This window comes from Amblyomma maculatum, chromosome 10, assembly GCF_055883805.1.
Source record: "Amblyomma maculatum isolate TAMU_Amacu chromosome 10, ASM5588380v1, whole genome shotgun sequence".
Taxonomy (NCBI): Eukaryota; Metazoa; Arthropoda; class Arachnida; order Ixodida; family Ixodidae; genus Amblyomma; species Amblyomma maculatum.
Genome location: NC_139353.1, coordinates 123,658,463 through 123,802,641, shown reverse-complemented (window position 1 = coordinate 123,802,641; position 144,179 = coordinate 123,658,463). Strand labels below are relative to the sequence as shown.

General features: G+C 45.3%; 1 protein-coding gene and 1 long non-coding RNA gene across 2 annotated transcripts; one reads left to right on the top strand and one right to left on the bottom strand.

Moving 5' to 3' along the window:
- Positions 1–6,036: 6,036 nt before the first annotated feature.
- LOC146177394 (uncharacterized) lies at positions 6,037–10,120 on the bottom strand. Its single transcript, XR_014701312.1, has 3 exons — positions 9,983–10,120; positions 9,182–9,290; positions 6,037–6,290 (listed from the first exon to the last, which is right to left on the bottom strand). It is a non-coding gene; the product is annotated as an uncharacterized LOC146177394 (long non-coding RNA).
- Positions 10,121–43,637: 33,517 nt separating this feature from the next.
- LOC146177393 (ATP-binding cassette sub-family C member 3-like) lies at positions 43,638–133,289 on the top strand. Its single transcript, XM_084581545.1, has 26 exons — positions 43,638–43,793; positions 49,766–49,900; positions 57,920–58,060; positions 64,097–64,231; positions 68,011–68,072; positions 69,843–69,953; positions 72,027–72,158; positions 74,428–74,590; positions 77,594–77,851; positions 87,468–87,671; positions 90,840–90,986; positions 92,522–92,618; positions 95,744–95,946; positions 99,950–100,126; positions 103,395–103,562; positions 103,765–103,946; positions 104,239–104,314; positions 106,935–107,148; positions 111,695–112,005; positions 117,198–117,530; positions 119,077–119,178; positions 121,097–121,267; positions 125,551–125,709; positions 128,519–128,685; positions 131,197–131,391; positions 133,106–133,289. The coding sequence occupies exons 1-26, from the start codon at positions 43,638–43,640 to the stop codon at positions 133,287–133,289; spliced, it is 4,383 nt and encodes a 1,460-aa protein (XP_084437671.1).
- Positions 133,290–144,179: the final 10,890 nt, after the last annotated feature.

Below are 144,179 nucleotides of genomic sequence, written 5' to 3'. Positions count from 1 at the left end.
TTCCTGCAATTTCTCTTCGCACAGCCAGTGCTCAGGATATTCGACCATTAGCCGCCTGCACCGCCCGCCTTGTTATCGACGACGTTCAATACACAATAGAATTCCTCATCCTCGCCCGCTCATCACACGACGTTATCCTTGGTTGGGACTTCCTCTCCAATCATAACGCCATAATAGACTGCGCCCGTGCTCAACTTGAGTTATCACCCCTCAGTGACACTTTTTTCGACACACCCGCTGCTGCTGCAGCTACCGTGCACGTCGCAGAGGACACCGACGTTCCGCCTTTCTCCTCAGTGCTTGTGCCTTTTATTGTGCTGCTCTTTCCGACGCCACTGTTATCTACACACCTTCGTTACGATGCGCTGACCAAAAAGCCGTGTTGCTGCCCCATGCTGTGCTGACAATTTTTCGCAACTCCAGTGCTTTTTTTGTTTGTAACCCGTGCCCCTGCCCTACCACATTACTTCGTGGCCAGTCACTGGGTAGTGTTGCTTTGCTCGATTCCACGCCCACCTATCCCTTTGGTGATACCATCGCCAGCCTTCACATCAGCGCCATAACACCTATTCCTGTCGCCACTCCATCATCCCTCGAAGTTTTCCACCGGTCCATCGACGCTGGCCTGACGCCCTTACAACGAGCCCAGCTTGTCGCCATCCTACAACGTTTCGCGGCTTCGTTCGACTCCAAGCAACAGTCGTTAGGGCGCACAACTACCGTTACTCACCGTATTGATACCGGCACCCATTCCCCTTTGCGCCAGCGTCCGTACCGTGTTTCAGCCGCCGAGCTCCGCATTATTGACGAACAGGTGACCGACATGCTCCAGCGCAACGTAATCCAACCGTCGCACAGCCCTTGGGCGTCTCCGGTCGTCCTGGTAAAGAAAAAAGACGGTTCCATCCGATTCTGTATAGATTATCGCCGACTGAACAAGATCACGTGCAAGGACGTTTATCCTCTACCTCGTATCGACGACGCCCTTGACTGCCTGCAGGGAGCTGAGTTCATTTCTTCAATAGACCTGCGTTCCGGCTACTGGCAGGTGCCGATGGCAGAGGCCGATCGCCCAAAAACCGCTTTCGTCACACCCGATGGGCTCTATGAGTTTAATGTCATGCCATTCGGACTGCCACATTCGAACGCATGATGGACAACCTACTCAGAGGGCTCAGATGGCACACTTGCCTTTGTTACCTTGACGACGTTGTCATCTTTTCCCCAGATTTTCCATCTCACCTCCAGCGCCTTGAGACAGTTCTGCGATGCCTGACCGACGCTGGCCTCCAATTAAATTTAAAGAAGTGCCGTTTCAGAGCACGGCAGCTAACCATACTCGGACATGTCGTCTCCAAGGATGGCGTTCTTCCCGATCCGGCAAAATTACGCGCTGTGGCAGAATTTCCCAAGCCAACTAATGTGAAAGAACTCCGCAGCTTCGTCGGCCTCTGCTCGTACTTACGCCGCTTCATTCGCAATTTCGCCACAATCATCAACCTTGTCACCAAGCTTCTGTCCAGCCACGATCTTTCAGCCTGGTCTCCGCCTTCGCGACACTCCGCCACCTTCTGACGACTCCGCCAATCCTGCGTCATTTCGACCCTTCTTCTCCCACGGAAATCCACACTGATGCCAGCGGCGTCGGCCTCGGCCTCGGCGCAGTACTCGCTCAGCGGAAGTCTGGCTTTGATGAGAACGTTGTCGCTTACGCAAATCGGACCCTAACAAAAGCTGAAGCAAACTATTCCGTCACCGAGAAAGAGTGTCTCGCTATTCTCTGGGCAAAAGCAAAATTTCGCCCCTACTTGTATGGCCGTTCTTTTGATGTCGCTACCGATCATCACTCCTTCTGCTGGCTGTCTTCTTTGAAAGATCCTTCTGGTCGACTGGCCCGTTGGGCTCTGAGGCTCCAAGAATACGACATTAACGTCATCTATCGCTCTGGCCGTAAACATGCTGACGCTGATGCTCTCTCACGTTCTCCCTTGCCGTCTGAAGCCATTCCTGCTATATCCGTTCTACATCCCACCGACATGCCCACCGATATGACTTCTGAGCAACGCAAAGACGCATGGATCGCCTCACTCCTTGATTTTTTATCTGGCCGCGCTTCACGACCTCCTTGCCGCACTCTCCGTCGCCAGTCTCACCATTTCGCGATCAGAGACCAGCTCCTCTACCGTAGGAATTACCTTCCAGACGGTAGAAAGTGGCTGCTTGTAATTCCGACCAATCTACGCTCCGTGATTTGCTCCCATTACCACGACGATCCCCAATGTGCCCACGCCGGCTTATTGAAAACCTTCACTCGCCTGCGACAGCGGTACTACTGGCGTGGGATGTACCGTTATGTTCTTCGGTTCGTCCAGTCCTGCCAAGAGTGTCAGCGCCGAAAACACCCACCTCGCCAACCCACCGCTCCTATGCAGCCACTGACCTGCCCAGCTCAGCCCTTTGAGCGTGTTGGAATAGATCTATATGGCCCGCTTCCTAGCACATCAACAGGCAATCGCTGGATTATAGTTGCAATCGATCATCTCACACGCTACACCGAAACGGCGCCTTTGACATCTGCTACAGCCCAAGACATTGCCTCCTCCATCCTCCATCACATAATTCTTCGCCACGGGGCTCCCAAAGAATTGCTGTGACAGAGGTCCCGCTTTCCTTTCTGAAGTTGTCGAAGCTCTTCTAAGAGAATGCAAAATCGTTCACCGTGCCACCTCCGCGTACCATCCGCAAACAAATGGAATGGTTGAGCGTTTTAACCGCACCATGGGCGACATGCTGGCAATGTATGTCGCTTCCGACCACTCCAACTGGGACCGCGTTCTTTTATTCGTCACATTCGCTTATAAATCTGCCACACAAGCAACCACCGGTTTCTCACCATACTTCCTCCTGTACGGTCGTGAGCCCTCTTGTACTATGGACACCATTCTTCCTTACCGACCGGATTCTTCCGAATTCACGACTGTTTCACAAGCTGCAACTTATGCCGAAGAATGCCGCCAGCTTGCCCGGTCCTTCACTTCTCACGCCCAGCAACAGCAGAAAACCACCCGAGATCAATCTGCACTTCTTCCTACTTACCGTACAGACTCTTTGGTCTGGCTATGGGTGCCTTCCTCCAGTCCCGGCCTTTCATCCAAACTTCTGAGCAAGTATCAGGGCCCCTACCGTATTGTCAAGCAAACATCGCCCGTCAACTACCTCATCGAACCCCTTACACTATCCACTGACCACCGTCGCCGAAATCGTGAAATAGTACACAGTAACCGCCTGAAACCTTACTACGATCCGGCCATCGTCACATCGCCATGAGCCGCCAGGATGGCGTCTTTTCGCCCGGTGCAAGTTGTAAAACAGGTATTGGGTTCAGCGCCTATTGCTGAAGAGAACGACGACAACCATGTTCAACGCGCGTGATGGGCAGGAAGAAAAACGACAACGAAACTCGCCTCGACGCTCGTACGTGTGCTGACACGTCTCACGACTGATCACGGAACTTTCTACTGACTGTTGACGACGTATCGCCCAGGTCAAGGTCTTCTACAACAACATCAATATAATTTATAAATCTCCTATGGAACTGTCTAGTTATGCGCCGCCGATTTTATGATTATTTCAGTGAGCGGTTGGTTACATAGACGGAACGGGATGGAATGAAACGGAAGTGTTGACATTTCGGACTAATTTCTTAGTTTCTCTATTAGTCAAATTGCTTTCCTTATACGTTATTTATTTTCCCTGTGGAATACTCGGGTGACCTTGTTTTGACAAACTGCTCCCGTAGTTAAAGTGAGTATAATGAATGCAAGACACATCATTGCATCCTATTGATATTCTGTTTTCTCTTTAAAATGCCTAGGGCTGAAATTAATGAATAATTATTTACGCAATTTTAGAAAAATATTCTGGTATCGTTTCCCTATCGTATAGCATTTAGGTTGGTTTGTGGGGTTTAACGTCCCAAAGCGACTCGGGCTATGAGAGACGCCGTATAGCATTTAAATAAATTGTTGATCCATCGTTGCGCTTACAATAACACTCGGCCAAAATTAACGAGGAATTCGACTCGGGCTATGAGAGACGCCGTATAGCATTTAAATAAATTGTTGATCCATCGTTGCGCTTACAATAACACTCGGCCAAAATTAACGAGGAATTTAGACGAATTAATAGTGACCATTCGAAATTTTATTATTCGTATGAAATATATATGTTTCAGTTTATTAATGTTGAGGATAGTTTTGCGAATTTCCATAGTAGCGCCAGAAATCACCAAAAATTCTATTAAAGAATGCCTGCAAACGCAAGAATTTGAAGGCTTTGTAATTAATTTCAGATAAACTAAGATAAATAAATTTAGCTCCGTAGTTCATTGCTCATTATTTCCAAGCTTGTTTGCATGCGAAAAACAAGCAGGCAAAGTGTTTCGCGAAACACTCGAGTTTTAATCATTCTGTTTCAAAACCTCAATTGCTTATAGCACCCAGCCGCGAATTCTAAATAGGGTTTAAATGCCCAAAAATTGTTACCGAAGAGAATTTACGACAACCCGATATTTTTCTCGATGAAGTAAAAGAACGTGAAAATTTTCAGACATATTGAAACAGTTGAACGCGTCACATATGCGTCGCTCGATGTAGAGCGAATCTATGGAACTGCGCCGTTTCTGCCCCACCCAAGATGGCTGTCGCCAGCTTCACGTTTTGGGCGCCACTTTCACTCCAGAAGTTATTTTATAACCTCCTTGGATGCACCTAGTACAAATGAAGCATGATATCGCGGGGATAAGTATTTCTGCTCTTCAAGAAGGGGCAATGTATACAGGTTTTGCCAAAGCTTCCGACTGCGTTTTGTTTCTACTTTATTAGGAAAGCTGAAGTCTTTCGGTATCAAGCCTAATAATGCTTTAAGGGTTTCTGTCTAGGTCGCTAATATATGCCAACTGTCCATTTATCAAACAACATTTATCACTGTGCAGATGGTACAGTACCTTTTTGTTTTGCAATGACTGCATGTTTTACACCACTGCACGAAAAATTTATCACTGGATAGAACTTAATTCCAAGGGAAGGAAAGGGAAGGGATTCCAAGGGAAGGAAAGCGTAGCAGGGGGCGGCAGAAAATTAGGCGGGCGGATGAGGTTAAGAAGTTTGCAGAGGGCAAATGGAAGCAGCTAGCACAAGGTCGGGTTAATTGGAGGAATATGGGAGAGGCCTTCGCTCTGCAGTGGGTATAGTTAAGCTGATGATGATGATGATTATGATAATGTCGGTTTCAATTCTAGAGGCATAACTGAAGCTAGCAGACAGCAGCATGTGCGGGCAGCAAGTAGCAAGGGAGCGGTAGCTGTCCCGACGCTACTTCGCGAAAACGACGTCCTCTAAACCCATGGCATGTAACAGCAACCCTGCTTCTACAGCGATTGCAATGCACGTTTAAGGACACTGAAGCGTTTCAAAACATTTATTGTTCACTAAGTATCTACTGTGGCATAAAATCGTCCTTATTTCTGACAGTCGAATGCAGAATTCAAGCTAAGCAGTCAGAACCAGGTGCAGCACACTGTCAGCAAAAGCTATGCGTTAGATTGCGCCTGCATACTTGATCTTTGAGAATCGACACAATTATGACCTTTATAACAGTGTTTTGAAACAAAATTTTATCAAATTTATTATCGTCCATTCTTTTAAAAGGTTTTGAACAAGAATAGCATTTTGTTTGTTCAAATCACGAAGGGTCGCCTGTTAAACAAGAAAGGAAGGCAAATAGCTACTGTACAGGATTTTCTTTCAACAGTAGATAAAATGAAACAAAGGGAGTATCTAAAATATAGTTCAAGCGAAAACAGGCATTTTAAGAGCTATTTAGGCCCCCATGTAAACCTGTTTTCAATGCTTACATGTTAAATTAAATGCCGATCATTTTAATTACAGGAGATTATATTTTGTGAGTTAGTTGCAAATGTGCTGCATTGAAGTATGATTTAGGGGAAAAATATATATAGTGCATTTAGGCATGGCATATTTTTATTTTTCTGGGTCACAATGAGCAAATCAGAAAATTACTGTTTGGCATTTTGTTCCAGATGAGACCGGTAATCTTCCTGACAGAAACGTTAGGATATTCTCCACGGCGTGCATGCCGGGCGACGTGCATCTGCGTCAACTGCGCCTAACTAGTCGTGGCATTCAATCAAAGGGATCATGCAGCACGTCAAGCCGGTTTTCTTGACATTTTTAGCGTATTGGCACGCATCACCACTCATGCGTGGGCACCTGAAAGAAAAAATCATATCGTCATGAAATAAAATTATACATATCTCCATATTGTGTATTCAGTCTTTAAAAGTAACCAGTCTTCAATTTATATGTGAAGCATACGACAGCGATTTAATTTCAGCAAAATCGCAATTATCGTTTCTGCTTTCTATTATGACTTTTATTATCTCAAGTATTTGTCCTCACAGTAAAGATTTACCGATCTAAGAATATCACGGTGCCGGCATTTGTGGCTGGTGGTTATCAAACTTTCATTTCATGGCAATGAAATGTTAAATAAAAATTGATTTTCATTATATAAATGAGTGCTGATTGAAGTCCCTGCTTTCAAGCTAACCGAAACATAGCTAATCACTGAAGATAAGTTAATGCAGAGAATGTTGTCGACAAATTGCTCGCCGGAACACTGGATCAGCCCAGCTAGAACTTATACGCGTAGATGACCAACGCCACCAACCTGTTTCCTTTTCGTCCTATAAGGAACCTCTCCTCTGAACAGTAGTCTGCAGTGCTGGATTGTGCGGGAAGTTTCTCCACCGCTACATCGGTCCTCACACCGTGCTCCAACAAACATCCCCCGTGCACTACCAGGTCATCTCCTCGCATACCGTCGCCGATCGGCGTTGGCGTTGAAAAACTGTTTTTCATGTTTCGCGCAGGAAACCGTACGCCCCCGCTTCCGTCTAAATAGCGACCAGGGCGGCAATTTCCGTTCCGAGGAAATTTGTGCGAGCGCAGTGCACGAACTTTCACCGCTTCCATCTGTACATTACCGTCATCGTCATTATTCACCGGTGATCTGATGATCGCGTGCAGAATTAAAGTTACGGCATAGAATAAAGACGTTTTTTCGAGTGGTGGCATACGAGACTTCTATCCACATTTCAAAGGGCTCTAAATCTATGCCTGTTGCTTGTCTTGAATTGCATGATCTTCATGTAAAATGTACTAAAAATGAGTACGAAAATATGGTGAGATCTGAAACCTCCACGCCTTCCCTGAACATTTTGGCAAGGACCTTTCTGGGTGCTGTGTTGGATATACTCGTGTTTCGTATTTCCTCAACTTTGGTGCCTGGTCATGTGACCCGCCGGCGATTTGGAGCGGCTGCATTGGTGTCTGTAAAGCGTGACTAAGGTAAAAGCAAATGTGATACGTTGTCCGCTTTGGATAACATTGTATTGCCTAAAAAGGGTCGGATAGCTTGATTTGTTATGTCTTAAACTAATTCTTCTATTGCAAGGTTGAAGTGATTTTAACTGTATTGTCTATCTCCTCTTTTTACTACAAATGTAATAGTTTAAGGTGCCACAAAGAGCACAGGCATTCTGGTCGAAGAAAGAAAACATCGGCGCAGATATATGTCCTATCAAATTAGGAATTGCTTCAGGAGAATATTCTGTATTAATATAAAAATTTCAGCAGCTCTTCATAATATTCTTTTTCTGAGGAAGCATAAGGTAAAAACATAATCTTCTTGAACATCAGAATGTTTATAATTCATGTTTCAAGGTATAATGATGCTGCAAAGAGTATACTAGGGACGCATTAAATGTATCAACCTGCCTTTCTCCAAGCAGAATTTAAGAACTGTTCTCTTTTTCAGATGCAAAATATTGACCGCTGCCTATCATTGTTTCGAACTAGCGCGCAATCTGGAGTGTAAGGAATCATCTCAGCATAATTCGTTTGGTACCGAGAAAAAAATTGTGTGGCACTTTGGGCCAGTAAAGTGCGGTAAGCGAAAGCCTTTCTTTGAAACTTCGCTGATTCCTGGTTTACTTCGTCTGCTTCTGTATGCTGAGTGCTGCGGCGTTCGAGGATGCGCCGCATGGGAGCCATGGATCGGTATGACGATATAGCGTAAGCTACCAGTCAACGTATAAAACCCCGCTTTAACTGAACCGTATGAACGTGCCTGCGTTGCCTAGGGATAACGTGAATGCAAGGGTCTTGGCAGGCTCATTCTGATATCACCCTCCCACATGAAAAGGGAGGCCCGAGTTGGCAGCTCCTGACAAACGTAGTGTCAGGATACCCTTAGTGCTCGGCCACATCCTCTGCCAGCTACCTCACCCCTCGTAACGAAAGGCGTAGCCGAAAGGCATGAAGGCGTAAGCCTTAATGCATCTTCCTTCGGGGTTTGGACCCAGGGTGGTCCACCTTGCCCCCGGTGGCCTTTCTCTTTGGTGGCATCATGTGACCTAGGCTGGCCGCAAAGTCTGACACCTTCTGCGAACGACAGCATGAGCCATTATAGGTTTTCGCCTTAAGATTGTTAAGGACACTTAAGCTTCGCCTTTAAGGCCATGACGCGATAGCGTATGCGACCACCCGACATATGAAGCCCCAATTTAACTAAATCTCATGAACGTGAGCGAAGCCTACAGGTGAAGCGTGCCTGACTCGGCACAAGAGCACTGGAGGCATGATTCATATTCCAAGAATCCAGCTGAAATGAGCTACCCCAGTTGGTAGGTACTCCCAACTATTTCTCTTATGTGGTTTGGTTAAGTCGCAGAAACCATCAAAGAAGCAATACCCGGCCATGCCCATGAATGTCGGTTCACAACGCCGACGCCGAATGTTCTGTGTAACGGGATCTTTAACGCTATCGCGAGCAAACGAAACGAGCTGTACGAGCTAAACACGATTCATCTGTGATATGTGCCCCAATAGCAGCGTTTGCTTATTTCATGACTAAAGCTTATGAAGAAATATTTAAGTTTGTCAATTCGTGTGCTTAATGGGTCTACCCCTGCGAATCTGCAACTGTTAGTTTATGCTAATGACGATTAGGCACTTCCAAGTATTAACAATTTCTAAAAAAAAAAAAATCGAACAAGTTTAAGATTATAACTATATATTTGGAGTAAACATATACTCACCTTTCGAGGACCCGGATTTTGCCGTTTTCGCATTTTACTTCCTCGCAAGGCCCTTGCAGAGTTAGGGTCTCCCCGTCTTGGATTGTTTCACCATTGTAGTCGCACTTGCCTAGAAGCCGAGGACACCAAATTTGCATGATGTTGCTAATAAAGCCACTACCGGCATAAAACAATATCTGCGTTTTTCACATGCATCTCTAACCAACCGCTTCATTCTAGAGCCTCTTCAAACCTGTAACTTGCTTTCTCAAGGCATGCAGTGGCTTCAATAATAATGCATGCCATTTATCAATAGCTTCTAATGCGAAGTTTCTTAGTTGCACCATTATCTTACACTCAGAAGAGTATCTATATGGCACGCCGTGGTACTTAAGAATTCAAATAAAATGGCAAATATTTTTCATCATTAAAATCTTTAGTCAACTGCTCGTTTTTCTTTGTATGCATGCATTATTTATTTATATGGATGTATAAATTAATTTTAACCTTGTGTTGAGATCGTGGCAAAAATCTGCGGATTCCGCTGGCAAAACGTATTCTTCGTTGCTGATGAAGGTAGGTCACCAAATACACCCGTAGTTACGAGGTTACTCTGGTTTACCACCCGTTAAAGACATTTCACTTAGTGGTAGAATTTAACTTTGGCGCAGTTACTAGAGACACGAAGCGGTATGCAAAACAAATTACATGCTATGTCTAAAAAAAAATACAGATATCTTCAATCTGCAGAGCTCCAATGGAATCATGTGTAAACGTTTAGACATAAGACTATTTGGGGAAGTTAAAAATGGTCAATAATACCTTTCTTCTGCTTCTTTCCATGCGCAGCGAGAACTGCAACAATCATGAAAATGAGCAGTGCGAGTGCCAGAAAACGCATCTTGGTGTAGGTCTATTAGCAGTTCTTCGCCCGTCGTCGATAGTGATCGTGTCTCATCTCTAGCTTGCTTTTATACCCAAGTTCTTCGAGGTTGCGTCGAAGAAAAACGGAGCAGGAGAAAATAAGCGCAGCTGTTAGTTAATGTTATACATTTATGCGTATATCAAGTTGAAGCTAGTGCTATTTCTTAGGAAGTGCTTGCTCATGTTCAGCAATAATAAGGTCACTACAGCTAAGATAGAACATACAGAGGACACGGTAAACGACTTCTAAAATGCAAGGCTATATTGTTTGTTAACTTCGAGATTTATCGGTGTATAGAATATCGTCACGTAGTGATGACAAGGCCGTATACACTCAAAGAACACACAGGCTTGATGGTACTGAAATTAACTCTTTATTGGGCTGCCCTGCGCCCGCAAAAGAACTAAGCAACTCGGCGGCGGCGATAGCAACAAACGTGCTCGTCGATCGTCGAACTAAGAATGCCCGTCACACTCGTCAACGCTCAATTTAAAGGCTGCTCAGAACATAGCATCGCAAACTGCTATTAGCACAACCTGGAACATTGTAGAAACATACGCAAGTGATCGGAATCTTCGAGACAGATCTCGGCGCATCGTTCGCGACAAAAAAACGATAACGCGTCGTACCGCGACAACGAGCATGAACAAACACCCTTGTTCAGGTGTCGGTACTCGTCGGTGAAGTTCATCTAGGGCGGTAACCGTGCGTCCGTTAACAGCAACCTCAAGGTCGCTTGTTCGTGTCCTAGTATTGCACATTGGCTTCGGTGTTCGATCTCTGCTTCGTCTTGTGCTGAGGTCGCGGCCGGGGTATACCGTCGCAACGGCGCTGGGCTGCGATGTCAACTTGAAGTCTGGCCATGACCTCGTCGACGTTGTCGTCTTGTGGGTCGGCAATTTAATGGCTGCGTCGTCGTCACTCATGGTCGGCGATAGAGGATCTTCACGTTTGCGCCGTGAGGCAACCTCACCTCCAAAGGTTGCTCTGTTTAGTTTCTCCTGCGCGGGCTTGGGGACCTTCCGCGCACAATCTCATCGTAGTTATGGCCTGAGGACGCAAAGCGGGCCGTGTACGGCGATCGAGATCTGAACCGACGGCTTGGTGGCGCAATCTCAGTGCTACGCAGATAGTTGTCGATTTCCTGTGGTCGTTCACCTGGGCTTGGTCGTGGAGAGTCGACTTCAAATCCGCGGAGACCGATTCGTCGGTACGGGCAGTGGCGCAGAATGTGGCCGGCCGTACTGCAGTGGAAGCATAATGGCCGGTTGTTCGCTGTACTCCAGGCGTCGCACTTCTTGGGGCTTGGGAGTCGTTGCTTGGCTGACGGGGGCCAAGGGGCGGCTTTCAGGAACAAGACGGTAGCGGCGAGGGCTTTGAAAGTCATCACGTCGGGGCGCAGGGCGACGTAACGCAGCAGCGTAGTTGATCGTTGTTGCCTCTTGTACTGGAACTGTCGCAGCCGTCACTTTAGGAACGCACAGCGCCTGCTGGACTTCTTCACGGACGACGTCCACAAGCGTCGACACCTGGGGTTGTTGCGATGATAGCAGCAATCGGCGGTGCTCCTCTCTCACATTATCCCGGATGAGATCCCGAAGGTTCCCTCCGCTTACAGATGCGCTGGGGTAATGGCTTGAGTAGCCCGGTTGAAGTGATCGGTCGTAGTGGCGCATCCGGGTGTCCAACGTCTTCGATGGTCGATGCTTCACTTTTAAATTCGTCCACACTTTTCGGCGGGTTCCGGACAAGCCCTGCAAAAAGCGACTCTTTAACGCCTAGCACTAAAAATTTCACTCTCTCACCTTCGGTCATGTTAGGGTAGGCGCGGCGAAACAGACGCTTCATCTCCTCTACGTAGACCAGGACGGGCTCGTTTGGGAGTTGAATTCTTGATTGGAGGAGGGCCTGAGCTCTTTCTTTTCGAACAGAACTTGCAAAGGCCATCAAAAACTGTGCTTTGAATATCTCCCAATCCTTTAAAAAAGTCTCGTGATTTTGGAACCAAGCTCGGGCATGTCCTTGAAGAATGAAGTAGACTTGCCCGAGTTTCGCAGCGTCGTTCCAGCTGTTGAATTCTGCCACACGGTCGAAAATGTTCATCCAGTCTTCTGCATCTTCACCTGGCAGTCCTTGGAAGGTGGGGCTCCTGGGGCTGCACGAAGACGACTGGGGCTATCGATGCCCCAGTCGTCTGTGGAGTTGAACAGAGTCAGGCAGCAGACCGTGTTCTGGTTGTAGGCCTTGGAGTCGGCGGCTAGTTCGGTGACCTGTAGGCTGGTCCCCAGTGCGACAGGAACAGGGCTTGCAGTATCAAAGGCAGCACCTCCATCAGATATCACGTAGTGGTGACAAGGCCGTAGACATCCAAAGAAGACACAGGCTTGGTGGTACTGAAATTAACTCTTTATTGGTCTGAATTGCGCCTGCAAAAGAACTAAGCAACTCGGCGGCGGCGATAGCAACAAACGTGCTTGCCGATAGTCGAACAAAGAATTCCCGTCACACTTATCAACGCTCAATATAAAGGCTGCTCAGAACAATCTAGATAACGTCGCAAACTACTAGCACAACCTGGAACATAGTAGAAACATGCGCAAGTGATCGGAATCTTCGAGACAGATCTCGGCGCATCGTTCGCGACAAAGAAAATGATAACGCGTCGTATCGCGACAACGAGTATGAACAAACACGGGATACAGAATTGATACGCGTGCCAGAATCACAGTGATAAGGCCGCATGCCGGAGGCTGTTTATTAGGCACAAAATGATTTGTTAAGTGCAAAAACTGTGTGCTGCAAAACCGACCAGACCAAGCCAAGCTCTAGCAAACTATGCCTTGAGCCCGACTTCTTACTGGACTGCACTGGATCTTGAGCGAAACTTGTAACAACTTCCTCGCCTGCCGCAATTTATTATCAAGCAGCATTGGGTGGCTTTTCTTTCAGAAAGTTACTCTGGCGCGAGCGACATGAATAGCTCGATATTTTGACATTGGGACAGCAAATAATAATTGCGATGATGCCATAAAGCTTCAGAGTGCTGTATTTTCTCAAGACGCATGGACTCGAAATAACTTAGTGTGAGACTAGCCAGAATTGCCTAGCGAACTGGATAAGACAAGAGTTATAACAAAAAGTGGGCATGGCTACTCCGGTATTCGCACACCAAGAGAAACCTACGCCAAACAAGCGAAATATGAAACATAGCTCGCCGACCCTGGGATAATGAAGGACAAGAACATAAATTGACGCTTTGTGTTGAGAAGGAGCTGTTTTTTTAACTCGCAGGTAAAAAAACCTTAATCATTTATTGAATACGTTGAAAAGGGGTGGGTAAAAAATATTTACATAGCCGAACATCCAATACTCCCACCTAACCCCAGTCTTCAGGGCCTGCACGTACAGGACATGACACGAGCAGCGAAAGGTTGCAGTATAGTATACGTGAAATTGTTCACGAAAGCAACGTTAGCTCTGAATCTTAAAATGTGAATTTCACCAAGAAAAACGACCGTTCCTAGGGCCAACATGACGCAACAACTTTTGCGTCATCTTGGCCCTAGGAACGGTCGTTTATATATATATATATATATATATATATATATATATATATATATATATATATATATATATATATATATATATATATATATATATATATATATATATATATATATATATATATATATATGCACAAGTCATTTTCAGCTAAAAATAAACCTTTCTATTTCTATTTCGTGCTCTGTCCATTCTGTAACCACATATTTCTACGTTTTATTGGGTATTGTAAACTAAGCATGTGCTACATGAGGTTTGTAGTTAGTTGAGTCGTTAGTTATAATTACAATTCTGGTTTAGTGGATTATCTTTGCTCTTGTTCATGTGCATATTTATTGGTTATCGGCTATTTTTAATGTGATCCACCGCAGTAAATACCTAATGAACAGTCATCAAATAGCTGTTTCCTAGCCAGGGATGAGCAATGCTTCCTTGACAGATTCGTCTCTGCAAGCTGTGCCCGTTTCGAGTTGTAACAACATCTGGTCGCGTTTTATGTTCGGCTTTACGGCATAGTTTAGTAGTGTTTTTAGCAGTTTGGAAGCAGAGCGGAAGCAGAGAATGGAAGGACAATTGTCGGTATTTGTGCTGTCACGTCATTTGTGCACGGCCGCAATTCGTGAAATTGTAGCCGTCCTGCCTTCGTTACAAAAAATACGTAAATAATTCTAATTTAAATTAATAAATATGAAAGCAACTAATGACGGTTGTAAATTTCAGCACCAGAAAAGTAACATAATAATTACAGAACAGTAATCGATTACTGTTGTAATACTTCGAACTTTATTGCCATTACACAAACTGGCCATGCTACATTTAGCTTGTAGGCTCGCTTGAAATTATTTCTCACATTATTATGCGGCGTTTCCTGGAAAGTATATCAGCCGTTGCGAAGGACACCTCAAGGAAAGAGCTAGAGGTAGAGGTGTACGCGTATGCTGTTATTAGATTTGTTTTAATACACACGTGTTTTAAAATATTTCTAATTCCGGGAATATTTCTTACACAATTCTGCTCACAAGTAACGCTTAATGTCAAGAAAACGTTTTACATTATTACAAATTATCACGTATTCCAAGGAGAGTGCACAGATATGCCAGCAACTTCTAGAACGAAGCACACACAGCGCGACACGGTAGAAAGGAGTCACACATGCGCACCGTGGTGTGCTGGAAACATTTGCCGCTATCATATGGTCACAGACGCTTCGTCTCCGGCCTGATAACGCAGCGAATTAATCGATTACCGGCAGTGAATTACAGACAATATTTTAATTAGCCGAAAGGGTATTGTTTGAAAATCTAATTTGTTCAGAAAACTAAAAACAGATATAAACAATTATAAAGAATCATTATGCATTACTGTTATTTCTTGTTACCTCTCTCTGTCTTGAATGTTTCTTTAGCATGTTCAATTGTGTATATTCCTGAAGAATCGGAATTGATTTGAAGGTGGTTTAAGCATGATTGAAAACCTTGACATTACACAGTTCTTATTACTGCTTCTAGTGCCACCCACTGCGGTTACGCCATTCTAGGGAAATCAGCCTGGGAAATTGTCCTTCGTAACAGTACTAGAAGTACAAAACATATCACAAAATTCTTCTGCATCTCTTCTCCCCTAGAAAAGATGCTTTTCATCAAGTGTAACACAAGAGATGCTGTCATACGAAGGAAACGACTACTTTCTTTGATTCAGTTATTTCTATGGTAATGATCTTAATTTTGTAATCTTGTTTACATTTTATAACATCCGGTCACCACTCTTGCGTGTTACTTTATTTGTTCGTAGTTGCTTTCTTCAGCTATTATTAGCCGCATGAATGTAATCAGACTACTGGAGAAACATTTCAGGGCCTGTTAGTACGGTGTACGCCTGCAGTCTCTTTAACGCTTTTTGTAAATGAACTTTCGGTGGCTTAAGGCGTTTATGAGCTGACCTGAATATTACTTGGAAGCTCAAATAGACGGTTCGACATTGCTAAAGCTGGTGAACAGCCAGAAAAAGACAAGGAAGATAAAAGAAAACGTAATAAGCAATGACTCGCAAATGAATGTTTATTAGAAAGAAAATGTCAAATATCATCTATTGCGACAACAGCAAAATCTTTTATCGCCCAGGCGTCTCTAAAAGCCAAGAATAAATAAAACTAACATACAAGGACTCGCCGCAACCAGGCGGGGATACGCGGGCAAATACATGCGATTTCTATGTCCTGCAGCAAACTAAAGGGCTAACAAACCGCACTTCTCTGTTTTGTGAGATGGAAAGCCTCCCTGCTATGTTATGTGGAATCATGCGGTGGAAGATTTGGTTTGGAAATATAGTTCGCGAAATTGGGAAAGCTTTTCGCATCAGAAAACGTGGACAGGTGTGCGTTAGAAAGTAGTCTATATTTAAGCACCGCAAAAGACGTTCCATATATTGCTGGCGTATATCTCCAAACTCGTGCGGTAGTTCCTTGATTTTTTAAATCTTTCAAAGTAAATTGCTCTTCAATTATTTCATTCTAATTAATTAAAGTTGCAAATGATTGATTGTCGCTAGTCCCCTCTCTTTGTCCTCGCTTAAATAAAACAGTTTTCACCATACTTACTCGCGCGTTAACTATACTGTGAAATTATCGGCATAAATTAGGTACACTATACGTGGCTTTTCATGTGGTATTCAATCAAATGGTTTGATAGCTATATTGGTTAATACATAAGATTAAAGTTTAACCTTGTGTTTATTAAGAGTTTTTTTCCACTGACCCGCATAAATAATATCCTGCCTTGAAGTAAGCTTTGTGCAACATTCCTGATGTACATTCGCATTCCCAAATCTTCGATGTTCGGAAAAATATATCGTTGGTGACACGTTATCGTTTTTTTATTTTTTTTTTCATCTATATAGGCTCTACTGGTGGCACAAGCCAGGCATGAGGGGTAGCATACTAATAAGCTTAGGACCAAACAAGCAACATCTATGGAAGCGCTGTCAATAAAGAAATATTCCAGCGCAAACTAGAATTAAGTCCGATAGATTTGCTATAGGCTTGGCGCTTGATAGACCTAATAAAACTCGGCGGGTCTTTTTGAAACTCCTTGATAGGAGAGAAAAAGAAATGTTTCTGGCTACCTCATACAGATCTCTTAACCGGTAAATATTTCTCCCAAAATAAGAGAACGGCCTAAGAAATTGTTTGAAGGATCGCAACCACAACTTGATACAAATGAGAAAAATACTTTGCTGAAATTCGATTAATTTTACACTAACAGTCGCTTATTCATATGGGGTGACGAAAGAAATAAAATGTTTTTAGTGCATCTGAAATGAACGCGACTACCCTGCAGATTCCTGCCCCTCCATCTACCACTATAGTTGGTTTAATGCTGAAGTTACACGTACATCGAACATTGGCAAGTACACCGCGCCGACGATACGTCGAAAAACATACCATGTCTAATATATTTTCAATAAAATCCTCCGCTGTGCTAGAATAAACAATGCTATTATCTAATATATCCATGATAAAAAACTTTCTATCATCCTGCTACCCATACTGGCTGATCACCATGCCTCAAACCGTCTAGAAAATATTACGGAAGGCTGATGAAGCTGATATAGCAAGCATCGTTCCTATACCAAACGCAAACCTCCCTCCACCTTTCGTTTCATTTTTGCGCAATTTAGTGCCGCGAATAATTCCAATTTTATTTGTTCCTTTTCAACAGCCGGCAGCATGCGACATTAACACCGTGATTGTAGCTCACCGATCGATACTGTATTCGTTGTTTCTTCATGCTCATTTTCTCGAGACTCGGCTTTGTCACTTTCACAATAGCGTGAGATGCGCCGAACGTTTTCTCCTGCAGAGTACACTACACCAGTTTCCATTTGGCCGGCAATCTAGATGGTACGTCACCCACTTTACGTTGAGCGCTGATGAATGCAATAACCATTTATTGTTCGACGAGCGATGAGCACGCATACTGTTGTTGCCACCGCAGCGTTACTTAGTTTCTTTACTGGCGCAGGTAAGCTCAGTTGAGTTCATTCTGTCCAACGCCAGTCTCTTTGTCTGCTGGTTTCGGGACCGTCACCAACACGTGAAATCTGGCGGAGGTGGTAACCTTCAAGTTCCAGTCTACCAGTTCAAGCCAAAACCACAGCTATGTTCTTGTCGTTGCGGGAGACCAGCCAAAAGGCCACCGAACCAGCAGCTGACTTCAAGGGCTTCAACCGCAACACGGGCTGCTGCCGGACCCCGTTCGTTCGCGGAAGGCTACAAATTTGATAGTGGGCTACAGCACGGGTTGCCATTCAGTAGCGCTGACAGCCACTTATCTTCAACACCAACACAAGACAAGATCAAGATGACTGGCTAGACCAATACGAACGATTTGCCTCATTCCACAATTGGGATGCCGTTTTGAAACTCCAAAAGGTGTTCTTCGCTCTCGATGGAAATGCGCAAATGTGATATGAAAACCACCAGCCTTCACTAAGGAGCCGTTGAAAGAGTGGGCGAGCGTGATGAGGAACAAAAGAGCAGGACTGCTTCTTCAGTCCAATGCCCAGCTTATCCAACGAGTCCGCCCACGCCTACGTTTTGGAAATCAAATGCTCTTCCACCGGGCCAACCTAAGCATGACAGAGGAGAAAGCTAAATGATTATTGTTAGGCGTGAAAGGGCTGCTTTTTGCCGGCCTAGTGACAAATATACCGAAAACTGTGCCCGCATTTGAAAGGAATGCGTCCACTATCGAGAGGACTATGGACGGCCGCATATGCAAGTACATTCAATCACTTCAACTAGTTTGTACGCAAACCTTTCCTGCGACTCATCTGCGAGCGGAGATGGTCAGCGGAAGGTCATCCATGAGGTGGTCCGAGAACTGCGCCTGCTGCTGCCACCATCTCAACAGCCTCAAGTAGCATTACTCGTGGAAGTCGTCCGTGAAGAAGTCCCGCTGGTAATGAGCGTTCCTCAAGCGACGGCTCCGATGACTCCAACGCAGGAAGCAATATCAATGAACTATGCTGCTGCATTAGGCCGAACAGGCCACTCCTGAACGCAGCCCATAGGCCTCCGCCCGCCAAGCTAATCAGTTGGTCAATAAGTCACACTATCAACCACCCTCCAATCCATCATCCAGCACTACTTATATCTGCGCTATATGTGTGACCAAATGAGGTACTAGGTGCGGGAATAGCAGGTAGTGTTGCGTTATTACAGCGAAAAAGTACCCTCATAATGCTTACAAGTGGGTGTTTTCAAGGTCGTGTCATTAGAACATTGTCGGCAGTGTTACGTTCGAACAAAACGAGTGATAAGAAACCAATTGCTGCACTAAATAGAAGATAAAAAAATCTCGTTGCTAAAAAAATGGTGCAATCCAAGAGATGTTTAAGTATATAAGGCTAATTAAGTCAATCAGACATCGGGTGTATTTTCAAGGTCGTGTCACCAGAAGTTTGTCGGCATAACTACGCCCGAACGGAACCACGTATAGGGAAGCGAATGGTTACACTAGATAGAGGACGAGAAAATCTCGCGGTGAACAATTGAGGTGAGTGAGGAGTAACTAGTTAACTAATTATCGCATATAATTCAATCAGACAAATAAATAGCCAAAAGCGTAATGTCGACGTCCAAGGGAAGTCATGTGGTACCCAACTCGTATGGGGTGTTTCTTCTTCGTATGAATTCACAAACCGGAAGCTTCTTCTTCTTTCGTGTCTCTTCTTTCTTCTACAAAGGATTCTTACGCATTCCCCTTGAAGTGCCGCAGTGATTTCAAACGATTTCCATTCATTCATAAATACTTATGACTAAATATTTATGAAATAATGAATGCAATAGCGCAAAATTCGCAAGTGTAACACTAGAGCTAACGCTTTAAACATTCAATAGTGTGAAGGGGGAGAGAGAGTAGAACTTTTTATTTACACCAACGAATGAAGGGGCTCCGGTCCTCCATCGCTTGAAACGGACGGCAAAGTGCCCTGCCTCAGACGCAGGCCGGCAGACGTTGACGGCCGCCTGCGTTTCACGTCAGCTAAGCGGACTAGCCGGAGCCCAAGCCCGAGCAGCGCAGAATGGTCTTCCAGAGTTGCGGCGTCAGATTTAGGCCCCTCCCTGGAGAAAAAGGGCAGTCCCAGATTATGTGTTCGACGGTACCTCTCGAGTCATAGCTAATACATAATTCTAACCTTTTTGCCGGGAGCCATGTGCTCCCAGCACAAGGCTCGGTGGAAGAACCCTCGAGACAGGACATGCGCGGATTCTTTTCAGGAAATGCCAGTGTGCGCAGAAGTATAAATCATTCGCGAGATTGAAGATTGCCGTAACATTCGATTCGCCTGGAGGGCAATAACCCACTACTGTAATTTCGTAGGGCAGTTTTGCTGTCGCAGACCACGAAATGCTCCTTCGTCTTGACGCAGGTTAAAGCTACAGCCACAGCTTTAGGTATCTCCGGATATCTATTTTGCAAGGTGACGACGGTGATCGTCCTCCCGACCCACTCCTTACTGCTGCAACCACGAAAGATGCTTGTCTCTTCGTCAGCATATACAAAGGCTACTTCCTTCGGCGGCAGGCGGCTAAAATTCCTACTGAGCGTTCGTGTTCTCGTCTTTCGACGCTATTATGGTGTTCGGGATGCAGGTTTGCTGCCAGCGGGGGTATTCATAGACTGTCCCGTACAGCCTTCTCTATTTCTAATTTTGACTGAGTGACTCAGTAAGTGCCTGTGGAGGTTAGTCGGAACCGCTCTACCTGCAAGGTACGCACAGCTTTCGCGATCTCATACCATGTGTTATGGATGCCTAGTTGCATGAGACTCGTGGTGGAAGCACAGCGCGGGAGACCTAACGCTCTTTGAATAATTGTGCGGATGAGGCTCTTCAATGTGTCTTGTTCTGCTGATTTAAGGGATAAGTACAGCGTAGAATAGATTATTATACTAATGATAAATGCCTGGATTAAGAACAGAAGGTTTTTTTCATTAAGACTCCTGTCATTGTTCGAAACTCGGCGGATGGAGCTCAGAGACATGTCGCTCAATAATCTTAATATTTTCTCCTTATAGCCGTCATCTTGCAGAAGGATACTTGTATGCGGATCTTAGATACCAGGGAACCTGTTGTCCGTGTACTGAAATCTGTATATCCACTTTACGCTCGTTCCACAGGTACCGTGTTACCGTTTGAGAGTTAGCGAGGAGGATCCGAAGGCTGGTGGCTCTGAGGCCATGCAGGAATCTGCATGATGGTAGCTTGTGTATTAGTGACGGCAGCCAGAGCGATGGCTGCTTCTTCGGCAGTACTCGGTTCAGTGGTGCGAAGAGAGGCACAGTTGAGGAGAGTGTCCACTGGGGTTGTCATGGTAATGACCATGTGACTAATAATGGGGCCGGCAGCTCTACGTATAGAGTATGCAGTTGGCTGTCTCATACTCGAAAGAGGTGGGTGGCTCTTGCCTGACTGTGGGCTTGGTGATATTCTGCATGCATGAGCTTGGGGAGTTGTTTGTCGGTAATTGCTTGGGGAATATTCTGTTGTAAAGCTTTGAGGTTTTCGGGTAGTATAGGCGGGATCAACATTAGGAGTTTGGTGGACATGCATTCCAGTGGACGAGGCTGCTAAGCGGACAAATTGTGCCGGGCGACGTGCTTCATGCAACTCTTCAATGGTGTTATGTATGCCATGTTGGAGTAAGCGTTCAGTAGACGTGCATTTGAGATGTCTCAGGGCTTTCTTGACCACTTTTCTGACAAATGTGTTAAAACGGTTGGACGTCTGCTTACGAAGGGGACGGTGTGCGTTCCCGTAGGCAATGCGGGCTATAATGAATGCGTTGACCAGATTTTGTTCTTCGTATGTTAGCATGTGCAGTTAAAAACATATCTCTTTTTCACTAGCCAAAGAGAACTTCACAGGACAAGAGAGAGAAGAGTCATAACCGAGTGGCGCACAGCTTGTCATCCTTCTTTTTCTGATTGGGAGAAATTCGCTACGGCTAGTGACTCTTTTTCGGTGTTACACCGGTAACGGGGCCAACTGTGACACGGCTCAGTCACCGAACCGCTTCATAACAGTTAACTGCGCTTTAACGATACAAACACTTCCTGTGCAATTACTGAATGAGAAGAGGTCTAAAAATATAACGATAATTATTACTGAATCGCAGCCGCAATACTTTAGAAAACCACCCTCCCCCCAAATATTAAATGGACCGAGCAGGTGCGCATCGAATGTGCACGCCCACCCTGTCCTCGCACTCCCGAAAGGGCAGCAAACATGAGAGCATAGCGCTCCAAATTCACTCAGCCAAAATACGAGAAACCATAAATAACACGTGATTAGTAAAAAAAAAAATACATTACAAAGGGATCAGTAGCATGAGATCAAAAAGTGTAGGGTTTGTTTTTTATCAGTGTGGAGTATCAATTGAAGGTGGAAAAACTTGACGAGAAACCGCAAATAACGAATAATCACATGCAGGCGGTGGGATTAGGACCCACGATATTAAAATGTCGCGCCCGGTGCTCTACCGCTGAGCTGCGGTGACGGCTGTTTAGTCTGTCATGTTCTAAGGTACTTATATTGCGTGTAATGTAGCTTTGAGAATTTTTACCCGTGCAACTTTCCTTCAAAGCGGAGGACGTCACACGTTCTGCGTTACCGCGAGTGTAATGTAGAACGTGATCCTGCGAGAGGGGTGGTAGCTGTGTGATAACTCTCTTCTCTTTAATAACCTAGAGGGTATAGGTAGCATAAGAGGATCATCACAATGCCAGCAGTCTTCCTGCTAGATCACTTTCTATTTAACACTCGCGAAAACACAGGACGTGCCATGTCCGCCATTGTAAAATGGAGGGGCGCTGGCGAACACTCTCTAGGATAGGTTGCACGCAACGTAATTACCCAAGAAATGGGGAAGATCAACAGCCAGGACCATTTCTCAGTGATAGAGAGCAGGAGGCGAAACTCGAAACTCATGAGATCGAATCCCACCGACGGTATGGAGTTGGTTTTCTGCTGCTGATAGCAGAAGCGATAAATCGCCAACTATGAACCGGCGACGGCACCGATCTTTTCATTCTTTCTTTCCTTCTTTGCCCTGGTTACGCTGTCTGATGCATCACCCGGGAGCGGCGTGCCCATTGACCACGACTTTACAACAGTGGCGACGAGGCTGAAGCAAGGATATCGGGCCCAGGACAGCACCAGACATGGGTCACAAGTTACCGGACTTCGATGAGGAAAAAGATATGTGGCAAGCTTACCTGGTGAACGTAGAAGCGTACTTTGAGGCCAATGAAATCTCAGCTGACGCGAAGAGGGGGACTTTACTCGTAGCCGCCCTTGGGAAAAAGACAGTTCAAGTTTTATGCAGTAAAGTAGCGCCAGCAAAAACAAGTTCGTTGAGCTGCGACGAGGTAGTCGAGACCTTGAACAGCTACTATGATCCGACATCAAACGAAATAGCATAAAGTTTCAAGTTCTTCAACCGCTACTAGAAAGAAGAAGAATCCGTGCAGGAATTTATTGTCGCTATACGACAAATAGCTCAGAACTGCCATTTTTCGTCTATGCTAGACAGAATGATCAGAGACCGCATTGTTCCCGTCTTGAAGAATGACGGCTCAGTGCGCCTTTGCGGAGATTTTAAAGCTACATTAAATCCTGTGTGTGAGATTGAGCAATACCCGCTACCAGTTATGGACGACATGTTTGCCAATTTAGCGGGAGGAGAACGGTTCAGTGTGCTAGACCTGCGAGATGCCTATAGCCAGGTCGCGTTGGACGAGTAGTCGCGGAGACTGGCCGTCATCAACACTCAAAATGGGCTATACTGCTACAATCGGCTACCATTTCGAATCTCGTCTGCGCTAGCAATCTTTCGGCAGAAAATTAAATCCGTGCTCCAAGGATTAACCGCCGCGCAGGTCTATCTTGCCGATGTGCTGATAGCTGACAAGACCCAAGATGACTCAAACCTGAAAGTAGTACTGCAACGCTTCAGGGAAAATGGCATTAAGCTGCGCGCTGACAAATGTCGCTTCGCCGAGCAAGCAGTAACATATCTCGGTCACCGCATTGATAAAAACTGGCTGCACCCGGTTGAAAAGAACATCGATGCTATCAGACTAGCCCCGTCTCCGCGTAATGTTACAAAGTTGCGTGCTTTTTTTGGGTTTATCACCTTCTGCCATAAGTTTCTCCCTAACCTGTCTACCTTACTTGCGCCTTTGTGCTTTGTGTAAGCTACTGACGAAAGGAGCCAGGTGGATGTGGAGCGATAAAGAACAAGCAGCATTCGAATTGTCGAAAAAGGCTCTTTGCGCAGCCCCTGTGTTGACATATTTCAATCCGAAGCTCGAACTACTTTTGGAATGCGATGCCTCGCCTCACGGTGTGGGAGCGGCACTCTTCCATCGCACTAATGGGGAAATTAGGCCCATCGGAGTTCGGTCCCGGGCCTTAACTTCGGCCGAAACGAAGTATTCTCAGATCGAACGTGAAGCGTTGGCTCTCGTTTTTGGTGTTTCACGTTTCCGGGACTGCCTCCTTGGCCGGGAGTTCACCCTGGTGACGGATCATCGGCCACTGCTCTGCCTTCTACGAATGGATCGTCAGACCCCCATCATGGCCGCCGCGAGAATACAAAGATGGGCTCTTCTGCTGGGAGCATACAAAAACAAGTTGCTTTGCAAATCCGGTAAAATGATGGTTAACGCGGATACCCTAAGCCGTTTACCTCAAACTTTGCAGGAAACGGAGACCGCACCGGAAGGAGACGCAGAGTGTGTCCTCACCATCGACCAGTGGGACCAGTCGGCCATCACTATAGAGGAACTGCGGTCACTCACAGAAACTGACGTGGTACTAGCACTTAGCTGCAGGTATACGTCCGTGAGGGTTGGCCCATAGCATGTTTCTCCGGTAACACTGAGATGTTGCATTACTACAAAAAGCGACATGAATTATCTGTTCAGGATGGCCTCTTACTGTGGGGACATCGTGTAGTAGTCCCCAAACAGGCACGCGGTAGACTGCTGATAATATTGCACGAAGCCCATCAGGGCGTCTGCACCATGAAGAAGGTAGCGCGGGCCAAATTTTGGCGGCCGGAGATCGACCGGGACATTAGCAGAATGGCCGATGAATGCAGAAACTGTGTCTAGGCTTTACCAATGCCTCCAGCACGTGAGCCAGTAAACTGGCCAGCTACAGAAAAAAAGTGGTGCCGATTGCACCTCGATTTCGCTGGACCTATCAGGGACAAAATGTTGCTGATCGTGGTTGATTCCCACAGCAAATGGATCGAGGCCATTCCGCTCTCGCGTGCAACGTCAAGCAGCACGGTAAACGCGCTGCGTACGCTCTTCAGTCAGTTCGGACTACCGCGCACTGTAGTAACTGATAACGGCACGCCCTTTACCGGGTCGGATTAAGCCGAATTCATGAACCGAAACGGCATTGCCCGCATTCGAACACTGCCCTACCACCCACAAAGCAATGGGCTGGCAGAACGCGCGGTCAGAACGGTTAAGGATGGGTTAAAGAAGATGCCTGGCGTGGATCTCTCAACCGCACTCGCACGAGTTTTGTGTCGCTACAGGAATGCCCCAAGGCAGTTGAGCCTATCACCTTCAGAAGTACTGTTAGGTTATCCACTACGCACCAGACTTGACATGTGTGGTCCTCTCAGGAACAAACCTGTCCAGAGCAGAGCAGCTACGCCAGCTTCGGACGACACCGGCTGGAGTTTCGCCCCGGGGGACCCTGTACTAGTCCGTAACTACGGTGTTGGTGACAAGTGGACACCCGGAAAGGTGAAGTCAACAACAAGCGCTCGACTAGTCACCGTCAAGACGGAGGATAATGTGGTGGTTCGTCGTCATGCTGATCAAATCCGCAGGCGCAACGTCGAGGGATCCCCACTCACGGTGTAGACAGTCTAGCAGCGGAACCAGTGGACCATCCGCTGGCTATTCAGAACAATGCATCCACGTCAGAGCCCGCAGACCCTGCTCCCCAAGAGACACAGCTGCGCAGGTCAACCCGGGTCAAGAAACCTGTGGATCGCTATGGTTATTAGGAGGAAGGGATGCTGCTGATAGCTGAAGTCATAAATTGCCAACTATTAACCGGCGGCGGCACCAATCTTTTCATTCTTTATTTCCTTCTTTGGCCTGGCTACGCTGTCTGATGCATCACCAGGGAGCGGCGTGCCCATTGACCACGCCTTTGCAACAGTTTTCTTTTACTTTCTAGGCATTGATCTCAAGGTGTTTTCAATAGTTTTTATGTATGTCATAACAAAGCCTCCTATCGTCCTTTCATTGCTCAGTGATTAGCTCTAGGCACACTTGCAATGTACAACTTTCACCACACAAAGAGCCACTTTAAGTGAACACAGGAAACGAAAAATGAAGGGCATTTATCAGGTCACCAGTACAACCCCCCAATCACAACAGAAAACACTCTTTTAAGCAGCAGAGATCACACACACGAAAACCAAACATTTATTGAACACTTTGTACTAGATATTCGCATTAATTTATTCGAACATTTTATGTTTGACCACTGCAATGGATGTTACTCCCGGACCCGCTGTATACAGATGTCTTATTTTATGACATATCTGCTCAAAAAAACCTGCGAAAAGTCACAATGGCATTGTGATAACATATGATGCATTGCTGTCATTTTAAATCAGCATATCAGCAGCCCTATATTTACAAATTCAGGCGAAAGGAATGAAAACGTTTATTTAAAAAGAAACGGCGACTTCAGTGCGTCTGTGACCAGTCGCAGGGCGATGTAAAGTAATAAAACGATGTAAACATACATGCCCGCAGTATGCAAAGCAAAACTGATCACCTTGAACCCTTTTATTTGACTACGAACCTGTCATACCAGGCATCACAGAAGCATGACTGACGTTTGACCTTTCCAAATAAAGAAATCACCCCTCAAAACCATTTATTAATACATAAAGGTTCACAGACATATAGCGGCAATTTAGTGTTTTTGTTAAATGAAGGTATTTCTTTCGGCGTACTGTCTGAATTAAAAAACGTTTGGGTATACATTATTCGTGCACCGTACGCCCCAATGTCGGCAAGGGCTCCAGACATCACCAGTGCACCTTATGCCGCGGCTCCGGATCGCAATGCCCTTGTTTTCCACCAGCGAGGAGATCTATATTCTCCTGTTCTTTTATCGACCGTCTTATGGTGCTTCTCAGCCTCCTACCTCTAGGATGCGCAGGCAACTTCAACAGTTCCGACTTGACATAGGAGTGCTCTCCCGTTACATTCATTGCCGCGAAGGCAAACATTGGGTCCCCGTGGTCCCGAGAGCGCTTCGCTCCCATATTTTTGCGGTCCTACTCGATGATGCTACAGCCGTTCTAGGCTTTCACAAAACTTACCACCGCGTGAAAATCCGTTTATTCTGGCCTGGCCTCTCCTCAAACGTGGTAAAACACGCCGCTCCTTGTCTGCTATGCGTGTGGCGTAAGCGGCCGACTCCATCTCTCGCTGGCCTATTAGAGCCTCTACGTTGCCCTGCCATTCATTTTGCCGTTGTCGGTATCGGCTTATACGGGCCGCTTCCATTGTCCACACGAGGCAATCGCTGAATCGTCACCGCCGTCGACGATCTAACACGCTACGCTGAGACCTCTGCCTAATGGCTCAGCGTCTGAGGTCGCGATCTTATTTTTGCAAGCCCTCGTAGTGCGCCATGAGGCCCTTGAAATTCTTCTCAGTGACAGCGGTCGGACGTTTCTGTCGGCGATTGCAGCTTAAGTTCTTCAAGCCTCTACCGCACTTCACAACATGACCTCCAGCTATCACCCGTGAACCAATGGGTTGACTGAGCTATTCCACCGCACGTTTTCTGACATGCTGTCTAGGTACGTCGACAAGGACCACCGAATTTGGACGCAATTTTTTCCTTTCTTACCGTCTACAATACGGCTGCACAGCGGACCGCAGGTTACATCCCGTTTTTCCTCGTCTACGGCTGTTCTCCCGCTACCCTTCTTATGCCTATTGCTATTCTACATATGCCAGCTCCACATCTCCTCTTCCTGACCAGTTCATTTCCCGAGTGGCCAGATGTCGCTGACTTTCTCGCCTCAACACTGAAGCCAACCGCAAAGACCGCAATTGTTTCTACGATGCGACTCACCGCCAAGTTGTGTTCCGTCCAGGCGACGAGATGTTACTTTGGACATCATAACACACTCCTGGCTTTTGTGATAAGTTTCAGCGCCGTTTCATCGGTCCGTATTCAGTTCTTGGACAAACCTCCCCTCTTAACTTTCGCGTTTCCCATTCTTATTATCCTCCGGACAGCCGTTACTGTGGAACTGAAGTTGTACACGCTTCACGCATGAAGCCTCACAAAGCTGCGGACTAAATGCGGCCAGGCTGGCCGCTTCAACTACCGCGGGGAAAATAGTATGAGCACTGTATGGCGTTTCATCCTGCGAATTTTTACTGATTATATGCTCATTAAAAGTTTTCTCTCTCTCTCTCTCTTTCGCATGGGTGCACGTGCTGCTTCCTTTTCATCCTTCTCTCTTTAAGAGACCCTTCGTAATCACCCAGTATAATTCGCTTCGGTGTGCGACCCCGGGTTTCAGACCTCTAATATACCTGGTCCACCAAGTCCGCCCTTATAATGTTCGAAAGCGGAATTAGGGGCGCCGAGTGTAAAATTCCAGAGGCAAATGTGTCTTCTTTCTGCAAAAGAAGCACAGCTCGGTTGGTTACTGCACTGATACCAAAGTTCTTATGAGATGATATTTCACAGAATGACGGAACTTTTCACTATGCGGAAGGGGATAGAACGTCGCGCCGTCATGCGTGTCCTATTTATTATATTACAAGCAGATACTTTTAAATTTTGCGAACTCGGCACGTCTTAGTTCGACGATTTATACATTAGTCTTAATACAGGCGAAAGCTCATTGTAGCTGGAAAAAGGGCACACATGTCGTCTACCCCCCCCCCCCCCCCCCTCCCGCTTCACAAAGCGATCGGACGACTTTGACTTTATTGTAGCGGTTCGTACGCCAATTCGGAGTCGGCCGAAGCATTTGAGAGGTTCTTTCTTCCACGTGACCTGGAAGCCTGTGCGCTATAGGTATGAGCGCCGCTTGAATGTTCGCGAATCCCTCGCGATGCTTTTAGCATTACGTTTTAGCACTAGCGTGTATTTGGTAACAGTTGGCACAAGTTATTTTCCGTGACACGCCTATTTAAATGCTTCGGATTCATGCATCAAGGATTCCTTCGCAGGGCCACATTACTTAAGAGGTCAAAGCTGCTTTCGCCAAACCTTGTACAAGCGTCGCAATAATACCTGGCGGCATGAAGGGCCAGCTTCATCCTATCAAAGCGTACATCAACAAGACTATTGAACAGCGGCTTGGAACGAGTTATGTAGACTGCTTTGCTGGAATTCGCCAGGCAATCACAACAGGCGCCATTGTGACCGCTTCGCTTTAATAGCAGCGAAGCGAACGGTGTTGCTGCAGCTAGGGATGACATCCCGAGAGGCTCGTGCACACATGTGTTCTGGCACTTGATGGAACACATACTGCGTGCTGTATCAAGAGGTCAGGGTCAAAGAAACCAGCGATAATAATGAAGGCGGGGGGGGGGGGGGGAAGCGAAGCACGTTCGTGGCAAATAAATTGCTATGTCGTTTAGAAGTTGTTCTCGTTCTCAATATTCCCCTCTTTTTTTTGATCATCTAACTTATGAGACCTTTTTTTTCTTTTCTGGTGTTCAACTCTTTCGACGGTTGGCTTAAATCCGAAATGAATGCTCATTAGTCTCGTGATTGTAAAACTAATAATGGGAGGGGGGAGAGAGTGTAAAGTGCACAAACGATGAGCTTAAGCGTTTATAATAGGCCTGTCTCTTAGTAAGCAAGTAGTCGTGATTATGTATAGGTTTTTGAAAAGATTTCACAAAAAGCATGTTTTTTCTTCAGTAGCTAGAACACAATAAAAATTTACGAATATCAAATGTTATCGCTTATGGACGTAGTCTCCCAGTGATGTGTTTTTGAGCAGTCTCCTTTGTTTCCAAATGCTTGGAGGCCGAACTTATTACTCCACAGCTCATATATTTCGCATTGTTATGAGTATACTAAAACTAACAATGATAATTCGGCGGGAAAACTTTTTATCGTAATGTACATAGCTGAGTGCTTTGCTGTGATGCGAAAACAGCACACTCACTGTACACATTGGCAAACTAGGCTTTGTTCTTAATTAGGCTTGAATATGTTGCAAAACAAAAGCTAATGAATTATTGTAGGATTTTTGTTTACTATTCGAAAATATTATCACGGAAATTCAACAATGTTTTTTCCTTTTACAGATAACATGCTGTGCCAGAAATCTGCGCAATCCCCGCGTGATCCTTGTCATGTTCTGAAAAACATTTCGACACAAACTCAAGAAAGCCTAAAAACCCCTTTAAGTTCCCACATCTGCCGCATGGCGCTAAACGCAACGGTGAACTTGTATCACAGACCCGCTCGCGCAAACTCGGTTGCTTCACAGATGCTACCAGTGAATACTTCGAACCAGCTGAACCCAAAAGGAGGCGCCTGGTGCAGGTCCGGATGCAAGCTGCGGAAACCACACATTGGCAATCCGCTCTGCAGAAAAAGCCGACACTAAACTGTATACTAGAGTCGCAGTACGCAACATCTGGGGTAATGCCCTACTTTACTAGGCACGTGCCGGGCTGCTGAGCACACTCTGTTGCTGCTGCCGATTTTATACCTCTCCTGATGTGCAAGTGTCTATGTGCAGATTCCTCGGAAAACAATGGGACCACCTAGAACACAGCGCCGTTCAAATCCACGTCATGTGGAAGAAATATATTTGGGGTAATGCTAGCGCTCGTCGAAAAGTGCGTTGTCACCCCATTACAATCCCCGCCGAGCCGAAGCTTGATGAGGCACGTGTTAGAATCGGCTTTATGACTTAATTGTACTTAACGCCATGAAAAAAGCATTCGAGAGCATTAAAAATTTTAAATGTTTAAATGAAGTGTTTCTACATCCTAAAAAAGCCACAGGTCGGCCTTACACTGAACAGTACATCATTGTATGCTTATATAGAAATGAAGTCCAGCCAAGATGCCCACATAGATATTCTCGTTTATTGCAGAACACATATGCTATGCGCAATTTATTCGTGATTAAAGGCAGATAGGCTTCTTTCATGCTTATGTTTCTTCAATATACAAACCAATGGGATGTGGCCGCTGGCCGTGTTGTAAAATTAGGCGATGAATCCAGGCTAGTTGCCTTACCAATGTATGCACGGAATATTTTTTAACCATGCTTTCAGTCTTGAGCACTAAGCAGATCTTTTATTTTTGGCCCTAGGATGCGTTTATAGATGCACCGGATGCACCGTTTATAGATATGCTCCAAAGCGCATCAAAGCAGCCCTCGTTCCGACTACGGGCTCCGCAGGCAAGAATCAGCAAATGAAGTGCTAGCGAGCATTAGACTCCTCTCATAACGTACCCCGTACTAGAGCTTCCCCCCCTGGCCCCTCACACGCGCGCCAATGCCTGTGCTATTATATTTTTCTTCAATTCCCAGTTGTCTTCTCATATCTTACGCAGGCCTTCCCCTCTGTGTTCCAAGTCCCGCATCAAACCCAACCTGCCCTGGTCCTACGAGCGTCCCCCCTTTTCCACAACTGACATCTTTCCTCTGACTTCGACAACCACCTCCGGCGACAACGCTTTCACTGCCACCTTTCTTACCCCAAGCGGCTTCGTTGCGGTGTATCCCGGCAAATTCAGGAGACAGTTATAGGGCCGCGTAAACTCCCCTCTTCATATTCCCCCCTCAACAAGAACCTCATTTCTGAGTGCAGCTCAGGGGCAGGCGTTTCCTGCGTTCACGACAGGCGATGTGGCTGGAACTGCGTTTCTTCGGAAACGGCGGGCTCCCGGGACTGCGAAGTCTCAGCGAAACGGTACACCGCGCCACTGGTGATAGAAACGAATTGCCAGGAACACAACACGATCAGCAGTTGCTCAATACAAAGGTGAGACACGGTAGCGTGCCTGGACGACTGAATGCCGCCGAATCCACATCGCATTTGATCGAGGTTTTATTCCTTTTTGAACTTCCGACTCCTAAACGTCTGGTGTAGCCGTTAAAAATCTCGTATAGCTGCAAATTATATGAAAAAAATAAATACGTTTTAAAGAAGAATTATGCTTCTATCGACCACAGTATAGCATTCCGTTATTTAGAGAACAAAGAAGAGAGCTATGAAACGGAAAAAAGCAGGTGTAACGTTAAGAGATAGGAAAACGTGTCGCGTGGGTGCGAGAATTAACTCTAGTTAATAAGATTCTAGAGGAAATCAAGAATAAGTGGGAATGGGCACGACATGTATTGCGAAGAGCGGATACGCGATAGTCGCTAATAGTAACAAGTTGGATTGCAAAGGAACGAAAGCGTAGCAGCAGGCAGTAGAATCTTGGATGGGAGGATGAGCTTTGGGAATTTGCAGGGGTCAGGAAGATGCAGCTAGCACAGGGCCGGGGTAATTGAAGAAATATGGGAAAATAAGCAGCATTTTCCCGGCGGAGAGTATAGTCCGGCTGATGATTATAATGCCAATGACGACATTTCGATGTGACATTCTACTCTAGTGTTTGCAGAGAACACAGTGCCCCAACTAGGGAGTGCGCTAGAGGACATAGGGCTCCCTTTTTACTCCCTTAAACTGTAATTTGTGTTCAAAGTGTTGCCTTTGCATCTGACGCGGATTACCTCCAGGCTGGTGGTAGAGTGGACCAATAAAAATCCCTAGCCATATTCAGGATATAGGTAAGATGCCGACAAGCGAGGAATGCACAACCGGAAGGTGGCTGAAACGGGAAAAATATCCGGAGGCTGGCCACTGACGAAGGAGGTTTTGCCGAAGGGCGAAAAATACATAGCCCAGCTGAGTACTGTATGAACAAGCAGAAGAAGCCGAGGCGTAGCTACTCGGTAAGCTGATTGTAATTCACAGCAGGAGGCTGACTGCGAACGCCAAAGGACGGTGATACGGCTCAGGAATTAGGGGGGCAGCTGTAGAAGAGGGAAAGGCTCCGACCCTTCCATAGTCTACAAAAGGGTTGCATTTTCTCGTTTATCTGGGCTTTTTAGAGCACAACATTTAGGTTTTTGTCCTCGGACCAGCAATCGTTGGCGTTAAAGTTGATTTCTTATAGCTAGCAATATAACCAGCCGGATTAGCCATGTAACCAGCAGGATTACGGGAAAACGCCACCTGCCAGGGCTATAGCCGAGCACAGAATGTTGAGATATAAACAAATATCATATTTAGGAGAGAGTAAACAGAGAGAGTTGGTGAGACACCGCGCATAGTTACAGGCTTCATAGATATAGCGTGACAGAAGAAACGAACAGTCAGAGGATGGCTAGAAAGAACAGAGCCTAGAGTTTACCTACCATCGAAAGAGGAGGCTATTATGTGCGCTGAACAATGCGCAACCACAGCGTGGTGCTAGCAGAGGCGTAAGGGTAACAATAAGGCTATGATGAAGTCGGCGTAATGCATAACAAAATAGTCACTATGAAACTTGGCGCAGGGGTAAGAGGATGGTGAGTGAGGAGCGATAACAGAAGGAAAGGCTGGAAGCACAAAGTGGAACTTGAATGTGAATGGTACGGCAGGGGCAAGCGAGAGATGTCTCGCTCAGTTAGCGCCGGCTGATGCGGGACGTACACTGGTAAAATATGAAAGCGCAGAAGCGAAACGTGCCTTTCCAGACCATGCGCTGACCCAGAAGAAGTCAACCAGGCTCGCTGGTTCCACCCACTGTTACGAAGGTACATAACTAATGCATAGAAGCAGGCTTTGGTCCAGCACCTGAAATACTCCCTGTACTTCTCAGGTTATAAGCAAGTACTAGGAAACAATTACGACCACAATCAATAAGTGCGAAAGAAATCTCAGTTAAAGATAGCTAAATGTTTGAAAATCAATAGCAGAGATCTGTAAATATGTCCTTATGCACTCGTCTCTCTGAATTCTTTAGCTCTAAGTATCCAAGAATAAAATTAGCAGAAATTTTAGGCTGCGCCTTGAGCAGTGACTTAATAGCAGCCATGAGAGCAGTTCAAGCGCTCTCTTTTCATTCTGCATTTTTTTTTTCATTGAGAGCTTGGCACCAAGTCTGCCAAGTGTTAAACGTCTTAGTTGGTTTAGTATGCAGGCGAATTTCAGGTGTGGGCGTCCACCGGAAAGTGAGACATATGCGGCACCTTGTTGTCCACGGTATTGGGCCTTCCACTCTTGGGTGAATGCGCGAGCGTGTGGCGGTCCCTTCCCAAAATAGTGCATCCGACACGAGTGCACAACAAAGCATTAAGTCCGTCCATGCGAAGGCTCACCTCCAGTTCTTCCTGTGCGTGAGCCAATATGCTTAGGTGCGTGGCCTTGTCAGAGGCAACGGCGCTTTGAGGATAGCAGCCACCTCCTCTCTTCTTCAACGTAAGAGTCCGCGACTCTGTACCTTGTTATCGGTTCGGTTTCCTATCGCAAACTATCTCCCAACTTTCTCCAACTTAACTTTTAGATTAATCTTTAAATAGGAAGCGAAATGGTATAACTCCATCCTGAACGCCGTACAAATAATAGTTGCACCACAACGTTTGTGCCAAATCTGGCGCGAATTTGTTCCGACATGCGTTTCTCGTTTCTAGGTAAAGGCAAAACATTCAAATCTGAACGAGCTGCATACTATCTTGCGTAAAATACATGAAGAACTCATCTTGGATTTTGATTACCGAGCATCGTAATCGTTGGCTGCAGAAAAAAGCTGTGAGGGGGGCGAAAATGTGGCTGGAACATATCCCTTCAGTCTTAAGCGCTATCTGAGCGTGATAAAACATGGAGCGTCTGTCCAAACAAAAGCAGGATTGCGTAAATATCCTGAAGGAAAAACCGTTAATAAAAATTTAAAAAATCATGCAAACAGAGGGGGAGTATTACGTTTGCTGTATTGTTCGTAACGTCTGACGCATATGTTATAGTAGCCAAAACCAGAGGGCAACTTACATCAAGCCTTGTGACAATAAAATTGTGCTCGCACTTAGTTAAACATCTTATTCAATTGCTCGCGTGCAAGAGGGATGAAGAAGACGAAGTTAGCAGCTTACAAGGCTTACAAGGGCACCATCTTTCCACATCTCTGCCCATCGTCGGCATTGTGGTTCCTACTTCTTAGGACGCAAACGGCACAAACCCCATGGCTGAAATGCATCAGATGCCACGACAAACGACGGGCCCCGAAGGCAACCGTTCCCGTCAGCAGAGTAGCGGCGTGGATGCCGGGAGCGCGAATCACGCCCAATCGGTCACTGCAGAAGAGAAGTCTGCCGAGCAACGTACACGCAAGCCCTGGTTTGTGGTCTTGGTCGGCCTCCTTGTGCTGAACATCCTGCTCGTCGCCTTCGGTGCCCGCTTGGCGAACAGCCAGACGAAAGGACCCAAGCTTCTTTCCCTGTCGCCTTTGCTTCCACGTAATAATGCTTCGAGAACGACGCCTGAACTGAGTAAGCGAGAAATATACGATAGTATTGGAGTGAACGCCAGCAAGTCGAAATGTTCTTCAGCCCATCCTAAATCATCTCCAGACGCCTCCGGATCACGAAAAGTATCAAGAAAGCGTCTCAATGTTACTCCACTGACTACAAGAACAAAAACTTCGCATGCGGCGATTGTGGGCACCGAGGAAATATAATATGCGAATGAAGATATCAGGGCACACACTAAGCAAGTATTGAACTTATGCACTCCTATTCGAAATCAACTCAACACTCCTGTAACAAATACAGCCAGTACCGTGTGTGGCTGAAGCAGCAGCAGCCGCATATCTACATTCACGGAAATAAACTGTGCATTACTAAATGGCCAATACCCGATTCAATTCCTGATTTCGTGTAGGAACTGTTAGCCCCGCTACTTATCTCAACTGATGCACATGATAAGAATGTCAATAAAACAAAGGATTGATATAAGAAAAATAAATTTTTCATTAATTGTTCGATGCAAGTGAAATTTGAGTTTATTTTATTTGATGGCACTGTTTCGTTCTCCCGGCAGAAAAAAAGAGCGTTACTAGGCGAGTCAGATTTCATTTTTTCGTCTCATTTGCTTCAATCTCTAAGCACCAATAATTTGCTCATAAAGAGCATAATGGCAACGTTCGCATAAAAGACAACTACTGCATGCATTTAGCCTCCTAATTATGTGACCGTCGCGAAGAATTTTAAATATGCTTTTGAAATTATCATTCTTCGAGGCTTCCATTTGGTAAAACCACCTTAAGGAGGCTAGTGACGTAACATTTACTGGCGGCTTGAACCAAAAGTCAATCATATCTTGTAAATAGCTTAAAAAAAAAACTGCAAAATCCAAAGTTGTAAGTACGCACATGTGTTGTAGCTCTATTAGTAGGCGTTCTACGAAAGGTATCAAACTGTCAACTTCCGGCTTATATTTCTCCTACAGTGCAGACGAAAAAGACTCATCGGGCCGAGCCCTCCGCGCGAGTACGAAACGTGCACCGCTGGCGCTTCGTGGCTTTTACCATTGAGACTTATCGTTGAACAGGATACAATTGTTAGACTTTACGTAGAAGTAGCTTTTTGCAGACTTTCAATAAGCTAAATATTAAGACGAGATCTACAATTTCTGTTTGACTTTCGCCTTCCGCGAAAGCCCACAAAGCTTAAAAAATACAATGAGAAAGCGACTTCCGGCGCATGCCTCCACATTGATTACAGCGCTCTCATCCGCGATTTGGTAAAACGCTGTCGAATTCGCCACTTCTGCGCTGCTCACGACTAAGCGACCGCTTTCTTGTTGGCTGCAAAGAGAATGTCAAATCTCAACGTATCTGCCCCAGTGGTTTCGAGGTACATTTTTTTGCCTTCTCATGCTTGCTTATATTATCCTGATCCTAGACACACCATCAGTTTCCCGCTGAAAAGGCAATGACCTCAGACCCATTATCATCATCAAAATACTGCGAAATTTTCGAATAATCGGTACAGTTTGTGCTGACAGCCGGAATAATTTTTAGTGTTCTATTTTGCGGAAGGAAGAAAAGCTCTTTATTCCTGACCACCCATATCAAGATTTTAATCAATATGAGGATGAAAGTATTTTTTTTAGGCTGGAGTGAGCATCATGACATGCAATAGAGGTTCTTCTAAACCGCTAAGGTGAATAAAATTATGAATGAATGGTTTTCAAAAGCTCAGTTGGGGAGTAAATACCTCGAGCATGGGAACCTCTTCCTCATCTGACTGTTTGAAGGGAGTATTCTCGTAAACGTCTGTCAACAGTGTATTATCGCTATTTTTTTCTTAAGGTGGCTTCATAGATTTCGAATTTAGGTTCCATATATTATTCTTCACACTCGAGGGAATAGGTATTTCGTTTCTTTCTGACCACGAGGAGATTGAAAATATAATCCTACGAGCAGGTGATTGCCTCTTTTCATCATGCAGTAATGTAACATCAGTATGGGTGCCGTTCGTCATGTGTTCGTGACTGCCATTATTTATTCAGATTCGTATTCGCACGCAAATCTTCAATTTATGAAATGCTATTCTAGAGTTTTACAGATGTTACATTTTTCTAAGTCAAACGGAGATTTCCAATAACATCTGCACGACTCTAGACCTCTAAATTGTCCAATGAAAATATTCCGGCAAACCATTCAAATATTTATTTGTTCTTTTTTCGACAGCCTTTGGCATCCAGCCTTATCACTCTGATTCTGGCACGCGGATAAATTCTGTATTTTTTGTTTGTTCATGCTCGTTGTCGCGAGACGCAGCTTTATCAGTTTCTTTGCCGCGCAAGATGCGCCGAGATGTATCTCAAAGATTCCAGTCATTCGCGTATTATTGTACAATGTTCTAGTTTGTGCTAGTCAATGTTTGCGGTTTTATGCAGCGACTTTTTCGCGCCTTTAAATTCAGCTATTACGGGTTCAACGGGTATTCGTAGGCCGATGAGCGCCGAGCACGGTTGTTGCTATCGCCGCCGCCGATTGCTTAGGTCATTGGCGGGTGCGATTCAGCCCAATTGAGGTTTTATTGCAAAGAAGATCAAGCGTCCTCATTTCTTGACAATGACATTGTTATCACAACGTGACAATATTCTGACATTTGATATCTTTATTATCAAAGAAACTTTATTCGCTTTCCGATATCAATAGAGTCCCTGTACAACTGATGCGTATCAGCAACTGAGATTTGCTTCAACTGCTTTCAGAGGGGAGATGAGTTCATTCCTTACATGCCTTGCATTTTTTTAACCTTTCTATTTTTTTTACCGAGCTGTTGTCCTGCCAGTCCGTTTCCGTTAGGCAGAATGACTGGACAGATAGCTGGACCGGCTGGGAAAGGTATTTGTACTGTAATTGAGCAGCCCTTCACCAATGACAGTTTTTTTCATGCTCTAAACTCACTCTTTTTCTAGGTGGGCAGTGCTGTCTGTATGCGACAAGCGTTGAGCAAAGCCGCACATGTAAACGGAAGTGCACTAAATTATCTTGCCATAGGAATTTTACAGACCGCCATCCTGCTACAGCGGGAATATAGTCACCTTTGTGTGGTGCTGCTCTGAAGCGTGCGTTAGAAGCAACAGGTGCGTTCCTCATATCTTCGTGTGTGTAGAGCTGATCATTTAACGCATAAACGTGTGTATATATATATATATATATATATATATATATATATATATATATATATATATATATATATATATATATATATATATATATATATATTGTTTAAAGTTAAATATTTTTCTCGTGTGTCGGTTTATGACTGCAAAAGTTGAACCACACCGACTACGTGCTCTGAGAAGTATACCTCGCGGCTCAAGTTGCCAAAGCGGAGACTTCATCTCTTATCTTCGACTGAGTATTTGCTGTTTTCAAACATCTTAGGCTGTGCAAACTGGGATAACTCCGCACGGAGCACAGTAGTGTCAATTTCGGCTCCTGAATTCAAATCCTCCATGGTAAGCTTTAGCATTCTTGATTCAGCCACCTAAAGGCAGGGCGCCAGATAATACGCATTGATGTCATCTTTCGCAAGCGTCATAATATTAACCGTTGGTGCCTTCTTAGACGAGAGCTTCGGGCTCTCTTTAATTGCAATGGGAAAATTAATTGAATTTGCTACAGCCACAGTTTGATCTTGGGCAGTGTCAGTATGGAGTGTCGCTGAGAGGTCTACTTTTGGTAGTTCTGTTTCAAGAATTGTTCTCTCCTGTCGGTTAAACATACTCGGATATAAGTGCCAGCCTTTTAACTGTGCGATTCCTTTTTAAATCCTTCAAACGCCCGAAATATGTTTTGCTTAGGCTGCCAAAGAAAGATAGGCTGCAACGATTGTTTCGAGGAAGATATCAAAGTTGCGCATGCGGAAACGAGAACATACAAGAGTAACCGGAAGAAGGGAGCACATTAGCGCTATAATGTGAGACCCCAAAGGTGAAGCTTAATAGCGCTATGATGTGAGGCACCAGTGGTGAAGTTTAAGCACTCCAAAATATTTTACAACCACTTCAAAGCTTCAATTTTAAAATGCGTGTTTCTTCCGCAAAATATTTGAGTTGAGTGTCCAACATTATGGTTCGAAAGCTAATATAGAGTGCAACCATTTATCTACTCGACGGGGAGAAAATGTTGCTGGAAACCCGGCGTTGTCATCGTTGTGGGCATCGGTATTGTGAGCGACAAAGATGCAGCCATCACCTATAGGCGTTGAAATGCACGCGCTTAAGCTTAAGAATCATTTGATACCATCCGCATGTGCGTGTCTACGGCCAGTGGTCCGCCAGTTACGCAACCACCTGCAAACGCGACTTTGACAATGTTGGACGCCCAGAGGTCGATGGTTGCGGCTCGCTAATTAAAATGAGAGTAGATTAAAATATTTAGAGCTGCACGTTTACGCGCACGAACCCAGCTAGTCGTTAGACACCACTCCAGTCTCTCTACTATCCTCAATATGGTGACAAATGTAGCGTAATTGCATATCTACATTAATATACAGGTTTGATCGCACCACAGATCGGCTTTCAATCGAAGCGCATTAGTTGTCCAAAGCTATTCCCCGCTGATTGGTAGGCTAATTTGAATTTTAGTCCTATGTTTCAAATTCGAATATAAACATGTTGAGCGCGTAACGACGATTTTTTCTTTACTATCCGCGTCCTGCTGCTGCTACTGGTTCGCCTGCTCAGCCCGCCAATGCACCGGGCTGCTGAACAGGAATGCCCGGGATCGATCCCGACCGCGCCGACCGTGTTTCGATGGAGACAAAACGCAAGGACGTCCTTTGGCTATGTTTAGAGATGGGGCACGAGCACGCACCCAAATACTGAGGTCTGGAACGCACTGAGGTCTGGAACGGTGTCCAGAAAGGGTGTCTTTGATACGTTCGCTTTAGCTCAAGATGGCGACTCAACCACGTCTTCTTCTTCTTCTTCTTGTTCCTTGATATTTGGCACATACCCACGAAGGGGGATTGGCCAGGGTTCAGTGTGGACTGCCAAATGTCCTACACAAACTGAATTAGTGTATTAAAGTAATTGACAACTAAACAAAAACAAAAACCACGTCTTCGCTCACGAGTTCACGCTTCCTTCTTGTTTTCTTCCTCCCGCTGGGCCGGTAGCTTCTTCCTCCTCGCTGGCTCTTTAAGAAGAGCGGCACTGAAAATTTAACTCACTCCCGGCCTCGAAATGTCAGATATTGGCCTCAAGGGTAGAGGGTTCTGTATTTCTCTAGTAGTTTCAAATCCGTCGTCGAACTTGACCTTGCAGAAGGCTTGCTTGGTAAACTTTGCACTTGTTTCCTGGTGCCTCGTGTAGCCTCCAGTTGTCAACTCGTGAAGCAGGGAATGAGTTATATCATCTCAGCTTCCAGCTGGTACTCAGTGCGGAGGCCGACATTGTAGAGCTCCGCGGTGAAGTGTTTAGAGGATGTTCTGTGGCCGTCTCATTTACTCTGCAAGAACCTGGTCCACGAATGTCATTGAAATGGAACAGGTCCTGAAGAAGGCCATTGGATGCGCTCTGGCTGCTTATCTGCTTGAGTCCATAGGGCACCCTGCGGCATGGGTTAGTGGCCAGTTTGCGGACATTGTTCATACTTTCAAGTTGCCAAAAGGAGCGGAGCCATTCGTCAAGCTCTGTTGTGTGCGTTTTGAGCAGGCAAACCATTGTTGCTGATGTCACTTTCTCCGTTCTAAAGCAAGTTGTGACACCTAGAAAGCTTCATCTCAGCTTGGACTGTAAAGAGATGAGTGACGTCCTCGTGTCACATCTACGGATCTGTCCTGTCAAGACAGTCCACATCTGGACCGACCCAATTGGGATGCTGATCCCACTGCAGTTGCCAACGTTATGGCATGAGAATTCGTCTGTATATGTCGGCCACGCTGCTTAAGTGACGCCACAAAAGATTTCATGGACATCTCCTCGATCTCCTTGCAAATATGAGGAATCACAATAGCACGCAAAGCGATCTCACCATCCGAAAACTGGCTCTTCAAGTGCATCTCTGCATTGCGTCGTTTCTTGGCCGCTTGTTCAGAGATGTTTCCAAATGTATTAAGGGCAATCTTTGTGGATCCCACGGAAATCGCTTGCAGCAGTATTGAAAACGATTCTGTAATAAATGTGCTCTGACTGCCTCCATCGAAGACGCCTCGATCATAGCAGCAGGTGGCGGCACCCACTGAACAGGCACGGAACGTTTGCAGCAAAATACGCGAGGACGATCAAAGGGAGGTACATACGGTTGCGTCGGTGGTCATTCTATCCTTTCCTTGGCGGGTTCACAGCATCGTGTCTGCGTTGCACATGCTTGTGGCGTGTCGACACCCGCAGTTGCAGCATGTAATCTTGCGATGGTAGTCTCGCGCACGGTGTCCTTTGGTTGTGCAACGAAAGCATCGCATTTTCTGTGACAGCTAGGAGCTTCTTGTCTGGAAGCAGCAGGTCAGCACGGCATGACGAAATCAAATGGTCACTTGATTTGCAAAACCCAGGTCTTGGCTATCTTTGTGTATTCACCATGAAGTACTGACGACGTTGGTCATTGCACAGGCGCAGCCTCCTACTGGTTGGCATGGTATTGCGTCCGGGTCTCCGACTGCATTACTGTGTCCGCACGGGCTTTGTAGTCGGTTTTCGCCGAGCTCTCGACTTCAATTGCAAGAAACTGCAGCAAGCGACCTAGGTACGATCCAGTTGCTGCGGTATATGAAGCTCAGCTGCCGCACCAGTGGCTAGTGAAAGATGGTATGGGATGACGAGACCACGCGGGAGCGTTCTTAGGAGGATGTCGCAAAGCATCGCAAAAAAAAACGATATCTGCTCATGCCCAAGAGCTCCAACCCTCTGATGTTAGTTAGTACTTGCTCGTAGAGCTTTCGGCGAGCTGTGGTGTCAATTGGCGAACGTCAGAAGTCCGAAGAAGTACTCTTGCTCCAAGCGTGCTTTATTGGCGAACCATTTCTTAAGCATTGAAATGACGTCCATGTAGCAAGCCTCGGTTGTCCCGAGATGTCTGAAGCCGCGTCACGTCTCAAAAAAAGTCGCAAGTAGTGAAATTTGTCCGGCTCAGTGAGAACATCGTTGCGGTGAATAAGGTGGTCAAACTGCTCCCAAAACTCAGTCGAGCGGCTCAGGTCTTCAGAAAAACGCATTTTGGTGAGCTTCGGCAGCTTGGCTCCGGGTCTTTTGGAAGAGGGAGCTATGACTTGAACAGCAGCGTCCGATGGCGAGGCCACCGTGGACGTCAAACTACTACGACGACTAAGAAGGTCGGTCAGCGTGTGCGTCGCGCTGTCTTCATACTCGATGACAGTAGCGTATTCTGCTTCGAAACATGCGTCATCACCGACGTGCTCTTCGAGCTCGTCGTTGACCTTCAGCTCGTCATTATTGGCTTTGAATTGCTTATAAAGGGACTTCAGTTGGCTAAGCGTCATAGGATCTAGTGACAGAAGAGACTCCCTGGTTTCGGCACCAAAATGTGTAAAGATGGACCACGAGCACGCACCCAAAGACTGACATCTGGGACAGTGTATGAAAGATTGCCTTAAATGCGTTTGATTTGGCTCAAGATGGCGACTCAACCACGTCTCGTTCATGAGTTCACGCTTCCTTCTCGTCTACTTCCTCCCGCTGGCTTGGTATCTTCTTCCTCCTCGCTGGCTCGTTTTAAGAGCGGCGCTGAAGATTTAACAGGTTATACGATTTCAGGGTACGTTAAAGATCCCCAAGTGGTTGGAATTATCCCGAACCTTCAACAACGGCATCTCTTTCTCGATTTCTTTGACTCCCACCTCCCTCTCTTGCATTACTGCGCGATTCAGGTGTTCACTGAAAATATGCCGCATATATGCTGCTTTCCTCAAACCCAATTTCAAATTTATCGCCATGGGCGCCTGAAGGTATACCCTGCTACGATTGCAATGACCAGAGGCCATCGGTACGACTATGTCACACATTATAAAGCATGACTTGACTAGTTTTGTGTACACTAACCCAACAAACCATTTAACATGTTCGAACCTCAGACCTTAGGATGGACGCCATCTCGAATTGCTAAAGTAGCTTAGCTCTGTATGCTAATTAAGACAATAGAGTAGCTCAACTCTGTACGCTAATGAGGATCGGAGCCGTACGACGGCAACAAGTTATTAACGATGCTGGGCCAAACCGTCATTGGGGCAGCTTAAGTGTCCCGCAACTTTTTCATCTCTTATTTCTTTCTTTGGCCCTTCCGTCATTGGTCAGCACCGAGTTTTGAAGGTTTCCATCATAAGCAGGCAGCCTAATTTTATTCTCTTTGTCACGATGCGCAGGCGATGGACGTCCTTCAACCTGCCAACATCGCTGCCGTGCTTCTCAAGTGCACACCCCTCGCCATACTGGTGCTGTTTGGAGCCGCGCAGACAGCTCGCAACAATTACCCAGCAGCTGCCTGCGGACCATGCTGGACACTACTTGACGTCGTCTACTTGGTCAGAACATTCGGCACTGGGCTGTTCCTTTCTGACTTAGCACTGTTCTTTTCGGTCCGTGCTTATTCCCCTACTTGCATGTGTTTGGAACAGCACACGTGGGTGGGCGCCACAGAAGCCCATGAAAATACGACAAGCCAGATGAACGACCGTAGTTCTGATTGGACACTGCGTGTGTAATTACGTCCGCGCAAAATAATTTGCCATAGAACGTGAGAAAGCATGGGTAATTAATGCACAAGACACCTGGCTCATTGTACTCTGCATGCCGTTGCTTAATGCGCAACCTCAGAGTGTACGCTTCCAAGCTGTATCATGTTATCACATTATAACAGTCAACAGCCCTCACTAGTTAGTAATTTTCTATCATCCCGCATTGCCTTGTGGAGCAATGCCTTGAAGGAGCCTCCCTCGGCGCAAGTGTTCTAACCCCGCAGTAGCGAAAGCTTTCTCACTGCCATCATGGAACGAAGCGAAAATAATAGGTCGATGTGCAGTCCCTCTTCGCCCTTACTCTAAATGATGCCGTAGCTAAACAGCCAAATACTGCCTGCATTGTACAAACTGTAGTATTAAAGTTTTACAGGTGCCTTATCGTATAGATTTAAATTTCAACCTTAAAATTATAAATTATAACCTCATGTGAGCCTTTAGCCCAGTCGACAAATAGGTTCGCAAGGCGTGAAAATGCCGCGCCTTTTCTGGTTTATTTACTTTACTGCTTTTTCACTAGCGGATTTTCTGCCTTTGCGCTTCTTTGCGCTTCCCTTCGTCTGCATTTCTGCGCGCTTGATGAAGTAGCTTGGTAGAAGCCAGGTTCAACTCAGCAGCTGGTAATGTTTGATTCAAAGCTCCCAATTCAAGACCTGTTCATCCACGTATGCATGCATTTGTCCTTCCCGAATTGTGCGTCTCGCTACATGACCTGAGAAATATTTCCCCCACAACTGGGGAATCGAGGACATCACATACTGTTTGCGTTCAAACACATTGTGCAGATGTTATGTGCTCCAAGAGTCCTCCCACTATTTCATTGCTTATGCATCTTCCATAAATTAAGATCAATGTTTCGCAACAGAAAATAGATGAGAACAGTAACGCGAGCCTCTAGTTTGTATTAGAGCGGAATATGTATTCTTAGCCAGTTATTTTCGTTTCAGCAACTGTACGACTTCATTGTTAGGAAATAAGCGGATAATAAAGAAATTATATCGCGTTAATATGACCTTATACATAATAATAAACATTGTATTATACTACTTAACACTTGCTTATTTATAGTTCCGTATACCTTCCTAACGCTTTTCGTGTTTGAGCAAAGGTACATTTTAATCTGTCGACCACGCGACAAGCGTGTATCTTCCTCTAGAAAACATCGATGAGGGAGCGTAAGACTACTAACATGCTGTGAATGCAAAATCACTGCCTGATTTTATTCCACCGCTGTCCACCAACACCAGCCTCTATCCCTTAAAACAACGAACTTCCTTATAACTCCAACTACTCCACATTAATCGCACTGCGGCGCAGACCAATGCAATCAACTCTCAGTCTACCGTACTAAACCAGAATACATGTTTATTCCACCATAACTGATCGTAGTCACCGTACTCCATTCTTAATGCACCACCGCCACTAGGAATTCGATGCAATGCAACCAAATCTAACTTTTTTCAACCAATTCACTCTTAATCCACCGCAATCCACCCTTAGCCCATTACAGTCTGCCTTAATGCAGCTATTCCACCATATTGAAACATATTCTAAATTAACCAACTCTTCATTCTTCATGATACACTCTTTAGCTGTGCATTACGCCCTACCCAATTTCATTCAATGAAAATACCTTTTAATCCACCGTGGCCTAACTCCACTGCAATACACCACTTTCAGCCATAACACACCTTAAAAAGACGTGATATTCCATTTTTACAACGTATTTAGGCAAAATCCGCACTCAGAACAACGTTTCCACTCTTGAGAAAGTGAATTTACCTCCAGTTTCCTGTGTATTAATGTCAGAGTCCTGCTTAAGCAATCTGAGGTTTGGGTATCATTCTTTTCGCTCGACATCATCGCCGCGTACCGATCCTAATAGTACAAGTATGACTGTTTTCTTAATACTCGTAAATTTAGAGAAGACGCCTAATACAGCATGTTTGCGAAAATATGAAAGCATTAGTGTTTCTAGCTATATTGTAGCTGGTAATATATAAGAAATACTTTTACGCACTAGAACGGGACAATCGGGCGTTATAGTTTCAAAGCAACGCGAGAAGCAGAAATTTCATGGCGTTATAGTGGGACCTAGTAAACCAAGGAGGCGGCTTCGTTAACACCAGAAACTGCTCTCTTCGCACTTAACAAGCGTTGAAGTACAGACAAGTTGGTTGCTCATTTGTAATAAACAGTGTGAAGGACGAGGATGAAGATGAAAAGGACAAAACACAGAAGTGTGCAGGTATATATACATGGCTTTAAGCGTCACGAAAGAAAAAAAACAGATGCAATGCGCATGCCGAAACCAAAGCCAAATACGTATCTTGTTTTACGCCTTGCCAAGAACGCCAGCCTTTTGTCCGGTAACATAAGGGATTGGAGTGTTAACGCAACGGTCCCGAAGCTCCAAAATTCTTTCAGCTTCAATTACCTCTCTTGTTATGCGGTCTTTATTTTCCTTGTAAGCATTGTATTTATCGAAGAGGGGTTTGCATTCTATTTTACGTTCCTTAGTGCATGTGAGGCAGTGAAGAGGCAGGTTGCGATCCTTGGAATTTTCTGTATCCTTTTTATGCTCTCTTAATCTTTCATTAAGGCATCGCCCCGTTTGCCCTGCATACACTTTCCCACATGACAGAGGAATCTCATAGACTTTCTTGAGCTTCTGTACGCCATTCAATGCCTTTGCAAAGCCTGCAACATGCAGTTTTGATTGTAGACGGCTATTCACTGTCCAAAGTTTACACTCACCCGTAACTAGCCCTGCGGACGAATACTGTGGCACAGTGAATGCCACGACGCTCTTTCTCCACTCTCCCTCTAGTGGCACATGCCACCCCGTGGTCAGTAGCGCGCTGACAACTGTACTCCTTATCTGACGCCCTCTATACTCCTCCTCACCTTCGGAGCCCCCTGCGTTAGGTCACGTGGTGAGCTGTGACAATTAAGGCCTATTGCTGGGAGCACATGGCGTAGCCTCGAGTCGCGATTGCAAACTAGCCTCTAACTTTATGTGACACCACCCGAAAATCTGTCAACAAAATTGTCATGAAAAAGTTTGGGAAGCCTAACGCAACATAGAGGTCCTTCAGTGACGCCCGCTCGCTGCGATGTTTGGGGTACTAAGGGAATATTTACTCACCTTCGAGTGTCTTCAAGAATAACACCAAATGAATATTAACTGAATGGGGCTAGTAATGCTTGCACATTAAAAAAGAGTGCCCCCTCTGAATTGTGATCAACTTCCGCCCCAGCCGACACATTATCCCTCTCAGCACCAATCTTTCTATTGGCGGTGCTGCGACTTTGTTCCTGCTTATCAATGTCCTACAGACACCTATGCCAGCCGTCTAATTCAAAACCGACGAACACGCCAGACGTCTGCATCGCCGCCCACACCTAGTCTTCATGTTCGAGCACCGAGCCCCTAGGGTTAGCAAAATACCGCAGAGCATCATCCAGCCTTTGAATAATAACTTTGAAGCGTCTGTGTCTCGTCTGATAGAAAGCAATACTCCCTTCTGTAGGGTCAGGTTGTGCAGACTAACCAGCATAGAGAAAAGTATTATTTTCTCTGAAGGAAAATAGACGTTTGGGCTAGTTGGTGAATATTCGTAACGAAAAACAGCCCTCATTAAAACCCAAAAAACAGAGCACAAGAAGAAACACACCATCAATACTGTTGACCTGTTATACTTAATGTACTGTTTCCTTTCTTAGTGTGCACTGTTTACGCGTTAGGCCTATGCCTGCTCTTCTCCACTTTAAAAAAAAACGATACGTCGACCGGCACTGTGGAAGCGAGTACTTCTCGTCGATGAGCCTTAACAGCGAGGGCTCCGACAGATTTAACTCACGACCGAAAGCGACTGTCATCAGCCATCGGGATGGCATTTGCGACATGGAGGTTATCTTCCATGATTCCTTTACTAGCGATTGACCGTTCCCTTGAGGATGAATTTCGTTTTCCTAGTAGTTCTCGTGAAAACTGTCAGTGAATTATCTAGGAAGGCTAGAGGAACTGTCCGTCACTAACGTCTCCTACGTTTACACTAAAACGAGAGAAACAATGCCACGTTTCCTATAAGAGGGCACCTTTTCCAAGTCAATATTTATCGAGGACGATGTGAATAAACGGTTAATGAGCTGGCATAGTCACCACGTCGTCATCACAGAAATACAGGGGACAATATAGGTATACGCAAAGAACATGCTATGCAAAGAACCCTGTTTGTACAATGTTGCTTCATTCTCCCGCTTTGTAAAATTTCGTTGCTTTCACAATAACTACCCTCCCCCCTCTCCACGATTTGAAAACTCGCAAGTGGTTCTGGAGCCCCCTTTATAAGTAGTTTGTTCCGAGAATTAGCCTTCAATTTACCTGGCCAATATAATTCAAATTTAAGTATTCCAGCACGGTTCACATTCGTTTAGCGTGGTTTACCTTGGCTTAGCATTGTTTATGTTGGTTTGGCATTGGTTAGCCTTGCTTCCCCTAAACATACCTCACTAAACTGACTCTACTGCGTTTCCGAAACTGACGATCTATAGATTTTATAGCTTAGATCTAGACGGCATAAAAGCGCTACCAGGGCCCAGAACCGGCGGGAAGCTAACTTGTGCTTCCAGATGGAGGCGAGCGTGACGTACGAGTCTTGCTGCTGCTACGAAGCGTTTTCTTATACTGCGCTTTAAAAAATGGTTACGAGCAAGTTTGTCCGTCCTAGAAGTAGCGTGTTTGATTTGAGATGAAAGGGTTCCAGGTTCGATACCCATCTCAAAATACGTACCTGAGCGGGAGGATGCTACCAACTCAGCAATGTCATTTGTTCTAGTAACATCATACAATCCGGTAGCTGATCACGGCCTGAACATATCCCCTGTGAACTACCACCTACCAGAAGCTTCAGCATGAAGGATAATGAATGTTCGTGCGAAATTGTCATCGCGATCTTGTAGAATTTTTTTTTTTAATTTGGAGAAGAGCATATAAGAAAAGACTTGCATTTAATCAAAAAAAACTTTTATAAGGTCCTGAAGATTGTCGTGGAATTCTGAAAATAGTATATAATGAAAAGAACTTGGAACTAGTTCTACCACTTCCAAGAAAAGGGGGCTGAAAATGTAGGGTCGAGTTTGTAAACCCTGTGCCACGGAGTCGAAGAGCACAAAACTAGCGACTCCAATCTAAAGAAAGACCAGGGTGAAATTAAACTTGTAAACAACTCTTCACTGGGATAAACGAAACACATGGATATCAAAATTCTAGAAGATAATGAAAAAATTTGATGTAATAAATATTCTCGATGCAATTAACGACTCGAAAGTAAATTCGCTTCCGTAGTCATCGCGCTTCGTACACTTTGTATGAGTGCATTGCTAAGGCATCCATTCTTGCGTGAGTCGTAACCATCGCTTGTGAGCTTTTTCTGGGTTGTTCTTTACAGAAAGGGCATATAGAACTCAGCCTTTATAGCGTTAATCCTGACCACTGTGAAACGAAATGATTTGCTTCAATTTATAGGCCTTAATGACTGCTACCAGGGATTCGTAAAGGATTCTTTCGCTATGAAACGGTCTGGACGCATCTCACTAAAGCCACATTCCAGCTTCAAAAAACCGCCCTAGAAATAAACACCTTTCGTAACCCCTAGAGCTTTCTTGTCTGTCTCATTACGCTATGTCGCGAGTAGGACTTGGGTAACACTAGTTACGATGCTGTAATCAATAAATATACGTCCTCTTCTTCGCAGGTGCTGCTCTTTGTTTCTGGTGGCATCGTCTTGGCGAAGTGTTATTCGAACGCCGTATGCGTAGATAGCTGCCAGTTCCTGAGTGTTGCCACCCTTCCAAAAGCAGGATCCGACCTTGCCATGGCCATCTGTCTTGTACGTCATATTTTTAAGCTCCGTTGCTACAGGCGGATGTGGCAACGTTAATGACTCTTGTTTGTCAGCTCTCTTGCCGGATCCTTATTGACGTTTAGCATTTGTCAAAATATTGGAGCTCAAGGTGTCTGTTTCAGATCTGTGTGCTGGAATCGAAGTGCTTAGAGAGTGCACAAGATAATTTATCACCTTGATATTTGGAGGACTGTGAATATATATTACGAGCTACACGGCGCGGTTCAGTCAACCAGCTTGGGCACACAATATTCTAAAAACAGACACTTTACGCAATTGCCCTTCGGAATTTGGGTAACTTCTAAACAGTGAATTTGGGCATCTGCTGTAAAACACATATTCGTTGACATTCAGTCTTAAGCTACCACGATATATGAAATGTCACCCGACGTAGATAATAATAATAATAATAATAATAATAATAATAATAATAATAATAATAATAATAATAATAATAATAATAATAATAATAATAATAATAATAATAATAATAATAATAATAATAATAATAATAATAATCAATCAATCAATCTTCAATCAATCTTTATTTAATGTGCGCAGGAACAACCATGTGGTCTTTGTGCTGCAGCACAAAAAAAAAAATGAAAAAGCACAAACATGTTTACACACACAGAGAGAACACAAAAAAAAGAAATAAATAATACATGAAATGAAACTGAGACGAAAAGTATCACGGAAATTAAGCAAACAATGAGTATCATCACTTATATACACAGTGAGAGAATTTTTTAGCACACCAGGAAATAAAGAAAAAAAAAAAAAGAACGGTAGGTAGAAGAGGAAAAAAAAAAAACAGATGACTGACATTGATTATAGTAATATAGAAATATACATAAAATAAACAACCATTCCAGGCGCAACAAGTGCATGGTACTTAAAACACAGGCTAGAAATACAGAATAATACAATAAAGAAGTAAAATTGAACAAGGGACAGTAAGATTCGAATATAAAGTTTAAAGTTGAAATATAAGCAAGAAACGGATAAAAAGTAGTTCAAGATACACACAGCATTGAACAGGAGAAAAAGCAAAAAGTGAAGTAAATACAATTTAAGGCTAGAAAGTGGGAGTTATATGTGATAAAGTACTATTTAGAATACAACGCTACGAACATCCAATGTAAATGAACAGAGCGAGTTTTGGAAGATGTCAAGGTGAGGACAAAAAGAGTTAAATAACCACTGCATCCTGTCCAGAGGGGAGTGGGAATGAAGAGGAGAAACCTGAAATGGTCTGAATTCCCTCATGCTCTTTCGCGGAACGCGCAGTAGGATGTACTCTAAGAGCTGAGGGCACATAATGTGGCCATGAAGGAGTTTGTACAGAAATATGATATCAAGTCTGATACGACGGCAGTGAAGGGAAGGAAGATTCAGTTGGGCGCTCCTGGTGGAGCGAGAGGGGGAAGTTACAAAAGGAAAGCGATAATGAAATATCCGTAAAAATTTTTTTTGTACTCTGTCAACCTTGTCCAAGTTCGATTTGCAAGTGCCATTCCAAACAACCGACGCATACTCCAAGACCGGGAGGCATATGGACAGGTACAGTTTTAGGAACGGAAGTGGAGTATGGAACTCTCTCGAAAGTCTGCAAACGAATCCGAGTGTGCGCATAGCCCGCTGAGCAATGCGTTTAGTGTGAGAGGAGAAGCTGAGGGTGCGGTCAAAAAGTACACCAAGGTCATTAATTTCATCAACCCTATCCAACAGCACAGAATTGACAGAATAATGGTAGAGAAAGCTATGTGTTTTACGAGTAAAGGACACAACCCTAGTTTTGGAAGAATTGAGGGTAAGTCGATTCATCGCACACCAATCAGAAAAAGCAGATATGTCCGATTGCAGCAACACGCAATCTTGAAAAGAATGTATTACCTTGAATATTTTTATATCATCAGCATAAAGAAGAATAAAGAAGAAACGAGGAGTTCTTTATCGCCGAGGAAACATCATTAATAAAAACGGAGAAGAGAAGCGGGCCTAGTACTGAACCTTGAGGAACTCCACTCGTTGCAGGGTAAACGAAAGAAGTCTGTCCATTGACACTGAAAAAGCAGAAGCGATCAAGGAGATAGTTGCGTAGGAGGGCTACGAGTGAGACTTCAACGCCAGAGAGTAGAAGTTTTTCAAGAAGTAGTAAGTGAGTAACAACGTCGAAAGCTTTGCTCATATCACAGTACACAGTGTCAACCTGACCCCTCTGAAGGACTGCTGCAGAGGCATACGTCATAAACGTGACTAGGTTGGTGGAAGTAGAGCGACTCGACATGAAGCCATGTTGATTCGGTACTATGATATGTTTGAGATGGAAGGAAAGTACGCTGTGCAAAGCTAATTCGAAAAGCTTAGAGGTTGCACATAGAAGAGAAATCGGATGATAATTGGAAACATCAGTTTTGTTTCCATACTTGAAGACAGGAAACACGCGTGCCATTTTCCACACGCGAGGAAAGGCAGCATTTTTTAAACAGTTATTAAATATGGCAGTCAGTACTGGTACGAAGATATAACTGAAGGCTTTTATTATGGCAGCTGGAATGCCATCAGGTCCAGGAGACAAAGATGGTCTCAGACGCTTAAGACTCTCAGTTATCAACTCCTCGTCAAAGAGAATGGAATTAGATAGTGCACCAGATGGGAGGCAAACGGAATCACAATGTGGATGTTTGTAAACGGAGGAAAAATGTTGTGCAAAACTGTCGGCAACATCCCGAATTTCCGAACCCTGAGAGTCAACTAAGCTGATACTTAAATCTGATTTAATGGAACGCTTGCGAACGTAACGCCAGAACTGACTAGGACGATTTGAGGCATACCTCTCTAAAGACTCAAGATAGGAGTCGTAGTCCCGCTTGTATAAGCGTTTGCAAAGAGAACGCACACGGCGAAACTCATCTGCCCAATTGTGAAACCCAGGGCGTTTCGCTTTACGATGGGCCCGTTCCTTGAGCTTTAACGCCGTTATTAGTTCCCTTGAAAACCAGGAAGGGAACTTCCTACGCGTAGGAGTATGCAAAGGTATGTACCGACGCATACCATCAAGAACTATTTCTGTAAAGCGACTGACTTGTCCATCTGAATCATTAATGTCATTTAAAAGGGACCAGTCGACGGAAGAGAAGAAATTGAAAAGACCGACATAATCACCACGTGCATACGCGAAACGGGGCGAATTCCCCACCCGATCTGAGTTAGTAGAAGGTGAGGCAGAGACAGCAGTAGTAACTAGAAGCGGAGGGTGAAATTTGTCACAGCGAGTCAGCGGTATGTCCGAACTCGAGACTCGAACACTTTCAAAATTCGATAGACAGATGTCAAGAATATTACCGCAACAGTTTTCAATGAAATTGTGTTGCTGCAAAGAGTTAAAGGCTATGAAATCAAGTAGAGAGTTACACTTACTTAATATGTAATGATTGTTGTGAGAAGAAATAAGTGAGTTCCAGTTGATACCAGGAGTATTAAAATCACCTAAAATAAGAAGTTTGTGTTTGCTATGACGGGTTATAACATGTTCGATTGAGAGCAGAACATCATCATAGGCTGAAGGAGGTAGATTCGGAGGAATTTAGAAAGCTGCAAGTAAAAGTTTTTCATGTCGATTTAAAGTGAGCTCGAGCCACACACATTCTTCAACAGTTTCCAGATCGGAACGTCGAACACACTTCACAAAACTGTCAATAGCAATGAGCACTCCACCTCCTCTTGATTTGGGACCTGTTTCAGGGCGGTCGCTACGAAAAACAGAGTAATTATTTGGAAAGAAATCATTGGAAGGAATATCACTTGACAGCCAGGTTTCGGTAACCACAACAGCGGTATAACAAGAGGACAAGACGCTAGAAAAAAATTCTGATCCCTTAGTCCGAAGACCTCGGGCGTTTTGATAATAGATATCCAAATTAGGGGCCACTGCAATTTTGCGTCAGTTCAGAGGGATGAAGCATATCGTCGTAAAGCTTCCCACGAAAGTCCTTGTATATGCAACCCATCGGCCACATCGAAGGCTCAACAAGCTTACTGTAGGATTCTTCATCAACTTCAATATGGAAGGACGAGTAGGAGTCGTACCTTGTTTTCAGCTGCCGGCAGGAAATGGGAGTAATATTCACTGATTTTAGATGGTTGGTAAGGTCTACCGATGTAGTATCGGGACTGAGTTTAGAGACGAAAATAGTCTTCGGACGCTTCTTTTGGTAAATGGCAACGTTCAGGACAGATGAGCTCGATGCGCCAGTAATGGCTCGACTTCGGTGCTTCTTCATCTCACTGGGTAAGTCAACCGCACGGCGAGGAGCAGAGGCAGAAGATGAACAGGGAATATCTCCAGGAGTCATCCCTCGATGAAGAGCGGCGGAGTAGTCCACAGATGGCTGCTCCTCACGGGTAGGATTGCCCACGGAGACAACGAGAGGACGCTCGACGAGAGGACGCTCACACTGCGAAGCAGCGCACCGCACAAGCTCCTGGCGTAGGCCGCGAACATCGGCACGTAAAGAGGCGATAACCTCGGCTTGTTGTACGAAAGCCCGCGAGTTCTCTACACGAAGGCGCTCGTTCTCTTCCCGTAGCTGGGCAACCTCATCGCTCAGAAAAGAGATTCCCTCAAGCGCGTCGAGGAGGAGACCCCGTAGCGAGGCAAACTCACCGCCATGTTCGCCGGTCGCGGCTGAAGGGGGAAAACCGGTCGGGTGGCTGGGCAGGAGCGGGGCACCAGGGACTCTAGCACCACCGTCGCTAATAATAATAATAATAATAATAATAATAATAATAATAATAATAATAATAATAATAATAATAATAATAATAATAATAATAATAATAATAATAATAATAATAATAATAATAATAATAATAATAATAATGAAAATAATAATAACAATAATAATAATAATTTATTTTTCCTTTACTACAAAGAAAGGAAAGAAGCAGCCGCTGAAAAGCTGCTTCGAAGAGCAGCTCGACGGGGCGGCTGCCCCTGCATATGACGGCATTTCACAGCAGAGAAAGTCCCGCCCACACAGTGAATAAACAATCAATGGAGAGATAATTAGACTACAAAAAAGCACTAGGTAAATCAGAAAAAATACATGAAAAATAAAACAAACGCCGCAAGACAGAACACCTAACTTAAAAATATGTATTGATAGAAACATTTCGCGGATTAATTTATTGGGAGGAAGAGAGAAATCTTGATCACTATAAGCAAAGTATTGATTTAATATGGTAGGAAGTCTGATGCGAAGCATCTGCCTGCCATAGTTCGTCCGGCACGCTGTAACGTGCCAATGTTATAAAGCCCCGGTTGAACCAAGCCGTACAAGCGCGCCTGCGTGGCCTTGGGACAGCGTGTGCATCTGAGGATCCACGGGTCCTGGAAGGCTCGATACCGACCTCACCCATCTATTTCTGAGGAGGTGTCCAAGTTGGCAGAGCATGTCAAGCCAGCCATGTCACGTGGTCTCGTGACGGCTACACAACCGATGGATCATTAAAATCATGGCCATATCATCTGCAAACTAACATCTGCCTACGTTATTGTCCATAATATTCAAGGTGAAAGCATTTAATGGCTTATACTAATACTGCCGGTGTTCGTTTGTCTGGTCACTGTCACTAAAATGACGTCATTTGAGGGACAACGAGCAGCAAGGTTTGTGTCCAGAAACTATGATTTCACTAAAAGCCCCTCTCAGATGTGCAAAAATTTAGGGTGGCTTCTAGTGTAAGCCAGACGCAAATATCTTAGACTTAAGCTATTTCCCAGTATTTTTATAGGCGCAACAGGTTTGTCTAAAGATTTATACATGAAAGCTCCCAGCTATATATCCTCCCGTTTAGATCATTCTTTAAAGGTCCAAGAATACCAGCGCCGTATAAGTGTCTTTAAAAACTCATTGTTTCCTAAAACAGTGCATGACTGGAATAAATTACCAGAAGAAGTTGTCAAAGCCCCGCAATCGTCGTTTGAAAGTGCTCTGTCGCGCCTTTTGTTCAATTAAACTTTTATGCTTTTTATGTGCTGTGCCGCTGTGCGCTTTAAAAAAAAAATTGTTTTTGTATACGATTATTTCTTATTCAATATGTCATTTTTTGCGTCATTCTTGTTTTCATGATTCTTTTGTAATTAGTTTGCTCAGTAATGAAATGTGTTGTATTTTTTTATCATTTTCATTGTGTTTTTTTTGCAAGTTCTCATTTGCATGACGATGTATGCTTTTATACTGTATCACCCCTACAAAAATGCCCTCAGCGGGCGCTGTAGGTATATGTATAAATAAATAAATAAATAAATAAATAAATAAATAAATAAATAAATAAATAAATAAATAAATAAATAAATAAATAAATAAATAAATAAATAAATAAATAAATAAATAAATAAATAAATAAATAAATAAATAAATAAATAAATAAATAAATAAATAAATGATGACTTCATCAGAAAAGTAAGAATACGTTCTCTACCTGGAGTCGAACCTCTATGCTGTGGACCCAACCAACTGCGAGACTTTTGGGATCGTGAAATGCACGTCATAATGCTCATTGTCTGCCGATAGGATGATAGGTAAAAATAAATAAATAAGTCTTGTCTCCACCGAGAATTAGATCACCATCCCTTGCATCCCAAGCAGAGCGCTTTAACGAACTACGTTGTGCCCGGGATAGTGAAATTACGTCGTAATTCTCCTTGTCTACCGTGAGGATGATATTATCGATGACAATGACGGTGAAATTAGTGATAATAATTATGATGAAATTAGCAATAATAATGATGGTGCATTCAGTTGATACTGACAATGAGAGCAAACGTAACGCACCGTGTGCACCAGCAACGCTTTGGCTTTCGCATTTCTGCAGCATAGATTCCACAGTGCTGTCTGGATTTTCGCTCACAATGTCGACTTCAACAACGTTGATGGCAAGGTTTCTCAACAATGCGATCGTTATTGCTATCGTTTATACTGTAGATGCGAAGCGATCCGGATTTTCCTAGTGCCCAACATTAGTATCCCGTAGAATCCTTCTTTCAGCTAAATCCTTGATTTCGGAAAATTCAAATTTCTCACTGAAGTGGCATTTGGTCGGCAGAATTTTCGCGATACGAAATTTGTTTGGGTTACTTGCCTGATTCGATCAGAAGTTTTAGTCCTCGTCGTCTGCGCATACTGCGAAGCAAAACAAGCCCTGTCACAGCAATGACTTCTGTTGCGCCATCTCTCAACGTTCCAAGCCGAAGTAAAATATATTAGGATACACTTACAAAACTCTTCAGATTTAGTGCAGGCTTAGCCCAGCTAAGCGTTGGTGGTCGTTATTGGTAAAGAAGGTTACAAAGGGTTTCAAACCTCCCACAAAAAAATCAACACACGTAACTGCCTTCGCCGGAGCTTTGTGATATTGTTATACAAACAAAACAAGATGGCGCCACCAGCGTCCACATCGGGGCAACGGCTTTTTCTTAGCCCTCGCCACAGATGATGGATGTATCCGCATTCCTCGGATCGAATCACTCAAGTGCCCTAACAAATTTTCTATGCAAAGACTATGACTACCATATGCCATTTCTGTCTGAATTTCGAGCTTTAAGGTTAAACCGATTCTTCTAAAAAGAAAGCGTTCAATGGAATTCGTTAATTGTGCAACGCGTTGCATAGGGATTATGTAGCCCCGCTGCAACGCGCGTATTTTTTCAGCATTGCTCTTGGTCCTGCTGTAGTGAAATGTATAATTCCATCTGTTGCTCGAAGCATTAAATGGTCGAGAACTCTTACTTGGCCAGAAAGCACACCCTTTAAAGTCTTAATTTCGTTTGTATCATTTCTATTCAAATGCCAGTCAGATGCAACTAATTCTACTTGTCATATAACTGAACTAGCATTGCTTCCACTGCCGCAAAAAATATTCAGTAAAGAAAATATACTTTGTTTACCAAGCATGTCTTTAATTCAGTTAATCTATATTACTCGCCTCATACCGCAGGTGGCCTTGCCAATAATAGTGTGGCGACGACGGCAGCGTTGTCTTCCTCCGTCCGCTTTCGTAGCGGCACTCTTGGGGCTGCTGTCCGCAGGGAGCGTGCTCGACACCTTTCTGCATTTCACTGCTCTTTCCCAGCAAGGAGTAAGTGCGACATCGGTGCAGTTTTCATTTTTCATGAAGCATCTTTCCTCGTTAAAAATTTGTGAATCGACGTAACCAGGGTCCGTATTCAGAGCTGGTGTCGTAATTAGAGGTGCCTTTTTCGCACTGACCTTAGTCATCTGATTTGTGGAACCGCCGGAACTGGATGTCAGTTCGGTGTCCACCACTTCCGGTTCCGTTGTTTCCACCATACTGATAAGAGCGAAAAGAGTGAAAACAAAACTTTGAAAAAGGTGCAAAGTCGTCATTCAGGGTCGAGATTTATTGAGGTATAATGCGAACCTCTCTTACACCTGCTTGAACACATCGTACAAAGGCATTTCAGTGCATCTCACTGCGGCATGAGAACAATAGCAATTTTGTTTCAAGGAGCTTAGTGAAACAGCGCATCCGGCGACGACCACACGAGCACGAAGGATGACACATATTAACCCTGGTCTTCCCATACCCTCACTAATGCTGCTGTCACGATGTTTCGCTGAAAGCTTATTCTACACAAAAAGAATCACAATATGGGCTCAATCCACTTCTGTTTCTTCCATTAACACTGTGGCTCTTTAGTGAACAGTCAAATGCACTGTTCTCGGAGAACAGTATCTTTTAGGGAAAATCCTTCCCCGCCATGCCAATGATTTGCGTTCTTCAGGCGAGAGGAAATTTAGGTATCATTAAAAACTGGCAAACCACCAAATTAAATCTTCTTACCTTAGCGAACCAGTTTTTCATGGGATGTAGGTATTGTGGCTTCGTATCGTACCAAACAAAAATTGCAGGGCGTTTTTCATGTACAACAGTGAGCAGAATCGTTGCTTTCAGTACGCTCTGCAGATCAAGTCAGACATCTATTACGCAGGCGCGTGGGTTCTCCCTGGTTATGCGAGGTTGTGTATCTATGTGGGGTGTTCTTACATGTCATGTGATATAGTACGGCTGAATCTTAAAGAGTACGTTTGAAATATCGAGGCACAAGTTAATTGATTCGCTATGAACTGTGTTACAACTTTGCATGTACGTGAACGAGGATCCACAAAGGAAGAATCGGGCAGGAGCCATAAACGCTGTCGCATCATATCCTTTAAAGCGGAAGTTATATTTCCCCACCCAAATAATTTTATTTACATCTATTCATTTCTTTCTTCACATTTATTCTTTTGTTATGATGGTTCAAGCGTTTTTAATAGTATAGTACATTATAGATAGCCGGCTCATGGACGTATATTGTACTCATGAATATGTCGTGGATGTTTATATGAAATAGTGTATTACATGTTGTTTCTGTCAAAATAATTATTAAAAAAAAACAATTGTGCACTGCAAGTTGTCTGCTCTGAGATAGCCAAACGCAATTAATATGCACTATTTACAGAGTGTTTGGAGCCTAAAAGCAAAACTCTGTATTTGTGCCAATTTATTGATCAGGGTTATCACACAGTCGAATAAAAGTTTATAAATGCTGTCGCATGAACCTAAAGAACGCTTTTCATCTTGTAACTAGCGAAATAATTTAGGAGAGTTCAGTGAAGAGCCATACATTTATGGAGCAATTCGCAGACGTGTGCAAAGACGCATTTGCTGGTGAGCTTGCTTTCACAGTAGTTCGACCGTGAATCCCAAACCCATCGCCTTTTGCGCACCGCTACATTGATATCACACGTTGCCTGTGAGCAAGCTAGCACAGCTGGAGACACGTGTGCCACTAAGCTATGGCTTACTCAGATTGCCGCGTTCCGATAGGACGCTGACATCATGAACACAAACTGTTACATTGTTTTAGCATTTTACCTACTGAGATGAGAGCCTCGAATTTTTTTTCGTTTGCCTCTGTTAGAACATCTCTGCGATGGCGGGGGCGGCTGGGGCTTATTTCATTAATTCCCTGAACAGTGAGCCCTGCTGCGCGTTTCGGCATCATTCACCTGCCAAAAATCACGAGAAAAGACGTTCTGTGGAAGCATCAAATGTATTTATTATTATTTCAGGCCCTTCAATCTTAATACAAACACTTCACGCACTATTTCCCGCAATAAAAACAACATAGGTGGCTGAGAAAAACCTGCCCCGCGCTATATTCCGCTTTTTGCACCCTTACAACAACAGAACTGGAGTCACAAAGATGGTTTTCCTAACTTTTTGTTCTTAGTGCCAGGGATGACGGGCCTGGCAAACTTTGCGATCTACCCACTTTAAGCACAACAAGCAAGTGCAAAGTGAATGGTGGCATGTTTTATTTACGTATTTGAAAGTGGGGCTTCTGAATGACTAATTACAAAACTATAAAAAGGAAACACTGTAGAAATGTTTTGCAGGTACCTCAAACTGTTTCCTATTATTTTTGAGACCTAACTTTGGTTGTGCGACCAAAGTTTTCTTTTAGAGAGATGAAATTTTCCTCGTTAAAGCAGACGCTACGGTAGTATTTAGCAGTTGCCTTTAATAAAAAAAAAAAAACACAATTCCTTCTGGGCAACAAAAGATTGCGCAATGCAAGCGAAAGCGAAGTATATCAGAGAGACAACAAATTCACCTGCTCATTTGGGACAAAGATTCTAGTATTGCACTTCGAAAGCCTCCGTCCTACGGCCCTGACACCGATTAAGGACAGTTAGGACAACATAGGAAGTTTATTCACATTGGGTGTTTTTATTTACGAAACCAAACAAACCGTTTTCCAACAACGAAGAGCACATATTCAATACTTAACAAGCGCTACAACCGTATAGGCTCTCAAGAGCAACGTGAAAATAATGCTCATGGCTCAAGAACAGCCTGCGTTTCGCGATAAGCAAACCTTTAAGCTTTACTACAATGGTCTTGAGCGAATGCATGTTTTCCAAAGTATATGGTGCAGTGTGTTTATGGCTGGTATTTCCCACTGTCGCCAACACTGTTTTGAGAGTGCGGTTGCTACAGTTCCTTGGAAGTCAGAGTGGCGCCATGGAGGGGCCGGCCAGCCAGAAAAGATCACAGAGGAACAAACAAAGTGTTACATGTATTCGTACATTGTTATATAAAGGTGCATGGCGGCTTCAGGAGACGGGCTACCAGGAACCACGATGACACAATCGACGCATCGCGCTTCCTGACTGCCCCCGAGTACCATGCTCGCCTTTTATAGTCCCAGTTGAATTTATTTACGTTTGTTAATAAACGATAACTTAAACAGGTCGTTTGCCCGAAAAGCCGTAGGCGTCGCAGTGGTTGGCACTACGTATCGGAAACAATCGAAAGCTGCAAAACAAATATGGTGGAAACTTGTGGTTCTAGTGATTCATGACATGTGGGATAAGCGATGATGACATAATGAAATTATTTTATTAACTGAATAAATAAAGAAACGAAAGGAATAAAAAACTTTGAAAAGTGGGGTTCAAAATTATCAAAAAGCTCAGAATGCAAAGCCTATGCTTCGAGACGCTAAATAAAAAATATAGATTATGCAATCAGTCTGTTATTTAATTTGAATACAAAAATGAATATTGAAAAGGTACAAATTTTCATAATGCTGAGAGCTAAAGCTATTGTTTAATGCAGCTAATTAAAAAATAATGTTCAAATGGTCAGTTACATAATTGAAATAACAGAAAAAATGCTGTTCAAGTGTGTCAAAGTGCTCAGAATGGAACGTTAATGTTTGCTGGCGCTAAGTATCGGTGTATAAAAATAAAATATTAAAACGAAGAGAAAGCTATCGTGTCACACCCCTAACAGCATAGCTAAAGTGTCCGCCTAACGTTTTTAATATACCTGACAGACCACCCTAAGAGCTCTCTGGGCGCCTGAGATCGAGCTTCTGGTGGGCGCTTAGCAATGACGTGGATTAGTGCTGCGCCTAGAGGCTGGGCGCATGGTTTCCATATGCAGGAGGAGCACGAATGAGATACATTTCTTTCTTCAGGAGGCTTTGCCCTCCAAGGCTAGTCGTTGGTGAGGATCACTTTAGACATTGCGGCTGCTTGAGCTCAATTGATGACTTCGTTTTGCTTGCCAGGGTCTGATCTGAGCATCAGGAACTACCATATTCCTTTATTTCTAATTGTACCAGTGCAATAAGACGGGAGTGTCAGGCAAACACGTTTCACATAATATAGGCATGTACAAACTTCAAAACCTATTCAGTGACCCGCGGGGAGAACATTTTTATATAAAGCACTGGTAAAACAGCATTCCCACCGCTAGAACTTTGTACCAGAAAACAAACAGCTTTCCTGCGGCCCTGAATTCGGTCGTCCACCTTACGCAGGCTTTTTCAGCTTCCCTTCTGACTTTTGGCCGACAAGCGGCTGCAAGTTCCTTGAAGTGCACCACCCCAGCCGTCGCCAAGATGATATCACTGCTCGCTACCGTAGTCTCAGCATGTGGGTCGGCTTGCATCGCTTCAATAATAAAAAAGTAAAGGCGACATTTAGGTTCCGTTTTAAGGGTATGACATAATAGCGCAGGCCCCTACCCCGCACGCCAAGTCCCGCTTTAATCATACCGTATAAACGTGCCGGCTTGGCCTAATGGAAACATGAATGTATTGTCCTGGTAGTCTGATTCTGATACCCATCTTTCAGCATGGATGGATTGGCCTCAGTTGGGAGCTTTTGCCAAGTATAACGTCAGGCAACTATGGGTACTGTACAATGGGTTGTCAGTGCACGGCCATGTCAGCTGCTAGCTACCGCCTTCCAACGCCATGTTTGTCACTTTTCGCTGACAAGGCCAATACCGCATTTCGGTGAACGGGCCTTTAACCCCATCGCGTTAAATTTGAATTGCGTGCTTTATCTGGCCACCTCCTGTAACTCGGCCTCATCTTCCACGTGGCGGCTCCAGACGTTATGCCGAAAAGTTGTCATAGTGCTCCGTGGAAGAGGCACCTACGAACTGCCAACTTACCTAATGTCGTACGTCTTGAGATGATTTCCTGGTGGTAAACACCCGACGCAGTAGCACCGCCCTGAAATCTACGTCCCCTTTCCGGCTACTTCCATCACCTCACCTCTTCTCAGGCTATCTCCTGCACGTCTATTTCCTCACTCCTCCCACTAAGACAGAACTATTCAAAAATTGCACATTTTGCCAATACTTTTACGCGAGAGTATATAGAGCTTGTTCGGTCGAAAAGCCGTCAATATAAACCGGTTTGCACTCGCGTGTTGTCGCTATTGTTGGGAACGCGGTATCTAAAACGAAGGCCTGTAGTTGAGATAGTGTCGATTCTCTTATGGCGCGCTTCAGCTGTCCACTATGAGCTGTGAAAAATACTGTCTTTTCTTTCTTATAAATTAATTTGCAGATTAAGTGTAGGTGTCCACCGTCAAGTAAGACAGATACTCCGTCCTGCGTTCTGTCTTTCTCTCATGGCGAAGCTTGAGTGTCGCCCCAACTTTTTTACAGTATTTTTGCAGCTCTAATAATGTATTCCTCGGTCAGGAGGCAGCCTTTCGACCGAACACCGAGTACCATCCTTCATCTCTCTTCGCATCTACTTCAAAGCTACACCCACTCCTCCTCTCCACGTCTTCTTTTGCCAGGGAGCCTAGAACGCCGCCGCTTCCGTAGGCCTACTTCTACGTGAAAGAAATCAGCTGATTCCAAACAGGCTGTTCTGAATCAGTTGCTTCCGCAAATTTTCCCCACTTTAGAATCTCGCATGGCTCTGTGGTGATCGTGGGATCAGCAGGTGTAGCTTTCCAGTTGCTGGTTTATTGCCTCTCTTGCATTCCGTATGTACGGTGCCAGCATGGTAACCACCCTTCGTACGTGCACACATATTTTGCAACAAACACTAAACAAATCTATCGTCAAATCTGCCTTGCCATTCCAGTAGGAAGCTTTCTCACTGAAAGTACCCGGCACTGTTTGGGATGTTAGAGCGCTCGCACACAATGCACACTCAGTGTTCCCTTCACCTATATGCAAGGTAATATGCCAGACGCACACCACACGCTTGTTCAAATAAAACACCCGAAACAAATGATTGAAAATGACATTCAATCTAAACAACTGTCGCAATTTTGTTTCTTCCAGTCCATAATTGTGTCCGAGAGGGAGCTTCGCAGAACATCTGTTTTACTGACTTCCCTTGCAGCGGCTTCTGTAATCGGCACCTTCTTACTCTCTCAACTTCAAGATTTGGTCATCAAGAAGCCTTTTGGAGGTCAGGTGAGACATAGCGCAAGGCAATCTTCAGAGCTCACACGTTGAAGTACCATACCATACAAATGTTTTCATAGTAACAAACCCATAAGCCCGTGCCAATGCTCAATGTATGCGCCTTTTGCTCGAAAGAAAGAATAAAACTGCTAGCAACTTTCATCTTACGAACCATAGAATTTCCATTCTTCACCGAGTGCTGAGCATGTTTGGTATCCGCTCTAGTGTAGATCGTAGAGACGTATATAGTCTGCCTCATATTCAGACCTCTGTTGTAATCTTTCTTTTCATGTAAAATTCGTTCATCCCACTACAAGAACTTGTTTTTAATGGTGCTGCCTGACTGTACCCAGTGGCGCTAATTGAATGGGTGTTTTGAAGCGTGATTTTGGTACTTTGGAGAGAGACACAGGTAAATCGTCCAACGGCTCAGCAGTTAAGCCACTCGACCACTGTCACGGAATATCTAGTTTCGAAACCGACCGCAGCGGCTGCGTTTCTATGGAAGTGAAGAAAAGGCGTCCGTATGTGCGCAATGTAAGTGCATGCTAAAAGTCACCACAGACCAGAGGAGTCATCTCTTCCCACCCGCGCCCGGCCTGCCGGCCGCCACCACCGTCGAGCAGGAAGTGCAGGCTGCTCTCGCACGCTCCAGCAACTTCTTGAGCAAGAAGGACCCCCCCCCCCCACACACACACGCATACTTCTGATAAACGTGCGAGTAGGGGAAGGGAGGAGATATAGTAAAACTAATTGACAAGATTTCTACCATGAACATGTGGCTGCAAGAGAACGGACGGAACAACGAAACAATCCACAGGCTAGAGAGGAGCGCACAACAAGATTGGTTCGGCATATTGCGAACCCAAGATCGGTCATTTATAGAGTGTCTGGTGGTAGGAGCAGAGATTCACCTTGGTTTATTCGTTTCATCCAATTGGCACTCGGCACACAATCTCCATAAACAGGCTTATGAATGATGATAAATTCATACGTCATGATTTCAGCTCCGATGATAATTTCAACCAGATATCCTTGCAATATCACCAAGCAGCCCATCTAGCCACCTTCGGAAAATGGCTGGAGTTGAACTTACGCCGAAAGGCAATGGGCTGAAAAGAAAGCCCTTCTGAGTGTTGATGACTTATGTTTCTGATATCTTCGCCTAACAGTAACTAGTGGTAGGCATGACGTAAATCCAGCGTCGCGAAGGCTTCGCTATCAAGCATCTTTACAAAAATGTCGTCCACTAGAGGCAGTGCATGGTATTCTTCCACCACCGGGGCCGCATTCATTTTCCTACAAAAATCTCTGCAAACTCGGTGATACCCATCGCCCTTCGCAATAGGCCCCACTGGTGTTTCTCATTCTGAGGCCTTCACAGGCGTCAAGCCTTGTTGTGCAACCAGCTCGTCCAGCCCTTCAGACATCTTGTCCATCAAGGTGTAGGGTGCCGTATGGCCCTTAAGAAAACGGTGACATGCGTTTTATTTCAGCTGAAATATTGCCGATGGCCCCTTGCGTAGCGAGCAAACACGTCAGCATATTTGTTGTGCACCTCTCACGGTTCCGTGCTGGTATCTTTTATCTTCACCGACTACTCACGACCACAATGGACCACACTACCACGACAGCCTTGCTAAAAGCCTTGATTAAGTCCCTTTCGTGCAAGGATGGTCCTGAGCTGCCGACCACTATGACCGCATCCGGAATGACTTTCCTGTCGCTTGTAGCAGTCATAGATGAGTTGTCCGATCACTGGAAGTTTGTCAAAGAGGCAGGAGAGGTTCAGGCGCGATTTTCGCAACGACGGCCACATCTTCCCGTGCTTCCGGGACATAGTTATAAAAGGTGACACTTACAGGCGATCCCGTGTCCAGTAGAATAGTAAAAGGGACGTTATTCCAGATAACGCTCTTGTAGGTTTGCCTAACCTTGCGGGTGCTGGCTCCTTCGTGGGGAACCGCTGCAGTAGGGTAGAGAGCTGCGCTGTTGTCCGAGCTTGTATCCGTTTCAGCTGTTCCTGCATAGGAGAACTTGTCGCTAAGATCCCTACCGATAAAAAATTGTGCTGGACTGGTAGATTGCGATCAGATTTCCTCGTTTACAGGGCCGGTGGCACAAGGCATGCAGGTGTGTACATACCCTCTCGGTGTACCAATCGACACCACACCGTCCACATGTATCTCGTTCTCTGGCTTTCGGCGATTCATCTTTTGTTTCAACGAGCGGCTCTTTTGTAGTGCAGAATGCAGCTCACCTGTTTCAACGAGCGGCTCTTTTGTAGTGCAGAATGCACTCACCTGTCTCTGCAGAATACAATCTCATGGCATTCAGTGCGGCTCTCTGTGCAGGGACAGCAAAATCATCCGCCTCTTCCGGTGTACGCTTCTGTTGCTTCAGTAAATGTCGCCACACGTCTTCATCTTGCAACTCGCCAACAATTCTTTCTCTTAAGGTGCGCCCCAACGATGTTGCAGCCGCTTTATTTTCGCAACGAAGTCATAAAGAGTTTCCCCTTTTTTTTCCAAGCCCATTAAGAAAACATAACTTGCAGCGATCTCGTTAACCCGGGGACAGTAGTGGTCTTTCAAATGGCTGACGTCTTCATAAATCAGCTCAGTCACCTTTTTGTGATGACGCCGACCCTGCGCCACTCATACAAAGAATAGAACGTCCCAGGTGGCGCAAGTTCGCTGTGAACTGATTGATTGATTTATAGGAAGGGAAAGGCACGGTAACTGTCTCACTTGTTTCCTGTGGACACCTGAACCGCTGTTTGTGAAACTATGAGCAACGCACAATTCTTTGTTGCCTCCACGATACTATGGGTTTGAAAGTATGCCTCCAGACGAACACGATACATAGGTCATGTATGCCTTCTGCGTCTGTGAAATCCAGTGATCATTCGGAGCTCATGATTGAGCAGGTCTAACCGCCTAGCGTCAGCGCGCTACCTCCTCATCACTGATAATTCGCACTTACGCGGCGACACCGTGAGGGTATCAGGCAGGAGTAACAGAACTAGAACGATTGGTTTATTATAGAAGCGCGTTTATAGCCCGCTTATGACGTTGTTAGTCACGTTATCATGATAACTCGGCTTTTCGTCGACGAATTACCCCGGGCATCAGCATTCTGTCTCATTATTGGGCATTCGCATTATATAAATAGAGCCTATGGCTCTGATATTGCGGTCATTTTAGATCACGAAATGTTCGGTTCGCGTCATCGCCCCTTACCGATTGCGAAGTCCTCCGTTTCTATGCAAGACTAGATTTGATTTTGAGAAGTGCACGAAACGCACATGCATTTTCACCAGTGGTGAGCCCAGAATAAATTGACAGCTGGCGTGTCATCATTTACACGGCGAAAAAAGTAGCAAAATACAATGTAAGAGTAATCGAGGACTTAACTGGCCTCTCTACCTTCCTGCTTGCTTTTTTCTCTCTCTTGATAAATTAGATGTAAGCAAAACTAGTTATAACCCATTAAGCGTTATGGAATAAATATCTCCCTTCCAAGAGAAATCTACCTCCAGTCATAGTCTGTTTGAAAACAGAAATGCATCAACATACGCCAATGTTGTCGACACGCTGCAGTACCTTAGCTTCCTTTAGTGCACTTCCCTTACAGTGGTTCTCTGCAAAAGTACAAAAACTACTTGATTACATTTAGTGCAGAAGTATTATTATGCAAACTTGTAGCCTTTCTCTCAATGTGTAACCATGCACCCAGCAGGACTATGTGAATCCAAAAACCAATGAGGCTTCTTCCTGACATTGCAGAAAATGATGGACCTGGACACATGCTCGTTACTTGGTCGGCAGCTCTATACGCCTCTGTTTGCGTGAGTACAACGTTGTCTTTTCTTCAATTTAAAGCACCTGGCAAGCCAAAAAGAGGTGTTTTCTACGACACATTAAAATATATGCATACATTCATCCATCTTAGCTCCCCATGTGCGGCGTGCGTTCAGCTAGGAAAAAAGCTGAGCAAGCCACTAACAGCTTTAATTACCGGTTTATAGTGGAGCTACCGCGTTTAATTGATACCTAAAATACAAGACATCAACACGAATTTCGCCCATAAAAGCGGCAGCTTAAGGTAATATAACTAGCTGCTTTGCAATACCATGGCTCGTCGTTGTTTTATTGTTTCAAGCGCCTCAATATACATGCCTTGCCTCGCGTTATTATCTACGTGTGTTCTACTTACCAGTCAGGAGCGGCACCTCAGCTAACGACCGGAAGTATATTTCTCACAAAAGTGCCGTCTGGATGACAGCCAAGAAGCAGAGAAAACGTTTATTGAGGATAATTATCAGGAGATAGATGTCCGGTGACCTTAGTCCAGGGCTCCGACGTTGGTTGTATCATAAGTGGTACTATCGTTTGCAAAAACGGTATTATTTATTACATGAGTAGATTAGATTGGTTGGTTGGTTGGTTGGTTGGTTTGTGGGGTTTAACGTCCCAAAGCGACTCAGGCTATGAGAGACGCCGTAGTGGAGGACTCCGGAAATTTCGACCACCTGGGGTTTTTTAACGTGCACTCACATCGCACAGCCCACGGGCACTTTGCTTTTCGCCTCCATCAAAAAGCGGCCGCCGAGGCCGGGATTCGATCCCGACACGAGTAGATTAATCGAAGCAGAATAATCGAAGCAACTTTCTTTTGGAACGCAAGACGACTGTGAAGCTGTTTGAAGAAAAAATGATATTCGACCTCGAAAATTCACCAAAAGAGTACAATGAATAGAACTTCCCAGGTGGCGTAAGTTCGCTGTGAACTGATTGATTGATTTATAGGAAGGGAAAGGCACGGTAACTGTCTCACTTGTTTCCTGTGGACACCTGAACCGCGCCGTAAGGGAAGGGAGGAAGGGGGGAGTGAAAGTGCAAAGAGAGAAAGAGGAGCCGTAGTGGAGGGCTACGGAGTACATTCGACCACCTGGGGATCTTTAACGTGCGCTGACATCGCAACGCACACGGACGCCTCTTCGTTTCTCCTACATCGAAACGCAGCCGCCGAGGTCATGTTCGAACCCGGGTACTCCGGCACAGTAGTCTGGCGTCTTACCACTGCACCACCCCGGCGGGGCGCTGTGAATTCCCGGACTAACCCAGGAGGAACACGGAGATGAAGAGAAGAAAAACGCATAGAGCAGCCTAACGTAGCATTGTGAAAGCGCAGTAAAACTAAATCTCTGGCGAAAACTTCAAAGCAGACACAAAGCTGTCGTATTTTAATCTTCTGGTGTTAAGATCAACATTAGTGAGAGTGCATGTGTATTTAACTTTCTTTATTGAATGTGTATGGCTACTGTATGTATGACTGATTTGAAAATTTCCTGCACTACTCGTGTGCTGCTGCTTGAGTGCGTTTCCTGGACACTGTCATGCTGTCAAGGCAGCTTTTAGCCGGGAAACCTTCCAGTTGAACTTGGAAATAAATTTATTGTATTGTATTGTATTTACGGCGATATTTCATGCGCTACCGCAAAACGGCGTTTTTATTCAGTTTTCACGTATTCCGTCTCGAATATCTTGCCCAATTGTGAAATGTCTTCAATTCGTCGTTAATGCTGTATTTCGTGCTTATGCGTACTTTATCATAGAATCTTCGCGGACATTATACGAAAACGACCATCGCCACAGCTACCCCCGCTACGACGAGGTGTCAGGTGTAAGCCGTTAGTGCAGACTGCAGCATCTCGACTCCGTGAAAGGTAAGCTACTCTTGTCGTGGCGTTTTCGTTCCTCTGTTTTCCACAATTTACCATATCAACTCGTAATATAGTCCATAGTGGACATGCTGCCCTAATGGTTTTCATAAAATAAAGGGCTCGCAGCAGAAGCAGCCTTCTGTACATCATAGCAAAGACCACTGCCACATCAACAGAGCTATCGCAGTCTGGCGGGACGCGAAGCTACAGCATTTGCGAAAAAGGGTGTAAAGGGTAACGAGATTATGAGTGCTCAACAGCATGGTATACACGCACTTAGGAGCAATATAAAAACGAAAACATCTTATGTTGTAAAGAAATGCTTTATAGAAATTTTATTTTCTTAAGAAATTGTACAATATTTTTACTATTTTAGCTGAGTTATTTGTTAGTTATTATTACTCCTTATTATTGTTATTTATCATTACAATACTTAAGAATAATAATATTCATATTATTGTTAATAAATGTCTGTTTGTGCACTCTTATAGTCAACGACCTTATTCAATTTTTTCTCTGTTGATTGTTTTCTCATGTGCTCTGTAAGACAACTTCCTAATCGTGTTCACTGTCTCCGTGTCTAATCTCAATTTAAATTTCCCTTTTTGTATTATTTGGTTTTCTTTTGTCTTCTATCCCTGTGTGTGAAGTTTATCTGTGCACTTCATTCTTATTTCTGCCAACACTAGATGGTTGTTCCTGCACACGTTAAAATAAAGGTTGATTGGTGTATTGATTGAATATGGTTAAGGTTGGCTATGGTCAAAGCGCACGCTCCTGCATTCACCTCTGTTAGTAGGCAGCTTTCATGTCTATAGGAGCACTATAGCTAAACGGGCGAGTTGGTGGAACATATTGACTGGAAAACATCCCAAGAGACAAACACTAGCGCAAAGAACCACAGGATGAGCGCTTTGGTGTTGGTCTCTTGCACTATCTTCCAGACAATAGGAGCACTATGTACTGCTCGCAGCACAGATGAAATTAGTGCTATAATCGGAGTAATAATATACTGTAATAAAAGAGTGTCGTCATTTACGACGCCAATCAAGTTAGGATATATTACACACAGTGAAAGCACAGCAGAACAGTCGCCCAGCCTGACAATATGGCTGGGCATCTGTTCGTCCATATTGTCGTCCAGACAATATGACGGTCTGCATTTAGGCTGTATAATCAGCCAATGAAGGCAGCTTTTAAGATGACAAACAGCGTATAGGTACGAGTGATCATTCTCGTACGCACGTATAAAAATGGTGAGTTCGAGAGTGCTATAAATTACCGCAGCATAGCTCAGAAGCAGGTAGGGCAAGCTGGGTACTGCCTAACGACCTTATAGAAGCGTGAACGTAAAATGCAAACCTTAATCTGACCGCTGCCCTTTGCCTATCTGGCACTGAGCATCCTTACAAAAAGCACGGAGGTTAATAATTTTTTATACCATCTGCCGTATTTGTTAAGTTCAAATTATGTACTTACTTTTGTCGAAGAACCTCCATCATAAACCACATAACTCTTAATGATTAATAAAAATAGTTGTTATGGTATCAGTAGAGATAACGGCTATCAGTAGTTGGTCTGAAATCTAAGCAAATGCCTGCACGCTTCGGTTAAGAACGCTTGTCTTTCTTTATCCAGGATCTTATGTACCTGCTGAGTTATGTTGTACGGGGTTTAATGTTGTTATAAGCGAGTATGTAGTAAAAAAAATGTTGCCAAAAACGATGTATTTGTGTCCTTTCTTTGTTGTTCTGTTTTTACGTGGCGCTGCCTTTAATTTTTACGATGTACCAACTAGATAAAGACCTTTCTCTCGTCACGTATTGTACGATTAGGTTTGGTTTGGTTTGTGGGGTTTAACGTCTCAAAGCGACTCAGGTCATGAGAGACGCCGTAGTGGAGGGCGCCGGAATTTTTGACCACCTGGGCTTATATAACGTGCTCTGACATCGCACAGAACACCGGCGCTTATTCGTCTCCACCGAAAAGCGCCAGCCAAGGCCGGGATTCGATCCCGCATTCTGTATTTTACCATTAACATCAAGATCAACATGCGTGTTTTTTTCTTCTTTCCAGTAAAATTCAACCTGGGCGCCGGCAGGCATTCATGACCATATTTTTTAAAGTTTTGTGGCTGGACGTCCTCCACATATCCCTCTCCATTGTTGCCTATTATGCTTGCCTTTTCGCTAGGATCCCTGCCTTGGAGTAAGTGACAACCATAGCTGCAGTAGTGGTGGCATCTTTGCTTTGTGTATACCAGTTCTTGTTCTTACACTGAACACCGAATAACATGCTCAGTGCTGGCTAGTTAACCGAACGCTTCTAGAGTGCAGGAGTATTTGTTAAGGTATCACGCAAGAATAATATCCCCGACACCGTAGGGTCAAGGGAAAGAGGAGCTAATGTGAATGCACCCAAGATATGCATTCGCAAGAAATTATTAGAGGACTGGCGGCCTTGATTGGAACCCACCAGCAAGAATATTGACTGTCAATGCTCTAAGTTGAGCAAGTTGGTGAACGAATTCAGGCATTGTGCTAGCGTACAAGGACCCACACTGTGCGTCCTGTCCGCCTACCTGCAGTGTGCGTCCTTCTTGTGCGCTAGCACCATGCCTGAAGAATATTGACTTGAATATCGTATTACACTTCTTGGACCTTCTAGCCCTAGGTACAAAACATTTTTTTCCCCAAAAAATCACCCTATGTACGGGGCAGATGCTACGGCTTACAATTAAATATTTGTGTTAGACCCCTTGTTTTAAGTGAATCGTACTAGGCTACCTGTGCCGAAATGCTGCTGTCGCACCCCTGTTTGGGGGGGGGGGGGGGGGGGAGCTTTTAAGTGCGAGTCAAAAATAAGCCGAATAAAACATTTGAGTAGAGCTGTCATGCGGCGTTCACCAGAACTCTAGACCTATATGCATTTGCGAGGATAAATGGCGCCACCGCGTTTTAGTTCAAGGAAAGTCCAAGAACATGCCGTAAAATGATGGATGCCTTCTATGTTGTGCGTATGGTATATGTTCTGTCGGGTGATTCACTGACAGTGGTTGATGTGTGATTTGTCGAAGGAATGATTAGTGAACAGTTATTAGTGAATAATGAGTGAATCTACTCATTAGCGCAGTGTCGATTGACAATTCCATGGCTGTATCCTTCAGTTTCAAAAGGTGTGATGGAACCTATGGATGGCACCAGTGCGAAAACGTCGTCTCCCATTGCACCAAATGCGTGTAATAGCGTGGCGGGCTTTTTTTTTTTCGGATTGGTCGTGTCGTGATGGTCGTGCTCGACGACCAAAGAAACTTTGCATGATGGATACCTAGAAGGTGGAGAAGAAAGCTCGATATGAGGGAGCTCCACGTTTGATGCGAAGGTAGGATGCCGACGTACAAACGTTAGAAACGGATGTGAAGCGCCAAAATTGTGCAGAGGAAGCCGAACTGGAACTTCAGTAAGCTGTCCAAGATCACAAACGGAGAGCTAGTTTGGTGCTTACAGCGAAAGATACAGAGCTGGAACGTCGGTGTCGCCAGGAAGCTGACAATGATAGTAAACGCACGGCTGAAGCTGAGTTGGTCATTAAACCTAAAGATAACAAGCTCACATACCAGTAGTTTAATAATAGGCAAAGAAGCGCGTGTGGTCAAAGTAGCATAAAAGTAGCAAACGATAATCTATTCGAGTGAGCATGCTATGACAATGAAGTAGCAGCACACGCAAAAGTTGTACTAACACAGATTTGGTGTATTTCATGGAGACATAGAAACAGATGATTACACAGCCCGTTTGCAAACGTGCCCCGATATCATATTACCATGGTGCCGAGACTATTAGTTCCTGCAAGTAAATTGCACGAATTTGTTCTTCTAGTAGACAACAAAAAATAGCAAAACCAAATAGCCTGCATAGCTTGACAAAGAAAAGTATCGTTGCAAATCTTGTCTTGAAAAAAAAAAGTCTAAGCTGACTAATTAGCACTTTCTGGCGTTTAATAATTTGCTCCATTGGTGTTCATATTCCGGGAGTGCCAAGTCCCACTAGGTTATATTCTAAATTGTGATGCGCAACCGTCCGGCCTCTTTATTGAAGCTTAAAATTCTTTAGTCACTTCGCAAGCTGTTGTCCCCAGGGATAAAATCTTGTATTTTTGTTTGGTTTAGCTTATAGGGTTTAACGTCTCAAAGCGACTCCGTACAGGAACGTCGCCTTGGTGGTCAAGGGAAATTTTACGCGCACTCACATCAACAATACACGAGCGCTTTTTTTCATCCCCATCAAGAAGGGGCCTCCATGACCGGGACTTCATCCTTCTTCCTTAAGTTATGCAGTCGAGCGCCGCAAACACTGAGCCACCGCGGTAGGGCGAAATGGTGTATGTGGTATGCTACTAAACAATAAGCCTTTCCGAAGTTCGCAATTGAATTATCGTAGGAAATTTTGTGTAATGAATATCTGTTCTTTTTTTTCAGATTACTAATTAACAGCTCCAGCTCCAGTGGTATGCGGTCAGCTGTCCTTCTGTTTACCGCCACGACCGCTTTTGAATTGCTGATAACGTCCTATCAGATGGACCTCCTGTCAGTTTTAGGATGTAGAATGCGATCCATGCTTCAGGGACTTCTGTTCCAAAAAGTACGAGCCATATAACCAATGCCGCTATGTTTAGTCTTATCATCGTGAGATCCCTTCACACCCACAATAATTTCACGCCACGCTTCACCTAATTTAATGATTTACAGCAATGCCCTCAGTGTATTAAACCGTAGGTGTTTATTCTTAATTACACGCAACATCGAACGATCCCTGCGCGAATAAGTATATTTTCATGCTTGAAACTACTGAGACGTGTGACCTGAATTTGTAGTGTAAAGCTGAATTTTTAATCAGTGTTCAGAAATTAACATTATTTGTTAAACCTTCACAAGTGCAATGAAATCATGTTCAATGTTAGCCCCAAACAATAACTTAAGGCTGCATCTTAAACTTCTTATTTATTCACAAATAACGAAGTAATTTTAATTAATACGTAATAGTCAATTTAAATTTTACTCCGCATAACCTTCTCAGTGATACATGGCCTGATGCTGTAGCATAAAGTTATTTTTGTAATCCCAGTTAACTAATTAGTAATTAATATTTCAAATCTACAATTAGTCCACTCCATATATGCTCGACATAAGGTATCTAAGGATGCACCTTTATGGTGTTGCGTAAAGTGCAGCGTGACGACCCGCGTGGGCGCCGGTGCGGCTCGACGCAACCGGTTGTAATCCTAACGGCGCATGCGCAATTGTAGCTCCGGCTGGGCACCGCGAACTGCGCTTTTATTCTAGCTATGGTAATCGATATACCAGTAAGACGAAAATGTCAATTCAAATTCGTGCTTCAAAACTTCGCTCTCGTGTTAAATCCCCACGGAGAAAACTTTGAATAGATGAATAATAAATTTCTTGCGCGCTACCACGTAAAATCCATTCAACGATTTCGCCGATGTCGGTGTCTCTAGAGCCGGCTGTGCAGCCGTTCTAAGAAGGTGCCAAGTCGGGCAGCACTTTTCAGATGGGAATTGAATCCGCCATGACCTTTTGATATACCTCAAATCAGACTAGCTATTTCTCTGTCATTCGATCCGTTCATATCGTTTTGTTAAAGAGGCGCTGGATATCTATGCCAGGTGAACTTTCATACAAGATGGCTTATTACAAATGCGTGCTAATGAGTATGTGTGACCGGAAACACAAGTGGAAACCGAAGTGCGAGCGCAAAAAATTCGCACTTGGGTGGAAAACGTTAAACTGGCCTTTCTTTATTAACAAGCAAATGCAAATGCAGTGCATTAACATTATATTGCGGTAAAGGTCCAGCCCGACAACACGCATCCATGTCCTTTCTCCTTCTGTCCCGCTGGTTCCAGTGCGCCTCCTCGAAGGCCTCTCTTTACCCGGGGTCCTTTTTTGTACTTTCATCTCTAGAGCAGACGGCAACGATTATCCGGGCTGTTCCTTTCGACAAGCCATCTTCCCATCGCCTTTCGGTACTAGCTTGCTGACCCAGTCGCGATTTTGAACAGTTTTATGGGACGGTATAGAAGGTTCGTTGTAGCGCAAACCAGCCATCGTCATTGGAATGCGTCATGCACAACGCTTTGAGCAATTAAAAGACACGCAAAAATTTTGCTAATTAATGGCGGTGATTGGGACTACGGCAGAAAAGGTATATCTACTTCGCTGTCGCTGCAGTGGACCAAATATCTCCATCGCAGCTTAGCGTTGTGCATATTAAACTACCAGTTTTGCGCTGTGCTTTGAATCTCGTCGTTTTCATCAAATTTCGTCCATGCGCCAAAAGTAAGAGCATGCCAGAACTTGCATGCCTTGCAGACAAATATCGTGACAGCTTCACTGACATAAAATTGACTACAATTACGATGCCTCTGCGGCGAAATCTAAGCGCACTGTTATGAACGTGTAACGTTTGCGAAATATTGAAATAATAAGCTGGAGAGGGGCTAAGGATGAGAAAACTTACTTGAGCGTAAGCATGTAGGAGTGAGGGAAGTTAGCTAGCGTCTCGCAGGCCGTGGAGACCATTCGCGACGCTGGCCCATTCAACGGTCTTGGTCTGAATGTCCGGGTCATCGCTGGACCCTAGCATATCCCAAGCTTCTTTAGAGGGATCAGGCAAGAATTCCGAAGGAGGCATATGGACTTTCCAAGCTCAGATCGTATGGTTGAAGTTCTCTTCCTCGCCATAAAAGCTTCAGGAGGAATTCATATTTTTATTTGTGACTTTTCATATGTGTAGCTGTCTTCGCGTGATTTGTCAGTGTCTTCTAAGACATGCGTGCGTGAACTGTTATTTCTCATCTTTTATTTTTCAGTGACAGTCTTTCAATAAACACTCCTTTCTCATTCCTTGATTCTCCCAAACGAAACATTGCGGCCTGAGCGCTGCGTGGTATTATGTTGGATGTGTTGAGTAAACAATTGAAATGAAAAGGAGGTATTGCTACGGGTCGACTCATCGAAGATGAGGAAGAAGTGTGTGTGCACTTGGCATGTGTTTGGTCGAGCCCTAATCTTGGGCTGCGGTCTGTGTTTTTACGTGCGGCACCCTGTGCTTGTGTCGCGTTTTACCAGTCTTCTACGTGGTGTACACGCCTCTTGCCACGTAACAATATAATATTGGACAAATCGCAGCATTTCTGAATGCACTAATCAGTAGAGAGATTGGAAGAGAGCAGACGAGAGATGCGCTAGAGAGTGATCGATAGAGACCACAGACGTATGCGGTAGATGGAGATTGGTGGAGAGTAGAAATACATACTGTAGAAAGGCATTGGTAACATTCTGGAAGGTAGCGACAACCTCCGAGTTAACCCTGACATATACATTTGCAATTTGGCCTGGCTGGAACAAAGCTCCGCACGGAAAGCCGTAGGCGGCAGCCCTCAGCACTACGGACCGCTTAATGGTCTTTAAATTTTAGTTTGGAGCGAAGTTCGCGCATTGGATTCTCTGTGTATTTATATTCTTTAAATTGTAATGTCCTGTCTTTGAGCATAGAACAACGTCTAAATGCGAAGCGCTCACATTTTCAAGCCATATCGCGGCGTTGATAACGTTTTCGTTTCAGGTGACAGCCATGTCGGCCCGCACCAGGACGCGATACCCCGTGGGACACATAACCTCGCTCTTAAGTGTAGACTGCTTTCGTGTCTGCGTCTGCTCTTTCTTTGTCCCCTTGCCACTGTTCGGAGCTCTGCTGATGCCGTTCGTCTTCTGGATGCTCGCTGCACGTGCAGGACTCGGACCGTCACTATGCTGCGCAGTATGGACTCTCCTGGTGCTCTGTCTGCCCCTCCTGTGCACTCATCCCCGCAATCGAGTGTGGGTAAGTGTAGCCTGATTACACTCGTTCTACTGTCGGTGATGCAGTTTTAAATTGATAGATTGACAGCTGTGTAAGCACGTACGCCAATGTCAAAAAGTAGCCCTCCTCCTTCGCGCTCTACGACCTTGCTACTAATACCTAGCTATTACAAAATTGTCAGCAATGAAATTCACTTCAGCGCCTGCCCTTGGCGCAAATGTGAGCTAAGTGAACAGACACTACTCGGCCCGTATCCTGAGTTGTCGTCGTTTTCAAAAGTGTCGTTTTCGTCCTCGCTTCGCGTCGCCTGATTGCTGGAGACACCAGATCCGGTTGTCAGTTTATTTGCCACCAATTTTACGTATCAGATAAGGGCGAAAACAGCCGAGGCAACCCTTCTGAAAACGACGCAAGTTCGGAATACAGAACCTGGAACCTATCCCTTTTTCCATAGTTGCTAAATGCTCCCTTATTATAACAATCACCCACGAGTCGTAGTGGCCGTTATGAGGAGACTCCAGGGACGGGTTGCGAGGCCGCCAGCCACGCACACTGCCACAATTTTCTTTCCTAGCTGAAGGCTACGTCCACTCACCTACCGCATCTCGAGACGCTGAAGCCGCACGGTGTGCCCCTAGGTCGGGGGTTTAAGTTGATGCAATACACAGCAGCTGCCTCACAATTGCTGTACACGTGGCGTCAGTCGTAACAAAGCCGAGTAAGTTACAAGAAATTTAGAGAAACACTCTCCTTACTGCTGGGCCCACTCCCACTCCTATACGTCTCACCCTGCATTCTTTTTGTTATCAGGCTGGTAATTTTCTCTTTGAAGCCGGCCTGCAGTGGTGTCAGTGAATCAACCACTGCAGTATGAGCTCGGAGCTCAACGCGCTGTGTTTCAAAGCGTAAGCTCCAGTGCTACGTTCTCCAAGGTCATTCATCTGCGCAAACTAGGGACTGCGAACGCGGCAGTTCATCTGTGTCTCGCCGCGCTTTCGCTCTTGGATGGCCCCGGTATAACTGTGCTGAAAGTAAGCTTCGCAATCACGTGAGCAACAGCTGCGCCATACACTCCTCCTCCGCCTCGCAGCGAGATAACAGCTGTTTAGAGAGGGGATATAAGCTGCTGAATTTCCGTCCTCTTCCTCGGGATGTAGTGGGGTGGCGGCTCCCGACCCTCCAGGGCTGGGAACTTAGGGGTCTTCGTCCTTTGCGGCGAAGGCGCCTTTACCACTGGTGTGTTTGTATCTTTTTTGCATGCCCTCATTGTACACGCCACCGCTTCGGTGGCGGACGACTGCGTTTACGGCGCGTGACTTTATCTTTTTTTTTTTTCTGTCATATGTATTTCTCCTGTGTGCGCATAAGGCAATAACTCAGCTTCTTTTCCTTCTTCCAATGGTCGCAACAACTTCCTCAGTATAGCCATGGATGGCGCGTTACCTGGGGCATCAATGCCTACACTCTGCCGCAAGCGTCAGGCAAAGTCAGATAATCCTGCTGATGGCAGCCTAGTGCGAGGCCTACAGAGCTCATGCTCGTTCAATTCGTTAAATTAGTTCAGCAGGGTTCAGCCCCACCAATTTTTCTTCAGCTTCTTAGGGTTGCGTCTTCCTCTCAAGGTCGCATTTAGGGAGGAGGAACGGAAGCAAACGTATCTGTTAATGTAGCTGGGAACTAACACCCTGAAAGGGCTCAGAGTGTCGGGAACGCCGTAGTGAAGAGTTCCATAGTAACTAAGGCCATATTTATCCATAGTTGATCCTAATTGCTCATTGACTTTGTTCAGAACGTGGGAGCATTTTATCGCTTTAGGTGGAATAACTTTATTGCACGGTATAGCAGGAGGCTGACAGAGTGCCGGGGGTATTCGTTGAACGGGCTCCACTTTAAGGCAGACACCTCGACCAGACCGTGAGGTATGGGACGAGCACCAGAGTGAAAGAAGACGAAAAGAAAAACGTGACTTAGCGAAGTAAGGGGAGTAATTATATTTATGAATGGAGTCAATGTGGGTAATGCATTCAGTCCTGCGCTTCATTGATTCGTTTTCCTCTGCCTCGTTCCCCTCTTACGTTTTTAGTGCGAAAGCACTTCTTAGCACGGTCAAACTTAACCAAGCATCTCTTGAATAATCTTGAGGTTTGTATTGGCCAATTTAAGGCAGTAAGAGCGCATGCAGAGCTCAGGCGAAAAATCCGTCGGATGCTTGAAACCCAGACATTTATCATACAAAGGACACAGCAAGGCTATTTCTTGGGCTATTATGTTAAACCAGCGCTAGAAACACGAATAGACAGAAAAACAAACACATTGCACTGACTTTTATATGTCCGTGTTTCTAGCGCTATTTTAACATAATGTCCAACCAACTCGCCCGACAAGCCATTTTTTTAAGGCTAGTTGCTGGAGATTACGCATTTTCGCGAAGCCTGAAGCGCAAACAGGGCATAGATTTGCTACATAGACAGGAAAGTCCACTGTCTTATATGAAGGTTTTATTTGCTGCACGAAAGCCTATATAGAGAAGAAAGCGCTTCAAAAATTTGAAATAAGATGAGACTCGTTCCACGCTCATGCCATGATGATCGAGCAAAACACTTTTCTTTTCTGACCGATTTACCGACGAAGTACCGACGCACACAGCTGCATTCTTGAGAATTAACATGCCTAAATTATTTCACGTATGTATCGATCCCAGCTGTTTGCCTAAACAGTGCACGCCACGAGAAATGGCTTGCCGGTTGTATTTTATTTATTTATTTGGAATACTGCCAACTCCCGAGGGGTCGTTACAGGAGTGGGCTCACAAATGAAGGCAATATTATAAAGCGAATGCACATGAAGAAGCAAGGTCAACGATGCCTATTCGCCTCGAGATCGACCTAGAGGTGGCGCCACCGTCACTGCGGTAGTGTGGATCGGCAGACGGCGGCGCTCGCAGAAACGCACGCTGCGAAGGTCTGCTTCGAGTTTACGGCGGGTTTGTTGGCGATGAAAACGTGTCTTCTGCAGAATTTCTGCAATATTGCAGAAACAAAATCCAACGATTTCGCCAATGCAGCAGAAGAAGAGCGGATTTGAGGAAAACAAAGCACGCAACCACCAGTCTTCTATAGATTTACTTTGCCCGTTTCTTGCGCTGTACCGCGCTCATGCGCCTAATGCTTGGGCCTGCCTAATGACAGCTTTGTTTTTCTTATCGACTTTTAAACAGTTTGCGGGTGTCTCATGCGAGTGAGACCGGCGAATTTAGTGTCAAGCCCACGCAAATACAAGGTTCGTGCTCTGACCTGCAGTAATTTAGATTTAACCGAGAAAGCCTGGTTCATTATATCGTACTTGACTCGATGATTAAGCAGGTTAAATGTAGCATTGGCAGCGCACTGCATGGCGAGTTGCTTTAGACTGAGTGCACATCAACTCTGGCCCAGACAACCACGCACAAGTATTCCCCAAAAATGAGATCACGCCGACACCATACAGGAAACCTCGCCGCACAGGAAAGCTGATTGTTGACGTGTATAGCGCTGAGTGGATTGAATTTGCCGAGATGCTTTTTGCGGCCACTGTCATAGAATGTGTTAGTGTATTAATGCATGCGCCACTAACTGTAAATGATTTCCTGAAACAGAGGAAAGTATAAGGGATTTCTGATGTGTGTGATGTTAATATATAACGGTAAATTAGTAGTGTAATTATTTTGTTTTGCAATGCGAATAAATTTCACCGTGTGAGAGAACTTTTACACACTTGACAAAATTTACAATGATCAGCGATTAATTTTCAGTAACGTTAAAGTGCAAGCTACGAATTCCTCGCTGCGAAGACATCGTTATAAATTGCGCATGGGCACTGTCATGTTCTGGGAAGCAATTTTCCAGGCTGAAAATTTCTTTATCATTAATTATTTAGCAGTGACTAAAACTTATGCGAAGTAAAATATTAGGGTTGCTTCCAAAACAGATGCCGGATATAAAACTATTCCGAAAGAAATGGAGGTCATCTTATCATGTGACTATAAAAATGTATTTATTCCCGAACTAAACACTGATATTTAAGCCCGCATCAAGCTGTTTTACTCCCCTTGTCAGAAATGACGAGTTTTGTCGGAAGACAGCACTTGGACGAAAAGGGATTATAATGATTATAATAGGCTACCAGTAAAGTACATTGATCTAGGTGTATTATGTAATATTTAGGGTAACAATTAGGTGCAGGGAATATGTTTCCCAAACATTCAAGCACTTCTCTAAAGCAAAATGTGCTCACTAAAACTTTTACGAATGCACAGAAGCCTTCAACAACAAAAGAAAAGAAATGCATATTGGCCCGGGTTTAACGCATGAAAGCGGCATCGGCTATGACGGATGATTGCAGAGGCTGGTATTGGTGTCGTTTTTTTTTTTTTGCATTATTAACACCACATTTACCACGTGGGATTTGATTGCACACAATCAAATCCCACAGCAGAGGAACGCCTTTAGAAACGGTTGTGATTGAATCCCCCGTTCTCGAAATCAGCAGTCGAGCGCCCTTACCATTGAGACACCACGACAGAGGTTTAAAAGCGAAAAAAAAAAAAAGTACTCACACAACTCTATCGTGCATGCAGACGGCATAGCAGGCATAGAGTGGTCTGTTCAAACTGCATTCTGCTATATAAAGCAGTCTGCGGTGGCATATGTTTTAGTAGCTGCGGTATTCCAAACAGAAACGGGAATATGCGATTTCTGAGCGTTTGCATTAACTTTTACTGACGGCAACGACGTTTTTTGCTTTGACAGGGCGGTAACGACAGTACCACTTCGTTTGAGACATTGCATGTCAAAGGATCTCAAGCGCCGAAGACCGCGATGGATGATGTCCTTATTCAAGCATGACATGCTCGATACGGACAAATATATATATATTTTTAATGAAGCGTGGGGTTATAGACTGTTCATAGTTATTTTGAAAGAGGCGTATAGGTAAGCAAAAGCGCGCAGGAACCGCGAAACAAACAAAAACACTCCTGTACACGCCGCATGCGCGCGCGTAAATCACTGCGGGCTGGCACGCGACGCGAAAACGCATCCACACAGAGTAGGTTTCGCCGCTGAGCCGCAAGGTGGCGACTCTGCTCGATCTCGAGGCCAATAAGGAAGAACTGCCTTTTCGGCGAGCACCATATATTTTTCAAATATAGGGTGCGCGGTAATATATAGTTGCAACGCGTTCCATTCGCGTACGGACTGCTGACAGTAAGAAAACCAGAATTCGTTACAATTGCAAGAAAATTCCTGCATCATATTTGAGTGTATGTGTCTGATTTGGTGTGTATGTCTTATATCTAAGAAGTCTAAAACACTTAGATCGAATGAGTTATAAAGCAGTATATAAAAAACTTTCGAACGCCGAAGCGTTGCTCTACTTGCTAGAGTATGAAGACCTGCGCATTGTAAATGTTCTGTGACTGCGTTGAAACGGTTTTAACGACTAAATGCAAAATGTACAGCTGCTTTTGAACCACTTTCAGTGTGTAGATACTGTCTTTTGTGTACGGAAACCATACAATACTTGCATACCTAAAGATAGGTCTGATAAGTGTGTCTTAGGCAAGGCACTTGGTCTTCGTAGTTGAAAGTCTCAGACCTCTCTTGATAACGAATAATTTCTGCGTTCCTGTGTTAGATACCTTGCGCACGGGCACTGTCCAGCTATGGTCAGTAAAGATTACAACCCTTCGATAATAATGCGAAGTGGCACAAGACAGTGTGGTCTTGTTTAGGGAGTATGAATTTTTTTTTAAACACACATAAAGACAGTTTTTTCTGCATTATTACTCGCATACCATATGTCGCACCATATCACAACTTTAGTCAGCGTTGTTAAGCTTAATTTGGTCATTAATATTTTTGACCGCTTGGTAGAGCGCGCAGTCATCTGCAAATAGCCGGATTTTAGCATCAATTACATTTGCTAGATCATCTATGTATAGTAAGAAGAGCCCTGGAGATAAAACGATGGTCTGAGGCACACCAGATATAACGTAAACTGTGTGAGAAGTACGGCTGTAAAGCTGTACGAACTGCCTAGGATCGGCAGGATAAAAGCCTATCCAGGGAATGATCAGCCCGTTTCCGAGAATATGAGTAAGCTTGAAAAGCAGTTTTGAATGAGAGACCGGACCGAATGCTTTTGAAAGACCACGAAATATCATATCAATTTGCGATTGGTTGGTGAGAGCCTGAGCTAAGTTGTGTATAATTTCCACTAGCTGAGTGACGGTGGAAAGGGTAGCCATTACAAGATATATTAGGCAGTCATATTAGGGTAGTCATTACTGTCGTGGTTTGTGAGGCTTAACGTCCCAAAGCAGGCTATGAGACGCCGTAGTGGAGGACTCCGGAAATTTCGACCACCTGGGTTCATTAACGTGCATTAACATCGCGCAGCACACGGGCGCCTTGCTTTTCGCCGCCAACGAAAAGCTGCCGCCGATGCCGGGATTCGATCCAGCCTTCTTGGGAACAGTAGTCGAGCGCCGTAACCACTGCGCTACCCCGGCGGGGTGGTAGTCATTACTAGACCCTTGAACTGATCCACGTCTCGCTATATGTAGTTGCCAATCTTCATGGTGAAATAGGGGTGTTTCTTTGGCTAGTTGAACTTTCAATGGTTAACTCTTTTTTTTTTGCTCAATTTTTCAAAGTAACCAAAGCAGGACTCCTGTGGTTACATTTCCAGGCCTGTCTCGTGATCACTTGTAAATAAAAGTTCTGCGTCCGTATAAGGTTATTAGGTGACCATACTGTAACGTCATCTGCACAAATCAGGAACCTTATATATATATATATATATATATATATATATATATATATATTGTGAGCTCTCCACGGATCTTCTTTCATTTGTACATACCATGATCTTCTTCTTCCTCTTGTACATACCATCATCATCGTCTCGCGGCGCCGGCTCTGGCGCGCGCTTGGGTTTTCTCCATCAGATTAAACGCTGACACGGCATACCTTGCCTTGCCTTCACGACCTTGCCGTCTGGACCTGGCCTTCTTTCACAAGTGGTGGAGGTGCGGGGGTACGGTCTGACTGAACGATTTCACCGCACCCTATCGAATATGCTATCCATGTACATCACACCGGATCATCGAAATTGGGATACTGTTCTACCATTCGTCACATTCGCCTATAATACTGCAGTACAGCGGACTACCGGTTACTCCCCATTTTTCCTCGTTTTCTGCCGTCCTCCCACTACAATCCTCGACACTTCCTTCTTCTCTACGCCCGACTACTCCTCATCATTACCAGCCCAGTTCTCATCCCGTGTGGCCAGATGCCGTCATCTTGCCCGCCTCAACACAGAAGCGTGCCAGCAAGACCGCAAGAGTCGCTACGATTTGAAGCATCGCGTCGTCTCTTTTCGTCCTGGTGACGAAGTACTGCTCTATACACCACTGCGCACCCCTGGCCTTAGTGATAAATTTCAGCACCGCTATCTTGGTCCCTACAATGTAATCAACCAAACTTCCCCAGTAAACTACCAAGTCACACCTGTTGATCACCCAGCTGACCGACGCCACCGTGGAACTGAAATTGTTCATCTATCTCGCTTGAAGCCGTTTGTGCGCCGCGGTACATCGGTTGGTTAGGAGCGGCCAGGCTGGCCGCTTCCGCCCCCCCCCCCTCCCCGGACAGATTGTGTGAGCTCTCCACGGATCTTCTTTCATTTGTACATACCATGATCTTCTTCTTCCTCTTGTACATACCATCATCATCGTCCCACGGCGCCGGCTCTGGCGCGCGCTTGGGTTTTCTCCCTCAGATTAAGCGCTGACACGGCATACCTTGCCTTGCCTTCACGACCTTGCCGTCTGGACCTGGCCTTCTTTCACAATATATATATATATATATATATATATATATATATATATATATATATATATATATATATATATATATATATATATATATATAAAAGTGAAAAATTCCTTCATACTGTTTCCAAGTTTATTTGTAGTCGACGTTTCGGCAGGAGCCCTGCCTTTCTCAAGAGAAAGGCAGGCAGCCCTGCCTTTCTCAAGAGTCTTGAGAAAGGCAGGGCTCCTGCCGAAACGTCGACTACAAATAAACTTGGAAACAGTATGAAGCAATTTTTCACTTTTATGTAACCTCTAGCAACCAAGTACGTCTATTTACTTATCCTATATATATATATATATATATATATATATATATATATATATATATATATATATATATATATATACATATACATATACAGTATTTCACCCAGTTTCCCTGCTAATTGTAAGAAATTGATATTAAATATAATAGAGGGGTCCAAACTGGACCTTGTGACAGCCACTGCTTGACGTTTAATTATCAGTTCGATCCTTATTCTGCCAAGCACAAAAAGAAAAGAATATCTTGTCCATAAGCAAGTTGTGCACAACTTTTGTAATACGCAATGATGTTCCCAAAAATTAGATATTTGCTCTTATGTTCGCCTGTTACACTTTGTCACACGCCTTTTGCCTGTCGGTAACCAACACATGCGCACAGGGCGGCTATGAGGCGACACATGTGGAACCTGCTCAGCCAGTGCAGCCGGTCCTGTTTACGTTCCAAGGTTGAATCTGAGTCAACTTTGTCGTGGTTGTTATTTTTGTTCGCTTCAAGCCGCCGGGATAACCGCGTGACAACTCTCTTCTTTCTAAGCATTTTAGGCCTCAATGCTATGTGGCATAATAACAACAGTGCGCTGGTTGGAGTTTTTCAAGCCTTTTGAACGGGGACGGAATGCTTTCATTCTTGCAGAATTTCTCCTTTTCCGCATTCTTCATTGGACGCGTTTGCACTATACTACATTGGCGGAGTCAGACCATCTATTTTTCGAAAGCAGCCAGTGTGTGCATCCGGCTGCCTCAGTTATCTTTTTGCAGATTGGTTGACTGTGTTCGAATCTTTAAAGTATGCTTCAAAACTTCTAATCCCAACTTAGATTAGTCATAAATCGCCAGTAGGCTCCTATGAAATTCAGCGCGTAACTAGGTGCGTGGGCCACTTCAATCTATGACGCGCCCATTGTGGCCTCAGCATTCTTTCTTGCAACACTGCGAGGGCAGACGTACGGTGCAAGTGGGAAAAGTTGGTCCGTCGGTCGCTTCAGAAGCTCCGTGTTTATAAATATCCAAATGCCTAGTCGCATTGCATAAAGCCTCCTCTCCCTTTCTCTCCTTCGTGTCCTTCTAGCGAGTTTGAAGCGCTAGCGTCAAAGCTTTCCTCCACCATGAAAGCCCATCACTGCCGGCATTGCGGCGTCGTGACGAAAAATTCAAGAGTGCGCCGCTGGCTGGCGCTGGTTGAAAGATGAGGTGGCGGAATACTGATTGATCTGCGGGTTGTGCGAACTCATAAGACCAAATAACAGCCGATTCGACAAAAACTGCCGCCTTCAGCACATATTTTGAGATTTGTGCTACTGAAGAGAAACAACCAGGTCAGTTTGGATTATTATGCACAACCCTTAGGCGACACAGCAAGGTGTTTAAGGCCGGCGCCCTTCCATGCTGTCAGATTATTTACTCTACACGTCATTTTCGTCTATTGAACTAATCGTCTTTTTTTGCTTGCAGGAAAAAGCTACTTGCGCTCGCGACGAGCGTCTGAAGACCACAACTGATCTCCTCTCATCGATACGGGTCGTGAAGATGTATGCCTGGGAAGATGCCCTGCAAGAGCGTGTGATTCGCTTCAGAAACGCCGAGGTCAAGTGGCTGTTCAAAGCGAACCTTCTAGATGCCATTTTAGACAGCGTCTACTCCTCAACGAGCTCAGTGGTGTGTATGCTAGAAATATAGAAAAAAGAAGTTGCCCAAGTGAACCTTACTGATCAGAAGATAAAGTAAAAGCGATATATATTGCCGCGAAATATTTAAATCTTTATTTTTTATTTGCCGACTGCCCCCAGCACGCGGCCTTATCACTGTGATTCCAGAGCGCGGATGGCGTCGGCATTCATCGTTTGTTTATGATCGTTATCGCAAGATGACGCTTTATCCTTTCTTGTTAGTGCAAAATGCGTCCAGATGTACCTCGAAGATTCTAATCACTCGTGCGTGTAACTATAGTGTTTCAGGTTATGGTAGTCGCCATTCGCGGTTTATATAATTTTTTCGTAGCCGCTTTTGAAACTAGCATTGGCATGACAGGTACATGTAATTCGACGACCAGCGAGCACGTTTGCTGCTATCGCCGCCGCCTAGTTGTTCAGTTATTTTGAGGGCGCAAGGCAGCCCAATAAGAGCTAATTTCAGTGCTGCTACTTCTGTGTGTTCTTTTTTGATCACGACATTGGCACCGTCACGTGAGAATATATTTCCAGCGCTGCAGAAACACTTTGCAAAAGTAATAGCGGCCATTGAGATGACAAGAAAAAACAAGTTCCCAAATGTGCAAACTCGTCCGCATTATCATTTGAAGCTAGGCTCACAAATTACATTTTTACAAGGCTGCTTCAGTTTAATCACGGATTTCAGTACGTCACGTTGCTAAAGTGGATCGATTTTTCTCACGAAGGGGGTATTTTGTGTGAAATACGTGGAAGGCATAGTAACCCCTTGCTTGACATCGATGCTTAATGGGCTCGTTTGCATCTCAAAATAAACCGCTGCATTCAGCTTATCTATATATTGTGAAAGAAGGCTAGGTTGAGACGGCAAGGTCGTGACGGCAAAGGCGTGACGGCAAAGCCAGCGATGCCTTGTCTAGCGTTTTACTCCGATGACAAAACCAAGGCGCGTGCCGGAGCCGGCGCCGCGGGGCGATGATGATGGTATGTACAAATGAAATAGGAAGATCATGGCATATACAAATTAAAGAACGTCCACGGAAGGCTCACACAATCTGCCCGGGGGGTCGGAAGCGGCCAGCCTGGCCGCTCCTAACTAACCCATGCATCGCGGCGCACAAACGGTTTCAAGCGAGACACATGAACAATTTCAGTTCCACGGTGGCGTCGATCAGCTGGGGGATCAACAGGCGTTACTTTGTAGTTCACTGGGGACGTTTGGCTTATGACCTCATAGGGACCTACGTAGCGGTGGTGGATTTGTCACTAAGGCCAGGGGTGCGCAATGGTGTATAAAGCAGTACTTCGTCATCAGGACGAAAAGAGACCACTCGATGTGTAGAATCATGCGGTCTTCCTGGCACGCTGCTGTGTTGAGGCGGGCAAGATGACGGCATCTGGCCACACGAGATAAAGAATAGGTAGGGACTGATGTGGAGTAGTCGGGCGTAGAGAAGAGGGAAGCGTCGAGAATTGTAGTGGGAGGACGGCCATAAACAAGAAAAAATGGAGAGTAACCGGTCGTTCGCTGTACTGCTGTATTATAGGCGAATGTGACGAATGGTAGAACAGTATCCCAATTTCGATGATCTGGTGTGATGTACATGGATATCATGTCCGACAAGGTGCGATGAAATCGCTCAGTCAGACCGTTATTCTGGGGATGGTAGCTTGAGGTTGTCTTATGAAGGGTGGATGACGCGTGAAGAACTTCGGCAACGACAGGCTGTACCGCGGTCACTTAGGAGCACCCGAGGAGCGCCATGGCGCAATACAATTGATCACAAAAAGAAATTTGCTACTTCTTCAGCGGAACCAGTCGGTACAGGTGCTGTCTCAGCGTAGCGTGTGAGGTGGTCGACAGCCGTTATAATCCACTGGTTACCCCCATCGGAGAGAGGTAGGGGACCATATAAGGCGATGCCGACTACGTCGAATGGCGTGGCGGGACAAGGAAGAGGTTGTAGAAGGCCAGCGGGTGAAGACGTCAGCCGTTTGCGACGTTGGCAGTCAGGGCAGGATGCGACGCATTTGGCAACGGTGGAAGATAAGCCAGGCCAAAAGAATCGTTTTCTCACGCGGTCGTAGGTTTTGTCAAAACCAAGGTGACCTGCAGTAGCGTCATCGTGGAGAGCCGCTAGTATGCGTGGGCGAAGCACACGCGGCCCGACTGGGATCCAGCGAGTTCCATCAGGGCAATACACGTAGCGGAGTAGGATGCCATCTTCGAGCTTGAAATTACGAAGCTGTCGGCGAAGCCTAGCATTGGGCGGGTCCGAAGCACCGATAAGGCGGTCGATGATAGGACGGCAGTAGGCATCGGCTAATTGCTGTGAGCGGAGAGCGTGCTTGTGCTCAGAGTCGTCAAAACAAACGGTTGTGATATACGTCAGGCGAAGGATGGTCGGCTCTGGTCAGAGGTGGAAATGCACTGGGAAGAAAAACAGCAAGTTGATTCCGAAAGGGGACAGCGAGAGAGAGCGTCGGCTTCTTGGTGTTAGCGACCAGATTTATAAGTCGAAATGGTATTCTTGCAGGCGTAGAATCCAGCGGCCAAGTCGGCCTGTCAAATTTTTGAGTGACGACAACCAGCAAAGAGCATGGTGGTCGGTCACAACTGTGAAGTGCCGACCGTATAGGTAAGGGCGAAATTTTTGGACAGCCCAGACGACGGCAAGACACTCCTGCTCGGTAATGGTGTAGTTTTTCTCAGCTGGAGTCAGAGTCCGACTGGCAAAGGCAATCACTTTCTCACGCGATGTTGCATCACGATTCAGAAGTACAGCGCCAAGACCGTGACCACTGGCGTCGGTGTGCAGGATAGTTGGAGCTCTGCCACTGAAGTGGGCAAGAACAGGATCTGATGTGAGGTGTGATTGTTATCTTTTTTTTTTGTGAAGTTTAATGGGAACGCTGCTCTGTAAGATGGAAATTTTGGCCGTTTTTCTCAATATGCAGAACGCTCTTAGCCTGAGGAGAAAATAATAAACATTCACAAGAACTTCACTCTATTGTACAAACAGACAGCTTGAAGGTTTTCTGCCTTGAGGTACCAGTTCATATGTTCCTAATAATCTGAAGCCAGTATAATGCCTGTTAGAAATTGGCAAATCAGATAAATTTCGTGACAGCCGCGTGGCTACCACCTTTGTTGCAGCTCACTATCATCCTGTTCTTCACGCTGCCTCTCCTAGAGCCCGGCGTCCTCCTCACTCCGGCACTGTCCTTCTCCTGCGTGGCGCTCCTGTCCATCATGGACCTAACCATGAACGGCTGCGGACAGGCTCTAAGGAGTATAAGCCAAGTAAATATCGGCTGGCTATCTCGGCGTTTATAAAATATAAGCAATGTGATTAACTTCTTTGCATAGTAACAATTTCGAGAGCCTTCAAGTAAGTTTGATATAAAGCCCAGAGGATATTCAAATAATCTCATTTTCTTGTGTTTCACAGCGGTTTCAATTGGCTATATCGTTGTTTAAAAAAGTGCTCTGCAGATAATTTTTAACACAGGTACGACATATGATCTAGTTGTCAGAGTATTACACCTTAACGCCATTGAGAGTTTAAAAAGAGCCCCTGCGGAACACAAAAAATTATGGGCGGCAGTAAAGGTGCTTAAGGGCTATGAAGAAGAAAGCATTGACTGCTTTTAATGCACTCCAATTCATTTGAAATAACTTTTACTCCAGCATAACATAATCCAAATCCCCCGCACTCAAACAAAATCCACACTTATTCCACCAAAATCACATTTGATTACCCTTAATCAACAGCACTCCACTACGATCCACCGCCACAGCGTAATTCAACTAGGTCTCCCAGAATTAATCGCAGTTTACCCCAACCGAACATAGTCTAGCGTAATTCATTCGTAAACCCTAATAATCCGACCTAATCCATCCTAATCCGCCTACTGAAGCTACCCATTCTAATATACAATTTATCCACAGTCCCTTCAGAATCCACCCTATTTCACTGCAATGCACCGCAATCCAATTTTATAAGCTTAAATTGATCGTTCTCCACCCTAATACAACTTTACTCAGTGTAATCAAGGTTCACAGCAATGCACAAGAATTCGCGACGTCACACTACTAAGACCTTGCAATCAATATGATTATGCATCCCTATTACCATGTTTACAGTACATGTAGTATGGGTATATACATTCAGTATATAATTCGTCACCAACAAAACCCACTCTTAATCCACCACAGTCCTCCAGTATCCCGCCGTTCTCTCTATTTTTTTCCTTTACTGAGCAGCTAATTGTTTGCAGTTCCAACAATTATGTCTTCTCCTGAATTCCTTCCTTTTTCTTCCCCAGTGTAGGATAGCAAACCAGAAGGCTTTCTGGTCCACATGCGTGCCTTCCCTCCTCTTTATCTGTATACTGTTATCAGTTATTTGCAAGTCGATGGTCGTTGATAGTATCAATGCTCACAGTCGCACGTGCAACTAACAATCCCTTTCGACTTCAAGTGATCATCACAGTGCAGCCTATTTCCACGGAGCAGCCAGTCTTAAAAAACCTAACCTCGAATAAAGGACAACCACTGGTCTCATGATTTACTTACCACAAACAAATATGGCGGTCAGATATCTGTACTTTGTGTACAGTGAAATCAAATGGGAATATAGCAAAAATCCACAAAGATCATTCCTTATATGCGTGGTGTTATACGACTATTTAATGTAAGCGAAACGCAGAGCCTTTCCGAAGATGTTTTGGTGTCAATAATGCGCGTATTAAATAGTATTGGGTATGTGTTCTTTAAATTGTACCCTTAAATTTTGCCTAAGTGAAAACAAACACTTTTTCTGTTCCTGCTTTTAGGGTTCATTGTCACTGAAACGAATCGCCGATTTCTGCACAGCGGAAGAACAGCATCCTAAAGAAGATATTTCAAGTGTATCTGTCTCCGGAAGGAAAGGTAACCAGCAGCAGCTTTGTAAAGTGGAGGGAGGAGCTCACTACTTATCTGAAAGCTATTTTTTCAGATTTGTAATACTTGCTATTTCTTCTATTAAACGTACCAAGTAAGTTGCGTACCATACATTAACAACAATCGTCCATTTTATCATAAATAAACGAATAAAAAAGGCAGAGTGGCTAAATTTTTATTTCACAGTAAGCAAGACAGTCCATATCCATGAGAAAAGCACTCCTAAAATTATTCTAGGGAAATTAAAAAGTAACAATGAAGAGAATGGTCATTACTTATATGCGATATGTCACTTAAAAGTCTCATATACTGTCACAGCGCACAAACAAAGCAGCTAACCATTTTTCAATCCAAAACTTGAACTCAGCACTCATGTTGGTGTAACACTCTTCCATGCACCGTAATGGTCCTGGAGTCGTTTTGCACCTGCACACATGTACAAAATAATAATTCTCTTGAGAAATAAATCAAAGCAGCTTTTTAGTCACTATGTCAAGTCAGCCTCAATTGTATACAAAGGAGGTTGTGTGAAAAAAGTAGGACAATAGGTTATACCGACAAGGACCAGCGAACAAAGCTTTCAGTTGTCCTTTTTATTCTTGTTCTCCGTCTCTTTGTGCGTGAGTCTCTATACGCATCGAATCTAACCAACTAGACCAAAAGCAAAGCTTCATTAAACGCCAATCCGGGACTTTTTCAACTAAAATTGGTTTACAGCGGAGGCAGACAAACTCAGGAAGTAACGAAGTGGCAGGACAGAGGGCTTCCTCAATTCGTTATTTGTTTGTCTTTTTGCAATGTAAACCAGTTTCACTAATGCTCCAACTATTCTGCAAAAACCTTCTCGCAGAGTATTTTTGAAGTGTTTTATTTGCTAATCAAATCACATTTCTTTGAGTCCGCTCTCTCCTATAAAGAAAAAGAAAAAAAGGTTTTGCAAGATATCACGTAGAATTATTTTTTGCAAGATATCACGTAGAATTATTTCAAACAAGCCTAAACCAGCAAACCAAAACAGAAACTTGGTTCCGACCAAACGATGATATCAATTCCCACCGTCCAACGACGTCACAGATAACGTCTCAAAAACTAGTGTGCGATGTATTGATTTAAACTGCCGAGTGTTAGCAGCAGCTTGTGTCAATGTTTTTCTGAAATTACCGATACCTAAGGCTGGTTATGTACAACGTTGACAGATAGGAAGCGTACATAGTGGTTCAAAGACTCAACTCGCGTTAATGACATTGTAGTGAATATCGCGGGCAGGGCATGCAATGCCGTGGGAAGGGCATGTAATCAGAAGAAAAAATAACTGATGGTCGCTTAGGGTAACAACTTGGAGACCAAGGGTAGGAAAGCATGACAGGGGGCGGCAGAGAGATAGGTGGGCGGAAGGGGTTAAGGAAGCCTGCAGAGTCAAGCGGATGCAGCTAGCACGGAACCGGGTTAATTGAAGGAATATGGTAGGGTCCTTCCCTCTGCAGTTGGTATAGTCCGGCTGATGAGGATGGTGAGCAAAACCTAGCTCCAACTTTTGTCCATTGGTAAAAGCAAAGTGAATGTCGAAGGTTTTCCCTCCATGTCACTCAGGCAGTCGTCCGTGGAAATCTCTTCGTTGTAGCCATAAAACGCGAAATTTCAAAATTCATCTGTGCTTAAATAAAACGCCGTGCCACCGCGAAATTTGCTGCGAAGGCCGAGAAATCTACTAAAAACATATCGTGAAAATTTCAGTGAAACATGTACGGGTGGAAAAAGCACCGGAAATCGCTTTTAAGATATATGGGTGGCGGTCCAGCATTTACATTTCAGAATTTGTAAAGGATTAGATTTTTATGATCATCGCGAGCAAACTTCTTATCGTATCCAGCAGTGAACAGTGTTCCACACCCCGTGCTTGTACGCGTTTTAGCGCTGCGTTTTCGAGATCCATTGTCATATTGCCTTCGTCCTGAACAGCCTGCCGTGTCCTCTTCGAGGCCGTATTTGTTTTGTTTTTTTTTGGCCGGGAGAAAGGTTAAAATGCAATATCTTTAAAATCCCTATCCTCTAGAAAATCTCTCACCTGGGTTGTCTGAGCAGTCGTTGTGAGCAAAAAGTAATGGGCATGGCTCTGGTTGTTAGCAGGTGACATGTGGCAAGGCCGTGCATTGATTGGCCTTCGGGTGATGCAGTGTCATGACAAAACATGTTATAGCCGAGTTGCCTGGTGCTAGCAACTCAGGATTTGCGAATCAGATGAAAGGGGGATCGAAGTCGGAATCCAGACTCCCCAGAGTCACTGCATCTTGACTGAGACACGCTGCTTCTACGCCACGCACATGCCACGCAGGCATGTTTGTACAATTTGGTTAAAGTCGATATTTTTTATGGGATGTCCTTTACTATAATGTGCTTTCCCATGACTTTATTCTAACTGATGTTCGTGTTATAATAGAGGCATAAATAACAATTAATGATAGAGCAAGTAGCAAAATGTGTGTTCGCCAGCAAAAACGAGACAAACTCTGTTCCTAGCACCCTTAAAGGCGAAGTTTAAGCGTCGCCTCAGTTTTTTTCTGTTGTTTTTGATCAAAACCCCAGGTTTATAGATAGCCACCCAGCTTCACAAAAACAACTCTTATGCGAGATGAAAGACATAAGCATTTATCGCGTAATATCTCATGTTCGTTACGCAATAGAGCCTTGCGATGCCACAAACATGGCGGAATAGACAGCATGCGAATATTTGAGCGGAGTCAACATTCGTTAAATACCTTACGCATTCGTGTACCGCGTTACCATTACAATTACAGGAGTTCCGGGAGCCCTCCCACCGGCTCTATATGCTCTGATTTATCCTGTCGCTGCGAACATGCACCTAATTGGCGGAAAGCGAACGCCATCTGCCGAATTCAATGCGCACTGCCACGCTTCGGGAACAATCAAGGCGTGCGCGCCAGCGGCGGGCGGGTTCACAGCACTTCGTTAATGCTATCGACAATGCGTTATATGGTATATGGCAAAGGAAGGGTGCCTATTACCAGCTAAGCGGACAGAGTAAGATAGCATTGATCGCGTTTCCATTCTGAAAAGGAAGAAAAAATGTACCTGCTTATTCATTGCCTTCGCAGGCGCCGTCACAATGAGGAAATGCTCCTTTTCTTGGCCTCCGGCAGTTGACATTAAGGCGCATGCGCAACTCATCAACATCAGCCTCGATGTTGAACCGGGCTCCCTCATTGGCGTCGTGGGCTTCGTGGGCAGCGGCAAGTCCTCGCTGCTCGCTGCAATTCTGGGCGATATGCACCTCAACGAAGGACACGTTGCATGTGCTGTGGGTACACTGTAGAAAAATTGACGGCGGCAACTCCGCTTATATGTGCATTTAAATATGGCGCAAAAGCACAAGGTTTCACACTCCTGATAAGGAAAGCGAAATAAAAATCTACGCATAAGTGCAATACTTCTCAGTGGCCCATACACCGGTGTGGATAATAAATTGTACCTTAATAATGTACCGCAATAAGAAAGTATATTAGCGTTAATCAGATGTGGGACAAAACAGGGAGGACAACTAAAAGGGTTTAACCTAAAGTGCGTAACATCCAGCTAACTATTAGAAAAAACAATAGGCGCGATGTTAACAGACAGGAAAAGATGACAGTGTGAGTTGCAAAACAATGTGGTTTTGTGACAACCTAGTAGAAATCAAGAAAAGCAAATGGCATACAAGTGAAGGGCATATTATGGCCATAGTTTTAAATATTTTTTGTTCAACGTTAACGGACTGGGTTCCAGTAAAAGAAAAAGGTAGCAGGAGGAGTAAAAGTTGGGTATCCGGATGAGTTTACGAAATGTGCGGAAATAAAGAGCCCACAACTGACACATTAGGGCTGGGTTAATTGGAAACATATTCCATAGATTTTGCTCTGCGTGTGCCCAGCCAGGCTGCTGCTACCGATGATGATGATAATGATGATGATGATGATGATGATGCACCGAACAGTGGAACACGCTCGTCTATTATTGAAGAAGCATGGCATCCTTGAGCAGCTGGAATATATGCCATCGCATGTGAACTCTCGAAAATGATAATGTAAAGAAAAAATGCAGAAAAAAGGACAAACCGTACTAATTTTCTGTAGTGGATGCCTGATTGCTGCCGACGCTATAATTTTTGTGTACTTCATACCTCGCTCTTTCTTGCTTGAAAGGTTACCCTGTATTTTGCGGACCCTATTAAAGTGAGTTCTGTTAGGCTCCTCCCAATTTCCAGGACGAATTAGCTTTCATTGGCCAACCACTCTTTTCTTATCAGGGTGAATATTACACGCCTCGCAACTAGCAAGTTGGTATATTTTCTTAAGTGCATGGTTTGCAATATGAAGAACGCATATTCTGCAAAGGATCAAGCAAAGGAGCAAGCAAAGGATCAAGCAGGGTTTCGGAAACGGTACTCTACTATCGATCATATCCATACCATCAATCAGGTGATAGAAAAATGCTCGGAATATAACCAGCCCTTATACATAGCATTCATTGATTACGAAAAAGCATTTGACTCAGTTGAAACCTCGGCGGTGATGCAGGCATTGCGAAATCAGGGGGTAGACGAGCCGTACGTGAAAGTGCTGGAAGATATATATAGTGGCTGCACAGCAACCATAGTTCTACATAAAGAAAGCAATAAAATTCCCATAAAGAAAGGTGTTAGGCAAGGAGACACAATCTCCCCAGTACTATTCACAGCTTGTTTAGAGGAAGTATTTAGAGACTTGGAATGGGAGCAGTTAGGGATAAGGGTAGATGGAGAATACCTCAGTAATCTGCGATTTGCTGATGACATTGCCTTGCTAAGCAACTCGGGGGATGAACTGCAAATAATGATTGATGACCTAGACAGAAAAAGTAGAATGGTAGGCTTGAAAATCAATATGCAGAAGACTAAGGTAATGTTCAACAGCCTCGGGAAGGAACAGCAGTTTACATTAGGTAGCGAAATACTGGAAATAGTAGGCGAATATGTCTACTTAGGACAGGTAGCAACCGCAGATCCAGACCATGAAAAGGAAATATCAAGAAGAATAAGATTGGGATGGAGCACATTTGGCAAGCACTCGCAGATTATGACTAGCAGCTTACCGGTATCGCTCAAGAGGAAAGTGTACAACAGTTGCATCTTGCCTGTACTCACCTATGGGGCTGAAACGTGGAGGCTAACCAAGAGAGTTCTACTTAAGTTGAGGACAACCCAGAGGGCTATGGAACAAAAAATGGTAGGGGTAACATTAAGAGATAGAAAGCGTGCAGAGTGGGTCAGAGAAATAACTCAAGTTAATGACATTCTAGTGGAAATTAAGAAGAAGAAATGGACATGGGCAGGACATGTAGTGCGAAGAGAGGATAACCGATGGTCGCTGAGGGTAACAAACTGGATTCCAAGGGAAGGAAAGCGTAGCAGGGGGAGGCAGAAAGTTAGGTGGGCGGATGAGATTAAGAAGTTCGCAGGGGTCAAGTGGATGCAGCTAGCACAGAACCGGGTTAAGTGGAGAAATATGGGAGAGGCCTTCGCCCTGCAGTGGGTATAATCAGGCTGATGATGATGATGATGATGATGATATTCTGCAAGCATGTTTGACGCCGCACTAAATATCATGCGATATATGGGAAGCTGCCCGGTAATAATTCTCAAGTATTAAAACATGTACCAATTATCACTGTTTCAACAGCATCACCAAGTGGTGGAAGAGATAAGCAACAGGATAACGCCAATGTCTACACTTACAAGAAACTTTATATTAGGAGGATGTCTTGTACATTGTGCCACAAGGTGGTGATTTAGCTCCTGTCCTTGTTCTTCTTTCTCTACGTGACCTTATTAAAAAAAAAAAAAACACTTCCACAGCAGTAAGAATGCATGCAGGTGAATGCTATGTTAAAAAGAAAGAAATTAGCTTGATGATCAAACCATCTGAAATAGTACTCTAGAAAACATAACACAAGGATGTGAAACGTGACGTTTGCGATCAGCGAGGAAAAAAACGCTTTTGAACAGTAACTAATTAACGAGAGACTGCTACGTTCTCTTATTATGTAAAGGAAAGGGATATGATGTTGAGTAAAGTGCAAGAGTATAAATAATTATGCATATTATGATTCTGATACGTAAAAGGAGCAAATATTATAATATATTACTAATAAAGGATTGTCCGCTCTACACTCGCTACAGGACTCGCTTAAATCCACATCAATCGAATTTTTCGCCGATAATAAATACTTCACGTTCTCTTTATGTATTGGAATACATAATTTAAGTTGGTTCGTCTTCTGTACACAGGATAAAAACATTCTAGAGGGTAGAAGAGAAAGAGGAGGAATATACTTCCCTAAATATCGTCATGAGGCTTTACAGAACTATTAAGGAAAGCCGAATTCCTAGTATAAACAAGTGGGTCATATTCATTCGTCACAACTTCCTTGACATAATAATTAACGGCAGAGTGACCATCGCTTCGACATATACTTATTTCTTTCCACATCTGTAGTCCCAAAACAAAACGCACTAAAATCATAAGAAAAGTATTTAACAAATACATTTCCAGGCGCCATATTTTTTTTCAAAGCATAATTCACAAGTGTGAGAGACCGCCTTAGGACTGCTAGATTGACTAGCCTACACACATCTGCTGCAATCATTTCAGTGTACCTCTTTTATTGGCTTTCGAAGCTGTTCATTTCGCATAGCTCGCAAATTCTATCGCAAACATCAAATATTGCTTCCCAGATATTTCATAGAAAGTGCTCTGTGACGTCCTTTATTCGATAATGGCGTCTTTGCTTTTATCCGACCCGGGCTATCTTGATATCGGATTATCTATGAGATTTGTCAGCATTTTCAGTGCCTTATTATTTTTTTCTAATGTAAAACTAGCCTACATAATGGTCATTACCAATGTAAACTTATTTCAACCTTGTTTTGTGCGCACAGCGCTCGTTTCCTGCAACAGCCTCAAATGTGGGACGGTACTATTTTGAAATTAGTTACATTTCGCAGAAAAGTTCAGGCAATATTATGCACTTGTGACACTTACCTATAGACTTTCGCAATAGCTTTTTACACTTCTTACTCAAATTAGGGTAAGCATACAGTAGGTCTTGGGGAAAATATTATTAGGGCGGAAAAAATATATATCTTATAGATTTTAACGTTTGTGCTTGCGATTAATTCCTCGGCATCACATTCAAACACTAAGGCACAATAGCACGAATGCGCTTCATGAAGAGCAATGACATTCTGAATTACCACTGAAGCCTGACCATGCTATTCGTAATTTCAGGGCCGGATAGCGTTTGTACCACAGCTTCCAACTGTGCACAATATGACGATCAGAGACAATATCCTCTACGGCCGGCCCATTCATCCGGAATTTTACAGTCAAGTTATTCAAAGTTGCCAGCTGACGAACGACATGAACAGCCTGCACTCGGGAGATATGACTGAAGTCGGTGAGAAGGTACAGCTAGTTATGCCAAAATGAGATAATATTTATGTGTGCTTTACCCACAGAGTGCAGAATGTCCATCCAGCATCGCGTTCCATTTGCACTCTTCTTCCATTTTGTAGAACGCTGGTTTGCTACTTGAGGCCTCTACGTATAGCGCATACATATTCTCGTTAACACTTAACAGCGGGTCTGCGAATCTAATTTTGCTTTCCTTGTGCTTTCAAGCTGTGGGACTTCGGCGGAATACTGAAGATTGGATGGGCGAGGTTTTGTCAAAAGAATCAGTTGAAGAATCTTGTTAATCATAGATTTGTTTATATCATTGCCCTTGTTCTTAGCCATTTTATGAATTGGGGCATATCTTTGTCGACGTAATACACAATATCAATATTTTATCCTGGAACCAAACATGGCAAAAAATACATATTATAATCTGCCAAATACAGAGCATTTCTCTATTGGTGACAAGGCGTCGGAGGTGGTGGTTAAGTACATGTAGTTATGTAAGAAAGTGATCACGCCGCTGGATCTTGAGGCTGAAATGACAGGGAGCGTTAAAGAGCGGTGGGTTTTACTGTACTGTAAAGTAATAAATGCATACTCACTGGCATTTGTGCAGAGAATATAGGGTAGGAGAAGGTTTAACTTACACGTTAATGGTTTGAAATGTAGTCAGTAAGAGATGCGATCCATGGATCATTTCGTTTTTCGGTGGTCATGTCGCTGATGTCGATCGAAGACTCCACAGAGTTCAAGACAGAAAGGCTGGCAAGGTCAGCTGGATGCGGCGTGTGAGACAAAGTGTCGGCGTCTTTATGCTTGCGACCAGATCGGTAAATAACACGGATATCGTATTCTTGCAGACGAAGGGCCCACCGTGCTAGCGGCCGGAGGGGTGCTTGAGCGATCAAAGCCAACAAAGGACATGAAGGTCCGTAACTACATCAAAAGAAAAGCCGTAAAGGTAAGGGCAAAACTGTGGGTGCCCAGACAATAGCCAAGCACTCCTTTTCCGTTACAGAGTAGTTCGCTTCGGCTCTAGTGAGAATACGGCTGGCGTAAGCGACTGCGTATTCACCGAAGCCAGAGGGGCGCTGAGCAAGCACAGCGCCGAGGCCGACACCACTGGAGTCTGCGTCTGCGTGACTTCGGTAGGCGCCTGAGGGTCAAAATGGTGCAGGATAGGCGGGGATGTGATTAGGTGGCGCAAAGTGTCGTAGGCGTCGTCGCAAGCTGGTGCTACAGCGAAATATCCGAGTTATTGCCGAGGAGTTCAGTCAGCGAGTGACAATGGAAGCAAATTGCCGTATAAACCGCCGAAACTATGAACACAGGCCCACAGAACTCCTTAGTTGCTTGATGGTAGTAGGTTTCGGAAACGCAGTCACAGCTCGAAGTTTGGCGGGATCAGGCCGTATGTCCTCCTTGGACACAACGAGGCCTAAATTGTCAGTTCACAAGCAGCGAAACGGCACTTAAAGTTGAGCGGTAGACCGGCGTTCACAAGACATGCCAAGACCTGCTTCAGACGAGAGAGGCGGGTCGCAAAGTCCGGCGAGAACACCACGATGTCGTCAAGGTCTTCCACAACAGGCCACGCAGTATCGTATCCATCATACGCTAGAATGTACAGGGGCATTACAGAGACCGAAAGGCATGACGGTAAATTCAGAGTCCAACGAGGGTGAGAAATGCGGTTTTAGGGCGATCTTCCGCAGCTATGGGCACCTGCCAGTAACCGGATCGTAAATCGAGGGAAGAAAAGAGTTCAGTACCTTGTAAAAAGTCCAATGCATTATCTATACGCTGAAGAGGATGGACGTCTTTCCTCGTGATTTTGTTTAGGCGACGGTAGTCAACGCAGAAGCGAATAGAACCGTCTTTCTTTTTCACTGGGACAACAGGGGAGCACCAAGGACTGCCAGAAGGCTCAATCACTCGACTCTGAAGCATAGTATAAACTTGGGCTTCAATAACTCGGCACTCGGTGGCCGACACTTGATGGGGGCGCTGTCGCAGAGGAGCATGGGAATTGGTGTCAATGGGGCGGGCAACAGTTGAGATACGGCTCGAAGCAGGCTGGCGAGATTCAAGTGAAGAACGGAACTGTTGAAACAGTGCGAAAAGTTCAGAGCGTTGAGGCCCAAGAAAACTGGCATCGATGGTGCGGAGGAAAACGTCGGCAGAAGACTGGTCCGGCGCAAACACAGGCAGTGTGAGTGCAGCAAAGTCAGCGGGCTGCGAAGCGGGTGTTGCGTCACCGGTGAGAATAGAATCAATGACCTGGATGGTACCGAGGCATTCACCGCCACGCAAGAATACGGGAAATGAGAACGGATTAGAAATCCAGAGCGCGGTGAGGCCAGCTGATATAGCAAGGAAGGCGTAAGGCAGAGGAAGATTTTTGCGGTTAGAAAGACAGGCGATGGGGTGAAAAGTACATCGGTACTGCGGAAAAAAGCACGAGCGGTGGGCACAAGAACTTATCTTCGGCAACGTCGACTTTGGGAAAGGAACGTCCGGCGACGTTTCATCATGCGCAAAAAACTCCAGTTCTGCACGAGCACAGTTGATCACCGGATTACGACGTGACAGAAATCCCAACCCAAGATGAGACCATGAGAGCAGTAAGGCAAACCGACGAACTCTATTGCGTACACAACTTCTTGAATGATGGCTCGAACTGTGCACACCGCTATGCGCTCTACAGGCTGGGCACTTGCCGTGCATAGCGAGAATCTCGAATTAGATGTCGTCAATTTGAAAATGAACGGCAAAGACTTGCAGCCATGGCAGAAACAGCAGTCTTAGCGTTGCTGGTGCGCACGGTATATCGCGCGCCCTTATCAAACATAACCAGCGTTCGCTGAACGCATAGAAGTTCACCGGCGTTCTATAATTGGTTTACAGGAAAGGAAAGACGCAGTTATATGTCACTCACGTTATCCCACTATAATCGTTCTCACGGTAGACAAGGAGAATTATGATATGCGTTTCGTGATTCCGGGCTTGACACAGTTGGTTAATGCACTCTGCTGGGAATCCGAGGGGGGGAGGCTCGATTCCCGGTGTACATAACATTTTTGTTTTTCTGATGATGTCTTCAGGGTGATTGACAAGTAAAATCTCATGGTATCCCACGGAATGTCGCGAAGAAGTGAGGCACTTCTCGCAGATGCTCGCCACTAACGCTCGGACATGCTTACGAGTCATGACAATTAATTAATTTTGCCCTATCAAATAGCCGTTCCTCTTGGCCGTCATTCTCTGTCCCCAGGGCACCAACCTCAGCGGCGGCCAGAAGCAGCGCATCTCCATCGCCCGTGCTGTGTATAGCAAGAGCGACGTTTACCTGTTGGACGACCCGCTCAGCGCTCTAGACCCCATCGTAGCCGGCTGTGTGTTCAGAAATGTTATCGGAAGTACAGGCCTTCTCCGCCATAAGGTAAGTTTTTTGCAATCCCAACTTCCTGGAGACATTAAGCAGACAAGGGTAGAAAAATTAGGCACTAATTATGGTGCTCTCGTCTCCACTAGAGCGGCGCATTTGTAGCAGCATTGAAGTCACTAGAAACAGTGTTTTCGCGTTCTAACGCCTCAGCCCTCTCAAGTTTGACCACATTGTTTTCTTTTCTGCTTGTTTTCAGACAAGAATTATGGTCTGCAACCAAGCAAATTACCTGAAACATATGGACAGGCTCATCTTAGTGCATCTCAAGGGCATTAGAGTGTATGAAAATTTGGAAGGCCTTTTGAATGACCCGCATTCACCACAAAACTTCCGCGAAGCTCTTGGTCAACAGATTACTATGCATCGGAACATACACGAGTAAGATTTTCACTTCAGCATGTATCTTACAATCTCTGCCAGCGATGTTCCGGCAGAGAAAACCATTTTCTTTCGATACGCTGGGTCAATATTAAAGAAGGCATTGATCGAATATTTTAGGGGAAACCCCCAAGGTGGAGTAAATTTGTAAATTTGTAAAGTAAATGCAAATATTAAAGAAGGCAGTGATTCGTCCCCTGATGAAACATTTTTGCGCGTCCTTATATCTTACCGCCATGGAAGATGTGTCAAAATGAAAACGGAACATAATATGCTCATATTCTCCTTTCAGAGCGAGCATTGAGGAGCTCGGTAAAAATCACGAGGTTGGTCGAATAACTCAAGATGAGTTGGGCGAATCCGAAAAGGTGAGCTTTACAGGCGCCAAGTACTGCCTGAAATATTCTATTTAGAAGATCAAAACGCAAAGTTGATGTTGTTTGCTACTGCATATTGAAAAAATCTGAAGGACACTCATGCTCGTAATAAAATGAAAACTTATCACGCCGATTTCATTTGAAAACTGAGAAAAGAACCTTATTCGTTTCCGACCTACGCCCTATTGGTTTCAGTCTTTCGCGTGAAAATATCTTTCGCCAGATTGCAAGCAGCTAGAATTATCGCTGTGTGCTCTTGAGAATATTTTCGATGAGGGGCAGCTGCAACAGTAGAGAACGTTCAGGAATATTTATAGCATACATTTTGAAGTCGCGGCATTCGTATAGGGTCATTCGTGATATGCTTCCACCATAACGGGGGAGGGCGGGGGGAAATTATGTAGAGAACAACTTTGCAGTGTCTCCGCTCCCACAATTAGTACCCCCCAGAGGTCAACCCAAAATGTATGTATACGTTCTTGCCTTAGTAACTGCCCAATTCTAATGAAACTATAAGGTAGCTCATCATCATCATCATCAGCCTGATTATACCCACTGCAGGGAGAAGGCCTCTCCCATATCTCTCCACTTAACCCGGTTCTGTGCTAGCTGCATCCACTTGATCCCTGCGAACTTCTTAATCTCATCCGCCCACCTAACTTTCTGCCGCCGCCTGCTACGCTTTCCTTCCCTTGAAATCCAGTTTGTTACCCTCAGCGACCATCGGTTATCCTCTCTTCGCACTACATGTCCTGCCCATGCCCATTTCTTCTTCTTAATTTCCACTAGAATGTCGTTAACTTGAGTTATTTCTCTGACCCACTCTGCACGCTTTCTATCTCTTAATGTTACCCCTACCATTTTTCGTTCCATAGCCCTCGTGGTTGTCCTCAACTTAAGTAGAACTCTCTTGGTTAGCCTCCACGTTTCAGCCCCATAGGTGAGTACAGGCAAGATGCAACTGTTGTATACTTTCCTCTTGAGCGATACCGGTAAGCTGCTAGTCATAATCTGCGAGTGCTTGCCAAATGCGCTCCATCCCAATCTTATTATTCTTGTTAGGTAGCTACTGTGACAAAAATTCGGGACGACAGGAAGACATTGGCAGTGGCTTAGCTAAGCTATGCCAGGATTTACGTAGCGTGAGGTACGGTTCCCTGGCTGAGCTTGTTGTGGTCATGTAAGTTTAGCAATGAGAGTCAGGTCCTCTTCCCGCTGACTGAACTTTTCCATAGGCCCCCGTCGGCGGCTATGCTTCCTCTATTAGGAACGGCAGTCTGGCATCACCATTTGACAAGCCGTCCCTCTCTCTGTTCGGTCGTCTCCGCTGCTCTCTTCGTCCTCTTACTCTCATTCTCTTTCATGCTGATGCTATGCGCCGCTTTCTAAGCTCTACCGGCGACTGCGTTTCGATGGAGGTGAAACTGAGAGACGTCGGTATGCTATGCGATGTCAGTGCACGTTAAAGATTTCCAGATGGTCAAAATTACTCCACAGTCCTCCCCTATGGCTTTTATTTCTCTCTTTCCGCTTTCTCTCCCACCTTTCTTCCTTCCATTACAGCGCGGGTCAGGTGTCCAAGAGCAAGTGCGACAGATATTGCGGCTTTACTTTCCCGTGAAGAAAGTTATTATTATTATTTTCTTGCCTTCTTCTCTATTCGCGCCGCTCTCCTCTGACGTCATGCCAGATGGCGAGGCAGCGGTTGCTAGGCAACAGCGAAAGAAGCGGACTACCACAGCGCGTACACCGCCACATAGGGAATGCGAATTTGCGGCCAATGTAGCTCTCGCTACAAATCGACGAAATTGCACACCGCGCTGTTTGCAAGCGCCGGCGCATTGAAGAGCGTAATCAGAAAAGTGCAATAACGCGACAGCGTTTCTGGCTCCCTTTCACCACGCATTTCAAAGTCGGCATTGCCGGTGTTTTGAGCGAAAAAGCACGACCACGCATCTGCCTCATGCAAGTTCGCATGTGATAGCAAAGAGGGCCCGTTCTCCAGAAACTCTGCCGTCAGCGTTGTCGGCGTTTGTGGGCGCAAATTCACGGACATGGTTTACGGAGGTGGTAGTAAGCAGCTCAGACGGGTTGCCACGGATTGGTCGCAGGAAATCACTACTTCACGCGACCACGTAACCTACCCAATTTGGCAGTAGCTGGCCAAATTGGTGTTGTCGTTTGAGCAGAGAGAGAGTGAGGGAAATCGATATTCCACAACCTTTGCATTCCGTGTCGATCATGTGGCCCCTAGACCATGCACACAGGCACGTCTGTACAGCTTTGTCAAGAGAGGCTTTATAACTTCCTCGAGTGTCCTTTCATGTAATGTGGTACCGTACAACTTTACGTTAAAGGGAATGTGTGGGGTATGAAAGCAGAAATTGACTTATTAGCAATTTACGAATAGCAAAGGGAATAAACGCGGACGGGAGCCGTAACGCTATCACGCCACATCCTTAAAGGAGGAGGTTATAGTGTCTGTCCTCTTCAACGTTTATTTTCACGTGTACAGAGCTATTACGATCAAGACAAGGTGAAGAAATGAGACTTTTCAACACTGCGTTGTTTAGCGGACAATAATGAACTCAAAATTGTTTCGTCTTCCCAGACAGGTTGGCAGCTGCTATGTATCCTTGTTCGCCTGGCACAGTGGCCAGCGCTTGCGGGTGTGCTCGTATTCATGGGGTCTGCTGCAGCGTCGGCGCTTCAGCAGCTCTGCATCAAATGGTGGACGGACGCGACGTCGATTGATGGCATTGGGGGCTCTCATCCCCAGAACCTGCCATGGGTCACAGTATTAGTGGTATTGTGCTCCGTGGATGGTAAGCGTCTCCACCCCGCTTTTACGAACAAGAGCTGCTTTTATGGACTTCCTTTAGTGCGGCTTCGTAAAATGAAGACAAAAATCAAATAACAGTTTCTTGCTTAGAAAAGCACCGACCTTCATATTTTCCATGCTATCTTTATTTTCATTCAACAGCGAAAGAAAGAGACATCAGCCCCCATGATAGGTCACGTCTGGAAGCCTTGTGAAGGGGGAAGTTCCATATAATCGCACGAGCGGAAAATATCATCGTCAGTTCATTTTTTACTCTCACCATATACACCTGCTTCCTAATTTCTTATCTATTACGTACATCATGATTCAACGTAGACTGCTAGCAACCTACAACTACTGGATTCTAAAGGAAAAATTATTACGTGTGCATGGGAGCCGATTCTTCAGGGGCTCCTTTATGCGGCGCTGGTAGTTTCCGGTTTCCCTGTTGTAGACACAGGGGCGGTCGCTGCATGATACTCGATAAACAACGCCAGGGAGCTCAGCACGTGGCAGCGAGTCTTTCCTATTCATAACATCGGTTCGTAGCTAACTCTTTAGCTCGTGTGCAATGTACACTTCGTCTTTGCTGAAGATCCGGAAAGGGTCGTTCTTTTTTTCTTTCTCCTTTTGGATTTAGTCAGTTACCCAACGTTCGCATGTTAATAATTCTTCATCCTGACTAGACGGTGTTCCGGCCGTCGAAAGTCAGACTAGTCTAAACTGAGACAAGGTCGAAGTAAACAAGCTCGAGATAAGACGAGGTTCAGGGCAGATGCAATCTCCCATGGAGAGGAGAGATAAAATGAAAGGCCAAACTATTGAAAGGTATCGACCTACGGAAGCAATCAAGGAGACGCGTGACGTTGGTGGAGATAAGAAAGGTCGTGAGCGGGCGTTTAAAACCAGGAACGGATTATTTTGTTAGTGCGTGTTAAAAAGGTTAGCTCACTGCATCTATCGCCAGTTTCGTTGTTAATTTCATCACCTGATATCTAGTTAAACTGTGAGTCTGCTTATAATCCCATTCTGTTTCCTTTTGATAAAGCGTTTGCTTTCCTTGCTTCGCAGTAGCTTGCCCATATGTGCAGTAATGTGAAAACCGAATCAGAGTGCAATTCATCTGGACCTTACAGCTCTCTCGCTCCTTATTGCTTCGCCGTGGTGAAGATGTGGTCCTCTCACGATCGTGTCGTGATCAAAATACCTCATTCGGCTTTGAATTGCAATGTACGCTCTGAATTGACATGCGATATCGCGTATTCATTCGCCCCATGCATATCGATAAGTGAGAGCTAGGTAACATGAAGGCTCTCTTCTCGTCTTCTTGCGCGGAAAACGCATCTGTGAAATATTTGAGTACTTTAATGCTAACAGCGCACATATCAGCGGTAAAACATGCATCACTTGCAAAACAAACTCGAGAGGATAAAATTGGCTAACACAGAATGTGCACTGCATATCATAATAACATTTGTACGCACTTGTTAAAAGCTATGTAAGAAGAAGATAGCTTATACAATGCAAGGAACACATGGAGTGGAACGTCACAGTCACAATCTTTCATGTTAATTTTTGGTTGCTCTTCAGTAGCCCCTGTACATCGCTATGGCAGAAATATTCATATGCGCAATCCACATTTCACATTTTTCTGAATCCTGAGCAGAGACGGAAATCAAATAGAGCGTCAATTGTAAGCAAGCTCTAAGCAACGACAAAATTTTCAGGTCTAATGCTATAAAGTATGCATGGCATGGTAATTGTTATGCTTAATTTGCACTTCTGAATTTTCAGGCATTGAATATACGTTAGGTAGTGAACTGTGTAATGTTCATTAAAATGTGCATATAAGAAAGGCATTTTTTATTTTTTTCCAATACCGATCAGAGACTGGAATAGGTTGTCCGAAGAAGTAGTTTCAGTTATGTCCCGTGAATCTTCTGCTGCTATTCTTTAAATATTCTATTCATGAGATGTACGGCCTGTCGCGTTTGCATTCTGTTCTTCTTCTCGGTGACATAAACGATATTCCTCCCCCCCCCCTCCCACCCTTCTAATGGCGCTTGCATCGCTGTGGGTATAACAATAAAAAATAGAAAACAGAAAATAAAGTGCAGTAACATCAGTGAAACATTCCTGCGAACAATGCTGTCAGTTGTAATGTTTGTATCATCAATCCAATTTAGGTTCTTTCAATTTGGTTTGCCCAGTATGCGGATGTGGAAAATGCAAAATTCTTCACAGCTGTCAAACGAACACTAAGTTCCCAAAGTGTAGCATAACCATTTATTCTGCCACTGTAGTCTGGGTAGGGTTTTATCACAAATTTACGATTATATAGGTCATTGATAATTCTGGTCATCCCTGATATGCCTTAAATAACCAGCTTTTTCCAGCAAATCAGCCGCAATTCAACTACAATCAAATTAGGAGGTCTTGAATGTGTAGGGAGCATCGTGACACTGCATTCAATTACTTGCAAGCGATGGAATACATTATGGAAAGTGCAAGTAAACTAATATAAATTATTTGTGTGAAAATAGTGTTTACATATACCTTCAGCAGGATTGGTCAACATAACGCTATGTACCGATCTGCACATGTGCAGAATAAAAAATGCACAAACTTCCATGCAAACACTTTGTCCAGTCTTTCAGTTTTCTGTAGGGTGGGGTTCTAAGAGGCTGCCTGAACATGTTAGCAGTGTTCAACTCAGCTCTTAGACGAGCGCAGAAGAGCTGATAGGATGTCATACCCCCCTCTATCCTAAATATCCCACAGAACAATACTTCTTGGTATTCTTTTACAACATCAAATGCAAGACTACAAAATGGGGCCAATAAGCGCAGGAACATGGCAGCGTAACGCCGTGACAAGGACGCGTTTGAGGCTGCTTATGAACACATCTCAGGAGTGCTTGATGCATTGCCACAAATGACAGACAGTCCACTAGCAGCATGCTAGTCAGGGAGTCCTCAACAAAAGAGGTTCAGGTCAGGTAGAAATAAACAAATACCCACCGGCCCCACTTATATAAATGAAAGTGCATCAGATCTAGCCTAAAAGAGCACTGGTAGATGCGTGGAAGGATGGGGAAAAAGGCGCACTGCGGCAACACATACATGTAGAAGCAAGCGCAGATGGAAACTCAAAGCAGCACAAAACGTCTAATTCTTTTCTGGTTTGAAAGTGAGATACTTCATTTCCTTTTGTACCTTAAAAATTTCCCACTGGTGGTATCCCATAAAGGGTGATGAAGTGAAAGCAGAGACAGCAGCACTATCACAGAATGTAGAATGAAAGACGATGGCTGTGATTCGGTGGAGACTGTCGTTCCAGTTGGCTGCACTCCCAGGAAAGAGTATAACAGAAATTTTGGTGGTGTGCATACATCAGCACGGAATTTGAAGTACGTGTCCAGGTGTGCATATTAAGCTGGGGGCTTGCGATTAACTGCATGATAGCAAAATTTGTGAAAAATCTGTACCCAGTCTGCAGTGACAGATGGAAAGGTTATGTGGCACTTTCGGAATCCAGTGTTTTTGTGGCAGATATGGTTGTGTGTGCGCCACGTGCACATGTTGGGCCAAATCAAATTTAAAGCACGTAAATTGTTATGAACATTTCATGATAAGTTTATAGCTTTACACTTGCAAACTGTATAATTGTTTTTGAGTTTGCTTATAATTAACAGCGCGTTTGATTTCCATTCCTCCTCTGGCCCAGAAAAAAATGTGAAACAAAAATGCGCACATGAAGAGCTCCTCCACAGCAATGTGGGAGGGCTGCTGAACCGACACGAAAGAAGATTGTGCCAGTCACATTCACACTGCATGGCTTTGGTCTCTTCACTGTATAAGCCGCCTTCGGCTCACTGAAATAGAACGACATATTGGGGCTAGTTGGAGTTGATTCTTAGTAGTGGGTGAACAGCACTACAAGAGACAGATGCAGAAAAGGAACGGTGCACACACACAATCTTCCAATCCTTTACATATGGTTCCTCTACGCCCTGATTACGCAATGCATGTGGGGTTCAAAGAGACAAATAGAAATGATTGAAGGGCAATACCAGCCACTTAAACTCCCACATTCGGGTTTATTCTTGTTTATAGCTTACAACTATAAAAAAAGAGTGAGCATACTTTGGACATGGTTTGGCACATCTACTTGTGCGCAATTCATTTGCATATTCTCTTAGCTTTTGTAACCATCATGCTCGTTGAAAACGCTATCACTCAGCGTACGTTAATACTTGTAGAGGCACACATCCATAGCTCATGCTAGTACAGGGCGGTTTCGAGCTTTCTACTCTTCATTTTGCAGTCTTGCTTGTGGGCGGCTAGACAAAACTAGTTAAACTGTTGTCATAGCCCAACACACTCCTATATATATACTGGTATATTTTAGTTTATTGCCAATGTGCCCATTAAACGAGTCACATCTAAATAAGGTACGTGCCTTTTTTTTTCTCTAGCATACTCTGCTACAGAATAACGTTGAACAAAACTGAAGCGTAATCTTTCTCTCCACATCATGACCGTTCGCAGTGGCGCTCCGCATCGTGGGAAGCGTCCTGTTAGCCCTGTCCGCGAAGCGGCTCTCGTGGTCACTGCACAACGACATGCTGAGCCACGTGTTACGGAGCCCCGTGTCCTTCTTCGACCAGTGTCCAAGAGGCCGCATACTGAACCGCCTCTCGGCCGACATCGACTACGCCGACACACGCACATTCCTCAGCGGCAAGCAGTGCGTCCAGAACACGCTCATCACGCTGGCCAAGGTGGCCGTCGTTGGCACGCAGTCACCCATCGTGGTTGTGATAACGCTCGTTGTTGGCGTTTTTGTTTGCTATGGAATGGTGAGCATGTGTTATATTATTTTGTGCAGAAGCAGTAAAGGGACACCCTTAATGCACTATAAGTGATGCGAAGTGCTTTCCGGTTTTAATCGAAAAACACCGCAAGACACCCGCCGGTAAAAGAAAAACAGAAAAATGGTTCAAACGAAACGACACCAGTTTTGGTAAGTTCGTGCTAGCTTAGGAAACGTCCTTGACGAAGAAAATTATTTCCTTCCCTTCAGAGTTGAGAAATAGACTAGCAGCTGCTAGTCTATTTCTAGGCATTCTAGTCTAGGCTAGGCATTCCAAGCAAGGGGAGGCACTCGAGACCGAGGTTCTGTCGGGCCGGCCAGTGAAATTCACTGGCTAGTCCTTGGTACGTTGCTGTAACAGTAAACCATTTGCGGAATTCTTTAAATTAGCTTGTACCCAAGGCTTGTCTTCCAACCAAAAAGGTCGTTCCCGGATGACATCCCTACATTATTTGAGAAAGTAATAGTGAAGGCCTGCTAGGAGATCTGCGGGAGGAATCCAGCCGCTATGAGCAGAAACACAGAATTTTAACGTAGTATGAGTGCAACATATGAAGCTTAAGTCAGAGTTCCAGAATTACCTTCAGTACACAGTGAGCACTGTTCTCGATGCCTCCTGCCTGGTTGGCCAAATTTTCAAGACGTAATCTTGTACCTAATACAATCAACTCTAAATACATAGCGTTAACTCCTAAAGTGAATGAAATTTTTGCCTTAACGCTACTATATTTTCACGTAGTGGTGAAAACATTGTTGGTGACAGATGAGGAGATTTGAAATGCACTGGAATAAACACTTTATTGGGCTGATTTGCGCCAGCATAAGAACTAAGCAATCGGCGGCGGCGACAGCAGCAATCGAGCTCGGCGGTCGTCGCTGGTACTCATCGCATCACTGGCACTCATGGCATGTTTGAGGTAATAGGCGACGTAGGCAGCTAACCGTAGACAATACTTCCGCCAGATTCGGTACAACGTGCGTGCAAGGCCGAGATGTCCTGCCATGGGCTCACCGTCTAATGCCTGTAGAATTTCCTCTCTGAGGATTGCATGTACAACAAAAAGGTGTGCGGTCCTGTTGGTGCAAAGTAGTTTTTCACAGGGACATCATTTTATAACGCGAAGGACGACAGCTGACGCCTGAACACAGCGAGGGGGGAAACGGTCTTTTGTTCTAGGTATTCAGCCAAGTTTTCAGCTCGAGGTTTGATCGCTGCGGTTTTGCAATACTGCTGGCGCTTACCGGTCCCAAAAAGGCGTCTTCGTCATCTTTCGGCGGCCCATCAACGGGGGCTCGTGACAAGCGGTCTGCGTCGAAGTGCGTACGGGCGGACTTGTAGACGATAATGATACTGAAATTCTTTAAGACGTAGGCTCCATCGGGAAAGGCGTCCGGAGGACTCTTTCAAATTTGTCAGCCAGCAGAGCGCGTGATGACCGCTTACCACCTTGAATGGTGGACCGTATAAGTACGGAGAGAACTTTGAAGTTGCCCAGATGATCGCGAAGCACTCTTTCTCGGTTGTCGAGTAATTCGCTCCGGCTTTCGACAGCAAACTGCTGGCATACACTATAACTCTTTCTTGTCCTTCAGTTCTCTGAACGAGGACTGCGCCTAGGCCAGCGCTGCTTGAGTCTATGTATTCCTGTTTCGCCGTTTTTGTCGAAGTACCCTAGGACAGGAGGGTTCTGTAAGCGGCGCCTAGGTTCCTAGGAAACTTCCGCGTGCAGCGCTTCCAATTTAAGAGGCACACCAGCCTTTGTAAGTTGCGTCAACAATTCGGAGATGCACCGAAAATTTCTGACAAATCGGAGGTAGTAAGCGCACAGCCCAAGAATCTGGACACGGCTTTCTTGTCGGAAGGTTGCGGAAATTGGGAACTCACACAGTTTTCTGCAGGTCTGAAAGAACTCCATCCTTGCTCACGATATGGCCCAGGAATAACAGCTCCTTTTAGGCGTAGTGGAACTTTTCTCATTGTAACATCAGCCCCGATGTCTTGATGGCGTCCAGAACTGTGCAGCCTTTTTAGGTGGTCTTCAAAATTTGGCGAGAACATAAAGACGTCGTCCAAGTATACCGAACAAATTTGCTACTTCAAGCCGGCCAGGACAGTGTCCAATACTCGCTGGAACGTGGCTGTCGTGATGCACAGACCAAGTGGCATTACCTTCAGTTCGAAGGTACAGTCTGGTGTTATGAATGCCGCCTTCTCGCGGTCTCTTTCGTCGATCTCAATTTGCCAGTACCCGCTCTTCAAGTTCATGGATCAGAAATACCTAGCGTTGCAGAAACGGTACAAACTGAGGTCGATGCGAGGCAACGGGCAGACATCCTTCTTCGTGACGTTATTTAAGCGGCGGTAAACCATGAAGAAGCGAAGTGTGTCTTCTTCTTCAATAAGGCGACCGGTGACGACCAAAGGCCGTCCGAAGGTTGAAGGACGTCTCCGCGAAGCATTTCCTCAACTGTATTGCGGATGGCCTGGCGTTCGCACGGCGATACACGATCGGGGCTTTGACGAAGAGGTTGTGCTTGGTCGTCTGTGATAATGCGGTGCTTTGCTAACGGAGTCTGTCGCGCCTTTAACGCCGAAGAAAAGCATTCGCTGGAGCTTTCAAGAAGACCGAATCTGGTTTTGCCTGTCTCGGGGTAGTGCTGCGTTGATGTAGAACGTGGGCGCCATGGATAGGTTGGGTACATCGTCTTGGGGATGGCCTGCGAAGGCGAAGACATCTCAGCTAGCTGTCCGCTAGCTTGGCGATCAAAGAGATCGTCGCGCCCTTGTTAAGATGCCGGTATTCTTCTGTGAAGTTCGTCACCAGCACCTGATCCTGTCTCCTTCGGATATAGAGTTGCACCCGCAAACGAACAAAGCAATTGGCGGCTGCGATAGGCGCAATCGTGATCGACGGTCATAGATCTACGAATACCTGTTGCGCACGTCAAAGCTGAGTTTAAAGGCTGCTAAGAAACATCTAGATAATTTCACTAATGGCGACTAGCATAACCTGGAACATCGTAGAAACATACGCGAGTGGCTGATCTCCGAGATACATCTCGGCGCACCTTGGGCGACGAAAGAAATGATAAAGCATCGTCTCGCGACAACGAGCATGAACAAAGAATACATAAACGATCCGCGCACTGATATCACAGTGATAAGGCCGCATGCCTTAGGCTGTAGAAAAAGAACAAATAAAGATTTGAATAGTATGTGGTAATAATAATCTTGTGCACTTTGAGAAGTTTTTCCGGAAGACACGAAACACTCAAACGCAACATGTGCACCCACTGTCAGGAACAGTGTACAGCAGACCTAAAACACCTTATATGGCAATGTCTATTGTTTTCACTAGGAAGAAAGAAAAATTGCTCATATTCCACACGATGACATGCCCACCCTAGCAGATCAGATTCTATCAAGCACCGCAATACAACATTCCATTGCTACATACGGCCTGCTTCGAGTAGTGTGAGGGAGGTCGACTTACAGCGCAAAGGTCGACAGCATGGCAAGCAACAAGCAACAACTTGAAGAACCGTGTGAGACGAAGCTACACTCCCATCCCTCCTAACTCCCTAATTACCCAAACAGCGGCCGAGAGCCATCCCTCCCTTCTAATAAAGGCTTCAATCATTCATTCTCGATAATTTTCTAGGTATAATGTTTGCACCACACAACTAGCTAAAAAATACCGATTAAAAAAATTATAGTAAACGCCGAAAAACAACTGCCGATGTTTTGAAAAGTAAACATTGGAAAATGCACTGCCTAATTATAAGTGGTTGGCCCAGCTTCAGCTTCAAGCGGTGCGCTGCTGTAGTCAATCTTTGTCTTGAGCGATCACCTGTGGCACACACCGTCTTTGTCATCGAGACTTAAGTACAATGCACTATGACTTTATTATACAGGGACAGCTCGTGTTCAACAATTCGGGCCATCCATTATGAATAATAAGCCATAAAGTGGCGTTTTTTTCTCGATGTGTCTAATCGTATAGGAACAGCAAGCTCAAATCCTGCGTTAACGCATCACCATTACATGCCGTGAAGTTTGTTTTCGGACTCAAAACCTACAGCGTTACACGCTTAGTTGCAATGGTGTACTATTTATGTAGAAATACTCGCCAAACTCTAGCCTTAAAATTGCACACTGTGCATCACAGCATTCTCCAAGGTATGTGCATAATGTTCGCTAACGCAACATGCAAGCAGAATATATCGAATTAACAGTGCACGGAACATTCCGGCTTACTACGCTAGCGCAGCAAACGTTCTGTGGTTATGTTCATTCCCGTGCGTATGTGATGACAGCTTTTATCAACTGAGTTATTTTCTTTACCAATTACGAGCACCTCTCTATTCTTGCAACTTGCGTTGATCTCGAGTGAATATCAGATCGCAGTTTCGAACCAGCAAACGTGCAATAAGGGCTGCGCCGTGATTACATTATGTTTGCAATCCTATAAGGTACGCGACAGGAAATAATTCTGAAAGTCCCTACGTACCCCTGGGAAACACAATTCAACCCAGTTTAATTTAGGAACCGCGGCGTAGCCACTACCCGTAAAAGCTATAAGTTTGATCAATCAGAAATGCCATTTTCTAATATATGAGCCCTATGGGAAGTTTCCAAACTGACAATATTAAATCTCCCTGGCCGACATCTTCACTGGCCAGGATATAAGCCTCTGAATTCTCGTACACTACATATGACAGTGACGCCTAAGCTGCCTAACAATAAGATGGTTTGTCATGACTGGTGCCTGCAACTACCGATACTAAAGGCATGGACAGGAGGGGGAAACAAAACTAGTCCGTTCGATGTATTCCAGAATATCACTGTCGAAGGTGAACGCCGTTGCCTCTATATAATGGTGCAACTAAAACGTTACGAACTGGATGGCAGCCCAGACATAGTATTTCTAGTTTCTTAGGTGCGCTCAAGCTCCCACGGTACGGCAAGAGGAGCAAGATGGTTAGGATTATGGACAAGCACTGTCCACAACGAAACACACGCACGCAAACAGAAACTGCGGGTGCGTCTTCCTTAATTGTTCGTTCTTCTGCGCCTGTTTTATTCCCGTGATTCCTAGTTTATGTGCGACACAAAAAATATTTCCCATCGTTAGAAATTGCTGTGATGTGAGAGAAGATTCTTTTCGCTACTTGCAGAACTTGGGGATCAAAGCTTCTCTTCGCTGCCGTTATTCCGAAAGTCTGTGCACATCTCAGCTCCTCCAGCACGCGACAGAATCCGTGGACGCACTGAGCAGCGTGCGAGCGTACGGCGTGGCCGACCGATTTCAGGAACACTTCTTCCGCCTCTCGGATGCCATGATGCGTGGTTATGCGGGTTACATCAGCACGTGCTTCTTCGTTCGCACAATGACCGCCATCGCTGGGTTTCTGGTGGTAATGGCAACGCTGCTGGCGAACACCGTGCTCGCTGGCTGTGGACAACCCGACCCCAGTAGCCTTGGCCTGGCCCTCAGTTCAGCCTGCTCGGTATGCTACACAGTTTTGTAAAGACAGCTATTTAAAAGCATTTTAAGCAATTTGTACTAGTCTCGTTGTCTCAAAAAGCATTCGCCGTACTCGAATTTGTGAGAGAGCTTTCAAGGACGAGTCAAAAATCTGCTGGTGAAAATATTCGGGTGGCGCCGGCATGCAGCGGCCATCGGAACGGATCTGATTAGTCTATTCAAAAATGGAATGTTCTGGAGTTTCACTAGAGCGACCAATGGGACAGTAAATGAGCATTACTGCGTGGCATTATCATTAAATCCTAGTCTAAAGATAATGAAACTATAACTAATGTATACAGCTCTTCAAGTCGGAAGAGTGTCCTGAATTGAAAGTAAACCATTGGCGCAAAATTACGTGAATGCCACAAATTTACACTACAAAAGCAGTGAATCTAGAAAATAATAATCAAAATCAGTTCACTCGGAGTGTTAGGGTACAGGTACGCTGAAGTCATTACTAATACGTTACTTGGTAAGCGAGAAAACGTTCGGCCGGTTGTTAGACTAGCAAGGTTCGCTAAAGAGCCCCAGTAATCGCGTGTGGTAAACCGGTGGCGCGAACCGGTGACAGCAATGTAGCCCTTAAAGTGGCAGATAAAGATTGGGAAAACGTTGCCTACAGTGCACATTCAAGTTAATCGCTAGTATAATAAGGACAGCCTCAGACTTCAGTCACAAACCATGTGGGATGCCTATGCTTTTGTGAAGGCTAAGCGACAGTAATCGCACAGTAGGGTGGTAATTTGTTATACTCTTTTACGATAGAACTTACGTGCCCCCCCCCCCCCCCCCCTTCTTTCTCCATGTTTTCGCTGCGCAGGAAGAAAAGGTGTCTTTCACCTTTTAACTTTGGCAGTTATGCGAAAGAAAGTCTGCGCGATGGGCAGGCCGAACATGAATAAATTTCAGCCTGCTTCGACTTACCTGCAGTGTCAACAGCCTTACTTCTCATTGACAAACTTTGCTTTCTCGAGGTGAAAGAAGAGTGGGTGTTCTCAGAGTCCCATTCTTCTTATTCACCAAGCTCCATTATTGTGGCGATCAGTCGGAGCTCACGTATATACCAGTCTTTCACATTACCATTACAGTTCGTTTTTTGCACTGCATTCGTACAAAAAGTCCACATCAATAATGTCTCTTTTCTTAAAAGATGTTCCCTGGCTTCCACTTTGAAATCGATATTATAAGCTACCTCCTAGACAGAAAGTTATTTCTAAGTACATTTGTGAAGCTATATGTGCTAAACTTGTCGCCGCTAGCAGCCTAATCAAAGCTAACATTTCTCACGTGACCGAATGTACGCATGTTGCACCGTAAATACGAAATACAAGTGCTCAGAATATTTTTCTGCGATCGCTGGAGCCCCTTCTTGAAGAACAATTCCTGTCAGGGAGCCTGAAGGAGTTAGATCATTGGATTTGTTCAGGGATGACATGATGCAACAGTGAATTACGCACAAAACATTATTATTCTCTTCTCTCCGTCTCGTTCTTATGTTAACAATTGTTTCTTCTTGTCTGGAATAGGTGCCGCTGTCACTAACATTGCTAACAGTCATGCTGTTCAACGTGCTGCAAATGATTGTCTCCTTTGAGCGCTGCGCGGAGTACACTGAACTCCCTGCAGAGGTAGGTTCTCACTGTTCCTACGATAAAAGTTGGTGTAACCTAGCCACCTGTCTTGCACGCATCCAGCGGTCGCACGCTTCATTTACGCAGGTAACAGCTGCCTGTAGCCGCTCTTTTGTACGCATCATAGAGTAGCCTATGTTATAACGAGTTTTTACATCAAAGGCCCGTTATTGTGACTATAGCGGAGCCCATCATGCATGTAAATAAAATATCATTTTCTTCCTGCCCAGGATTCCTCCGAGTCCGTGCCTCTGAAAACCTCAGCAGATACCAAACGAAAGTTTTTTTTTTCGACTTTATTTGTGTTAAGCAGAATAATGTTGAGTTTTTCAAATGAATCTGTACTGCTGCTAAAATCCCCAAGCTGTATTATGCGCACGTTTGAACCAAACTAGCAGTCCCGGCATACATAACTTAAAAACCTAAACTTTCCCCCCTCGCAATATCATTAATGTCACCTCACAAATATAGCTTCAACATATATGTTTCGCTTCCTAATACGCTGGTTCTTATATATGGTGCATAAAGATGGCTGTGCGACTCCATCGTGCGCAAATACATGACTGAATATATAACTTAGAGCAGCGCATTTCTTGTGGTACATACAGAAATTCTGTAGCGCGCCTTTACGCACCGACAAATAAATGTTCCCTCACAAGTGACTGAACTAACATGTACTCGTGCATCTATTCTTAAGGTGAAATCTACGAAAACGCATCTGCTAGCCAGTTGTGACGGTGTATCTTTCGAGAACAATATTACACTATAGGAATGCTGTTCACTGTCTGTGCTACTACTGGGCGCTGACCGCCTTAGTGGTTTGATTTGCCAGAATCTTTACTTACAGGACATGTTGCCTGGATTTCCCCTGAGGTGAAGTACCGCCATGATAGTACACTGGACACAGTCAATTTTGCTCGCACGCATTCATTTATGCGAAGAACTAACTCCACAAAAGTACCTATTTCACCTGGAACTAGAGCAAACACAAGATATTTATAGAGTGTTGTCCAATTGATGAAAAAAACCGAAGGTTACGTCGGCTTCGCCGGAGACTGAATGAATTTGGACAAATATTGGTTTCTACAGTGTGTGTCTATTTTCACTCCTGAATGTTACAGCAGCTTTGTCACTATAGAAAAAATATACGTTAAATCGCAAAAATAAAGTACACAGACTCTCCTGGGGTCCTCACAGCAAACCACTCAGTAAACTGGGTCGGGCCGCAAGTTAAGCGCATCATACATAATATTATAAAACCCATAAGACAAGGACACGATATATAATCCTGTTGGGTCCAAAGCCACATCGGATCCACATGCGCTGCTTATGCTCCCGGAAAGGTTTTCAATAAGCATCGCTACACAAACGATTACGAAACGAGCAGCTGTAGTCATAGTTGTTAAAAAAAGAAGCTATTACTGCAAAAAAGTCAATAAAATAAAAAACAAGCTGAAATCAAAACAGTTCCTTTAGCTCTCAAGAACTAATCCGGATCCTGCTGACCCGAGAAAAATGTCTCGCTTGGGTCGTCACGTTTTGTGCTGCATAGCTACAGTAATGAGTTAGTCACGCATAGTCATTACACTGTGCCTACACATGATAGCCACGACCAGGGTCAGTAGTATATATATGTGTGAATAGTCCTATACCTTTTCCTATTTATCTTTCTTCATGAACGCGCAAAAATTGCCTCCCATGCTAGCACTGACGCCAGGGCAACGACAATTCCCGTGGTATGACGCTATAGTAGCGTAGCCAATGAATAAAGACAACGAATAAATTTCTGAAGAATGCGGGTTTTAATCCAGCCAGCTAAACAAACCTAGGCGAAACAAGAAAAACAAGTCTGCAAAACTACCTTCACGCGTTATGCGAATTCTAGCTAAAACTGTCTTCATCTTTTACTGCGCAGGATGACGTCCTGCACAGTGAGTGCGAAGAAAAGCAGTCAGCGCTCACTACTCTGTCGAACTGGCCAAGCGAAGGAATGGTTGAATTCCAGAACTACTCTGCTTCCTACCGACCCGGAGTGCTTCCAAATGTTCTCAGCAACGTCACGTTTCTAATTAAACCGATGGAAAAGGTACCTGCAAACATGCAATTGACCGCCTAATTCTCACAAACGGTGACTCCTATGCGTACCATACTTGTAGTAACTCACAAAGAAAACTGTCCAAAAGAAAGCCATTTTCGTTAGGATTTCCCACCAAAAATGTGCCGATAATCATGAAGAACGTATTACTAGACATCACTGTACTTCTTGTTTGTGCACACTCAAAACCACCGACGCTCATATTTCTTATTTTGTGAAGAATGCTTCGGCCAATATTATTTCAAATTATCGCAGCCGAGATCAGCTGCTTCCACGTTTTTCAAGGCTTTGGGCATCTTTTTTTTTTTTATTCCTTACCTCGAGTGTTCCTCGCAAGCTTCCAATTGAGCGCTGTTAGGAGCGACAGGCACACTTATTTGCCTGCGGTTGAGCACGACGTTTGCTTCATGCCATGTTTACTTCTTTGTCATTGCAAGTCGGCCAAATTAATAGTTACTTTTCGCCATTAGCTGTCTCATCATCTACAGGACCACCGTCCGCTCTACGTGGCAGTAGTCTAAAGCTTCTATGAGTGCTGGGAGGTATTTTTAATGCTGTAAATACAGCAACTCGTTAGAAGACATGCAGTGTTCTCTAAGGCAATTAGATTTGTCTGGAACTTAGGCGTTATCACTTTTTAGGTTGCGTGATACTTTCTCTACCCGTGGCAAGACTTCATACTTATTATGCGCTCACTCCTGACGGCGTACTAGCTACTGTGCACATTACAGGTTATTTAACAGCAGGTCAGCCACGATTCAGTTTACGTCCGAGGAAAGCCTTGACTGCACCAAGGGTTGCAGTATTAGTACAGATCTTTCACGAACTTTGTGATTACAGGACGTCTTCAGTGCCACATGGAGACATGGCAACGCCCCTCGCTACTAGTTTGAGTACGTTAAATCATGAAACTTAGCAGCCTGTCAATCGCGTACAATATTTACCTGTGTTTCGCTTCACGGTTTGGTTTGGTTCAGGGGGTTAAACGTCTCCAAGCGACTCAGGCTACAAAAGACGCCATAGTGGAGGACTCCGGAAATTTTGTTCACCTGGGGTTCTGTAACGTACACTGGTATCGCACAGCACACAGGTTGCTTGCTTTTCGCCTCTATGGAAAAGAGGCCTGTGCGGCTGGAAATTCGCTCCAGAATCCTTGGGTGCAGCAGTCGAGTGCCCTAATCACTGCGCCACAGCGACGGAGCTCTTTGACTTACCCTGAAATCATGCACGGGAACAGAATGGTTTTGGAGAGCTCAGTCACCCTTTTGCAAAAGGAAATAAAACATTGGTGAAACAGCGGTGCTGGTCAGTGCTAATCATTTAAGAATGTACTTTTTATGCTAATGGTTGCAAGGCAAAGTTTTATGATCCACTACTGACACATTGTAATTTTTAATTTGCCTTTTATTTTTTGCTTTTACTAGCTGTCAAAGCTTCGGCTACATATGTGTAATTAGTTCAGGCTCTGTGACAGCTATTACACCTGCCCTGCTTTCCGTTTTCCATCCACGTTCTCACGCCTACTGTCCTAGCTGTCCTCCTCTTTATATCAGTCGATTCCACGGAATGCCTGGATGTCTTTCAAGCAGCAGGAAGTCCGGCTTGCCCTTGCCTAACAGGCGCAAGGCGTCCTGAGAGACTAATCGGCGCTTCTTTGTAATTTTAATGTCTTTCTGTAGTTATTAACCAGTAAGTTGTTTTATCATATTACAGTTATCTGAAATTTCAATGACAGTCATGACTAAATTAATTCTAACACAGTCTGCTGCAAAAATAATCTTTCGAATCGGGTTTAAATAATTTCTCTGTGACCTAAGACGAAAAAACGGTTGTTTCCTTATCCATTGAAGAGGTGGCTCCTCTATTATTCCTTTGTATTGGACTGATTGGACCGCTCGTCTCACTTTTGAAAGCGCCTTCATATTTGTCTCTAGTAAAGTGCCTTCGCTTATATCTCAACCACGGCCTCTTTTTCAACGACCACTTTGCTTACGCTTGTAAGAAATCTCGCGTTGCATCTTCTATACTGCATTGAGTATAAGAAATTTTACACGACCGTTTCTTTGCAGAAAAAAAAAGAAAAAAAAAAAGAAAACGATAGCACACGACTTAGGCCTAGAACAATGTGATTAGAAACAACAGTCGCCTCGGTGAACTTTGCAGGCATACGAGCTAAATAACCAGCCGAACCCGAATATATTGAACTTGAAGGGTGTAGCGAAATAGTTGGATATGTCAATAATTCCACATATGAGACTGGCAATACATAACTTTATGGACAATATAATAGAAGCGACGTACTGACCGTCAGCGTGCTGAACTCGCGCCGCTCACTAAGGTTTCTTACGCCTAATCTTTTCGCATCGAGACCACGGCGGCTGGTTATTTGGGACTTTTCACTGCCTACTAATATTTTTTTTGGCAGAATAAAATAAATAAATAAATCATTAGCTTAAAATAAATGTGCAGCTGGCTTCTTGAAATGCATCGGTAGCGATACAAGCTACGCAAGGGCAGCCGCCAAGGCTTTAGTTTGGTTCGTCTCTTCAATTTACAGCTTTGTGGCGGGAACACTGAGTAGTCACAGGCGCAGACAACCATTAAGCGTACACCATGTTTACCTCTCCACGAGGTTCATAGTGTGGCGCTGCGCACAGATGCCCAATGCCACACAGCAGACCCGTCCCCGCTTTCGGAGCGCGAACGAAGGGACTGTTAGGCGAAGTGTCACATGATGCGGCGCATTATTAGATACAAATACAAATACAAATAATTTTATTTAGCATCAACACTGATTATACTGTACTCGTGATGCTGCAGGGTGCTAGCAAAAAGCCTGCGATGGCTTGACAAAGGCTAGCACCCCGCTTACAGTGCAATACAGCAGCGGACAAAACACAACAAAACAAGAAAAAGCCCTTATAAACATAACGACGGCTTTATATATTACAAAGTACATTTAGAGGATAGGACTAATATTGGGTGGTACAGAACTGCATGTGTTAACAATATTTTGATTTGAGGACATATACTGTTGTATAGATTAGCTGGACTTGTTAACAGAGGAATTAAGAGCTTGTGGTAGCATGTACATCAACATCAACATCAACGCCACATGATTAGCGAAGTCGCTTTTCCATCACACAAAACAAAGCGAAAAACAAACAACAAGAAAGGGCAAGGTGAGGACAGGACAAGCGCATCACAAGTAGTCACCAAATTTTTTTCTTTTTGCTTTGTATTGTTTTCGCGCTTTGCTTTCTGTGACCATGAACCAACACACCAAAACATTTTCCCGTCTGAAGTGCTGTTACATAGACTGTACTTCAACTTTTGCATACAGTCGCATCGAATTTTCAAGGGCACATTGTGTGCTTATTTATATATCCAGTGACGAGAAATATCTACATTCGACATATCAGGCTAGATGGTTTTGCGCTCTCTCTTTAAGGATCAATTTCTTAAGCTTCAAGGTTGTCGCATAGTTCTTTAAAATATTTTTCATGGTTAATTTTATTGGGGCTGTTGTTTATAGGCACTATGGTATTGTGAATATCTGCTTCTCTATGACCCCTCCCTGTGTTTTATGGCGCGAAGACGGCTTTTAGAGGCCGCGGTTTTCCACAAAGTAGCGCACTAGAGCTCACGCACAAATCTTTCTACCTAATCGGTAAATGATCACCCCGTAGCCTCAGTGTAAAACCTCAATAGTAGTCAAAGGTAGTATTAAGGCATACCTGTTTTGTACTCTTCTTAGGAGTTTTATTTTGACCATCGGAGCAGCTTTATTTCTCTACATGTGTGATCGCCTTTTGTATTACTATTTGTCGGATACGTCTATGCTTGTGCCTTTTTCTCTCATCACCATTTGCGAAGGTGCGCCTTGCGTTTTGTGTGTTTTACTTTGTTATTCTCGACGAACAATGTTCTACATCAAAGCTGTACATCTTTGGAAGCACTTTTTATTCATTTGGTATACAGTTTTCCTACCCCTTTCTTTGTACATACTGTGTTATGATGTGATGACTTGAAGACACGGGCGACCAAGTCATTGATTATTTTGACCTGCCTTATTATGTAGAGTAGTGTTAAAGCATTTATTATCATTGTTCTTTTTTTCCTTTTATTTTGGAGAAATATTTATTTCACCTCACGCCGAAGTCGTATAATATTGCTCTTTGTTCAGTATAGCCAGACAATAAAATTCAAGGAGTAAGGAGCAGTTGCAAGCAATCGTTGTCGTTTTCGGTAAAAGAAATTACTCATGCTTACAGATTGGAGTAGTAGGTCGCACGGGTGCTGGAAAGTCCTCGCTGATGCTGGCCCTACTACGCATACTCAGGCCGTCTGAGGGCCGCATCCTTATTGATGGAGTAGACATCGCCGAGGTGCCACTCCGAAAACTGCGCAGGAGCATCAGCGTCATACCACAGGTGATTGAGTGTAAAAGATAATACATAAAGGTTTTTTTTTTTTTTCAAACATTTACACATCTCGTTCCTAGCGAAAGGTAGAGTGCAAAAACAGACGCAGGACGAACAGAAAGACAGCACACACCAACGCTGACTCGCAATCAATTTGTGTATGTGTATTTTTCGTACAAACATTAGTTTCGAGTTAGCGCTAGTCTGTGTTTTCTTAATGTTAGTCTTGCGCCTCTTTGTTCGCAGCACCTTCCCATATGAACTGATACCAAGTTGACCAACTATCGATCCCTTATCTTGTTTATAAACCACAAAAATGCACTGGTTAAAGAAACATGAACACAGCTTAAATTGCGGTCAATAAAGCAATCTCTCGAAACGAAAACACTCGAAGGCTAAGATCTATAGAAGGTCAGGGAGAAAACGTGGGCTGATGATATTCCAGCCGAAATCTAGTAGAATAAATGATTAATAATGCGAATGATGTGGAGGCAAGGTAAGCAATAAGAGTGATGGAGTGCATTCCAAGAGAAGATATAAGCGCGGCAACGGGCAGCACAACGCTAGATAGATGGTTGAAATTGAAGAATTCGCTGAGGTAGGCTGTACAGAAATGAAAGAGAGCCGGATTAACGGACAGGATTAACAGTTTGGGTTAGTTTTGCTTGTGGGGTTTAACGTCCGAAAGTCACTCAGGCTATGAGAGACGCCGTAGTGGAGGGCTCCGGAAATTTCGGCCACCTGGGGTTCTTTAACGTGCACTGACATCGCACAGAACACGGGCACCTTGCTTTGGCTTTTTGTCTCCATCGAAAAGCGGCCGTCGCGGCTGGGCTTCGATCCACCACCTTTGGGCCCAATAATCGAGCGCCCTAACCACTGCACCACCACGGCGCGGTGGACAGCATTAATATTACACCCCTCTGGCTAATCTTACCAAAATGCAAATATGACTGGACCAATATTTACCATACTCTATAATCACTGCCATACAATTCCGGAAACAAATCGCCAAGTACCAAGAGAGTGCATTCAATACAGATACTTAAGCTAGAAACGAATAGAAGATGCGAGGGAGTTCATGTGAAATATCAGCATGTACTCGGTATCTAAATGTTACTTTATTACCTGGGCGGATATGCGACAGCATGAGAGCTACATCGTCGTCTACTCATTGACCTGTGCGCCAGTTGCCAATATTTCCAAATTATGCGCCCAATATCCTCGTGGCAACACCACCAAAGTCAAGTTAAGTATCAAAAGGAATCCAGATGAAAGATAAAGAAAAATGGCCAGAGTCACGACTCAGGAGATGAGTACTCAAACAGGCATGATACGATATGAGACGCCCAATGCGCACAAAGCCGGAGTTGAGCTGTCGACTTCATGATTGCGAAGCACCGTCCGGGAATACTTGGTGGCACCATCGACACACTGCAACATTTTACCAGGGCCGACGTATACCGGCACAACACATGTACAACCCACTGACACCGGGTTTGTAGTTATCCTGCATGCGGCAAAAGTCGAAGAATTCCCATTAGTGCACGGGGATCGCTACAGACAGGTATAGGTAAGGCTAAACATCCGTAATTTACAATGTTCTACTTGTTCTGCGTGTGGTACCCCAGAGACTGTGGACCATATATTATTGGTGTGCCCAGCATATGGGTGCGAAAGAAGTGGGCTAGACGCTTCCTTGAAGCGTTTGGACAAGAAGTCTCTGTCGTAGGAACTGCTGCTGGGCGCTTGGCAGGATAAGGGAAAGGGTGTCCAGGCAGTGCGCGCTCTTTGCCGTTTTTTTTTGTGCACCAGCGGACTTGATTTGCGTTTGTAAAGCAAGCCACTGTGCCTGTAGATATTTATTTCATATGCCTTCTCCCACATCATCACCCATCATGATCTTCTTTCTTCTCTCCTTTCCTTTCCCCAATGCAGGGTAGCAGGCCAGATTTGAGTTAATTCGGCCAACCTCTCTGCCTTTTCCTTTCAATAAATACATCTATCTACCTAACCGTAATTTAACGCGGCGGCTCCCAGATTGCGTCACAAACCTGTGAGTTCCGCCAAGCCCGCCGTTGCAGCGGAGCTGATTGAGGAAGCCACAATTAAACCTCCACCATTCCACGTGACAGCTCTCATAGGCATGGCATCACATTTAGGCTGAAACTGCCACTTTCCGTTCTTCCGTGCCATCACCGATTTAACAGAAGTAACCATCGCCATCTATTTCTTTCTCTCCACTTGTCAGCCAACTGTGGCAGGTAGCAGGTTGTTCTCGGAGACTTCATTGAATACCTGATTCCGGAGAGCTCTTCTAGACATGGGGATTCTATCGCTAACGCTATATTAAAATAGATCCCTACCTCTCCGGCTAAAACCTAGGTGGTGACTGCTGGAACTTAGGAAAGTGCAGAGTGATATTAAAGCGGAAACATCATTTTAAATTTATGAGAAAAAAACGTATCCCGACTGGATTAGACAACAAACGCGGGTGAATGATATGATATAGATAATTTAAAGGAGATAAAGAAGAAGAATTTGACTTGGATTTTTTATGCGACGTGCTAGAGAAATGAGAGGTAGTCCTTGGGGTAAAGAAGTGGATTCCTAGGAAATTTTATTGGTGCCAGTGGAGGTGGAGACGACGGACAGCAAATGTATGAGAAGGCGAGAAAATTTACGAGCAGATGACAGGAACAGAATTAAGATGAACAAATAAATCGTCTTCGTGCAGCCCTGGACGTGGCCAGAGATGATAATAATAATTTTCCACGTAGTCTACTTCTTGTTTTGAGCAAGAGCTTTGACCCCGCAGGACCCTAGCCTCGTGAGGGGTACTCTTCGGATGAACCTGGACCCCACAGGCTCGCACTCTGACGAAGACATCTGGCAGGCCTTGGAGCGCTCACATCTCACCCATGTGGTCTCCGGTGATGCAAGAGGGTTGCTGCTAGAGACCGCAGATGGCGGCACTAACCTCAGGTTAGAGACACAGGATGCAATCAAGATCATGATAACCGAGCCAGATGAAGTATACTTCAAAGCAGTAATGTTGTATATTGACATTACCCCTACTTGGTTCTCGGTTGTACTAGTACAGAAGTATTATCTTTGAATATACTGGCACACTTGCCAGTAATCCGTTTTCCTCTTCTCTAGGAAAAATAACTTTTCTTGAACACAACTATGCGTGGGGAAAATATTGCCCTCTAAACAAAAAGGAAAGATCGATGTAGGTGAAAACCAGCGAAAAGAGGACGCGTTAACGAGGAAGCAGTGCACAAAGACGACGTTGACTTTCACCTTCTACTATGCACCAACTGGCCCAACAATCTACGCTCCTTTAAAAAGGAGAGACTTGCAAATTAAAAAGAAAAGCAAAAACTGTTATATTCCACTACGCCCCAGAAAACTAAATTCTACAAACTTAGATGCAAGGGATAGAGACCTTTTTCTTTGTACGCCTATGCTTCACTATAATTATAAGTCTACAATAACTCACAAGATGCATCACTAAATGACAAGAGCATAAATAGAACCATTACTCATAACTGCAACAAACTGATGTGACAGTGTCAGCGTAGCGCACTAAGATATAAAATGAGCTTAGGCGCTAAAGTCCTGTATCAGTTGAGAAAGATCGATGCAGAAATGGCAGTCTGCTGAAACACATCCACTTAGGTAATAATTTCGAGTATTATACTGATTTGAATAGGCATTCCTTTCACCCCAAACACAACTAAATGCGATATTTATAAGATATCTATAGTTTGGCTTTCATTTGAACCCAGGCACAAGTAGACGCTCTTAACGTGACTTTGCAAAACGGTAAGAAAGAAATTACAAGGTTGTGCTTACCTCCCCCTACGTGCGGGATTGCTAAAGCGTCGCAAGTTCGGTACCTAGTGATTTGGACGCCCGATATGTTATTTTGACTTCCACAACTTCTTGTCTAGACACGTTGCTCTGACATCGTCATGGACAATTTCTTGTCCAGAAACGTTTGTCTGATGCTTGAGTGACATCCTCTATATCGCAACTATCTCGATTACTTGATTAGTTCGACCAGGTCACGTGATTGGTCAATGAAAGCAGCAACGGGAATGGTGGGTTCTTATTAGTTTTTATAATATTTCCGCTATATGTGCCGCCAGGTGATGCTGCTCAAATGACCCTACGGCTATAAGAACGGATTCACGCGCCAGATTCATTGACGTGCCCCAGTTTGCAGAGAGATCGAAGTACACACACGCATGTGCCGATGTCAACGGTTATGAGAGCCGCGACCGCTATGCGATGGAGATCAAATGCAAGGCGCCCGTGTGCTGTGCGATGTCAGTCCACGCTGAAGAGCTCCAGGGTGTCAAAATTCTCGGAGCCCTCTACTACGACGTCGTAGGCAGAATCGCCTGGGAGCATTGAACCCGAAAACAAAAACAAAAAAAAAGAGTATTATTTGCACGGAGGAAAGCTAAGCCACAAAAGTGGTGTCTTCTGAGTCTGACTTTCGTCTCATAGCGCTCCCTTTTACGTACTCGGCTCCTAATTAATTCCTAATCCAATTTGGCACTAACAGTTTTGTGACAGATATGAAGAAAATTTGCAACTTTTCCACAGTTAAGTGCCTCAGAGTCTTTGTGCAAGGAATCGTATAGGTTGGTCAAAGCAATTAATTCTTTATACTGAAAATTGTGAGAGTGAAGCAAGAGTTCTGGAGGTGACCTATGTTGGCAGGCATTTATAGATGCCGCAGCGCGATGTGTAAGGCGCCTCTGAAAACCATTCCACCATTCCAGTGGTGCGTCCAGTCAAGGCCTTCGAAGCAATGGAACGAAAGGCACGGTCTTTTCCTATGGCATGCGTCCTGATCTCCAATGCCACACGGTATTTTCCACATCGCACAGCTGAAGCCAATAGTTCGTGTGGGACGTTGCTAGCCCTTTATTATTGTACCGCGTAGAAATCTTGTTAACACTGACGCTGTAAAACAGGGCCTCACGCGTGTCGATGCTAAAAACAAATGCTGCATTTCATGGCGGCAGATAATACGGACGGTTTCCTGATTCGGTGACGTTGCCCAACACGGCACCTCGCCGACTGACCAGCATTCAATGAGATATACACGTCTGGAAACGTTCCATGGCATATTTCCACATTCACTCCCTCAACATATAGTGATGGCCCATTCACTTTATACACATCCGACCAGAGAACAAGAAAACAAAATACCAATTAGCTGCAATGCATTCACTCTTGAAAGCACCGTTAGTGTAATCTTCATATAAACATTCGTAACAATCCTGTCGATTTCGGCCTAGCTAGCTTTTCAGTACCAAAACATCAACGCCTTCCATTGCCTCAAACAGTAGTCGCCTATTCACCGCTGTGCAGTGTAACAATCCTGTCGATTTCGGCCTAGCTAGCTTTTCAGTACCAAAACATCAACGCCTTCCATTGCCCCAAACAGTAGTCGCCTATTTGACCGCTGTGCAGTGTGGGCCAGCGGCAGTTGGTGTGCCTTGCCCGCGCTCTCCTGCGACGGTCCAAGGTACTCCTGCTGGACGAGGCCACGTCGCAGATGGATGGCGATACGGACCGCCTCATCCAGGCCACGCTCAGGGATGCCTTTGCCAACTGCACTCTGCTCACGGTCGCCCACCGGATACACACGGTCCTCGACTACGACCGGTAAGATGGTCGAGTTGACCTTGCCTAGGTTGTTTATACAGGCCTATGGTTGGCTATTGGAACTTTTCATGTGTAACAAAATGCAAGGACGCAACCTTTAGCACCATCACACAGTGTCCATATTGGAATGACATGGCTTATGTAATGCCGTTTTTTCGGGGGTGCGATTCCTCTCGAATGCTATTCTTTGTACCTTATTATTAGACATTCAGCCTATCTCATTGCTAAACCACTCCCTTAACGATGCTATTTCTTACTTTTTTCTTCTTCATTTAAACCTCATGATACATTCCCTTCTTATGGTAAGGTGAATTTCCTGGTATGAATCCCCTCTATGTTTTTCTCAAGCGCCTCCAACTGCAACAGGAAACATATATTTAGTGTACTTGTGCCTCTGTAATAATACCAGCCCGAAACCTTAGGTATAAAAGTGCCTAACGTTTCGAGTCCTCTACGCTTTACACTCATTTCAGGGTGATTCCGTTCAAATGAGTGTAACGGCATTGGCCATATAATCGTTCTATAAACGCTTAAATCAGAAATTGTTGTACCTGCGTACTAATGGATCTTATTTCAGCTGATACTTTCTTTGTGAGTAGACGGGTTTGTTTTAACGCCTAAATTCATCCTTTTGTTAATTGAGACATTTTCGTGGCACCGCACCAAGACCTCTAGTAGGGTGGTCTGTCGATGCACGCAAAAAGGCACAGATCTTGACAAGCGTTTTAGTGCGCCAATTTAGTAACCGCATCCACCGTTTTAACATAGTTTGCTTCTCCTTAGCTGGTTTGACCAGCATCAAAAGCGAAACTATGTCCTTTGGCTCAACACGCCCCTATCGACAGGCATATTATAAACAAAAAGCGATCGAAAAAATAGACGTCCTATCCACTCCTCGCACAGGACGGTAATGCCGTTTAAACAGCCGAGGAAGCATCACTGACCAAAAATTTGTACTAGTCAAGCGTTTGTAGCGTCAAATAAACAACTGTTGAAACTGCCGGACACTCAGCATTGGAACATTTTACATAAATATACACTAACCAACCTGGAAAGTGCAAACCAACACCCCGCTCGGGATATGGGAAAGACTGTTATGGAAAGTCGAACAGTAAAAACTGTGAGAATTGCTACACGGGTTGAATGTCCCAAAGAGCAGGATCGACGGAACCCGCCGGTACGTAAAGCACTAAACGCAAAAAGCTGTGTACAATATCTGGTTAACAAAAGCTGCTATCGAGGAGGCTGTTGGTATCGCTAAAGTAGCTTTCGACACCATAGGCGCTATCCAGTCGTAAGAATTGAAACAGGAAAGAGATCAATGCTGCCTGCTGTCAGAGGCTTTTGCATATATACCGCTCAGTGGCTGTTAGCCGTGCTTACAATCTCAGAATGGACTATGACATTTCTTGCATTGTCTTCAGTGCTCACGCCTGCTTAGTACAGGGGTCAAAGCAGAAAGCTGGGCTAGTTGGGGTATCATCATTAATATAAAGACTAGCGCAAATAGCACAGACGCAGGCATAGAAAAAGACAGAACGAGCGCTCGTCCTGTCTTCTCCTATGTCTGTGTCTGTGTTATTTGCGCTAGTCTTTTTATTAATGATAGTACAAGGGGTTCAAGAAAAACAATTTTTTGCTCAAGGCGCAATTTAGCGCTATACGTACATGCTTTGTCTAATTGTTGGCCGCATTGGCTAATCTATTTTTGCAGGATACTCGTCCTGCAAGAAGGCAAGGTGCGAGAATTCGACACCGTATCCGCACTGCTATCTGATGCTTCTTCAGCGTTGTACGGCATGGCTGTGAAGGCCGGCATCTGCAGCGCTCATGCTATCCCAAAACACCAAAACACCCCACCATCGAATGTTGGCAAACTGCTTTCCCACTCTCCATAGCAGGCCACTGATTAAAACATTTTATTCAAATATATACTACGCTGAACTCAATGTCTTTCTGCTCCGTGCTCGCTTTGGACACAGATGATTGTGCAGGAGCATATATATATATATATTGTTACGAGGCACGTCGAGATGTTAGGAGGCGATGGTACGTCGTAGCCGCAACAGTTCACCGTCAGGGACACACTCACAGGAGAACCAGACGTAGCTGCAGCGTCGTCTTTTCCCACTAGCCCAACACTTCGTCATCGTCTCTTGCACTGCGTACCGTAACAATACCCCCGCGGAAGAAGCACAGTCCCGGTGCGTAGACTACACAGCTGAGCGCGAGATATAAGGTTTGAGACGAGCGACATGCACGACTTCTGGATGATGGTTTGCAGGAGAGTGGCGGTTCACAGGGAGGGATACTCTCGTACGTGACGTCGGTAAGTTGCCGCAAGACCTGGTAAGGGCCCACGTAGCGGGGCAGAAGTTTCTCGCACATGCTTACACGTCGAGCAGGGAGCCAGAGGAGTACGAGGGAGCCAGGAGGGTAGTAGGCGTCACGGTGCTGGAGATAGTAACGGTGCTTTTGAGAACGCTGGGACGCACGAAGCCGGTCTCGAGCAATATGACGGGCGGCATCAGCGCGGGCGATGGCATCAGAAGCGTAACTGCAGGAGGAATCGTCAAGAAGCAGTAAGGTGTCGAAGGGAAGTAGAGGGTCGCGGCCGAAGAGTAGATAAAAGGGAGAGTATCCGGCGGTATCATGCCTTGAGGAGTTATAAGCGAATGTTATGAAAGGTAAAGAGATGTCCCAGTCACGGTGTTGGTCAGAAACATACATTGACATCATATCGGTCAGGGTACGATTAAGGCGCTCAGTAAGACCCTTCGTTTGTGGATGGTAGGCCGTTGTGAAGTTGTGGCGCGTAGCGCATGAGCGCAGAAGGTCATTAGCAACTTTAGAAAGGAAGAAGCGACCGCGATCGGTGAGCAGTTGACGAGGAGCACCATGAAGCAAGATGACGTCATGCAAAAGAAAGTCTGCAACGTCGGAGGGACAGCTGGTGGGGATAGCTCTGGTTATGGCACACCGGGTGGCGTAATCGGTCGCTGCGGCAATCCATTTGTTACCTGAAGTGGATGTGAGAAATGGCCCAAGCAGGTCGAGACCGACTCGAGAAAAGGGCTCAGTTGGAACTGCGAGTGGTTGCAGGGGCCCACTAGGGTGAAGGGACGGGGCCTTTCTGCGCTGGTACAGCTCACAGGCGGCGACGTAGCGACGAACAAAGCGGTAGAGGCCAGGCCAGTAGAATCGAATCCCCGCCTCGGAGGCTGCGTTTCGATGGAGGCGAAACGAAGAGGCTTCCGTGTGCTGTGCGATGTCAGCGCACGTTAAAGATCCCCAGGTGGTCGAAATTGCTCCGTAGCCCTCCACTACGGCTCGTCTTTCTCTCTTTCCACTTTCACCCCTGTCAGCAAACTCTCCTAAAGACAAGTTGCAGAGTGCCTTGGAAACCGGACTTGCCAAGGACTTCTTCACGCTGTTTGGGCTCAAGAGAAGTTGAGTCGGACGACCCCGGCTAACAGCGACATCCCGATCCCTCCGGACAGCGGATGCAGTCCCCTGCCCTTCGGTATCTCCCTTCCCCGGCGGGGCAGTCTGTTACGTTTCTTCACCGACAAGTGGGACAGCTGACGCGGCCACCGCATAGCAACAGGCAGAACCGCGAGCGGATCGGCCATTTCGAAGCTGTTCATCGGCCGCGCAACGCTTCCTCCCGCCGACAAGTCTCAGCGTGATCCTGCCACGCGCCAAATGTGTGTGCGGGCGTGTGCGTGCAAACGCCGGCCAAGCCTGGAGCTCGTGAGAGAGTGCGCCGCCCTCGCCCGTCGGCAGGAGGTGGAGGAGATGAGGATTCTCTCCGGGTCAGCTTCTCAGCCCGCTACTTCACGATGTTGTAGCAAAGGTTGTTTCGTTAGAAGACGCCTCGTCTTTGCTGGGACCGTTCATGCCGTCCGCCGTCCACGGAGCCGCCAGGCCAACGCTACCGAGGGGCCGCGCACCGCACGTAATAACCGCTGGCAGCGGTACGCTACCCAGGCACTCGCGACCCAAACCTAACAGTTGGTACAGCTGGCGCCTAGTTCATGCTCTAGGCCTGAGCGTTCGCCGAAGATCCGTGACATTTTTACACTCCAACAAATAGACCACGTGATAACATTGCATGCTAAGCTTGGTTGTTTTATTTTATTTACCGTCCTAAAGAGACACAGCTGGCTATAGAGATGCGCATAAGGTGCCTTTTTTATTAGAACTGATGGGCGTTATGGCTGTGAATTCTTTAAACGAATGTGTTACTTATGCCTCGTGAAATGAATGCAAGACACTAACATGACTGAGGATGTTTTCCCAGTTTATTTTGCGCTTACAGCATATTTGTATGAAAAACCTTTTCACTTTTCAAGAAGGTAAGGCTGAAGATGAAAGACGTTACCATCTGCTGGAATTTCGCTGCCAAGGTCGTATCCAGAAGCACGTGATGTGGGGAAGGGGTGGGCATTTAAGCTCAAGCCACTGTTGTCCCTGTGGAATAATACCCAAGATGACTTGCAGTATATTTGCTTGAGATCTGAGTTTAAAATAAAATACAGGGTAATCTCTGAGGGGGCCACGAGTGTATTGTGCGCATTGTAACGTGTGTCTATTTTCTTACGTGTCATTGGCCATACTTCGCATATCTGCATGTCATACTAAATTTGTCTACTATGTATTCTTCTTGCCTTGTGTAATATGTTTGTCAATTTTTTGTAATGTACACATCGGTTGAGGTATCCTACATATTGTCCGCCTTCCAGGTTGTTTTTATGCACAAAATTGAGACAGAATTGTATCTGTTTTGTTTTTATATGAAGCAAAATAAATGATTTCACAATGCACTTGGCGTCTTTTCTGCAATACTGCTGTTTGGCAAAGGCATGACGCAGCTTCTTTGACGGCCATTCAGCAGCAATTCTGACCCAGTTATATATTTAAACGCTTGAAATAAACAATGCCACACTGTATACAGAACATAAATAATGCGCCAATAGGGCGCGGCAGTACGGCAACGCTGCTAGCATTCAAACCGTGCGCTTTAAACCGAAAGCGCAAGTGCATCAAACGTCGGCCGCTTGGTGCACTACAGTCCATTGGGCCGCTGAGCCCCATGAAAGTGTCCGCTCTTAAAGTTAAATTGGTTCACAGGAAGGGAAAGGCGCAGTAACTGTCACACTTGCTCTGTGGACACCCGAACCGCGCCGTAAGGGAAGGGAGGAAGGTGGGAATGAAAGTTGAAAGAGAGAAAGAGGAGCCGTAGTGGAGGGCTACGGAGTAATTTCGACCACCTGGGGATCTTTAACGTGCGCTGACATCGCACAGCACACGGACGCCACTTCGTTTTGCCTCCATCGAAACGCAGCCGCCGCATCGCTCTTTACCAAATCCTTTCTTTTTAGAGGAACCATCGCGGCGAGTGTCCTGTGACTTATTGAAGGTCGAACATGAGCCGTAGCTTAGCTTAGCCCGAGGTGGTGTAGTCAAGCTTTGGTTTAAAAAATATGGCGGGAGATTTAGCGGTTTGGGTTTAAGGGATATATACTAAGCAAATAAAACACCGTGTAGTTACTATCGTCGCATAGGTGTGGCGGAGTAATTAGTAGAGGCGGAATGACAAGCGTGGGCAGAGTGAGAGGGGGGAAGGCATCAACCACTTGGCGGCCTCAAAACCACTGGCTCTTCGTTTGTCAAATCGTGTGATGCTGCCAAATCTCCCTCCCCTCACGTCTCAACATTCCAGCCTCCATTTTTTCCTTTACTACAAATTGAATGCTACCCGGAAAGTTTTCATTTTGAAGCTGTCTCTTCCCAGTTTTGTTTCCTTTCCAGCCCGTCTTATCAGCTTATCAGCTGGGAACAATGTACCAGGCTGTAAAAGCATGAGGTGCTTGGAAAAAGCATTGTAAGATAGACGCCGCAGAAGTTTCGATTAGCTGCACCAGAGGGCCAGGTGTGGCAACCAATGAGAATTTCCCCGAGAACTGAAGTCGGGATAAGTGGCTACTGGTCTGCTAGCTGACAGCTGACAACAAAGTAGTGGAGATGTTCTTATCGAAGCAACAGGCCACTCCATGCGAGAGCAGAAATATGCTTTGGCAAGACCATGCGCTCAAATCAGCCGCTGTTTGAAGTCGCTCCTGCCGATTTCGACGTGCTGGCTGAAGATTATCCTCGAGGTGCAGATTTCTGCAAGCGGTCATTTAGTGATTCGCCCTCCACACGGCAGGCCAAACCTTCCTGTGGAATAACACAGCATATAGCTGTTGGCTATATGCTGTACCTCTACCTGCTCGTGTTTTCTTTTTTCATTGTTAGGGGATCAGCATTTGGAAGTCATTGTGGTCAAAAGCAGGGAAGTGGAATTCTAAGAATGCATACTTTATTAATTATAGGCTAAGGTTAGTGAAGTGATCAACCAGTACTAATGGCTGGACGCATCCTCGGTTGTGTCAAGTTGAATACGCTCCACCGACAAGTGGGACAGCTGACGCGGCCACCGCATAGCAACAGGGAGAACCGCGAGCGGATCGGCCATTTCGACACTGTTTATGGGCCGTGCAAGGCTTCCTCCCGCGGACAAGTCTCAGCGTGATCCTGCCACGCGCGAAATATGTGTGCGTGCGTCTGTGTGCAAACGCCGGCCAAGCCTGGAGCTCGTGAGAGAGTGCGCCGCCCTCGCCCGTCTGCAGGAGGTGGAGGAGATGCGTTCGGACCACCTGCGATTGAGTCATGCCATCTTGCCCAGACTTGTTGGGCGCTCCATTTCCTGTGAGGGTTTACCCTTTACCTGTGAACTGAAAAACCTATAAAAAGCAGCGGCCGACTCCGCTGAGAGAGAGACTACTTTGACGCGCCGTTGAGACGACGCTAGACTCCAGCTGTGCGAGAGTGTCTGTATTCTCTCCGGGTCAGCTTCTCTGCCCGTATCTTCTCGATGTTGTAGTAAAGGTTGTTTCGGTAGAAGACGCCTCGTCTTTGCTGGGATCGTTAATGCCGTCCGCCGTCCACGGAGCCGCCAGGCCAACGCTACCGAGGGGCCGCGCGCTGCATGTAACAACTAGCGTCAGCGGTGGGCTGTGCACGCGAGCCACAAACGTAATAACTGCTGGCAGCGGTACGCTACCCCGGCGCACGCAACCCACATCTAATAACTGGTGAACAGCGGTGGGACGACGACGACCAAGCCGTAACCGTGGTCGGAGGGACGAGCCAGGCGATACCATCGTCCAACAACTGGTGAACAGCGGAGGGACGAGGACGACCAAGCAGTGACCGTGGTGGGTGAAACGAGACAGGCTTGACCGAAGTGCAACATCTGGTGGGAAGAGCGGAGGTGCCCAAGGCGTGACCTGTGAAGCAAGCAGCTCAGCGGAAAGTCGGGAGCAGTGCAACGAGCCCTGTGTGATGACTGGTTGCCTGCAGCGGAACGACTGCGTTGGGTTCTTGGCTGCGAGGTTTGGTGAGTGCGGGACTTTCTTTTACTGAGTTTTGCCAGGCTTTTGTTAAGTAGAGAACAGAGCTGGTAATTGTGTTGTTGTTGTTGCTGGGTAAATTGCAGCAAGGCAATAGTGGGCAGTAGAGAAGGCAGCACTCGGAACAGCCATGGATTTGGATTTGAAGTCGTTGCGCAAACCGAAATTGCTGGAGCTTGCGGAGGAGTTGGGTCTGGATTTGTCAGACAAACTGAGAAAACCAGAAGTGTTAAAGGCTATTCTTGCGTTGGAAGCTGAAGAGGACGAGCTTTCGGAATGCCTTGAAATCATTGACGAACGTCACGAGTAAGTGGAACGTGAACGTACAGAACGTAGGGAACGTTACGAGAAAGAGGACGCCCGCGTAAGGAAACTGATGCAGCTGCAGATTTCAGCACATAGAATGAGCGTGGAAAAGATTAAAGCTTTCAATGTCATTCAGTGTAACGGTTCAATACCGCGAGACGGTACGCCACCGTTCCTCATCGCCGAGGATATGACAGAGTATTTGGCAGACTTCGAGAAAGTCTGTAGAAGTAAACGTTTGGAGCGAGATATTTGGGAACAGAAGTTGGTAGCTCTTCTCTCCGCTGAAGTGTCGGAAGAAATCAAGCGCTTGGTTGGCGACCGCTTGAAAAATTACGATGCACTAAAAGAGTCATTGCTGGTACGATATCAGATAACGCCTCATGATCTTCGGAAGAGGTATGAGAGCGAGAAACATTGCGACGAGTCGTACTTTGATTTGGCCTATCAGTTGAAAGCCGCTCTAAGCGAATGGCTAGACAGTGCGGAAGTTTCGGAGCAAATCGAACTTGCACCGGAGTGTGAGAAACAGCTTGGGGAAACGGTCGAGCAATGCGACCGCAGTAGCGAGCCGACCGAGCCTCTAACAGAAGAGCATCGTGTTGCCTTGGTCGAGCCACTAGCTTAGACGGTTAGCGCAGGCTTAATCGGCGAGAAGTCCGAAGTGACGCCGTTAAGCGAGCTGAAATGCATGCCGACCCAAGTAGCTGTAGGAGATACAGTTCCATCAAATGAGTGTGGGGAACTGGTAGTAACTGAACCGCCTCAAAGTTAAATGCAGAAGCTTGTGTAGAGCGCGACGGAGATCGAAACGAGCTAGGAGATGAGAAAATTGCGGTTCTCGAAATCAGCTGTGTCGTAGAGCAGGGCACGCAGAAAAACGACGTGCCGGTCAGGGAATCTGCGCAGCCCGCGAGTTGTGATCAGCCAGGGCAGACCGACGAGGAGTGCGCGTACGCTGTAGAGAGCGAGACTTGCGACCAGAGCAGAGTCAGAATCGTTCGAGCCCCGATACCACGCTAGGTTGTATTCGCGAAAGCAACCCCGGTGCGAACGCGGACGTAGCACACACGACCCTCACACAATCCGTAGCGCCCCAGCTGTCGAAAGAGCTTGATCGTGCGCCAGTTAGCCCTGAGCCAGGTGACGCACTGAGTGGCGAGTGCCAGAGCAAATGCCTAGAAGGGGGACTGACACGACTGGCGTGAGCAGTTCGAATTTGACTGAAAGTGAGTCCTGCGAGGCGGGCCGCGATGCAGACGCGGCGCCGCACTTCGACGACACCCGTGCTCGACTAGCTCCGGTTACCGCTAGAACGTTGACCGCTAGCTTGTCAGAGATGGCTCAGAAAGAAAGCAGAAGGCTGGGATTCCAGTGCTGCCGATGAAAAAAGCGGAAAGGCAGGCGCGAGAAAGATTGCTGCCATCGTAAGGAGGGGAAACTCAAACGATTGCAAAAAGAAAGCAGAAAGCTTGTGTTCCAGTGCTGCCGCAGAAAAAAGCGGAAAGGCAGGCGCGAGAAAGAATGGAGCAAGTGGAAGCTATCGCGAAAAAGAAAGCGACTATTCCAGAGGCACAAATGCGCCCGTACCGAGAAATCGCGTGACTGGTGCGCCAAGCGTAAGGAGAGGGATAGGTTGTATAGAAAAGTGACCGACTCATGCTCATGCGTTTCTTTGCACAGAAAACGGAAGCCTTAGTGAAAAGGGTGATCTCAACGGTAACGCCGATGGCTTAAGTCAGCCCATAACGTGAGAAGAAGCCTCAGTTTTCACTTCTTGGTGTTTTTCTTCCTGGCATAGGATTTTGAACATATTGTATTGCATTATTTTTGTTTGAAGGGACGTTTTTGAAAGCGCAATTTTCAAATTTGATGACGCGTTCCAAGTGCTGCTGAGCTGCCCTTTAGTATAGATGGGGGCATACGAGGGAAATAGTCTGGCATAACTTAGTGAAGTTTGTGCCGTGCTTGCTAGCTGAACGGTTGAGTTTTTAGCGTGGTTGTGACGTTGCGGGTTGTCAGAAATCTCCTGAAGACAAGTTGCAGAGTGCCTTGGAAACCAGACTTGCCAAGGAATTCTTCAGGCTGACTGGCTCAAGAGAAACAGAGTCGGAGGACCCCGGCTAGCAGCAACATCCCGATCCCTCTGGACAGCGGATGCAGTCCCCTTTCCTTCGGGATCTCCCTTCCCCGGCGGGGCAGTCTGTTACGTTTCTCCACCGACAAGTGGGACAGCTGACGCAGCCACCGCATAACAACAGGCAAAACGGCGAGCGGATCCGCCATTTCGACGCCGGTCATCGGCCGCGCAACGCTTCCTCCCTCGGGCAAGTCTCGACGTGATCTTGCCACGCGCCAAATGTGTGTGCGTGCGTGTGTGTGCAAACGCCGGCCAAGCCTGGAGCTCGTGAGAGAGTGCGCCGCCCTCGCCCGTCTGCAGGAGGTGGAGGAGATGCGTTCGGACCACCTGCGATTGAGTCATCCCATCTTGCCCAGACTTGTTGGGCGCTCCATTTCCTGTGAGGGTTTACCCTTTCCCTGTGAACTGGAAAACCTATAAAAAGCAGAGGCCGACTCCGCTAAGAGAGAGACTACTTTGACGCGCTGTTGAGACGACGCTAGACACCAGCTGTGTGAGAGTGTCTATATTCTCTCCGGGTCAGCTTCTCTGCCCGTATCTTCTCGATGTTGTAGTAAAGGTTGTTTCGTTAGAAGACGCCTCGTCTTTGCTGGGATCGTTAATGCCGTCCGCCGTCCACGGAGCCGCCAGGCCAACGCTACCGAGGGGCCGCGCGCAGCATGTAACAACTTGCGTCAGTGGTGGGCTGAGCACGCGAGCCACTAACGTAATAACTGCTGGCAGCGGTACGCTACCCCGGCGCACGCAACCCAAACCTAACAAAGGGTATGTAGATGTTAACTGCATTTCACGACATTTAGCCCCTTTTGCATAGTAACCATTCAATGTCAGACTTTGGCACTTTTTGGCATTAGTTGCTCTTGCGCTAATAAGCATTGTTAATCATGAAAACGTTTATGAAAAACTGCAGTTTACGTCTTCCTTAATTTTGTTGAACTCTGGCCAACAAAATACGAGCTTTCGACTGTGTTTTGCTATTCATTCGGTTTGAATTTTTATATTTTGTTTGTGTGTGTTGAAAAGTTGGGAGTGGCTTAGGTTGGTGAAGCCTGGTAATTGCGAAAGCAATAGCTATGACTACGCCTAGGTTCAGCTGGTGGTGTAGCTGGTTGTGGTGCTTGTGGGTATGTTATGGCTATGCAGTGATTCACTCTGGCCACGGCATATGGTTCAACTATTGTTTAGTGCCGGGTGCTACCTGCGGGGTGCTACCTGTATGTATAACTAGTAGCGAGGCAAGGAGTGCCGTGGCTGCAACGATATACTTGGTTGTGGGTGAGGTTAAGGCAGAATGTACAACTGCCGCTCCGGCATCGGCTGCAACGGCATTCTTTACGCCAGCAGAAATGAAAGCATCCCTGGAGACTGCGTTGGTTCCACCGGCCGCTAGGCCACGTGACCCACCTCCTATAGTATTCAACGCTGCACCCCTGGTGGTAGCTGCGGTAGGAGTGGGAGTTAGGCCGCGGTTGGTAGCTACCGCCTCGCGAGTTGACGGGGCGAGTTGGGGGCCCTGTTTTTGCGGCAGATGGGATGATGTCACTCCGGCTGTAGCGCTTCGTCACGGAGGGAGCGGGAGTTAGGCCGCGGTTTGTAGCTACCGCCTCGCAAATTGCCGGCGCGAGTTGGGGCAACACCACCTAGAGTAGTCTAGGTATAGTGCTCTAGAATATTATAGTCTAGGCGGTGTTGGTTGGGGCCCCTGTTTTTGCGGAAGATCGGATGACGTCACTCCGGCTGTAGCGCTTCCTCACGGAGGGAGCGGGAGTTAGGCCGCGTTTGGTAGCTACCGCTTCGTGAGTTGACGGCGTGAGTTGGGGCCCCTGTTTTTGCACAGCTGTGCTTGGCGGCGCTCCAAAGGTCTCGGTAAAGGTCAATGGTAGCTACCGCCTCGTCACGCGAAGGGCTGAAAAGGGAAAGTAGTATTGCTTTCGCAATAATATTACGTATGCCGCCTCTGCTACTGCAGTCTTGGTTGGTTGGTTGGTTCATAGGAAGGGAAAGGCGCAGTATCTGTCACACTTGCTCTGTGGACACCTGAACCGCGCCGTGAGGGAAGGGATGAAGGTGGGAGTGAAAGTGGATAGAGAGAAAGGGGGGCCGTAGTGGAGGGCTACGGAGTAATTTCGACCACCTGAGGATCTTTAACGTGCGCTGACATCGCACAGCGCACGGACGCCACTTCGTTTCGCCTCCATCGAAACGCAGCCGCCGAGGCCGGGATTCGATCCCGGGAACTCCGGCACAGTAGTTGGGCGTCCTACCACTGCACCACCCCGGCGGGGCTACTGCAGTCTTCACGGCACGACATCTGGGCCATCCCACTGACTGCGCGGAAGGGACGTGTAGAGCTTATTCAGGTGATGTCATTGCTGCTTTACTGGAGGGCTGAAAAGTGATAGTATTGCTTTCGCAATAATATTCGGTATGCCGCCTCTGCTATTGCAGTCTTCACGGCACGACAGCTGGGCCATCGCACTGACTGCGGGGGAGGGACTTGTAGAGCTTATTCAGGTGATGTCAATGCTGATTTACTGGCAACCATCGAACGCATAACGCAACAGGAGAGAGAGAAAGAGAGAGAAAGGGCTTACGGCGAATTAGGGCACAGCGTTGGTGAAATCTGAGCTCTGGTTGGACGCGTTCCAAATGGCGCCTCAAGTATCCGACAAATGAGAGGCGCGTAGCAGGGACGCAGGGAGGGAGCAGGGAGGAGGAGGAGGAGTTTCGAACCGCCCAACGTTATGACGTCTCCACAACACAGGGTTACAACAACGGCCGCCTGCTAAACCTGATAGTGAATAGGGTGTATACTATAGTGAACTAGAATACTCATCTAGCAGCGCGAATGGAGGCACCAGCCAGCGGAACGGCTGAAGCAAAAC

Excerpts from the sequence above, each read along its gene's own strand:
- LOC146177393 (XM_084581545.1), top strand. The coding sequence starts at position 43,638 with ATGGACGTCCTTCAACCTGCCAACATCGCTGCCGTGCTTCTCAAGTGC. Across the intron at positions 95,947-99,949 it reads AAGGACACGTTGCATGTGCT|GGCCGGATAGCGTTTGTACC; the intron begins GTGGGTACACTG and ends TCGTAATTTCAG. Across the intron at positions 100,127-103,394 it reads TGACTGAAGTCGGTGAGAAG|GGCACCAACCTCAGCGGCGG; the intron begins GTACAGCTAGTT and ends CTCTGTCCCCAG.